Source organism: Euleptes europaea, chromosome 11 (genome assembly GCF_029931775.1).
Source record: "Euleptes europaea isolate rEulEur1 chromosome 11, rEulEur1.hap1, whole genome shotgun sequence".
NCBI classification, from domain to species: Eukaryota; Metazoa; Chordata; class Lepidosauria; order Squamata; family Sphaerodactylidae; genus Euleptes; species Euleptes europaea.
Genome location: NC_079322.1, coordinates 51,997,592 through 52,108,455, shown reverse-complemented (window position 1 = coordinate 52,108,455; position 110,864 = coordinate 51,997,592). Strand labels below are relative to the sequence as shown.

The 110,864-nt window shown below is 43.1% G+C and overlaps 1 protein-coding gene across 1 annotated transcript; it reads left to right on the top strand.

The window, feature by feature from the left end:
- The first annotated feature begins 4,420 nt into the window (after nucleotides 1-4,420).
- VPS50 (VPS50 subunit of EARP/GARPII complex) lies at nucleotides 4,421-102,966 on the top strand. Its single transcript, XM_056857582.1, has 28 exons — nucleotides 4,421-4,491; nucleotides 9,863-9,931; nucleotides 21,888-22,010; nucleotides 23,239-23,310; nucleotides 25,522-25,575; nucleotides 28,787-28,857; nucleotides 29,349-29,466; nucleotides 29,561-29,596; nucleotides 31,134-31,216; nucleotides 36,896-36,938; nucleotides 37,136-37,234; nucleotides 39,367-39,507; nucleotides 41,145-41,277; nucleotides 42,527-42,618; nucleotides 45,216-45,310; nucleotides 47,072-47,170; nucleotides 51,045-51,135; nucleotides 52,840-53,016; nucleotides 59,353-59,471; nucleotides 61,012-61,118; nucleotides 69,063-69,184; nucleotides 72,875-72,955; nucleotides 94,561-94,709; nucleotides 95,960-96,056; nucleotides 96,221-96,379; nucleotides 97,909-98,030; nucleotides 99,305-99,494; nucleotides 102,744-102,966. The coding sequence occupies exons 1-28, from the start codon at nucleotides 4,459-4,461 to the stop codon at nucleotides 102,861-102,863; spliced, it is 2,895 nt and encodes a 964-aa protein (XP_056713560.1). The 5' UTR covers nucleotides 4,421-4,458; the 3' UTR covers nucleotides 102,864-102,966.
- The last annotated feature ends 7,898 nt before the right edge of the window (nucleotides 102,967-110,864 follow it).

The following is a 110,864-nucleotide window of genomic DNA, read 5'->3' as shown; positions in this document are numbered from 1 at the left end:
GCCAAAGTAAAGAGAAAAAATTGGAAAAACTAATTTAAAAACAATTTATTTTTTTATTTTATTTTATTAGATTTATACGCCGCCCTTTCCTGAACAGATGATGAAGTGAATTCTAACTCCCAAGAATTTATCCTGGAATAAATGTTGTTAGAGTTTAACATGCCAGTGTTTTCATTTTTCTATTGTTATACTAAGGACAGAGTTCAAAATACAGGGTAATAATCTCTTCCCTACTGTAAAGGGACTAAATCTCACCTCATTTATGAAGTTACTAGGAAGCTTGGGGAAATAGGACTGGCAACCTCCAGGTGGTGGCTGGAGATCTCCTGCTATTACAACTGCTCTCCAGCTGATGGAGATCAGTTCACCTGGAGAAAATGGACGCTTTGTTAATTGGACTCTATGTAGGGTTGCCAGGTCCCTATTCGCCACCAGTGGGATGTTTTTGGGGTGGAACATGAGGAGGGCAGGGTTTGGGGAGGGGAGGGACTTCAATGCCATAGAGTCCAATTGCCAAAGTCGCCATTTTCTCCAGGTGAACTGATCTCTATCGGCTGGAGATCAGTTGTAATAGCAGGAGATCTCCAGCTAGTACCTGGAAGTTGGCAACCCTAACTCTACAGCATTGAAGTCCGTCTCCTTTCCAAACCCCCCTCTCCACAGGCTCACACTCCAAAAACTCCAGGTATTTCCCAACCCAGAGCTGGCAACCCTGCTGGGAAACCTTTGTACTTTTGATGTTTTTCCTTCTCTTCTAATGAAGATATGATTGGTAAGCAGGTTTGCCAACTCCTTCTGAAATAAAATAAAAAACTCTGGTACCTAAAGAGAATCTGGGAGGCAGGAGCAGGTATTAGTGTTGTTCTGGCAGGAGCAGAGTCACAGCATATTTTGAATGGGTCTGGTGGGTGCAGCACAGCTGTTTTTAGTGAGTCCAGAGAGTGGTAACCTTAGAGGTGGGTAGGGGGCCAGTTTAGCTGCACAGTTTTCAGTGCACCCTTCTTTCTTCCTCTGTGGCCAACACTCAAGAGATCTGGATAGCTTCAACAACAGGTAGGGTTGCCAGGTCCCTCTTCGCCACCAGCGGGAGGTTTTTCGGTCGTAGCCTGATGAGGACGGGGTTTGGGGAGGGGATGGACTTCAATGCCATAGAGTCTAATTGCTAAAGTGGCCATTTTCTCCAGGTGAACTGATCTCCATCGGCTGGAGATCAGTTGTAATAGCAGAAGATCTCCAGCTAGTACCTGAAGGTTGGCAACCCTAACAAAAGGTCCCTTTGTTATTTCCTAGCTAGGGGCAATACACATATGGATTTCTCTAACAGGTCATATAGCAGCCTCCCAGACCATTTCAGGCTGGGAAAATGGTTTGGGAGGGAAGACAGATGCCCCTTCTCCATGTGCTATTGTCACACCCCAAATTGGGCACCATGCTTGTAGTGAGTGAGGAGAACGTGGAACTCATGTCCGACCATTACACAGGGTGTGGACTCCAAATCCAACCTGTGTAATCCATAACATGTGAATTGGCTTGGGAAACTACAGCCTCAACACCAAGCACAAGACAAGAGAAGCCCCCCACTCATACAAGCCTTGAGGAGGAAACAGAAACTGGCTCTTGGTAGTACGCGCTAGAGCTGATTTCACACGCTTTTATCACATGTGATAGTTTAGCTTTAAATCAGTCTATTCGCTTAAATTATCCAGCTAAAAACAAACAAAAAGAAAACAAATCCAGCGGCTGACAGGATTATTCTTTGCTTTTCTAAAGGTAAAGGTATTCCCCTATGCAAGCACCGGGTCATTACTGACCCATGGGGTGATGTCACATCCTGACGTTTACTAGACAGACTATGTTTACGGGGTGGTTTGCCAGTGCCTTCCCCTGACATCTATACCCCCAGCAAGCTGGGTATTCATTTTACCGACCTCGGAAGGATGGAAGGCTGAGTCAACCTTGAGCTGGCTACCTGAAACAGACTTCTGTTGGGATCAAAGGTTGTGAGTAGAGCTTTTCACTGCAGTACTGCAGCTTACCACTCTGCACCACAGGGCTAAGAACATAAGAAAGGCCCTGCTGGATCAGACCAAGGCCCATCAAGTCCACCAGTCTGTTCACACAATGGCCAGCCAGGTGCCTCTAGGAAGCCACGAACAAGATGACTGCAGCAGCAACATCCTGCCTGTGTTCCACCGCACCCAAAATAATAGGCATGCTCCTCTGATACTAGAGAGAATAGGTATGCAGCATGACTAGTATCCATTCTAACTAATAGCCATGAATACCCCTTTCCTCCATGAATATGTCCACTCTCCTCTTAAAGCCCTCCAAGCTGGCAGCCATCACCACATCCTGGGGCAGGGAGTTCCACAATTTAACTATGCGTTGTGTGAAAAAATATTTCCTTTTATCTGTTTTGAATCTCTCACCCTCCAGCTTCAGCAGATGACCCCGTGTTCTAGTGTTATGGGAAATGGAAAGAAACTTCTCCCTGTCCACTCTCTCCAAACCATGCATAATTTTGTAGACCTTATCATGTCTCCCCTTTTTAATTTTTTTATTAACTTTAATAAGATACAACAATAGAGGAAATACAAAAAAGAAAAGAAATTGACAAACAAACAAATTATGACATCAGTCACGGGATGTACTAAAACGAACGACAGGATTGAAGTCCTGTCATTCGCTTTAGTACATCCGGCTGTGCAGCCTCAGGATCTTTTTAAGTTAGTCACAGTGGTGGGGGAAGAGGTTGTTTGTTGGTCATGGGGGTCATGAAGGCTGAAGTTTGACCTATGATGTTCTCACTTGGTTCTTTTCCTTGTTTCTGTCAGTTGCTCTGATAGTTTCCACTATCTTTTTGCATTTTGTTAGTGAATTATTTTCTAACTTCTAAAAATTATAAACTGTTTTGAGCTGTTTGATTCAAATGTTATCATACTTTGTAATCCGACTGGGATGTACTAAAGCGAATGCCAGGATTGCCCATTAAAACGAATGGGAGAGGCTGCACAGCCAGATGTACTAAAGCGAATGACAGGACTGCAATCCTGTCGTTCGTTTTAGTACATCCCGTGACTGATGTCATAATTTGTTGTTGTTTTTTTAAATAATTTTTTATTGTTTCTATATATGTTAATGAAATGAAGAAAACATCAATTACTTAAAATTTAATAAGGTAATAAAAAGGAAATAATTATAGTAGTTAAAACATAAAATTACTTCCCCCTCACTCTCTTCCATCTTAATTTAAATTGTATATACTTTTGCTAACAAAACTAATCCCCATCTTGTTTGATTAGTATGTACTTATCTTGTCTAATTATTAATTCAATACCTTGATATAGCCATAATACAGAATATATATGAGGGGTTAAACCAAAGAGTATCCTTTAAATGGTCCCATTAAAAATGGCTTTTCACAGTAAATTCTCCAAGCCTCCCATCCCCCCCCCAAAATTGTACATTGTCAGTCTGATTTATCAAAGCTGTAAGTTTTGCCATTTCTGTCAATTCCATCATCTTATTTATCCAGTCTTTTTTAGTCGGTATCTCGTCAGTCTTCCATTTAGCTCACTGGTTCCCAACCGGGGGTCCATGGACCCCCAGGGGTCCGCGAGAACTAAATTAAATTAAGAAACAAAGTTATAAATCCATAATAAATTAATATTTTCAATTAAAAGTTCTCTATTATAAAAATATATATTCAAATATTATTCTAAGTTTAATGTTTAACTAACAGTTATGATTAAAGTTTATTTTCAAATTCTCTGAATTTTTATTTTGAACCTTGGGGTCCCTGCACCGAACAAAAAAGTCCTAGTGGTCCCTGGTCAAAAAAAGGTTGGGAACCACTGATTTAGCTGCATATATCAAACGTGCAGCAGTGGTGGCAGATATCAAAAAAGTTCGGTGAGTGAAAACAGTCTATCCAGTATCATACTTTATAGCATCATTACTGATGTCATAATTTGTAATCCGTTTCCAGAAAGCCTTTAAAATAAAAGGAATTTAGAGTTTCGCAAAAGAGACAGAGGCTCTGCCGCCTTTCCACATCTGCAAACAAAAAGAGACCCGAGAACCCGAAGCGATTCCTAAAGAAACGATCGTTTGCTCCGCTTCGCTTTTGACAGCAAATCCACTTCGCCCAGCTGGTGGCTCAGACGATCGGCCTAGAGTTGCCCTTCTAGCACGAGCCTTCTCTATTACTTCGTATTCCATTCCGCTTGACCAATCAAGGAAACGGGGAGGGGTGTCTAGGAGCCTGATGGGAATTGTAGTCCGTGCGCAGCCAAACGAGGAAAGCGTGTTCCCGTCTGCACTACAAGTCCCATAGGCCTTTGGGACAAAAAAAGGCCAATGGTATGTCACGTGATGCGCAAAATGGCTTCCCTGTGTCAGAGAGAGCGGGGCTGGGTGGGAGGTAGAGGTCTGTGAAGTGCTCCGGTTGGCGTCGCCATGCAGAAGATCAAGTCGCTTATGACCCGACAGGTATTGCATGGGGGAGGATTCACAGTGGGTCGCCGTGTTAGTCTGTCTGCAGTAGTAGAAAAGGGCAAGAGTCCAGGAGCACCTTGAAGACTAACAAGAATATTGTCTGGTAGGGGATGGGCTTTCTGAAGAAGTGAGCTGTGGCTCACGAAAGCTCATCCCCTGCCAGAAAATATTCTTGTTAGTCTTTAAGGTGCTACTGGACTCTTGCCCTTTTCTACTACATGGGGGAGAAGTGAGGGTGGTAATGAAGTGGCAAACTGAAGCAATCCTTGCAGCAAAGTGTGGTGCGGCCAGTGCAGGGGGCGGGGTGGGTGTGTTACAGTTGTGGGAACGGGCCGAAGAGCAGTGTTGGAATGCAATGACGCTTCTGCTAGTGTTTTGTTTGTGGGGCCTGTATGGTTGTCAGCCGTGTCACTTATTTCTAATGCCTTTTTTTCCTGTGCGGATGTAACAATGTTGTAATCCTCTGGTTCCTCCTCTGCTTTTGTGACTGCCAGATATAATTTGAATTTCGGTTCCTATTTTGTCCTAAACTCCCAGTGACGTTTATGTAAGAGAGTGGTTTAAAATATTCCACCGTTTCTTATTTAATGTAGGGTTGTAAAACGACGCTCCTGTGCTGGTGTTTCTCCCCCCCCCACCATGCACCCCCCCCCACCATGCACCCCCCCCCCACACACACACCTGGAAACAAGGTGAGCTGGAGAATCAGTTTTTCTGTAGCCCAGCTTGAAGCCCACCCAGGTGTCAGTGGTGGTGAGGGGACTTTTCCCACACTTGCCCTGTTGGGGCACAGCCAGGAGGCAGTGCACAAGTGTGTGTGTGGTGGGGGAGAGAGGAGTCTGTTTTCTTCTGTAATGCCCTGTTAATTCACCATAACAAATGGCCACTTGGTTCACTTGTGTGTTAAACTGGCCCTGAATGGAGGGTTGTTTCTAGAAGGGTAGGCATAGTATTGTTACAATAAAAGGTGGGAAAATGTTTTGAAATGGTTAGTAAACTGCTATGATATGTTTGGCAAGGACTTGTTTCCTTAGGTGTGATGGAGAGAGAAAAAGCAGGAAGTGGTGTGTGTGTCATAAAATGTCATGCGGGGATTGTTAGCCTGGGAAGGTTTGTTCCATTCCAGTGAATGGGTAGGTAAGATTTCTTGAGCTCCATTGGTCTATTCCAGAAGTCTCTAATCTTTCTGAGCCTGTGGGTACCTTTTGCATTCTAACACAGGGTGGTGGCACAACAACAAAATGGTTTTGGCAGGAGATGGAGCCAAAAGCAATAGGTCAGAGCAGGGTTATCCATAACCCTCATAGTAACTGTTCAATATTTAAGGTAGAAGGTCTGTTTAACTAGGTTGCCTTTTAATCTGCACACCCCATCAGAATCCTTGCAGGGTACTAGCCCCACCTGGCCCTGCTTGCTTTCTAAAAACACTGGGTGAGTGCCAGGAAAGGAGTTGGCAGGTGCCATAGTGCCCCTGGCACCACGTTGGAGACCTCTTGTCTGTTGGATTCCCCCCCAACAAGGCTTGTTATACAATACTTCCTCAATAGGCAAGGAAGGAATGAATGAAGGAGATTTACTGGAAAATTTAATGGGAAAAGGGAAAGAGGGATTGTGTTTTTTTTTCTGGGTAGTTATAATATGTGAACATTATTTTGCATCAAAGGAGATGAAGTGGGATTTAAATATAATTAAAAATTTAAAAAATCAGTGGATGTTCTTCCAGTATAGGACATTGGGATTTGAGCTTGAGTCCCAGTATAAATTATATTATCAACCTTTAACCTTGACTGTTCATGTGGAACTCTTCTGTCAAGCCATTAAAATTATCTCAGTGAGAAACTGGTGTGAAGGATTTAATGGTTAATCAGTTCCAGATGCCAAAAAGCTTTCTATAAGGCTGCCCTTGTAGGGAAAGAAAACTAGGATTAAGGTGAAGAATGATGGTGTTTATTTTATGCAAGAGTATAGTGTGGGGTGTGAAAGTTTTGTTTTGTGCAGGGATGTTTCAAGGTATCTCACAATTTATAGATATTTTAATAGATATCCTGCCTTTCCTCCTGGCTCAAGGTGGCTTGCAAATCATAATTAGAAGCATCACAATATAAAATCAACAACAAATAAACCAAGTCATTCCTGACCTACAGATACCTCCAATTTACACACAATTAGCATCCCTGGCCAATACAATGACCTTACTATGCTATGGCTTTCGGTACATAAAAGAAAACATATGTATTCATTCACAGTATTTATATGCTGCATTTCTTATTGACCAGGGGGCTCGCAGCAGCTCACGATAACAGAACATTGAGATACAGCAAATGTAATAAGATTTAAAAATGACAGGCTGTGGTGCCTGCTGAAGGCAATGATTGAAGGAAAGAATGATGACACAGAATACTGTCCTTAGTCCTTGGATGCTGCTCCTGCTTCAGCTGTAGCTCTTCAAAGGTTTTGCAATAGCCCTCCCCCAGAAGGATTCTACCTGAGCCAAGTAGTACTGGATGTTCTTGTTCCAAGGGGGTTGGGCTGCTCCTCCTCTTGGCAGCTGGAGAGTCTGCGGCTTCTGGCTCTTCCCAGCAGCACTCATGGCAAATAAATGCGCTCGCAGGAGGATGGTGTTAAATCCCTCTCATCAGTGCTTAGGTGTATCCAATAGATTTATATCCTGCTTTTCCGAGAAGAGGCCTATGTCAATACAGAGAGAGGTCCAGTCCAGGGAAGATCAGCCTGGCTCCAGATGTTGGCTGGAGAAGAAGCAGTTGAGGAGAGCTTCTGTCTCATTTTCCCTGCCTGAAAAACTGCTCATGTCCATCTGCCTTCCCTTTATTTCCTCCTTAGCCTTAACCCCCTGCTTACACTCTTCCAGCTTATGTATTTATTTGCTTCATTTATAGCCCTCCTTTCTTGCTGAGACTCAGGGAGGATTACAAGATATTTACAGCTGGGGAGTCTAATACTGTTTCTTGAATTGTGCAAAGCTTGCTATGACAAAGTTTAGGAGGCCCTGCTCTAAAGGGATTATAGTTGTATATTTTAGCAGGGATAAACCTGTATTGAGAGAAAGGGGAAAAGAATATGCTGAATTCCTATGTGTGTTGAGTCTTGAGTCCATTTTATTCCGTTCTCTAGCACATTTCCCCCATCCTTACTCCCAAGAAGCAACATCCATTGTTCTCCCATCTGCCATTTTATCCTCACAACAACCCTGTGAGGTAAATTAGTCTGAGAGAGAGTAACTGGCCCAGGGTCACTCAGCTTCAAGACACAGTAGATGTGTCAACCTGGGTCTCCCAGGTCGTTATCCATCCCTATGACCACTATGGAGATAGTTCATTGATTAGGTAGAAAAGACAACATATTTTGACATTTAAAGGCACTGCACAGTAGGCTGCTAAGTACTGTAGAATCAGATGATTTACAGTGCAATCCTGTGCACACTTGCCTGGGAGTTAGCCCCGCTGCTTACTGGGACTTCTGAATGGACAATGTTTACAATTGTGCTGTTAGTGTTGCTTTTAGAGCTATGTTATTGATACTCTTCTGCACTCAGGTGAAATGTATAGCCCCATATCAGCACTATACATAGTTCACATTGATCTTGGGATAGGCTTTGTCATTACTAAGGCATTACCATTTTCAGATTAATACCACACAGTACCTTATATTTTCATTCAGCTGTTGAGTAGAATTTAAATAGAGGTATGAGCTGGTATGTAGTGGAGTGTATCTCACCTTAGGCTGGCGGAATGACTGTTCCTCTACTTAAGTGACTCTTTTATTGGAGGAAGAGCCACTTAAACTGGAGGTAGGGTTGCCAACAGGCCTGGAGGAAATATCCTGTTCCTTTAATAGATGTTTAGTAGGATGGTTTTTCCCAGATGATGCTATTTACCTCCATGCTATGAAAAGCTTCAAATACCCATTTTCCCATATTAAGCCTCTGTTAAGGAGAGAGGACATTTTTCTCCAGGCCTGCTGGCAACTCTAGTTGGAGGAAGGCTGCAAACTTTGCCCAATGAGGTAATAAGTTACATGCCAGTACCGGTATACGTTGTCAGTAGATGTTGATCCTTTTACTCTGCTGTTGCTGGTAAATGGTGACTGTGAGTTCTTCCCTCAACTTATAAGTTGGTAGTCAAATTCATTGGGGTGGCAATTGTTGAAGTGTTTCTGGGATTGGTTCTCAGCTGTGTTTGACTGTCATAGTGCTTAATACTGCATAATTTAACTTTAATGTACACAGGATTTCAGGGATTCCTGAATGTAGCTGATTGTTAGGATCAATTCCAGCCTGGTTGTGGGGCTGAAGCGGCCTTGGTTATGGGACTGAAATGGCCTTGGTTGCCCCAGTTGGTGGCCTGTACCTGGAGATGGAACAAGGGGAGTACCCTGCTAATTCTCCTGCACCTCTCAGCAGGTTTTGATACCACTGATCATGGAATCCTTCTGGACTGCCTTTTGGGGTTTGGACTGGGAGGCACTGTTCTGTTGGTGGTTTCAGTCCTACCTTGAAGGTAGGTTTTCAGAGTGTGGTGCTGGAGGCTGCTGCTCTGCCCCTTGGCCTTTGGCCTCTGGGGTATTCTGCAAGGTTCCATCTTGCCCCCATGCTTTTCAGTATCTGTGTAAAGCTGCTGGGAGAGGTCATGCAGAGATTTGGGCGGAGATACCACAAACATGCGGATAATACTCAGCTCAATTTTGCTCTTCCAGCAGATCCCAGGGAGGCTGTGGAAGCTGTGAACAGGAGCCTGGAGATAGTTTTGGAATGGATGAGGGCTAACAAAATAAAATGAAACTGAATCCAAACAAAATGGAGGTGCTACTGGTGGGAAAAAGGTTTGACCAAGGGAATGGGATATATCCTGTTTTGTATGGGGTTACATTCACCCTAAAGGAGCAGGTTCGTAGTGTAGGGGTGCTGCTTGACCCAGCTTACCTGAAGGATCATCTTTTGCCATATGCACCTACCCGTCCACTAGGGTCATCTCTGGAGTCCCTGCCATCAGAGGTTAGATGGGGGGCGACCCGAGAAAGGGCCTTCTCCATCGTGGCACCAAAACTATGGAACTCCCAACCCCGGGGAGATTTGTCTTGCTTCTTCTGTTATTGTCTTGCGCCACTGAGTGAAGGCTTTTTTTGTTTTGTTTGGCTCATCCCCAATAACTCTTATTGGCTTTCCTCCCTGGTTTTGATGTTATGTGTGTTAACGTTTTTATTCAGTTGTTGTGTGTATATATACTTTATTTTAAGTATTTTTAATGTTGAAATGTTTTGATGTTTGCTGCCTTGGGGATCCTATTTGGGTGGAGAGGCAGCACAGAAATAATAATAATATCTTAAGTTTGTTTTTTTTCTTCCCAAGGGTCTCAAAAGTCCTCAGGGAGATATTCATGATTTGAGCCCGCTTGAGAACTTCAGAATTCCTAGCAAGGTATAGTTAATGTGCATTTATTTATTCATTCACTTATTATATATATAAAACCAGCCTTCCTTTTTCAAAAGGAAAAAGACACACCTTAAGATAATTAACAAAGAAACATGTAATATGAACGGGTGGGGGGAAGCAAACTGATGGGAGGGGTATCGTCGTGACTTCCTCTGTCCCTCATAGTGTCTGGGAATTGCACCAGATAGGGTAAAGGAAAGGCCTTACTTTATCTAGCCACAGAATGAGGGAGTTTGAAAAGGAGATGGGCCAGGTGGAGGTTGAGTCAGGTTGGCCAGTGGGAAGGGGTTCACACTTATTTCATCTCCTGCTAAGCTGGCTGGCGGCTGTTTGTTTTAAGTGTGGCATTTTTTACTGGTGGACGTTCCTTCTTGAAATTGTTGTGTCAAACTGTGCCATTAGGGACTGGCAACTTGTGGCTTGTGGGTTGGATGTGGCATGTGGAAGCTGGCTAGCTGTTACAAGTCTTAGTGGTGTTAATGCCGGGGCTCCATCGCTGTATAGTTAGGCATTATTATGGCAGCTGTATACTTTGCTGCTATATGTGTGTGGTTGCCAGGCAATAAGAAGACCTTTGTATAGTTGCAAACAGAAGTACGTGGCCTCTGTCCTTCCTTTCTTCTTTACCTCTGTCCTTGTTTATATTCTCCTCTTGGCTGGGTTAATTTGGCCCCATCCCTTGAGTATCATGCAAGCTGGAGAGAAAAAATTATCCCACTCGTTTAAAAGGGAGCAAATTTTTAAAAAGAAAGCACAGCCTCTTAGAACTCTGCTAGTTGTACCATCTTGTTTCAGCCTTTGTATTTGAACCTGGAACTTATATTTTCTGAACTGTATATTAGGGGAAGGTGTGTGTTCAGTAGGCATTCAAAGGAACTGACAAATCTTTTGTGTGGCTGTTAAGGTCTCCAGTGCTGCTGTAAAGAAGGAATAGTGTTATAGTTTATAGTGGGAATTGTTGATGGCTAATGGGTAATGTTAGAGGAAGTTGTTTTAATTGAGGACATTTATTGTTATTGTGGGCTGTTCTGAAGCTTGCAGTGCAAACAGACTATACATTTGTTCGAAGGATGAATGAACCTGCTTTCATGGCCAGTGCTTTGCTGAGCAATTCACTGAAAGGGGGAAGTTTAAGGGGGCAGGGAGAAAACAAAAAGAAATGTTTCTTCTAATTTCCTGATCTGCGCTTGACAGACTATGGCAGGAGGAACTGGTCTTTTTTTTCTGCTTTCTGCTTAAGCTGTGAGTATGTGACCACCCACACAAATGAATATGTGCACATTGGATGCATGAGGGCTTGTATACATGAATGCTCTGCCTCGACTAATAAGTGCATTCATATATATGAGAGAATACTCATACTTTGGTAGGCAGGTATGAATACCTGCGTGAGCAAGAAGAGCTGTAACTCATGTTTAGTCTATGAGCACAGCTGAAAAAGAGGTCTCTGGTTAGGATGTTGTAGGTCTGCTGCTCAATGAGAGTGGGCTAGAGGAATCAGGGGCATAACTGAGTACCATTTCTAACAAATATGTGGCCCTCTGATCCTTTTGAAGTGGAGGTTATCAGCTTTCTCCCTAGCCCTAGAATCAGTATGCATTTGTCAGATTATTCAGAATTTAGCTGTGGCTTGATCTTTGATGTTATTAATCGGAATGCTGTGTAATGACTGTTATCCACATTATATGTAAAGTAATACAGATGGTTTCTCCATTCTGTTCTTTTGGCATGCAGATGCTGTTGAGATTGATATATATATTTCCATGGCAACATATTAATGTCATGTGGTGCAGTATGATATCATGGCAGGAAATGAACTAAATCCTCTTTAAACTATATTATTTTAGGGTATTGTGTAAACAACACAAGTGCTTGAATATCCCTGGCCAGAAAATATAGGACGTTACGGAAACAAAGTATGTATTCTGAGACAGCACAGAGGCAGTATTATCTTTTAGAAGGAGTATATGAAGTGATTTTATTCATTGCTGACTTGTATAAACAGTTATTGTTTAGATGTGTGTGTTTTCGTCAAGGACTGATAGAATCCAAAAAATCCAAGCAAATGCTTTAGCTGGAAAAATCTTCCAAGTCCTCACAATAGCGTGATAGTAGTCCAGCATCAACATAAATGTTAGCCTCTAAAGGGAACTATCCTAAACCTACTCATAAGCAAGTCCCATTTTATTCAGTGGGGTTTACTTCCAGGAAAGTATTTTTAGGATTGCAGCCTAAGAATAAAAAGTATCTTTGCCTCCAACTTTGCTGTTTTTCTGTTCCTGTCCCATTTTTCTCACTTATCTCACAGTGGTTTTGAACTTAGTGCTGTAAGTACGCTGACCACAATACCAGCACAAGCCATAGTAGCAATTAGATGTCGGATCAGATGCCATATTACACTCACACATCAGATTTCATAGGCAATTATCTGATTTATTGCAGATTCCAAATAAACCTGCATTTCCCCAAAGGGCTACATCATGTTTTGTTGTGTTGGCTGCTACACTCTACATGACCACTCTTCATTCTCATCCAACAGGGCTGGAAAAATCTAAGAGATCTGGTTACCTCAGACACTTAAAAGTTTAATGCTGTGCCTAGGAATTTGAAATGTATGTTGAGTTAATCGTAATTGTTATTGGTGGAAAGTGCTGTCAAGTCGTAGCGATTTGATGTCAAAAAACAAACAATCCCCCCCCACACACATACTTAAGTGACATTGGCCTAGTCACAGTTCTCTTAAAGCTCTCTGAGCCCCACCTACCACACAAGGTGTCTATTGTGGGGAGAGGAAGGGAAGGAGTTTGTAAGCTGGTTTGAGTCTCCTTAAAAAGGTAGAGAAAATCATCATATAAAACGAACTCTTCTTCTACTGGGATGGCACTTACTGGGTTGATTCCATTAGGAGAAAGTACTGGAGGTTTCTGGCATGTTGTATAAAATTTTCTTTATTGACAAATATACAAGCAGAGCACAGGTTGGGGCGAAGAGGCACTTTTGCAGTACAAGTCCACAACCCTATATGAGCTCCCCAGAGAGAGAGACAGATCTTGTACCCTGAAGGTGCTTCAGCCAGCTCAAAGCAGTCTTCCTGCATCTGTCTCCCAGACCTGTTCTTTTTTCCACACCCAAACACAGATCGGTCCCCTCCCTTAAACTGTGTGTGTGTGTGTGGGGGGGGGGGTTCACCTCCCTCCAGCTCTGATGGGTGCTTGGCCAGAGCCATTTCCTAAGAGATAAAACCCATTGAGGAGGTAGGCATAGTCATTATGAAACATTTACCATTCCTTTTTTCACAGGCTCTGGTTTTCCCCAGGCATTCACTTAGGGCATGCCCATAGGATAGACCATACAATAGGATTTATGGTGATCACACTCCAAACTCTTGACAGTAGTACTTGGGTCCAACCAAAAGAATGATTATGGTGGAAGAAGGTTTTACAAGGTGAGACCAAATGCCCAGTAATCCAAAAACAGGATGCTGGGTTACTATGTGGATTACAGATGAAAATGAGGTCTGATGCAAGTGAGAGGAGACCACTCCCAGTTGGTGATGAATCGGCAAAGCAAGGCGAGTAGTGTACGTAAACTGAACATAAGAAAAGCCCTGCTAGATCAGACCAAGGCCCATCAAATCCAGCAGTCTGTTCATACAGTGGTCAACCAGGTGCCTCTAGGAAGCCCCCAAACAAGACGACTGCAGCAGCACCGTCCTGCCTGTGTTCCACAGCACCTGAGATAATAGGCATGCTCCTCTGATCCTGGAGAGAATAGGTATGCATATACTATATATAAACTGCTATACAGGCACAAAAGTTAAGGGGAGGTGTTGCCTTCCTCCCCTCCCTCTTCATTCAGTTGGACAGCTGCATTTGATAAGCTGGTGAAAAGGGAAAGAGAAGAGAAACTGTACTGTTGCAGTTTCCAGAAAGGGAAGCAGATACCATCTCATGTGCTTTCCCAGTAACCGGTGGCCCTGGGCCCTCTAGACCAGCAGAGTGGAGGAGATCTGCCGTATAGTCCATCAGCTGAGATCAACTCTTTTACCCAGTTCTTTGAGGGGTTCCGCAAGGATGGTCTAAATACAACAACTCTGCAGAAGCTAAGTAGCGACGGGTACGGCTCACTGACCAAAGGGAGCACTTTGTCTTTACTTGGAGTTCCATGGAAGAAAGGTGGATATAAAATGTAATACAAGAATATGCTTTTTTCCACCTCTGCTTATAATCTTGGTTCATGATGCCCTTACTTTGTGAAGTTTATTCTTATAGAATGAAAGATAGTTTTCCATTTTTTTTTACAGTAAATCCTGCATCTTCCACAAATGCAAGGAACAGGCTGAGTAAACAGATTGGGGTGAACTACCTGAAACGTCGTCTTCTTTCTTTTTTTTAATAAATATTTTTATTGATTTTTCAAAATAAAGTAAATTTAACATCCAATTAACAACATTTATGAAACAAATCATGAAGTAAAATCCTTATAGTGTTGTTAAAAGTACATAACAAATTATATACTGGCTTCCCCATCACCTCCCTCTACTTCAAAATATATTCATATATTTCTTTCGTTTATAGTACTGACCCTCTTTAAGAATCTAAATTGCAACTGATAAATGAATACATAATGGATCAGATCAATGAATAACCTTCTAATTTCCCCAAGTGCAATTTTTGTTCACAATATACCGTATCTTCCATGCCTCCCATTCTCTCATAAATTGTTCATTATCTCTTTGGCTTATCATTGCAGTTAATTTCGCCATTTCCACCAGTTCTGAAACGTCATCTTCTGTTGCCCTTCTTATTACAGTAGTTAGCAATGTGGACTAAGTAGTTGGGGTAAGAAGAATACGGCAGGCTGGGAAGAAAAACTCAGTGACTGACCAAAATTAAAGCTAGAGTTTGATTTTTGATAGGAAGCAGCACAGTCTCAAAATCTCATCATTTTCATTGCATTTTGCTACCATTGACTGGTTTATTTTTTTCCTAGTAGCTGATTTGTTAGTTATTTCAGTCCTTTCTTTGGGCTTTAAAAAAATAAACTTGTGTGCAACCATGAAATTAGTGTTGCTCTGTAGGAAAGCATAAAATCAACAGGGTGAGAGATCCTTTTTTGATTATCTGTTGGATTTCTTTTGGGAGGCCTGTAAGGAAGAGTGGAGATGTTAGCATTCATTCCTTTTCTGTAAATCATGTTCTCTATCTGTTTCTTTAAAAATACTTATGGTGTAGGCATATTTGGGGCTTCTTTTTCAACCAGATAAGTCTTAGGGTTCTTCTTGACACTGTCTTCTTCATGGTCTGAATGTGCAGACATAGCTAATCCACCCAGTTAATGTCTTTCTAGCAAGTGTTTTGGTCTGTAAATAATTGCTTTCCTGCAGTCAGACTGCTAACTATGGTGGTTGTCAAAAATGAAATCCTATTGGTTCTTACTCTAGAAAGCATGGTTATTATACACATCTGTTTGAGGCAGTACCAATATTGTACTTATTGAAGGGTATTTCTGACAATGCCGCCAGCAACTAGGCAGACCTTTCCTTCCCAGGTCGCTTTGAATTGCTTGCCAGTTTTACACTTGCTTTTTAAACTCTTCTTCCTCCCCTCACAATATGTTTGGAGGCTGAATGCCTGCATTTGGCATTGGTCACACACATATCTCTTAATGATAGGATTTTGATTCAGGTCACCACTGTCCACTAGACAATTCTTATTTCTCTGACTGGGGTCCCTAGGGAGACCCTTCTCGAAGGAAGAGTTTTCTGAAAACAAAGCAAAGTCAGCCTTGTTGTATATTTGTCATTGATATCTATGCTTAAAACAAAGAAGAGAATAAGTAAACATCTTGCACACCCTGAGTAGCTTATGATAAACATCTTAAGGGACTGTTAATTAAATCTTTCTGGAGCTCTGTAGACCAGAGGGAACGCTGTAAACCAGGGGTGGGGAACCTTTTTTCCACCAAGGGCCATTTGGATATTTATAACATCATTCGCGGGCCATACAAAATTATCAACTTAAAAATTAGCCAACTAAGCCCCACGGCCCGGGTGGGAAAGGGATAACATAGTTTCTTGGGCAGTCCTAGCAGCTCCATAGCTAACAACTCTTCTGCAAGGGAGAAAAAGGATTCCTTTTCTCGGCAAAACAAACTCACATCCGCCTTGAATAGAGGCTATTCCTGTCCACGGGAGGGGCAGATCGCCAGTCTTAGATCCTTCTGAGCTAGAGATCTGCCAGGACCCACAAAGGGCCAGACCAAATGATTTCGCGGGCCTTAAACGGCCCCCGGGCCTGACGTTCCCCACCCCTGCTGTAAACCATAATGAAATTTTTGTGTCGTTGTTCACCCTTGACAGCTCTAATATGCTATGACAGGAAAAAGATAGTTATTGCAGAGCTGGGAAAGCTAAGTTGCTTTCTTGTGAGTGTGGCATTCTGCAAATGTAATTGTTTGGAAAAAATGTGTGGGAAATGCACAGCGCCACTGTGCGTGAGGACAACAGAAGGCACAGCAATGCCGTTGTTGCCCTGCGCCAGGTTATCTGTACGTTGCTTGACAAGACACCTTCCTTGTTTGCAGAGAACTGGTTAAAGGTCAGGATGGGGTGATGTTCCCTACCCGGTTTCTCTGGTTATATTTTTGTTGCTAGTTTTGTTGCTTCAGTTGAATTTGGTAATGCATGTGTCATTTATGCATATCATATGGTTAATATAGAATGTTAATTTACTGACACACAGGGCAGGTTGACAATGTGCGAGTTGCATGCAAATAGTTTAGTATGTGGCAAATGGTGTGAAAACTTAGAATCGCTGGCTCCATTTCCACAAGAAAGAAGCAGAATGGAAAAGATGCTTTAGTAGTGATGTTCAAAATAAGAACATAAGAAAAGCCATGCTGGTTCAGACCAAGGCCCATCAAGTCCAGCAGTCTGTTCACACAGTGGCCGACCAGATGCCTCTGGGAAGCCCACAAACAAGACAATTGCAGCAGCATCCTTCCTCTGTTCCATGGCACCTAATACAATAGGCATGCTCCTCTGATCCTGGAGAGAATAGGTATGCCTCATGAGTAGTATCAATCCATAATTCATATTTGTAATCATATTTTAATTTTTTTAAAAACCCAATCCTTATTTGAATTTAGTTTAAAACACCCTGCTGTCAAATTTTCATGCATGTCTAGGATCTCTGGTTCCTGAAATTTCACTCCCCCAGAAATGCCCTAGTAAGTGTCACTAAGCTCTATACAGTGAGGGGAAAAAGTATTTGATCCCCTGCTAAATTTGCCCGTTTGCCTCTGACGAAGAAATGACCAGTCCATAATTTTAATGGTTGGTTTATTGTAGCGCTGAGAGACAGAATAACAACAGGAAAAACCCCAGAAACCCAGAAGACAAAAGTCAGAGATTGATGTGCATTATAATGAGTGAAATAAGTATTTGATCCCCTATCAACCAGCCAGATTAGGGTTAGGGTTCTGCTGTCGACAGAAGCAATCAATCCATCAGATTCCAAACTAGCCACCAAGACCAAAGAGCTGTCCAAGGATGTCAGGGACAAGATTGTAGACCTGCACAAGGCTGGACTGGGCTACAAGACTATTGCCAAGCAGCTTGGTAAGAAGGTGACAACCCTAACCCTAACTGTCAACCTCCCTCGGTCTGGGGCTCCATGCAAGATCTCATCTCGTGGAGTTGCAATGATCATGAGAACGGTGATGAAGCAGCCCAGAACTACACGGGGGGGAACTTGTCAATGATCTCAGGGCAGCTGGGACCATAGTCACCATGAAAACAGTTGGTAATACACTACGCCGTGAAGGACTGAGATCTTGCAGAGCCCGCAAGGTCCCCTTGCTCAAGACAGCACATGTACAGGCCCGTCTGCAGTTTGCCAATGCACATCTGAATGACCCAGAGGAGAACTGGGTGAAAATGTTGTGGTCAGATGAGACCAAAATCGAGCTCTTTGGCATCAACTCAACTCACCGTGTTTGGAGGAGGAGGAATGCTGCCTACGACCCCAAGAACACCATCCCCACCGTCAAACATGGAGGGGGACATATTATGCTTTGGGGGTGTTTTTCTGCTAAGGGGACAGGACGCCTTTACCGCATCGAAGGGACGATGGATGGGACCATGTATCGTCAAATCTTGGGTGAGCACCTCCTTCCCTCAGTCAGGGCATTGAAAATGGGTCGAGGATGGGTATTCCAGCATGACAATGATCCAAAACACATGGCCAAGGCAACAAAGGAGTGGCTCAAGAAGAAGCACATTAAGGTCCTGGAGTGGCCTAGCCAGTCTCCAGACCTTAATCCCATCGAAAATCTGTGGAGGGAGCTGAAGGTTTGAGTAGCTACACATCAGCCTTAAATTCTTACTGACTTGGAGAGGATCTGCAAAGAAGAGTGGGACAAAATACCTCCTGAGATGTGTGCAAACCTGATGGCCACCTACAAGAAACGTCTGACCTCTGTAATTGCCAACAAGGGTTTTGCCACCAAGTACTAAGTCATCTTTTGCAAAGGGATCAAATACTTATTTCACTCATTATAATGCACATCATGACTTTTGTCTTCTGGGTTTCTGGGGTTTTTCCTGTTATTCTGTCTCTCACAGCTACAATAAACCTACCATTAAAATTATGGACTGGTCATTTCTTCGTCAGAGGGCAAATGGGCAAAATCAGCAGGGGATCAAATACTTTTTTCCCCTCGCTGTAGATCCTGATCTGTGGAAGCTTATTTCATCCTTAGCTCTGTGTTAGAAACCAAGACCTCAAATGACTTTGTTTATAACTGAAGTTCATATATACTCCACAAGGTGGCAATTTAACAAAGCCATCGACTGAAGTCTGAAACGTGCTGGAACATTTCGGAGGAATATTTTATTTAATTCTGAAAATTAGATGAGGTGTGAAAAGACATAGCACATTAACACACACTATCACTCTTTTCATGTGAGGTTTTTATCCTTTTTGTGTCTTGCGTTGCTGAGATGAATCAAAAGCACTAAGATACCTCTCCCACACCATCAGATAGAACCCCTTATTTCTTTGACAAACACCACTTGAATAGTTACAGTCCATTTATTCATAAGAAAAGCCCTGCTGGATCAGACCAAGGCCCATCAAGTCCAGCAGTCTGTTCACACAGGGGCCAACCAGGTGCCAAAACAAGATGACTGCAGCAGCACCATCCTGCCTGTGGTCCACAGCACCTAAGATAATAGGCATGCTCCTCTGATCCTGGAGATAATAGGTATGCATCATGACTAGTATTGACTGGTAGCCATGGATAGCCCTATCGTCTATGAACATGTCCACTCCCCTCTTAAAGCCTTCCAAGTTGGCAGCCATCACCACATTTGGGGGCAGGGAGTTCCACAATTTAACTATGCATGGTGTGAAAAAATACTTCCTTTTATCTGTTTTGAATCTTTCACCCTCCAGCTTTAGCAGATGACCCCGCGTTCTAGTATTATGGGAGATTGCCCCTTTAGGACAATCCTGTTTTCAAGGATTGCCCATTCCCTAACCCGTGTTCTTTTTCTTCCACCCCCGTCTTAAGAGCAGAAAAGAAAGAGGAGAAAGCCTGGTGCTGCCCTGTGGTAGTAGCTGACTTCTCTTCTAGCCTCCTAGTGTTGATGCTGGCAGGATGGGAGAGAAGGGTGCCCCCGACTAGGGAAGCAAAGCAGTGGGGGAGGAAAAACCTCTGGAACCAGCATCCTCTTAGATCCTAGTAGAGAGGAAGATGCCAAAAATATTTCTTGAATCGTTTTGTGTAAATCAAACCTGGATGTCTTTATTAATACCCTGTTTTTGTCCCCAATGGGAACCTAACGGGGCTTACAACAGCATTCTTGTCTCCTACATTTTCTCACAATTTTCCCCAATTCAGTTGTGGCACCACTTCCTCCTCCCCCTGATGCACGGTCACCCATACACATAATATAAAATCCTGCCAATGGCAGCCAGCTGCTGCTGGCTGCTTACAGGAAGATACAGTAGTCTGTCTTCTGCCACTCTTCAGCCTCCCACTCTGGTTGCAGCTTCATGTAATCCTGAGGTCTTCTGTCATAGCTCCTGAGGCCCCCCAAGCATGAGCCCCAGTCCTTTGGCTCTTGCCCTTCAGCTTGCGTCTCTGGCAAGAGCTGGGCTTTAAGCTGGTCCTCTGCTGGTAATTTGTTTTTGGTTTTTTTTTTTGCCATCAAGTCACAGCTGATTTATTGCGACCCCATAGGGTTTTCAAGGCAAGAGACATTCAGAGGTGGTTTGTCATTGCCTGCAAACACTCCTGGTATTCCTTGGAGGTCTCCCATCCAAATACTTGCCAGGGTTGAGGCTGAGAGTGTGTGACTGGCCCAAGGTCACTCAGCAAGTTTCCATGGCGCGAGTGGGGATTTGAACCTGCAGTCCGACACCTTAACCACTACACCACACTGGCTCTCCAGCTGGTAATTACCTACTATTATTGCCTCCTCCCATATTGTCCAGCCTGCTAATTAAGATATACCTATCAAGCCCTGTTCTCTTTGTCCCTGTCCTCAGAGGTGAAGTGGGTGGCAATCCAAGACTAGGCCTTGTCTGTGGTGGCACCTCATTTACAGAATTCTTTTCTCCTTGAGGCGTGCCTGCACCTAGGTTTCTTTTTTGTAGGTGCCGCACCACATGTTCCTGTTCACCCAGGCCTTTAATTAAGTAGTTGGCCTTTTAACACTATTTTAGCCTGGAACGGTTCTTTTAAGCTGGGTGTGGTGTGTTTTGTGTTCTGTGTTTTTGTGCTGGACTGGGTTTTTTTAACGCTAGACTTTAATTGCTATCTTTTAATGTTTCGTTCTTATTATTTTTATTTTGTAAGCCATCTTGGGCAGATTCCAAGAGAGGCAGCATAAAGATTTTTCTAAAGAAATACATCTTGTGCGGGTAGGTTAGGCTGAGAATGTGTGACTGGCCCAAAGTTATTTAGCAAGCTTCCATGGCAAAGTGGCAATTCAAACCTGGGTCTGACACTCTAACCACTATGCCATGCCGGTGCTCTGTTGTGCTAATAATATATTGGGCTAAGAATCTCTTTAGCTTTCTTTTGGTGTGACATCTCTAGCAGAAAGATCCTCAGCAGTCCATGAAGAATAAGATAACTCATTGGTAGGCCTGTTCTGTAAGTGCCATCCTTCACAATAACACATGTGTTTGTAATATATGCTGTCACGCCTAGGCTAAGATTAGACTTGCTTCTCATGTGAGAAGCTATAAAAATTGGCTATGGCTGTATGCCCATTTGTCATAGCAACAGCAAGAGAGAATATGTTGATGACGGAGTTCTCTTGTCTTGCTTTTAATACTGGTGCACCTTCCCTAGAAGCCCAGTGCCAATATCTTGTGGTTTAGTGGTTAAGAGCAGTGGTTTGAAGCGGTGGTCTCTAATCTGGAGAACTGGGTTATATTCCCCACTCCTCCACATGAGCGGTGGAGGCTAATCTGGTGAACCGGGTTGGTTTCCCCACTCCTACTCACGAAGCCAGCTGGGTGACCTTGGACTAGTCACAGCTCTCTTAGAGATCTCTCAGCCTCACCTTCCTCACAAGGTGTCTGTTGTGGAGAAGGGAAGGATTGTGAGGTGGTTTGATGCTTCCTTAAGTGGTAGAGAGTCCCAGCTTCTTTTACTGGCTCTGTTGCTAGTAAGAGTAGGTGACATTTATTATGGTTGTCCTGCAAAGATTCAGGTAATGGGGTCAGGGCATCCTGCCCTAGGAAAGAAAGAGGCTTTGACACACGATGATGAGAATGACCCATTTCTTTATTCAAAACAGTAAGAAGTGTCGGTGTTTTGTTGTTGTAACCAAGCCCTTTTCATGATATTTGTTGTAAATGGCCTTTTGAATGCTTGCTCTCTAAATGTTGTAACACTTTATTTCCACGTATTCTGTGTTAAGGAGGAACTTAGAGAGCTTCGGGAACAACCAACTGATCCTCAGGCACAGCAAGAAATAATTAACAGCATTGAAGACGTCTATTTTTCCAACGATTCCTTTGATGTTGTTAAGTACGAGTTGGAGGTAAGAGAAGCTTATTACATTTTTTTATCCTGCCATTCTTCCAGGGAGCTTGAAGTGGTGTGCATAGTACTCCCTACCCCTTTTCATTCGCCTAGCAGTCTTGTGAGGAAGATTAGGCTGGGAGGGTGGCTGACCCAAGGCTACTCAGTGGGTTTCATGGCCAAGTGGAGATTGAACCTGGGTCCTCCTAGTGTCAGTCCAGCCACCCTAGCTGCCACATCACATCAGCATTTTCTCATTCTCTGAATTGGAACACTGTTTCCAAAGACATTCCTCAGTACTTTTAGTGGCGAAGAGGGACCTGGTGGCGAAGAGGGACCTGGCAACCCTACCCAAGCATGGGATGGGGGTGGTGGCATCCCTAAGCCCGGCCGGGAAATTAAGGGACGGTGCCCTTGCTCAGCCTCCTGGTGATGCCGTTGCAGTCTGATGATTTGAGCACCGCTTTTTCTTCCCTTTTAATCTGCTTTCTCCCACCTTCTCTGCAAATGTATGGGGGGGTGGGGAGGAAGGGGAGTTGCGGAGTCTGACTAAGTGGCTGCCACTCCTGCTATCACGCGCAAGGTAGAGACAGCTTTCTCTTGTTCTTCATTGGGAGTCGTGTTCTGGAGGGATGACAGTGGGAACAGGATGATGACAAAAGAAAAGGGAGAGTAGCCTTGTCAGAAATGTCAGTTTCAGTGCTGGTGATATAAGGAGGGAGGTTCCCGCTCCTGACATAAGTTTAAAAAGTCAAGAGGTGCGACCTTTTCTCTTTGCAGTGCAAGGTTATGGTGTCACCAAGTTTGGTTGTTCTTGTTGTCTTCACTAATGTTCATTAAGTCCAGGCTGTTCAGAGCAAAAATGACCTTTAGCTGTAAAAACTTTTAACTGTTGATAACTTCATAAGTAGATGGTACTTGTGAACCCCCTAAGCTCTAGTGAGCCTTCTTTTTACCCTTTCTTGGAATTCTACTTGTGCAAAAGGATTTCATTCACAACTCTTTAATTTAATTCAATCCCCGGCATCTCCAGTTAAAGGGACCAGGCAAGTAGATGATGTACTCTCGATGGGATCTGTATTTTTCCTCTGTCCTTAAAATATCCGAGGCACCTCTTCTGTTGCTTGGTAGACTAAGATACCTGGTGGTCAGGGTAGGTGTCATCCCCTAGTGCTCAGTGATCTCTAAGTAATCCAACTATTGAGTGGCCTTATGCGTGAATATTTTTATTTGTGCTTTGCATACAGAAGCTGCCCCCCGTGTTTAGTCTGCAAGAACTGGAAGAGTACAGAGACAAATTAAAGCAGCAACAAGCAGCTGTAAGTAGACTGGGTGCTCCCCCCACCCCCCATGAGGTTGTTAATTCTTCCGCTGAAAGCAAAAAAGATAGCTGCCTTGAACTTAAATGAGGTTCTGCAAATTCAGTGCGGCCTGGCAATTTAAAGCAGCTCTCACACATCTCCATTTTCCTGAGCTCTGCTTCTGTCTTTGTGTATACTTCTAAATGCTCCAACTGCCCCCATCTACCTGGGACATTTCTGATGTTTCAGTGATTGATCATTTATTCATTTGTGCCCTGCTTTCTGCCTGAAGGGACCCAACGCAGCTTACAGCCAGGGAGGGGGAAACCCACTATATACGTAAACCAACAAAACAGCAAATTACATCTTGGGCTGGTCCTGGATTCATTTGCTGGCCTACCCAAAGGCATTGGCTGTGTGCCATAGTCTTGGCTTGTGCTTCTAGTGTATGCCCAAGCTCCTTAGGAACCTGAACAGGAGGGAGGGGGGTTCTCCAGTCCTCAGGAAAATGAGGAAAAGGTAGTGTTCCCACTCTTTCTTTGTCTGTTCCAGCTGGTAAAGGTGGTGTTCCCACTCTTTCTTTGTCTGTTCCAGATCACTGTCCCTATTTTCTCCCTGATTGTACCCACGAATGGCTCATTGCTAACATCCTTGAAAGTTCAGTTCCCACTTGAAAGGTCTAAGGAGAGGTTGGAGTTTGTTCCTCGTGCGCAGGAGTGTAACTGCATGTTCATGAATACTAAATGGTCATGCAGAGTACTGCCCTGCCTTTTCATACACTGCAACTGCTGAAGTATGTGATAAATGCATAATGACATACTGGGGGACAACGGTGTGCTTCTAGTCTATCTGTAACTGAAAGAACAAATGTGCTGTAGTCCTGCAAATCAGTGTAGGGTCGGCTGTTGGACCACTGCGTACAAAACTCTTCAGCGTTGGTCCATGTCTATGGCAAGTAGGGTGTTGCAAGCAGGTTCCTATTTTCTTCTGTGACCCTTTGGGGGGTGCATGCTTCTCTGGCTCCGTTCTTTGCTTCCTCTTTCTTTAGCTGGCATTACGTGGCATTCCCTGTGGCAAGAGAAGCCTCACCAGTGATGTGGGCACAAAATCTGAAGGATGAAACAAGCAATTGATCCCACACTGCTTCCACAGTGCAGTGCTATCGATGGGTCCTTCAAACTCAGTTCAGATTGTCTAGCCTTGCTGACTGGGCTGTAGTTTGGGGCTTTGCTTTGCTTGAGTTATCTGATTTGCTTTACTTAACCATCCCTTGACTTCTGTAGGTATTTCTACTGTGTGTGTGTGAGAGAGGGGTCATGATGAGGGAAGCGGAGGATAAGGCTTTTCATGGCTACTAGTCAAAATGAATACTAGTCATGATGCAAACCTGAATAGTATCAAGGGAGCATGCCTGTTCTATTAGGTGCTGTGGAACACAGGCAGGATGCTGCTGCTGTCGTCTTGTTTGTAGGCTACCTAGAGGCACTTGGTTGGCCACTGTGTGGACAGACTGCTGGACTTGATGGGCCTTGGTTTGATCCAGCATGGCCTTTATGTTAAGTGGAGAGTCCTGCTCTTTGCTGGATGCACACCAAAGTCTTCATGGCACGGGCTGACTTGCAGAAATGAATGTCTTGAGACTGAGAATAAAATGTACTTAATTCTATGTCTTTTCTTGAACTTTGTATGACAGCTCAAAGATGCTTATGGAGATCAGTGCTAGCTGAACACAAGATGTAATTGTTTCATATTCATGAAACAACATTAAAGGGAAAATAATAAATTATGAGTAGCATGCAAATATTAATTGCTGCATTGTGTAAATTGCTTCCAGGGTAGTACAGTTACTTTTAAAAAGCGCATTTATTTAAACCTCCTTTAAAGGTGAATCATTTATGATTATGCACTAATAACATGGTAAACAGGCTATATTAAGCTTCATTGTCCTGGGTCGCCTTAGGTTATTTTCAGTACGGCTGCTAATTTCCAGAGAAGGTCTGTAATTCTGCTTGTTCTTGGAGTTTAGTGAATTATGGTCATTGTTTACCACTTAGACTTGCAAATATTTTATTACAATGAGTTTATTGCTGACAATTTTTAAAGAATGTCTGATGCAACTGGTGGTTTATTAAAAATTTCTGCTGCTCTTCAGTGCACTTGAGGCAAAATCATTTTGCTAAAATTCCAAATTCCCCGTGAATTGTTCCTCACCTTAATATTTTCTTTAAGGTCTCCAAAAAGGTAGCTGACTTGATACTTGAAAAACAGCCTGCTTATGTGAAGGTAAGGCAATGAATGGGGTGGGCTGGGGGTGACGTGTATGACAGTAAAAGCATTGTGTGATCTGTCAAGTGCCGTGGCGAATGTTGCTTCAATTCATCCACAATTCCATTAGCTGCAATTGTGCATGCTTTAGTGAACAGGAAATTGTAGTTTTAATCTCAGAAATATGTGGCACATCTATTCTGAAAGCTTTGCTTGATCCTAGCAACAGTGCCCTTGGGCCATTTTCATCAATGTATGATTACCACAAATATTTCCTGTTAATACACCACAATTTTCTTCACTGGCCTAGTGAAAGTAACTTGTGGGGTCAGAACACTTGTATCTAAGATGACTCTTAACGACAGAATCGGACTTTTAAGTCTTTTTAAGGGCTCTAACGCATCCCAAAGATGATGAAGTATTGCTGTAGGGACAGGAAGACAATTTCCTTTTTATATCCCTGGTAATTTTCCAGTTTTCTGTCTTCTGAAAGTACAATTCAGTCCTGTCTCCTTCATACTTTGTGACCCATGAAATGAAGATAGATGTTGGTTCCTATGAACTGGCCTGTCAGTTTTTCCATGGAAGGAATGTCTTTCACAGAAATATAGTTAGAATAGCCTAGGTATAGGATATTGTCTTCCTCTGCATCCAGGTGCCCTGTCCAATCACTATGGTATCCCAAAGAACAAAATGTGGCAACGATGGCACCACTGTGAATCTTGCCCTTGGCACTGTGTGGCTTGGCGTCCACTGAGAAATCACCCTTATGAGGGGTGATGGGCAGACCCTTTCATTCCTCTTCTTTCTTAGGCTCCATATGCTGTAAGGCAACCAGATACAAATGAGGGCTTGGGTACCTATACCTTTTAGTAGGAAGAAAAAGAAGAGTTGGTTTTATATGCCGACTTTCTCTACCACTTAGGGGAGACTCAAACCAGCTTACAATCACCTTCCCTTCCCCTCCCCACAACAGACACCCTGTGAGGTAGGTGAGGCTGAGTCCAAGGTCACCCGGCTGGCTTCATGTGGAGGAGTGGGGAAACCAACCCGGTTCACTAGATTAGCATCCACCGCTCATGTGGAGGAGTGGGGAATCAAACCCAGTTCTCCAGATCAGAGTCCACCACTCCATACCACCACTCTTAACCACTACACCATGCTGGCAAAGTGTTTACTACACATGTGAAGACAACACACATCTGTTGAAGAAAAAGAAGAGTTGGTTTTATATGCCGACTTTCTCTACCACTTAAGGGAGACTCAAACCAGCTTACAATCACCTTCCTTTCCCCTCCCCACAACAGACACCCTGTGAGGTAGGTGAGGCTGAGAGAGTGTGACTAGCCCAAGGTCACCCAGTTGGCTTTGTGTGTAGGAGTGGGGAAACAAATCCAGTTCACCAGATTAGCCTCTGCCGCTCATGTGGAGGAGTGGGGAATCAAATCTGGTTCTCCAGATCAGAATCCACCACTCCAGATAAGAATCCACCACTCCAGTTGTATGGGACTTAAGGGGCTGCAACTTTTCTTACCCTTTGATCAGCTGTACCTGCTAATGTACTCTCTTCTACACCCATCTCCAGGAGTCAAAATATCCTTGGGATATTAGGTCACCCTAGTATATGGAGCCCTCTTTCAGTGTCAGTCCAGTCCTGTGTAACTGATGGGCATTTTGCTAGAAAGGTGATTTTCTTTGGCATCTCTAGGAGCTAATGGATGCTAAGTACTGTAACCCATCATGAGAGTTGGTGAGATAAATCCCATATTTACTATAAGAATAACACGTCTGTGGTTAGCTTTTTTCTTTCAGGTATGTCTTTATGCTAATGCAACTGGTGGGAATAATGTGGAACTTAGCCTTTAGTGTTTTGCGTGATTGGCTTTTAAATGCTTTTATTTCCTAAGAGGGTTATTACCCACACATAAAACAAATAAAATAGGTATTTAATGTTAGTAGCAGTAGCAGAGTATTGGTTTTTAAAAAATAGTACTGTGCCTAGATGTACACTGAAGGATGGCAGTTTAATGGGCCCAAAGGGATTGTTAAAAACCTATCATGGTGATAAGAATACTTTCTGAACACCAAATGTGTTTTTTACTTGATTTGAGTTGAAATGTGTCAAGCATATTATAAGCATGTGGTATCGACCCTTGACTAGAAAGTTTTTTAGGGTTCCTTTGGCATGAAAAGAACAAACTGGAAGATGACCATTGAAAGGCTGAGATTGTCATCTGCTACCAATGGTAATGAAAGCTGGTAGCGTCCTGGTGAAAACTAAGCTTTTCTAGTCTTGCCATCTGTAAGTCATGTATTGAAGTTGGAAGTCGAGGAGCTAGTAAGTGTGTACTTCTCGTCAAGGATGATCTGTATGTAACTCAGAAAATTTCTGTGGGCAGAGGGAGGGTGATTTCTACTGCTTCCCCATCCCACATCAGATTGGTCATTCCCCCCTCATGATGTTCCTGGGGGGGGGGTGTTCTCCTATCTTCCAGAAGCATAACGTGGGAGCATTTTGGGCTGCAGCAGAAGTAGGGAGGTGAGAATGTCATGCTCTGCCGATAGAAATCCCTTCTATCTGTGGAAATCTTCTGTGGGATCCAAGCCTCCATGAAGATATATAGGGAACTATTTGATATTATGTCAAGCAATTAATGCTACCTTTTTAAGGTTCTTATCGCTTTAAAAAGCCTCATAATTTGAAGAAGTGGCTGTTTTCAATGCCAAAGAAGATTCATCTCCTGAATTCTTAGGATTCATCTCCTGAATTCTTAGATTCTCCTGAATTCTTATCTCCTCTATATAGTGGTTGATTAAACAGTTCAGTACAAAAGCTTAAGAATAGGGGTTCCCCAACTTTGAGCTTTTGGGCTCTTTTGGAATTCTGAGAACATTTTGTGGGCATCACCACAAAATAACAGTTATGGAGGGTATAGCCAACCACAAAATGGCTACCACGATGACAAATGACAAAATATTGGGAGCTTCCAAGCCAAGAATTTTTATGGTTGGAAACAGCTGTTTCCAAATGGACACTCCTGCAGATCCAAAGGTGATGCCATCTGGGATTTTCTGAAGGACTTCCTCGTCCACTGAAGTGGGCAAAAGACAGCATGGGCTCTTTGCTTTGGGAAAAGATGCTCTGAGGAAGAATGAAGAGCATCACCTTTTTAACACAATGATTTTGTATCCTTAAGTAAATAAATTAGATGCCATTATGTTTTTGTAGGAACTTGAACGAGTGACATCGTTACAAACTGGCCTTCAGTTAGCTGCAGTCATTTGCACAAATGGAAGACGGTATAGTGAAATTTTTTACTTAACTCCTGTTATTAACTGCTTATAGTTATTATCTTAACACCATTTTTATTTGTTATCTCTGCCCTCAGTATCATGGCTAATATACTGTGCTTATTCAGATCTCTGTAAACCCTAGTCATATTATACCCCCCATGTCCTAGGGTTAACCTAGCTGTTTGAGGCAGGAGCTCTTCATACAGACCTCTTCTAGAAGCATCCTCTATTAAATGGCCTTGCAGACAGGATGTTCTGTTTGTACATTGTGCTCCAGATTGGGCAGCTTGTATTTTTGTGGAATCCTGTTTGAACGTGGTAAAGAGATTAATCTGCCTTTAGGCGTAGGGCTATCATTCAGGTGTTCTGTATTTTATATTGGCACTTTTTTGATTTAGAACACTGTCATCTAATCCATTACTCAGACTTTGACTTCCATGATAACTTGTCTTACTTCTGTGGGTTCCCCCCCCCCCCCAAATTGTTTACTTCTGCAGGCATCTGAATATTGCAAAGGAAGGTTTTACTCAAGCCAGCCTGGGCCTTCTCACAAACCAACGAAAGCGTCAGTTGCTGATGGGGCTGCTCAAGTCTCTGAGAACAATAAAAACTCTGGTATGAGAACAGCATGTGTCTGGCTATCTATCAAGACATCTTGCTTTTAGCACCACTTGCAATAATGACTCTTTCTTCTTTTTAAAAATTTCAGCAACAGACTGATGTACGCTTAAGTGAGATGCTGGAGGTAAGAATGCTTCAGCTCAGAATTTAATTGTTGGTGAAAGACTGCCATTTTCTTATGCTTTCTGAATGTAGTAGAGGCTGATGGCTGCCATCCTAGACTGTAGGTCTCTGAAGAGGAAGGGTAAGGCCTGGCTGCTGTATGACTCGCCCACATTACCTGTAGCAGCTGTGCCTGTCCAGAGGAGAAGCTGTCACTACTGTGGTCAGAAGGAGGGGAAGTGAACAGCAGGGGATAATGTACTGCATCCAGTCTTCAGTTTCTTTTGCTGTACTTCAGTAGGGCTGCCTAGATCGACTTAAAACACTGCTCGCTTCTCTCAGATGACTGATTAATTTTGAATTAATGGCTCTGTGAAAATCAATTCTCCACTACAGCCTCTCAGAGCTTGTTGCCCCCCTCAGGGTTTCCAGGTCCAGACCCTGAGGGGAGCTTCTACTGTGATCAGGAACCTCCCTCATCCCTTTCCTTACCTGGCATCTGATGAGATCCTTCTGCGCTGGGAAGGCATGCAGGGAACTGGGGGGTCCTTGTACTGTAAGAGGATAGCTTATGGGTTGAACTAAATGTTATGAAGGAGTGTGTGTTAAGTGCTGCTTCCGACTCATGGCGACCCTGTGAATCAGTGTCCTCCAAAATGTCGTATCTTTAACAGCCTTGCTCAGATCTTGCAAATTGAGGGCTGTGGCTTCTTTTAGTGAGTCAATCCATCTCTTGTTGGGTCTTCCTCTTTTTATGCTTCCCTCAACTTTTCCTAGCATGATTGTCTTTTCCAGTGACTCTTGTAGGAGTAGAGTTGGTTTTTTAAAACATTAGAACAGGTGGCTTAATTTTAGATTATGTCTACTGCCTGTGAATAGGCCTATGTTTAATACTTTCCCTATTACTCTCCTCTGAGCTGCCATTAGCCCTGACAGTAAAAAAAAGAAAAGAAAAAAAGCCAGGTCTTTTCTGTTGGAGCTAATAGAGCTTGTAGGGGGGTGTTATGTGTGCGATTTACTGGGGAAATGGTGCAGAAGTGGAGAGAAGCGGGCTAAATCCCTCTGTTCCCAGTGCCACAGCTTTGCTCCAAATTGTAACGCCCTGACTGCTTTTTAACAGAAAATGCTGGTTGATCCTTTTCTAGAAGTTTCATAGGCTGGGTAATTCGGCTTTCAATTTCTTCCTTTATTTAAGGCAGGATTTTTCTGGGAGAGGACATGTGGGTACACCTCTCCCTACTTGCCCACAGCTGCACAGACGATAGCGTCTTCCGACAACAGAAATGCACTAAAAGGAAAGCCTATGCATGGCAGAGTTTTAACTTCTGTGCAACTTTGAACACTGCTCAGCCTCTCATAATGGTGCACCTGCAGGCCAGTTGTAGCTGGCTTTCTGGCCAGATCCTGCATTTTGAACTTAGCACCAACAAGCGCAGCTAACCGGAAAAGCAGACTTGTGCAGATGAGCTGCCCCTGTTCACATGGTGCCAGCAGTTTGGGAGAAAGGAGATTGTGTGTGTGTGTGTGTATGTTTCTTAATCTTTGTTTATTTCCCTCAGGAGGAGGATTATCCAGGGGCTATACAATTGTGCCTCGAATGCCAGAAAGCAGCCAGCACATTCAAACACTACAGTTGCATAAGGTAAGGTGGCAGATGTCCTCCGAAGCACCTCCCTTTCATCTGTTTCAGCATGGGCTGAGAAGGAACATGCAGCCCTTTAGGGGATTGCTAGCTAATTTGAATTTGCTGTGGCATCCTTGCTGTAAATTAATTTTCTAGTTAGACAGGTATGGCTATTTTATTGTTTTGTTTTTAAAGCTTGCGAAGTGCAATTTACTTTATGAAATTTCCTGAACTGATGTAGCGGCTGCTGCTAATGCAAATGTCACATGCTTCTAAGTGGCTTAATAGTTACGCTGGATGGATCTTCTCTTCTTTAACATTAATGCTGTTTTGTGCTGAAGGCTGAGGAGTGTGGTGCTGCATAATGCATTTGCTCGGGTAGCAGCTTAAGGTTTATCTTTGTTCACAATGCCGTGCAAAATATTTAGTTGAGCAAAAATAGCCAACCCATTCTGGAAAAAGCCACAGAGATCTGCTCCAAGCCAAGGCTCTTTGCCCATATGGAAATGTATCCTTTTCCTTTTGACGGGGGATGCTCCGCATATGTGCCGTGTTCATGAAACTGTGACTGCAGCAGATTTCCTAACTTAACATAGAAGATAATAGGGTTGCTTTGGATGTGATTTGAGCTCCTTTTCCCATGAGAGCTCTGCAAAGTGTTCGAAGCTGAGTACTTTGGGGGGTCATGTTATACATGGGCATGATTTAAAAAAAAAGATCCTGTGACTTGGTGACATAACAATCTTTTTTATGATCATGCTGGGAAAACAGAATGTGACCTGTTAAGTGGAAATCTAGTAGCATATAAAGTATCTTGATAACCTTTGCTTTCTTCGTTGAAAGCGAGAGAGCTTCCAATTGAGCTAGTTTCAGATTAGACAAGAATTCAGAGAAGACCGAAGTGATACTGGCTGACAGGGCCTCGGAGGGTGTGAGGCTCCCCGTGCTCAACACAGTGAGTTTGTCACTCTCTGACTCAGTCTGGAATTTAGAGGGACTGTTGGACATTTCTCTCTTGCTGGTTGGCGCAGTGGGATAAGTGCATTTTTCCAACTGTGTCCTGCACAGAAATTGTCCCCTTTCCTGGACTCAGCTGACCTAATCATACTGATCATGAGTCCATCTCGAGGTTACTGTAACATGTTCTGCAGGCTGCTGTCCTTGACAATTTGGTAGCTCCAGTGGTTGCAAAATGTAGCGGTTCATGGGCTGTTTTGACCACGTGGACACTCAATGTAATATTCGCCGCTTAAGAACATTGCCCTTGCTGCCTTTGTATTCCAGCATGGTGTAGTGGTTAAGAGTGGTGGACTGTAATCTGGAGAACTGGGTTTGATTCCCCACTCCTCCACATGAGGGGCGGACTCTAATCCGGTAGGGTTGGTTTCCCCACTCCTACCCATGAAGCATGCTGGGTGACCTTGGGCTAGTTCTCTCCGAACTCCCTCAGCCCCACCTACCTCACAGGGTGTCTGTTGTGAGGAGAGGAAGGGAAGGTGATTGTAAGCTGGCTTGATTATCCTTAAAAGGAGAGAAAATTGGCATATAAAAACTAACTCTCCTTATTATTCCTGAGTTCAGTTCGAGGGGCTGGTTCTCACCTATGGCCTGGGACCCATGGGACTGCCTTTCCTTACCCTTGCAGTAACTCTGTTCTGCTGGCCAGGGATTACCTGCCATTGCTTTCTGCATGTGGATTAGAAGAGTTAACCGTTCATGGGTGTTTTGGGGGCGCCCAGGTTGTTAACATTCCACAAAGGTTTCAAGGCTGTCTTGCTTAGGAGGGCTTTTCAGTTCAATGTACGGAGTGTACTGCCGAATCACTGGTAGCTGTTAGTGTACTACTTTTATTTACTTTGTGCATAAATTTGTGGTTGATGTGGTGCTTTTAATGACGATGTGGTGGCCTGTTTTAATCAGCACCGTAACTCACCTTTGAGTCTGTGACTGGGGAAAGGCAGCATTTAAAAATGCTCTGAAGAAATAAAACCAGGAACCCTGAAGGCAGTTTCTGCTTATAGCCATAGAACCCTGGGAGAAAGCAGGTGGAACTTCTGGTGGTAAAGAGAGCTTTTCATGCATTGCTGGTCTGTTTCTTTTCAGGAATATATCTGTCTCCAGCCAACGGCTTAATTTTTAAAATCATTTCTGTAACTTGTAGGCCTTTCCCGGTAGACTTTATAATCCCGTGAAACACATTATTTGCATGGTGTAATCTTCCTCAACTGGAATCAGGCCAGTTATTAAAAATGTGTCCCCTTTGCAGAATGTATTACAGTTGTGTACAGATTTAGTGCATAAATCTAGGTACCTGAGCCTTATCTACTTGAACAAGCTGCTCAAATTGGTTGCCACTTTCCATTCACAGTTGAATATAGTCATACAGTAAACCTAATAGTGACCTACCTCACAGGGTTTAAGGAGGTAAGGAAAGCCCCTGACTCAACCTGACTTTTGGGTCACAGCAGATGTCTAAATGCCTGTTCTACTCCTACTTACTTTAGCTTTAGCTTCATCACTTAAATTAATCACTCCTAACCCTAGTTGTTGTGAGAAAATTAAAAAGAGTCCTCTCCCCAGGAGATTTATTTACCAAGTGTGCTCTTTTACTTGCCCTGTCTGTGGAATAGCATGATCTTGGAATAAGATATAGCTGGGTCAGGGAGGGGGGGTCCCTAGAAATGAGGCAAGAAGAAAACTGTAAAGTGTTGATGGCTGCAGCAGAAGTTGGCAGCATTCAGATATGAAAAAGCCAAAATTAGTTCATGTGAATGAGCTTGAAATCCTTGGGCTCACATACTCCTTCCCACCTTCCTTTGTACACAGAGCCAAGAGTGAACATAAGAGCCTTGCTGGATTGAACCAATGATCCAGTATCTGTTTTCCCTGGTGGGCAAACAGCTGTCATGGCCTCCCCCTCATGCTGCTCACCAGCAGTTGGCATTGAGAGATTCTGCCTCTGCACAGGGAAGTCTTATTCAGCCATTATGATCTATTGAGAGTCAAGGCTGTAGTTTTGTTTGGGGGTTGTTTCTTGCTCAAAAACCTGAGCCTAAACCACAGTTTAACGCTGGTTTGTGGCAAAAAGCAAGGGAGCACCCATGTTTCTTAAGCAGCATTCTTTTAATAATTTGCAGCTTTTTACTTTTTAATATCCATGTAATTTCCCTTGAAATTAGAGTTGCCAACCACTAGGTACTAGCTAGAGATCTCCTGCTATTACAGCTGATCTCCAGTCAATAGAGATCAGTTCCCTTGGAGGAAATGGCAGTTTTGGCGATTGGACTCTATGGCATTGAAGTCCCTCCCCTCACCAAACCCCACCCTCCCCAGGCTCCGCCCCCAAAACCTCCCGCCGGTAGCGAAGAGGGACCTGGTGACCCTACTTGAAATGTGCTGTAGATATGTCTGTAACCGGATTTCCCCACCAGTATATGTGACTTGCACCTTTGCCTCTACTGCTCTCTATATTGGCTTGGTGCTGCTCCCTCCCCCCCACTGTGAGATTAATATTGGCAAGGATAAACTGAGCCCTTTTAAAATGCTTTCATCAATTGGCTTAGTAAATTCCACAAATTACTTTTGCTACTATATTTAATTACATCTTTCATCAATTGAATCATTTTGCCCAGAGATTGTTAAATTTCGTTTGGTTGCATGTTATGGATTTGAACTGTGCGTATTGTTCATATCCGAGTAAATTGACTGAAATACTAAGTAGAATCTGTGCTACATTCCCCCCCTCTATAATATGCAGTGTACCGCAGTGTACCAAAGAAACAATTTGTCCTGAAAATAATCAGCTCTAAGCATAACATATTGTTCCCAGCTTCCAAGTGTGAGCTTCAGTTTGGAAATAGTTGCAAGAAAGAACATGGGGTTGTAAAGTAACAGCTCTCTCCTTTGTTCTTCCTGGCTGTTTTCCCCCCTCACTGCTAGAACTGAATCAGATATTTAACAGCACTTGTAATAATTTTGTAATGCCTAGTGGCTGTGTAATGTATACTAGCACATCAGCAATGTTCCTGAGCTGGGTAAACGGATACCTGCGCTAGGTCTGGATTCTGCTGATTTGTGCCATGATGGAAGCAACAGGAAGTCTGCATCTGATGTTCCTTGGACTTAAATCTCAAAACATCCTGAGGTGGCAAAGATTATTATGAGGTGTAGTCTCATTCTGAGTGTGAAGTTGACAGGAATGAATCCAAGGGGTAGTGGAGTCTGGAAATCAAGTCCTATGAGGAAAGGTTGAAGGAGCTGGGTATGTTTAACCTGAAGAGGAGAAGACTGATAACCATCTTCAAGTACTTGAAGGGCGGTCATATAGAGGATGGTGCCAAGTTGTTTTTTGTTGCCCCAGAAGGTCGGACCGGAACCAATGGGTTGAAATTAAATCAAAAGAGTTTCCGTCTAGACATTAGGAAGAATTTTCTAACAGTTATCCACAGCTAGGTTGTGCGCAATAGCACTTAAAGTTCGCCTCTCAAAGGTTTCCTCAAATATAGGTCTAATTTTAACTTAGGGGGATAAGTAAAACCCAATTTGATGGATTTGCATTTTGTATTTTAAATTAATGTATAATTGTGAACTGTGGATAGCTTTATTAAGTATTTTCAGAATGACAATGCTGTGATGAAATTTTACTACTTCTGACAGTCAGAGCAGTTCCTCAGTGGAACAAGCTTCCTCGGGAGGTGGTAAGCTCTCCTTCCCAGGAGGTTTTTAAGCAGAGGAAGTAATTCTCCCTTCCAGTAGTGAACCAGTTTTGGCTTCCAACAGTGTGAACGGTTATGATGTTGCTACAATTGTAGCACCACAAATCTGTTGAAATAGCTGATACGTTTATGACGGAAGCTAAAACCTTTGTCTTTGTTTATATGCATAATATGCGCTAGTGTATCCCAGTGGTTCTCAACCTTTTTTCGACCGTGGCCCCCTTCCAACCTTGTTTCCTTCCTGTGGCTCCCCTGTCCTACCGGTAGAAAGGTAGCTATTTAAATGTTTTGTTTGTAAATAGCCAAGGAACAAAGAAGCATAAACAGCCACACAAATGCACACATGCAGTTCTTATTGGGAAACTGAAATTTAAAAAAAATACCCCACAAAAAGGGAATACAACATGGTAATAATCAACAATGTTCACATACAAACACAGCGGTAGAGCGCGGAAGTGGGAGGGAGAAGGAAGCGGAAGCGATGTTGCCGCAGAGTGCACATGGCGATCTATCCACTGGGAAGCATGGTCACTTCTCTGTTCACTCTACTTCTCTGTTTTCTATTTTTTTCACTTCTGTTTTCTTCTTTTCTTGGTCACTTCTCTGTTTTCTTCACATCTCACTTCCCTCTGTGGCTCCCTAGTCTTGGGCCGTGGCCCCCCATTTACTGTATGTAAGGGAGGGGGAAAACCTTAAGAAGCCAAGCTGGAGCAAAAAGCAGGTGCAAAAAGGACCAGTGCTACCACTTTAAGGAATGATAATAATTGAGGCTTTTTGGAAGTGCTTTTGGAGGAAAAAAGTGTCCCATCATCACATAGTGTTATGAGAACAAAGAGTCATATATATTGTCAGAAAAAATTGCCCTGAAAGGATGTGCCAAATTAAAGTACGGTGCTAGAACATTCACCTTGTCCTGAAACGCTCATATAACATACTGGCTTGGTTTTAGACAGGTTCTAATGTTGGACTTTATTGTTTGCAGTGAATTGAATTCAAAACTGCAAGACACTTTGGAGCAAATTGAGGTGAGAGCTCATTTGAATTTTTACAGAAAGGGAGGCTTTACGCATCTTGACTTTGAGTGGCTTTAGCTATTCAGATAGCATTTTGCTTGGTTGTGGGGGGAGAATGAACATTTCAACATGAATTGTAGTTTGATATTGTATAATTATAACAGATCGTTCCTTTGTGTTCCCTTTTTTAAAAAAAACAAACTTTTTAGGAGCAGTTAGATGTTGCGCTTTCCAAAATCTGCAAGAACTTTGATATCAACCATTATACCAAGGTTCAGCAAGCTTACAGACTGCTGGGAAAAACACAGGTTAGCATACTTGGTTTGAAATCATGTGCTGATTTGTTGGGGATTAGTCTTTATAATTATTTTGGCTCTTCCTCCCCGCTATTGAAGGTAAAGGGCAGTTACAAAACAAAAATTACCAAAATGTACAAATGTGCTTTATACAAATACTGTCTAATCATGTGTCTGTGAAACTGCTTTTTACAGAGGCCATCGATCCAGCTAGCTCAACACTGCATTATCTGACTAGTAGTGGTTCTCCAAGGTGTCTCGGGCAGAGAAAGGGCTTCCTCTCACTTCTGACTGGAGATTTCAGTGATTCACAGTGCTGTCCTAAGCAGAGTTACAACCTTCTAAGCCTAGTGACTTCAGTGGATTTAGAAGGGTTCATCTGCTTAGGGTGGCACTGTTGAGCCAGCAAAAGCAAGTGCTTTACTGCTGCATTATGGTCCTTTCCTAATTATACTAAATTCCAGATATATAGTCTGTCATTGGGTCCCAGGTTGAGAGGCATACCCACTGCAGGAGAAAAATATACTTAGAACATCTGAAAGAAACCCAACTCACATTAGTTGATTATTGTAATGTGATTGATCCTGCATTCTTCAGCAGTTACACATCCTTACCCTACTATTTGTGCCTTCCATATGCACAGATGATAACCATCTTCAAGTACATGAAGGGCTGTCATTATAGAGGATGTTGTTTTCTGTTGCCCCAGAAGGTTAGACCAGAATCAACGGGTTGATGTTAAATCAAAAGAGTTTTTTGGCTAAACATTAGGAAGAACTTCCTAGTTCTTCAGTAGAACATGCTTCCTTGGGAGGTGGTAGGCTCTCCTTCTTTGGAGATTTTTAAGTAGAGGCTATATGGCCAACTACATGGCCATCTGACAGCAATGCTGTTTCTGTGAACTTAGGCAGGTCATGAGAGGGAGGGCAGGAAGGGTTGTGTCAGTGCTTGGCTCTCATGGCCCTTCCTTACATACCTGTCTTAATGTTGATTGCTACTTGGGGGTAAAGAAGCAATTTTCCTCCAGGCCAGATTGGCCAGGGATCCTGGAGGTGTTTTTTTTTTTTTTTTTTGCCATCTTCTGAGCATGGAGCAGAGGTCATTGGACAGGTTGGGGAGGTAGTTGTGAATTTCCTGCATTGTGCAGGTGGTTGGACTAGATGACCCTGGAGGCTCCTTCCAACTCTGTGTTTATGATCTACCTTTTGAAATTAGCTGACATAGTTTTAGGCTCCTTAAGGTGACTTAGAAGTGATCTTTGATACATCCGTGAGAAAGCGCTTGAGATTTCTTTTGCTGGCATTCGGACCTACTGAATGGGAGATTTGCCAGCCACCTCCTGCACTTTTACTCTGCTCCTGCAGTTAGCTGTCTCTGCCTTCGTTTACTTAAATGGTCTTTCCCCGGTGGCAGAAATAATTGTGGATTTACTAGATCACAAGAGGATTTATTGTTCTCCACTTTCACATTGGAAACAATCCTTCATCCTCTAGCCACCCCTTATCCCACAGCCAACTGGTTTTCCATCTGAATTATGAAATCTTCAGTCTTTTTTGCTGTAAGGCTTATTGACTGTTACTTATGCAAAAGCCCGCCCAGTGTACTTTCCAGAATGAGATACTCTCTGCCACTTGCACATCTAGTATCCATTCATCTTCCTTTGTCAAAGTTGCTGCGACTGAAGCTGGAGGTGGTATTGTTTAACCTGCAGGGCATCTTGATGAAGTACATCCTAAGGCCTCCTGCCAAAGGAGCTTTGGCTGGCTGGTACTGTGGGCAGTATCTACTGATGTTTGCCAGTATGTTTAATAATTTTGTACTTTGGGAGCTATTAACTTTTGTGGAGGAACAAACTAAGGACTCCTCTGGAATACACAATTCTAACAGTGGTTCCTGGTGCTGGTGTCTACAAAGATCTCGTCTGGTTGGATCTTACCAGTTTTTCTGCTGGCTCGAGAGGAGGGGTGGGCATTCCCCTATCATTGCCGCCCCATCTGGCATGGCTTTTTAATATGTGAGGGTCCTATAATAACTGTTTTGAGGGCGTAAGGAGCTGTCTTCCCTCTTTCACCAGCAGAAAATGTGCAGGAAGCAGGGAACTGACTTTGTAATTATGCATTTTCCTTCCCTCCTCCTCTCATCAGACAGCGATGGACCAACTACATATGCATTTTACTCAGGCCATACACAACACAGTATTCCAAGTGGTTCTTGGGTATGTAGAGCTGTGTGCTGGAAACACGGACACCAAATTCCAGAAGCTTCAGTACAAGGACCTCTGCACAGTACGTAGTGATGGATGGTGGTTGAAACGTTTTTGCATATGTTAGTGAATGTGCATGCACCTTGCTAAAAGGAGTTGTAAAGCCTTTTTCTGCCCAGAACACCTACTGTATTATTCTGCTATGCGGATATAACATGGGGGGAAAAATAAGGGATTTGAAAAGGACTCCAGATTTACATAAATGTTTTAAAATTTATTGCCCATACCTTTAATCCACTAATAGCCATCAAGGATGCAATATTATCATCAGATACTCACCCTCCTGCCAGTAAAAAGCAAAGATGTGTAATTCTTGTATTCCAGGATAATTTATGAGGAAAGCATGCAGTTTCAAGCTCTTATTTATTTATTTAGGATTTTTTCTATGCCACCTCTTTATAGTCCTGCTTGCAGCGACTTACAGTTAAAATCACCACAATATAAAAACAAACCATTGGACATAAACAACATAAAAACTATCCATAAAACCAGAAGCAGACCATTAAAAATTGGATAAGATAAAACCCCTAATTAAAAGCGTGGGTAAAAAAAGATGCTTTGGCCTGGCATCTAAAAGAAAGTAAAGCAGGTGCCATGTGAGCCCAAGAGGAGGGCATTCCTGATGCAAGGTGCACCACAGAAAAAGTCCTGTCACTAGTCATCACCTGCCTCACATCTGAAGGCAGGAGCATAGAGAGCAGGGTTTGAGAAGCAGATCTTAACTGGTGGGCCGGATAGTATGGGAGAGACAGTCCGTCTAATGATAATTTGAGTAATTGAGACTAGGCCATCCTTAGATGACATTCTGTCTGTTTGGTTTGTTGGACAGAATCCAGAGTATTTCAAAATGTAACAAATATAATTTTTTAGGTTTGCCAAATTTGTATGCTCAGTGAACTTAGCACATCCTGAATCTTTGTTCCACATAGTTCCCCATGGACTTTATCCATTAAAGATTAATGGGGCAAATCTTGTGGCTGGGGATAAAGCGAATATGAATCCAGTCTTAACAGCCTTTCCATTCTTCCTTTTCAAAGGACCTCATGAAAGCGTAAATACCAAAATGTTAGCTTTTAAAAACATCAGTGATTAAATATTCGTATGTTGTGAGTTCATGCATGTTTATTGCTAGGCATGGAAAAATCAGTTTTCTAAGTGCCAGCTCATGCTGAATTTTAGTCATTGGCACCTGTATAACTTTGTTAATTGTGCTCTGTAGTACCCTAGCAAAGTTGTAAATGTTCATGAGTGTCTTTAAAATTTTCTGCTGTTTGAGAAGAGTAAAATTAACTAATTACTACTGAATTGTTAAACTAAACTGCTGGCAACTTGTCAATTTCGTTTGATTTCTGTAAACAGATTTATTTTGCAGTTGACCTGGAATTACTACTAAAAACATGAAAGTATTTATGTATGTATTTTTCCACCCAATATATTGAATGAGAAGGGTCAGAGGGTTTCCCCCCTTTGTGCTCTCGTCTCTACCTCTCCTGGGCATGCCACTTGTGCGTTTTTAAATTTTGGGGAAGTATCGCGTGTCGGTTTTGCTTCTTACATTTTTTTCCTGTGTCATTTTTAATTTTGCATTTTTGTGAACGCTTTCAAATTAGATGGCGAATGAAAATCTCAAAAGCTTCCCCCCCCCCGTGTCTTCTGCAGCACATTACATCAGACAGCTACATTCCTTGCCTTGCTGACCTCTGCAAAGCTCTGTGGGAGGTCATGCTTAGTTACTATCGCACCATGGAGTGGCACGAGAAATGTGATTGTGATGCGTCTGCTTCACCTTCTGGTAGGCAATGGCTATTGCAGTTTGAAACCAGCATTGAAATGAAATATGCGCTCCCAGATTCCCCTTCAGTCAAACAATGGCGGCCCAGTATATTTTATCTATGTGAGCAGCAGAATGACTTGCAATAGGAAACCCTATGTAAAAATGCCCATTTGGTTTGATTGTAGCCTTTTTGTGACGATTTATAATTTTCATAACCATTCCTCCGGTGAGCTTCTGTTTTTTTTTAATTATTATTAGAAGGTGAAAACTGGGTGATTTACAATGGAGCCCTAAGCGGAGTTACACCCTTCTTAGTCCATTAAAGTCAATGGGCTTGGAAGGGTATAACTGTTTAGGATTCCTCTGTTCATGTCTGACAGTTACCTTGACAGCCTCTTGTTTCTTTAGGGGTCCAGCAGGTTTAGGAACAGTTGTTCAATGAAGCATTATACTATTGGCATACTCTAAACCAGGGACATCAAACATATGGCCCGAGGGCCGGATCCGGCCCCTTGAGATATCTTACCAGGCCCGCAAGCCAGCCGAGGCAGACGTCCCCCACTCTCAGTCTAGGCTGGCAAGTCATGGCCAGGCCCGACCAAGTGACATTTATATCATATCTGGCCCTCGTAACAATTGAATTCGACACCCCTGCTCTACACCAATCTAATTGAGCCTGTGGGCACTTCTAGAATTTTGAGAACAGAGAATGGACACCATCACAAAATGGCTGCCATGGAGGGCCAAGGTCAATCAGAAAATAGCTGCTATTGGGTATTGGGGCCAATCACAAACTGTTGGTAAGGTGCAAGGCCAGCAGCTTCCTATTTTGACATTAATTGGTTCTGGGTTCTCCTGCTCCAGTAAGGTTGCGGAAAGCCAGGATTTGGGTCTTTGATTTGGGGAAGAGATGCTTTTGGTAAAGAAACAAATGGGTGGCCGGAAACCAGATGGCTGGGGGTTACCTTGGTAAACATTTAGCCTGTATGAGCCATGAGGAAAAGTGTGGTAGAAATATTTTAATCAATAAATAAAATACTCCTAGTTTTGTCAGAATGAGACTTCTAAGGACACTTTGCAAGAAAGGGGAGCGATAGTGAATGGCATTTTAAGAACTGGATTTCTGCCTCTGAAGTTTTGAAGCCTTGCAAGCAGAGTAAATGAGAAGAGCACAGAGAATATGTTACTTGGGCTTGCATAAGAAAAACAAACAGTTTCTTTTTTTTCTGGCAGCTTAAATGAAAAATACTTAAAATTTCTTTTCCAGATGGAAACAATACGATGGGTGGTGAAGAGACCAATTTTGACCGCAGCTATGTGAAAAAGAAATTGGAACATGGACTTTCACGAATATGGCAGGTCTGTTTTTGGAGCTGGCAACTGGCTGCCCCCTCCCCCATAGTTATTTCAAAAATATTCTGTGCTAAAAATCCAAGTAGGAATATACTCTTCAAGTCTGTTTGTAGTATCTAGCTAAGCTGGGCTTGTTTTTGCAGCAGTTATATTTTCTATAAACAGACATTAAAAGATTATTCAAAAAACATTCAAATTATACACGATCTTAAAATAGCATAACGTATGCAAACTAAGGTGTTGCAGTGACCTTTATTTTCTAGGCAGTGTTTTGCCTAAGGTCCTTTTAAGACAGAATTCAAAAGATCTTCTCATTGTTTGCTCTTGAAAAGGTGTTGCTAGTTTATATTAAGGAAGCAGTAAAATGTTCTCTAGGAAATAAAGATCAGGGCAACACTTTCCTATATTTGTAGGCAGCATACTGCTTTTACTCTTTAAAAACTGTTTTCCCCAAGTGATGAATTTAGTGAGCCTTATTGAGGTTCTGTTATATAGTAAACCTGAAGCTGTTTTGCAGGTGTGAGGTGTGAGCTAAAATTTAGTGAGGCTCTGAATGTCAGGTTATAGGATCAGACAGGCCCAGGTTCACATGAACACACATGAAGCTGCCTTATACTGAATCAAACCATTGGTCCATCAAAGTCGGTATTGTCCATTCAGACCGGCAGCAGCTCTCCAGGGTCTCAGGTCGAGGTCTTTCACATCACCTACTTGCCTGGTTCCTTTAACTGAAGAAGCTGGGGATTGAACCTGGGACCTTCTGCATGCCAAGCAGATGCTGTACCATTGAACCACAGCCCCTCCCCTAAAATGGTGGGAGCACATGCATATCACTGCAGCAGCTCTCCAAGGTCTCACATACTGCAGATCCTTTAACTGGAGACGCCAGGGATAGAACCTTGGACCTTCTGCAGGCTAAGCAGATGCACTACCACTGAGCCACAGCCCCTCCCCACTCAGCTATAAAGCTAATTGAATGACGCTAGTCCATACACCCTTTCAGTCCAGCCTTCCTTATTAGGTTGTTATAATGATAAAAGTAGGTGGGGCAGTGTGAGGCCCTATGGGCAGTCAGTGGGAGAGAAATGAGCTGGTGTCCAACTGCAAGTGTCCAAGCAAGAGCAAGTGGGTGACCTTCTTGGCCACAGCCACATGTTACCTCCTGAGCTTTTATGTCTTAAGAGGAAAAAGGGAGAGGCCGTGGCTCAGTGGTAGAGCATCTGCTTGGCATGCAGAAGGTCCCAGGTTCAATCCCTGGCATCTCCAGTTAAAGGGACTAGGCAAGCAGGTGATGTGAAAGACCCCTGCCTGAGACCCTGGAGAGCCGCTGCCGGTCAGAGTAGACAATACTAACTTTGATGGACCAAGGGTCTGATTCAGTACAAGGCAGGTTCATGTGTTCAAAAAGAGATTAGGGAATGTGACAAGATGGTAAAAGAGACAGGGGGAAGTACGGAACTTTGTCTTAGGGATTAAAAGTTCAGGAATTCATGGGGGAAGGAGACTGTCTATTCTCAGCCTAGAGCAGGGGTGGGGAACGTCAGGCCTGGGGGCCGTATAAGGCCCGCGATATCGTTTGGTCTGGCCCTTCATGGTTCCTGGCAGATCTCTAGCATGGAAGGATGCTGCCCTGCCTGAATCTCTTGGGCCCAGCTGTGGACGGCAGAGCTCAAAAGCGAGTCGCTCTATGTGGCAGACACTCGGAGCCGTCTCCAGTCGGGCCTCTTGGCTAAATGTTTGACCAAATATAGCAGGCTAATTTTTAAGTTGATAATTTTGTATGGCCCGTGAATGATGTCAAAAATATCCAAATGGCCCTTGGCAGAAAAAAGGTTCCCCAGCCCTGGCCTAGAGCAAGGGAGGAGGCTTAGCTTCCGTTCCTACTACCTGTTGCTCTCCTGTTTATTGCAGCCAACTTAAAAGCGAGGCTTCACTAGCAACCTTGCAATCCAAGGAAATTTGGGATAGCACCCAGGGATTCTGCTTTGAGGTGGGAAAAGAGGCAAGCAGCAGACTAACTGGGATTTATGAGCAAACTATGGTGCCCCGGGGGTGGAAAGTGCTGTCAAGTTGCAGCTGACTTATGGCTACTCCGTAAGGTTTTCGAGGCAAGAGATGAGCAGAGGTGGTTTGCCATTGCCTGCCTCTGCATAGCAATCCTGGCATTCCTTGGTGGTCTCCCATCCAAGTACTAACCAGAGCTAACCCTGCTTAGCTTCTGAGATCTGACGAGATCGGGCTAGCCTGGGCCATCCAGGTTAGGGCAGTTTTGCACTACTGGCAGATTAACCAAGATGAGTGCAAAAAAATGTGGTTTAATGGTTGTTTGTAATGTCTGAATAGAGCCACAGGCTCTCTTATTTGAATAGGCCACAATTTCTTAATAACTGTAAAAGTCGATTTTGAGTAACTGCCCTTAAATTCTCCACCCCTTTCACAATAAAAAATATGTTGGCCATTGATGCACTGAACCTAAGGATGAATACAAAGCTCTTTTAAAAGGTTTTCATTGTTTATTCCCAGTGGCAATATAATTATGGGTGCCCAATACAAAACTATGTGTTAAATAGTCTGGAGTTATTCAGTATGTTTGTATTTTGTAGGATGTTCAGCTGAAAGTGAAGACCTATTTGCTGGGGACTGACATGTCTAACTTCAAATATGATGATTTCATCTTTGTTCTGGATATTATCAGCAGGTATTTGGGGGGAGACATCCATTTGGAGAAGTCCTGCAATACAAAAAAAGCTAACAGTATTTTTAAAGAATTTAGTTAAGTGATAAATGGCTGTATGTGAAGGTGCAGTTATCCCTGCTCTGTTTAATATATCTGAGTTGTACTGGTGACAAAGTGGATCATTGTGGGTTTTTTCTCCAGTATCAAAACAGTTCTTAGAGTTCAGTCAGTCCAATTAATGAGAGACAAAATGAATAGGAGGATTTAATTTGGTAAGACCAGACCAGGGGTCCCCAACATGGTGCCTGTGGGTGCAGTGGCACCCGTGACACCTTTTCTTGCGCCCGCCAAGTGTTTTTAGGAAGTGGGTGGGGCCAGGTAGGAATTTTGCCCAGCAGGACTTCTCATTGACTTTTGGAGAGTTGATTGGCAGTGCAGAGTTTTTAGAATGTTGCTTTGGCAGCAGCTGCCACCACAGCATGAGAATCTACACTGTGTTACTGAAGTTAAGCTGTGGCAATTATTTTGTGGTTGGCTCCACCTCCTGCGGCAGCCATTTTGTTGCTGTGCCCCCTGTGCCATGTCAGAATTCCATATGTGCCCACAGACCCCTGGACTAGAACAGTGTAGGACCAAATACTCTGAATGAACTGGTTCGTAGAGCAGGTTGTCCATGTCATGTGTTAGGCAAATGCAAATTCCTTCAGATGTATTCGGGTCGCCTCAGATGACATCTACACTACAGGCTAAACCAATTAAAACCTAAAGTTTCCTTTAGGATCTTTTGGGAGTTGTCACTTGGCTGTGAAAGGTCCTTCAGAAAAAAAGGATGAATGGGGTGTGGGAGCCAAGGCAATATACAGGATTTAAATGTAAAAATGTCCACAGCCTCGGTTAACCATCAGAGTGCCTTGTCAGCAGAAACACACTATTGAGGCTCTACAACAGTGGTTGATATGGCATGTCTTGTAGTTAAGTGTGTCTTTTCAGTAAGTCCTATAAATTATAAGTAATGTTCATGGGCAAAAAAGTATGAGACATAAGAACATAAGAAAAGCCCTGCTTGATCAGACCAAGGCCCATCAAGTCCAGCAGTTTGTTCACACAGTGGCCAAACAGGTGCCTCTAGGAAGCCCCCAAACAAGACGACTGCAGCAGCACCATCCTGCCTGGGTTCCATAGCACCTAAGATAATAGGCATGCTCCTCTGATCCTGGAGAGAATAGGTATGCATCATGACTAGTATCTATTTTAACTAGTAGCCATAGCTACCCCTTTCCTCCATGGACATGTCCACTCCCCTCTTAAAGCCTTCCAAGTTGGCAGCCATCACCACATCCTGGGGCAGGGAGTTCCACAATTTAACTATGCGTTGTGTGAATGGGGACTCCATAGAAATTTTCTTTTTCCTTGAATTCCAAATGTAGGGATTCATTGTGACTTGCCTGGATGCTTCAGTTTCTTCCCTGAGGTGAAAATGACAATGAATAAGCATATTAGTTACTAGAGTGCGGAATCTGCATAGACTCCAGAGCACTGCATATTTTAATTGCTTGGCTAGATGTCTCCTTGCATTTTGGTTCCTTGTTGATACGAACAGATGACATGTAATAAGAAAGAGAGAAGGAGGCTTTATGTACAGGTTTATATTCCATGGGGTTAGGAAGGCAATAAATGCAAGGGGGATGGAAATTATCCCGGCATTAATAAATGTTCCTGTAACAGTTCTTGACTTCTAAATGCTAAAATAAGCATATAACTAAAAAAATGTTTTTTTTACAGACTGATGCAAGTTGGAGAAGAATTCTGTGGCAGCAAGTCAGAAGTTTTGCAAGAATCAGTTAGAAAACAAAGTGTTAATTATTTCAAGAACTATCACAGGTAAAACTGACCACACTGCAGGGGTTATATTCACTTTTAAAATAATAATTATAATGTTTTTAATTGAAAAAAAACTATTTTCATAAATCTTATTTTTTGAAAATGGCACATGATGGTTAACTACAGTGGAAATTTGATGTTTTATTGTAGTATATTTTGTTACTGTAAAGTAATTTTCCCCATTCTTCATAGTACCTGTATCCCACCTACCTCCCTGCTACATTTTATCCTGCCTTCCCTCCAAAATTCTCAGAGTGGAGATGGCTCTCCTCTTTCATTTTCCCCTCACAATATGTGAGCTTGATTAGGCTGAGGGAGACTAGCCAAGCTTCATGAGGATTTGAACCTGAATCTATCAGGTCCTACTCCAACATATTAACCATTATATATACCAAGGGGCTTTCAAGGACCATTGCTCATTATCTGTATATCTAATTCCCAAGTGTGCCCTCTGCCTGAGGATACTTACGCAGATAGGGGATACACTTCCCCCTACATGTTTTTCTGCAGACTCGGGACCCCCTGAGGCTGCACAAAAATCTGAAATTAAAAATCAAATGGGGGGCTAAATCCCCCCCTTTTTAAAAAGTGTTGTCTGCACATGCTCTTTAATGCTTCACTTTTATGCTCTTGTAAAATAAAGCACCTGAGGTGGCTTTTTTTTAAAGAGGTTAGTATATAAAACATATGCCTAAATTTAAGGGTCAAATTAAATGCAATAGCAGCATCTTTGTTCCAGAACTCTATTAAGAACTAGAAGAAACTCCCATCAAATGAGTAATCAGCAGCCTGATCAAAAGCATTTAAACAGATCAGATCACCTTCAATAAGAGGAAAGATCCACAATCTTTCTTAAGGGTTACAGCTGGTCTAAGCAATGCATTTCAATCTGATTCACAGATTCTGATCCAGGAACTACTGTGCATATAGTACTACTTAAATCTCCAGTGCTTATTGGGTTTTTTTCTGGGGGGTTTTCAACCCTATTAATGAAGAATTAGATCAAGAATATTGAATGTGTGTGTATGTGTACATTATATATTTGTGTGTATAGATTAAACAATTGTTGTAATAACTGCATTTGCAGAAAAGATGAGAATACAATACTACAAACGTTCTATCTGTTCAACCCTTGCTGATATAAGTAGTTATATGGGCAGGGGAGAGCAATGGTTGATAATTGTTAGACAAATAAACTTAGTCCAGGTTCTTTTGGCTAATCTGAGCAAATAGTCCTCAGTGGTGACCATTGGATACTGATGTTGAGTGGGTGCTCTAATGATTTGTTTAGTTAGCGGCATCTCCATAGCCTATTGAAGGTGAAAAGGTGCACTATTCATGTATTATACCCTGAATCACATAATGTTCTTAAGAGATTTAGGCTTTTCTAGTAACAGCACATACAGTTCTTGTTTTCCATTGTGTGCTTAATAAGAAAATGTTAAATGCTTTTGAAGATGCATTAGTACATAAAAGCTATCCTCTGTGGGAACTGTTCAGAGAGCATGGTTTTTCAATTGTTCATCTTGACATATGTGAACAAGTGGGCTGTTGATGTTGTAATGCGAACTTTAAACTATAATGTAGGTAGGGCATCATGAACACTAAAGGGAAGACTGAGTGCATAAAGCATATTAATGGGAAGGGCCATTATTTTTGATAGTTAAGTGTTAGTAGGTGTACCATTTGTGGAGGGTCAAAGTGGTAAAGAATTCTAGAAGGCTCTGATTTGATTTGGTGGTGGCAAAACTAGGTTATGATTTTCTTGAGGAAGAGGATCATATCTGATATCCAGAAAATTGAGAGTTAGGACATTAATTTAGGAGATTTCTTGTTCTGCTTCAATGGCATTGCAGCTTCTTGCTTGGAATCATGGGTTGGATCCAAGGATCTGTTTCACTAAAGGTGGAGCCTTCCTTCAGGATGAGTAGCCTTAATCTGATGGAACCGTCTTCTTCCACTGAAAGAGGATTCCTTGCATCAGAGGAAGGGTCCCCTGCTAGTGAAACAGAACCTTTCAATCCAACCCTCTAGCCCAACTCGGGACGCAGAATGAATTCCTGATTGTGCCCTGTGGTTTGTTTTCAAAAGCCAGCATGGTTTAGTGGATAAGAGGCTGCCTTTGTTTTCCAGCATGGTGGAGAGGTTAAGAGTGGTGGAATTTAATCTGGAGAACCGGGTTTGATTCCCCACTCCTCCATGCGAGCGGCAGACACTAATATGGTGAACTAGATTTATTTCCCCACTCCTCCACCTGAAGCCAGCTGGGTGACCTTGGGCTAGTCACTCTCTCTCAGCCCTGCCTACCTCACAGGGTGTCTGTTGTAGGGAAGGGAAGGTGATTGTGAGCCAGTTTGATTCTTCCTTAAGTGGTATAGAAAGTCGGCATATAAAAGCCAACTCTTCTACTACTACTACTTTTCTGCCTCCGTTGGTAATTAAGCTCAATAACTTTTGTTCCATCTTTTTGCTTCAAACTTTGGAATCCATTGGCACACTGAACCATCTGTGACTGCTGTGTTGCTCACTGCTTACATTGTTGCTTTTATATATCAGTGGCAGTGCACTTGTTGACTAGTTAATGATTTCTTTAAAGGTGAATGAGACTGTTGTTTACTGCACCTTTTGAAAACTATGCTTCCTCACTTTTTTTTTTTTTTGCAGAGTGACTGGAATTGCAATAATTCTGTACACGTGGCTTCTTGCAGTGTGCCAACAATAATTATCATGTTTATGTAGCAATGTTTATGTAGTTATACAGTGATTTCATAGGATGATTGGGAAGTAGTGACTGCTGCATTTCTTGTTGAGAATAAGGGTGATGGCTTTTTTTTAAAAAAAGCTTTGAGGCGCCCTTGCGGAGAATCCGTAATTGCTACTAAATTTCTCTCTCTCACACATTGTCCTTTTCTTCAGTTTTCTGATAGAACTATTTAGACATATTTTTCAAAAGGCCAGCTTCTGACAGTTGAACAACATGGCTATTTTATTATTCAATACTAAACAAAGGAAAAACGTGGAATGGATGTTTTAATGTGTGCATGAAATAGAAGAGGACAGCTATTTGTTAAGGGTTCTTCTTTAAGCAAAGTGTACAAGTAACTTTTTGGGAGATGGCTACCTATATTGCCCTGCAAGATGGTGAGACAAATATTCTTACCTGGCTTTACTCTTTTCTCCAGATTTCTGAATGTGGTACAGTTTTCCTCACTACTTAGCAGGATAATGCAAACAACAGAAGCAAGATGTACTAAATCTAAGAGGGGGCAGCCAGTTTCTTCACATTTGGTGACTTCTGGCTACAGTTCTTTCCAGAGAAATGTTTAAAAAATGTAAAAAAAAAATTATTTTGGAAGCCAGATAAATTATGCAAAGTGAACTATACAGCTGCAGGCTTAATTTGCAGGATTAGGACCGCAGAGTTTGTTGCACAATATGCCTTTTTCTAGTAGAGGGGAAACACTGTTGCATCCACTGCGCTGCTCTGCAGAGCACGTTGCCCACTTGGTGAAGCCTGCTTCTCAGTGCTGTTTGCACCTAACTGTACATATATATATTGTTTGTCAGTTCCACTGCAACATGGACGAGCTACAATTAGTTTTACAACAGCCAGCATCTAAAGGGTTGTTGTTCCATCTCACCCAGTTCTCTGTGTTTGTTCATATCTGCAGGGCGTCCAGCTTGTGGTGCGTATGATAGAGTGAGGGATGTACATAATTCCTTTGATTACTGTCATGAAATTAGAGGGGGAAATATCAAAGGGAAGCACAACTGCACTCCAGTTATAACTTTTTCCCAATGTGACAGTTTTCTGTTCATTTATTCACTGTGTAGGAGGAGTGTGCTTTTGCTGACATGACATGTTTTGTTTCAGAACGCGCCTCGAAGAGCTACGAATGTTCTTAGAGAATGAAACATGGGAGCTTTGCCCTGTTAAATCAAGCTTCAGCATACTTCAACTGCATGTAAGTGTCAACCACGTTAAAAGTTTGGCAAAGGATGCATGTATGGCCTTGCTGCACTAGGGCTTTCTAACCTTTTCCTGTTACACCATTTTGCTGCAGGAATTTCCTGGGTGGTCCCCCCCCCCCCCCCCGGTAGCAGGGGTAAAAGCAACTGAAGGGAGGGATGAATTCCCATCAGGAATTCAGAGGAGAAAGAGTCGAGAAGGGTCCCCTTTTCCCGTATGAGGATATTCCTCTTTCAATCTCAGCCCCAGCGGCTGCTTTTATAAAATACAAAGTCTCTCAAAGGAATTGCAGAAAAGCATGTTTCAGCCCTTGCGTTTCAACTGAAGTCACTTGTGTACAATCAAAGTTGGCTTGACAGCAGTGGCTCAAAGTGAGACCTAAGTATAAAGATACAAAGAATACTATTGAGTTAATGTAATTCTCACACTTGATAGCCCAAGAGCAGTTCTCTTTGGTTGCATAAAAATCACAGCGGGAGAAGCAAAAGCATAAAGGAGGGGGGTTGGAATGAAGTTTCAACAAGTCCCATAGGAATAAGTTTAGAATTTGACTTTTGTCTGTCTAGTTCTGTTTTGGGTTGCACAGAGTCCTTAAATCTCTGTGTGTGTCTCTGTCTCTTGGCTGACTGATATGTTACTGGACTGATATAGGGGCCATTTTGATTGTAGATTACTTTGTTCACTTTTATTACCAGACAGCGGAGAGCATGCCATCCGGTTTCTCTTTTACAGATATTACCGGAGCAGCAAGAAATCTAACTGCTCTGATAATGTATGACTAGGATCTTGGAGTAAATATGAGCACATCTACAGTTCAGTTCACCTGGCCAAAATCAGCCTTGCTCCAAACTGAAAACTACACTTGGTTTTTAGTATAGCCACCACTCATCATTTTGGTTGTTTATGGTCAGCACCCCAATCTGAGTATTGTACTTTTGTGGGTTCTGAAGATATTCATAATGGAAACGATTTTTAAAATTCTTTGTCTGTGCTTTCAGTATGAATCCTGTTCTATTTATAATGCGGTGGGTGATATACTTAACACCAGAAAAGAGATGTGTCAACCAGGTTTGTTGAAAAGCACTCTTGGTGGCCTGTTGCAAGCTGCAATTCCATGCACAGTAATGTCCTTTTAAAGCATACGTGTTAGAGACCATATGTCCAGCTAGCTGTGCTCCTCGAATATCTCTTTGTGGGTGTTAGGAAGCCTTTGGGAATAGTATGGGATACAGCATAGGAAGCTGTTGCTCTGGGGTGAGAGTTCATGAAGCTTAGAGACACCCTCTCCACCTTTACATGAGTGGAATTGTCTTCTGATTGGGTAAGGGCAGTTGTGGATGCAGTCCTACAGTTTTGCAATTGTCGCATGTAAAATAGCTCTGAAAGGAGGGACATTATTTCACAGAGTTCATTTTTAAAAATTTGATCACTTAATTCATCACAGTACTTCACTAATTAACTTAACCTATGTTTCTGAACGAGTTTCACTTCAAAATACAGAACACGTTTTGTCTGAGGTAACTGGCATTAAGTTTATACAAGCATCAAATGAACCCTTAAGTAAAATTTAAGAACAGAAGTCTTGTTAGCTAGATGGAAAACATTGTAGCATTTGACCAGAAGCTGCTTTTTAATAATAATGAGCTGTCTTTAAACAACATGGCCGAATGTTCCGGTTTTGTTCTCTTTATATTAATAGGAATTTAAGTTCATGGCCCAGTCACGTTCTCCTTCTGTCTCACCGAGCAAGCAGCCTGCTTCAGAAATAGAAAGAACCGTAACGCTGTTTGAGCAGTACTGTAATGGAGGAAACCCGTTTGAAATCCCAGCCGACAACAAGGATGATGAGACTGAAGATGTCCTGGCTTCTAACGGGGTATGAAAACACTCTTTGTGGTGTGTTTGGGATGCCATATTCTTAATGGTTATTTTTTTTACATTCGAATTTTCAAACCATGACATCTGCTCCACAATTCTATGCCATTTCTAAACTCAGTAAACCAAGGTGTGTTTTTATTTAAACCGCTAATATCAAGCTTCATGCACTAAACATGCTTGTGGTGGAATGGATCAATAGTGTTCAGCCAAGCCCAGTGTTCCGGAGTTTTTTATAAGCAGTGCTTTACATTAAGAAAAGAAACAGGGAAATAGGATTTGAAATTGCCCTGTTAAGTTTCTAACTACTTTTTCTTCTGTGCAGGTAAAATAGGTCTTATTTTAATGTCAGTATGTCTAGCTCCCTGTGGTTTATTAGGGAATTGACATTACAACTTGATTGATCTGTGGCTTTTGAACAAAGATTCCATTTGGGAAGCTAAAATCATAGTTGTTTTTTTTTTTAATCTACTGGTAATTTTGAAAGAAGAAATGCACTTAAAAGACTAGCCTTCAGTCTTAACGAATTTGTCAGTCCAGTTTTAGGCTACCGGGTTAGGGGTGGGAAGAGGAGAATGATCTTCTAACAGATCTTGGAAATAACTTTAAGAACAATCTTTCTGGTAGTTTCAGAGCATTTGGGGGAATTGGCCGTGTTTTTAGAGGAGGATATATTGCAATCTTTAATCTTGTGGTACAGCAGTAGACTATTGGAATCTGGTCAAATTGGACTATTCCCACCCAATTCCTTTTCTTTTGGCAGTATCAGAGTACTGTAATTGGATGAGGGGAGATGGTCCCATTTCAGATGAGATTCTCACAGTTGGAGTCTAACAGATATTACATTTAAGTTCAAGGAGCAGTTCCTTCCAGATTGGATTGGGCATTAGCTATTTATCCGCCATTGTTTTAATAATAATTTTTGTGACCAGAATGCTTTACAACTTTATATATTTCTCTAGTAATCTTGTGTGAGATGGGTTAGGCCTGGTCTAAGAGGTCAGGAGGTGTGAGAGAGTGCAGCAGATATGTCACAGGAGTTTTCTGAACACATATTTATTTAATTCATTTTTTCCCCGCCGTGATGGGCAGATTAGGTCCCGCCTCTCCCTAGGAGCAACCAATGAGCGCTGATTAGGGCTGTTGAATTAAAAAAAATTCGGTATAGTTCGGATTCGGCTGAATTCGGCCCGTTTAGATTTGGGATATGCCGAAGTCCGAACTCCCCCACTTCGGGTCTGTGTAATTCGGCGGGAATTCAAAGTTCGGGGAAAAAATTCGGCCGAATAAAGCCATTAAAAACACAACCGTGCCTTTCCGCGGCTCTGGGAGGGCATTTTTGGGGGTAGAGGTCCCAAACTTTCAGAGGAGCTTCAAAGGACCCTTCTTGCCAGACCCCCCCAAGTTTTGTAAAGATTGGGTCGGGGGGGGGCTGAGATATGGGCCCCGAAAGGGGTCCCCCCCACCCTTAATGTGCATCTCTGAGCAGAGCTTGCCGCCCAGGCACAAAGCTCCCAGCCCCGACAAACAGCTGATGAGAGCAAGGGCGGGGCAGGTGCTAAGAACTTTGCAAAGCAACACAACTGCAAAGCAACACCTTTGCAAACATGCAAAGGGCGGGGCAGGTGTGAAGAATTTTGCAAAACAATACAACTGCAAAGCAACACAAGCACGCAATGCAACACCTTTGCAACAGTGCAAAGCAACACCTGACACCTGGGAGTTTGCAAACCATGGAAAGGGACAGAGGCAGCTAGCTATGCATAATGAGCAGGAGGGGGTGGAATTTCTCCTTTTGCATTGGACTTGGGACCAGGCAGATGCATTCTTTAAGTCACCATTTGAAAACCAGTTTTGAGCAAGCATCAAAATAACCTAACTGATCTTATGAATGAGGGAAAACCTGAAGACATAAAAATGAAGCCCCCCCTCAAACCAGGGAGAGAGAGACTGGAGGGGGAACACACACCCCAGGCAGAACCGGCAAAAGCCCCCTTTGGCTTCCCCCCCCACCCACAGAAACTGCTCGCTCCCCACACACACACAGACTCTGCTTTCCCCCCCCACACACACACAGAAAAGAAAAATTACAGATTAAAGCCCCCAAAAGGGTCTTACTGTGGCTGTCTTCTGTTCCATCAGGAGGGGCTGGGAGGCTGGGTAATCCAATATGATTCCATTTGTATCCAATATGAGATCCATATGTATGCATCTCTCGAGGGTGATCCATTCATCCCAATAGGGAAAAGGGGAAAGCCCATATCTCGGGGGGGCCTGACCCAATGTTTACAAAACTTGGGTGGTCTCTTAAGAAGCCTTGTCTGAAGCTCCGCTGAAAGTTTGGGGTCGGCACACCCAAAAATGCGCCCCCTGCAGCCACGGAAAGAGAAAAGGGGGGGAGCCGATATTTCTGCCCCCACTGAACCCATCTTTACAAAACTTGGGTGGTCTCTTAAGAAGGATTGTCTGAAGTTATGATAAAAGTTTGAGGGCTGCACCCCCCAAAAAGCGCCCCCTGCAGCCACGGAAATGGAAAAGGGGGGAGAGGAAAAAGGGGTGGAGCCCATATCTCGGGACCCCCTGACCCAATGTTTACAAAACTTGGGGGGTCTCTTAAGAAGCCTTGTCTGATGCTCCGCTGAAAGTTTGGGGTCGGCACACCGAAAAATGCGCCCCCTGCAGCCATGGAAAGAAAAAGGGGGGGAGCCCATATCTCGGTACCCCCTGACCCAATGTTTACAAAAGTTGGGGGGTCTCTTAAGAAGGCTTGTCTAAATATCCCCTGAAAGTTTGGGGTTTGTACCCCCCAAAATGCGCCCCCTGCAGCCACGGAAAGGAGCGAATGTGCACAAGCACCCCCGCACACACACACGAGGATTTCCCTCTCTCTCTCTTTCCCCAGCGGGGCCGCACATCAGCTGATTCCTCCAGTACTCAATCCTGACTGATTGGCTAGAAGAAGACCCAGCTTGGCCACCGATTGGCCGGGGGAGGAGAATGCTGCTTACTGAAGGTTATGCTGCTTACTGACGGCCCCGAATTGGCCGGATTTATTCGTGAACTCTCGAACTCGCTGAATTCGGCCTCCCCAGTTGCCCACCATTTTTGAGTTCGGTTTGTCCCGAACTAAAAACCACCGAATCAAGGGAAATTCGGCTGATTTTGAGTTCAGGCCCAACCGAATCAACAGCCCTAGCGCTGATGTAATGTTAGTGAGAGACAGTTGGAAAACAGCAGTTGGGAGTTGGCATCTAGGGAGTGAGAGGATGTCTAAGTGAAGCTGAGTCGAGAAGCAGCTTACAGCTAACTGGAAAGAAAAGTCAATTTGTTACAAATGATCCCAAATGCTGGAATAGGGAAACTGTTCAAAAGTTCTATGGAAAAGGAATCTTGTAATATCTATCTTACTTTCTTCAGTGTTATGTTTAAACCACAAATAAAAGTTTGTTTGTTGAACCTTGTGGGCTGGTTGTCTCAGGGAAAGATAGCCACCCATACACGGACAAAGGCTAATATCTAGGCCACAATACATTTGCTAGTTTTTAAGTTTTTAAGATGCCACAGATCTCTTAATTGGTTTTGCTCCTTATTTTAGAGCCTTATATCATTTGCATTATACATAGAATTCTTGTGCACTATTACATAGGGCTGTACACACACGGTATTTTTCGGGTTTCGGTTTAATAAACAAAAATTTTCAAAAAAAGCTGAATATAAGCGATTTGGCTCTTTCGAATAATCAGTTTTTCAGGTTTAGTAAATCTGAACCTGAAAAATATGGAGCGCAGTGCTGAACGCAGGGCTTCATGGAGCCCGGCATTCAGTTCTGCACCCCCTGCCCTCTCCGAAGTCCACATGGACTTCGAGGGGGCTCAGCATTCAGATCCCTGCCGCCTCTGAAGTCTGTAGACTTTGGAGATGGCAGTCAGTGGGGATCTGACTCAGCCAGCAGGTAAGCAAGGGGGGAGGGAAGTGGAGAGGAAGAGGGAAAAATGGCAGCAGGGCCAAAGCAGCCCCAAATAGTGCCAAAAAAGTGCCGTTGTTCAGGATCTGCCTTTTCAGTTCCCTTTTAATGCCACCATTTTTTAAACCGGTAACCCTCCCCCCCGAAAAGTACTGAAATGAAAATTTTCAGGTATTTTTCGGTTTGGCTTTTGCTGAATGTAAACCCCTACTGTTACATCATTGACAATTTAATGGCGTTGTCATAATTTGTAAACATAGGTGGAGTATATTCATTGTTTTATTATTTGTAGGCTCCAGATGGTTTATGTGATATTTGCACACCTATATTTTGTACCTTGTATTTTACTACTTCAATTTTAAATGGTTTATTTTCTTTTGTGTGTGTGTGGGGGGGTTGTCTGCTGCTTATACAGCTACTTCTTTGGAATTCTGTATAATACCTATCATCTCTGACCTGGATAGCCCCAGGCTAGCCTGATCTTGTCAGATCTCAGAAGCTAAGAGGGTCAGCCCTGGATAGGATGTGGATGGGAGACCTCCAAGGAATACCAGGGCCATTATTCAGAGGCAGGCAATGGCAAACCACCTCTGAATGTCTCCTGCCTTGAAAACCCTACTGGGTCGCCAATAATAATACATATAAAGTTGCTGCTAGCTGGTGGATAACTTAATTTCTATCGTGCGAATTCCTCAAGTTTTTCTTTTGTTATGCTAGAGGTGTGAATCCCCACACTCAGTGTCTTCTACAAACCTAACTCCTTGCTATTGGCCATCCCTTGCAGAAGTAGGAATCATCAACTGCCCATCAAAGGAACAGGCCAACCTGCAGGGGAGAGGTGGTGCTCCTTTAACCAGCTCCGTTAAAACCCCACTGAGCATGAAATCCCTTGCATGTCCTGTGGAGCTTAAAAAAGTGTCCATCTATAGGATGAGTGTATATGTTGGGTTTTTTCTAGCTGGTCATTGAGAGTATTAATAAAATTTGAATTTGACTATAGGATGAGAGCGAGAGCTCTACTCATGGTAAAGGACTCTTTTTCCATTGCAAGATTGTATGTGGGTACATCGTCTGCATTTTCATACAAATCAAAAGATGGTGTCAGTTTTATAATCCTAGCAGGACAGTTATTGGGACTGGCCACTAGAAGGAGCAATGCTCACATCAGCTAGCAACAAGCTGTGGTTTTCTGAAAGGGGTAATACTGTTTTTCTGTAACCTTGCTGTGGATTGTCCATGACAGTGCTGAATTGCATTCTCTTTGTTATTAAGACTGACAGATGTGGCCTTGTGCTGTGGTCGCTTCATTTTTTGTCGTTCATTGCAGGGCTGCATGCCAATCTAGAGCGTTTTGCATTAGTTAATCCTCACTGTGACATGAAAATGAATTTGTGCTGGGAGATTGGCTTCTCTGTAGTACTTGCAATACAGAACATTCTGTGAGGAGGAAATTAGAACGCTGGAAACAAAATGAGTTATGTACATGTTTTCCTTAAACTTGATTGAAAAAAAGATTTGCAGACATTATAAATGGATTCATTAATCTTACATGTAGCATCTTAGTTTTCTTTTTTTTGGAAGCACTGGGCTAGCTTTTTTAAAAAAAATTAAGGTGGTTTGCAATTGATTACCATTTAACAGTATCTTATATTTCGATCAAAGTTTCAATTACAATATTTCTCTTGCTTAAAGGAAGCAGTTGATGGAATATTTTAAAGAATAGAATGTTGATTACAATGTGCTTATTTGTATTTTCATTTCTAGTTCAGCACACTGGTGGCTCAGGTTGGGCAGCAGAGGTTTAAAAGTCACAATACCTATGTTGGCTTATATATCTCTGTGTTAGATCCAGACCATAGGGTTCGTCTTACTTCGAGATACCTTTGGCTCATACTTCGTGTCTGGGGAAAGGAGCTTCTACTCATACAAAGGAGGACATTTTCTTCAGTTCTCCATTCTCACTACATCACACCCTGCCCTGTTCCTGAAAGGCCCCAACCCCCACAAGTTACTATTTGGGGAGAGCACAGAGAGCTACAGCAGGAAAGAAAAATATTCCACTCTTAGCCCTTTGGCTCCATCCCTATATCTATATAATATATATTTTGCATTGTTCGCTAAGTAGAGAGATTATATTGTTTTTTGCTGTTGAGAAACCTGTGATACTGTTGTTGTGTCCCCTCCTGCCAAGCTCTTGCCTTGTTTAGAAGCATTTTTTCCATTCACCAGGAGGGCAACATGAAAAGCATGACCTTACTTGAAATTGCTTTGCTCAGAGCAGAGAATTAAAGTTTAAGGACTATTGAAGGATCTTTCATGAGTTCCAAGTCACTGTGAAGAAACTGTAAGCTCTTCCAATTTATCTTGATGTAGTATGAGTCGGACGAGCAGGAAAAGAGTGCCTATCAAGAGTATGACAGCGACAGTGACGTTCCTGAAGAACTGAAAAGAGACTATGTCGATGAACAGACTGGAGATGCCCCAGTGAAAAGGTATCTTGAACCACATTTTTAGCCTCTTATAGTGCTTTCTTACTGTGCGTTGAATTCAGTGTCAACTCACATGGTTGAATGCAGACTTTGCTCTCTTGAAGGAGTTCATTCCACATCGATTTTTTTTTTGCTGTGAATCACACATATTCACCTGCCATGGGAGACCTGCACATCGCAGAGGGATCTGGGGCATTCTGTGTTTAAAAAGATGGACGACAGGTCATAGAATCATAGAGTTGGAAGGGACCACCAGGGTCATCTAGTCCAACCCCCTGCTCAATGCAGGAAATTCACAACTACCTCCCCCACACACACCCATAGTGACCAGAAGATGACCAAGATGCCTTCCCTCTCATCATCTGCCTAAGGTCACAGAATCAGCATTGCTGACAGATGGCCATCTAACCTCTTCTTAAAAACCTCCAGGGAAGGAGAGTTTACCACCTCCCGAGGAAGCTTGTTCCACTGAGGAACTGCTGTAACTGCTAGAAAATTCTTCCAAATGTCTAGACGGAAACTCTTTTGATTTAATTTCAACCCATTGGTTCTGGTCCGACCTTCTGGGGCATGGCTGTTGGATGTCTATGATGGACATAATCCCCTTTATTTCTGTTTGGTGTGTGTGCACCAATGGCAGCGAATGACCAATCAGGACCCATGAAAACCTGAAGGAGCCAATAAGGAGTGGGAGAGAGAAATCTGTTAAACTGTTAGTGTAGTCAGATAGGATTTGTGTCTCCAGAGGGTTAGATTGGAGAAACCATGTCTCAGGAGACTCTATAGATCTCAGAACCTGGCTTTTGGGAGAAAGCAGGCTAATTTCAGTGAATACCTTCAGAGGAGACTTGTTGTCTCAGCCTGGTTTTCAGGGAAAGCAAGTTGCTTTTAGTGAGTACTATTTAAAGTAGTAAGTTTAGGGTTAGAGGTTGGCTTTTTGTTGTGATGAGTCATGGTTACCTCTATATGGTTTCGTGGTAGCAGTAATTACAGAACACTTTTATGAGGTTTTAGTATAATTGTCCTCATTTTTGGTTGAAAGGCTAGTACAGAGCTAGGCACCCCTCCTCCCTGGACACGTGGCAATAGTGGTACACCAGATAATTTTGCTCAGAACCCACGGCTAGACCCCCACTCAAGTTACTGAGGCCCCAATACTGTGGTGCAGGCGAAGGCAACTGGCACAGCTTGTGCCTGTCATTGCTTCTCAGACCTACCAACGGAGTCCAAGGTGATTCCCTGAGATGCTGGCATCTGTCACTGAGACTTGGTTGGCCAATTATAACTTTTGTCTCCTCCCCCACCCCCGTTTTGTTTGCTGGCACACTAACATCTTCACAGGTGCTTGACTATTATAAACTTAAAAGTCCAGTTGTTCTTTCCTCCAGTCCCTATGATCCAGAAATGGGGCAAGATATATTATTACCTTTTAATAATGATTTTATGCTAATTTATTTGTATCCTGGCATAAACAAAAAATAAGTGATATTGCTTACCATCAATCATTCGTTTAGCATTTATAATTTATGTGTTTTCCACCTAGTGTTTCCCGAGAAACCCTGAGGATCAAGAAGCGATCAGATTATTGCCTCAGCAAGGTGAATGCACCCATTTTAACCAACACTACACTTAATGTTATAAGACTTGTTGGTAAGTGAACTTGTTCCTTGGCTTAATTTTTTTGGTGCATACTCCTTATTGTATCTGTATGTGAGTGTTAAAGGTTATAAAGATAGGTATAGTAGGGAACTGATATTCTAAATTAAGTAAATAAAATACATATGTATGAAAATGATATTTGTTTTAATGGGATGTTATGTCCAAGTTCTGTTGAGTTCTGTTGCTTCACTGGAAATGGAGTTGGGGAGAGGAGAAAGCATTCTATGTAAAAAGTAATGTTTACAAATCGATTTGTAATGTTCCTTTGTAATTGTATAGTCACTGAAAAGAAATTATGATTAAATGGTTACGTTGACTTTGGACTAAATGGGCTTGGGTACGCCTTTCTCTTAGTTTCAGTTCCACATGTAAAATAGAATTCAGAAGTCTTGCAAAATTGGACAAGGTAAAGATTATAAAAATTTACAGTCATTCAATTAACACAAGGATTCTCTAGGAACAAATGAACAAAGAGGTATGCTGTTTTGCTGTCCACTTCTTTCATGTCTATGTGGGTTAGACCCAGTCAGTTTTTCCTCTTAATCTCACTAAATTCCTCTTCTTACTACGGTGCCCATCCCAATGGCGTTTGTCTTGGCAGATCCCATGGTCCGCAGCATAGCCTTTTGTGGGGGTCAGAGGGGACCACCCTCTTGAACTGCTTAACCTAAGTCATGAAGACTAGTGGATGAAAACATAAAAATGAAAGGACAAGCATTTGCACTTCATGTGCACTTTGTTCGTGTCACTGTTTTCATAATCACTGTGGGTCGTCCTGTCAATTCTCTAGTGGTAAGATTGCCTCGATGTCAGCCATTTAACTATATGCAGGCTGTTGGTACAAATTAAGCTCTGTGCTTGAATCAGGGCATCTAACCTTCCTTCTTCTACCTTCCAAACCTTACAAGATGTCAAGAGGGAAAAATGGAAGACCCTCAAGGAAAATTCATTGCCTACATATAGACTGTTGTGGGTACCCCTGAAATGGCAGGTGTAACGTTTTAATGGAAGCAAGGAAGTGTTACCATCCTGTTGTTCGGTTGCAATGCCTGCTACTTGGCTTAAGAGATAAGAGACGAATTTGGGAGTTTAGTTTGTCTAATCGATCCACTGGACAAATGTGTGTTTCGGGCTTGGAGCATCCTTCAGTATTGGGGGCGGGGTGGTTGATTGGTTACTTTTTTGTAGTATTTTTATTTTATTTTAAAAGTTACCACTTGAAGTCATTAACTTAATCTATAATGTGGGCAAATCGATTTTCATCTCATGGACACAGGGAACATAATTGAATTGTTTTATATGGATGTTCATTTTCATGCATCTTTGTCTGCCTTGTTCTTCCCAAGCTCTTACCATTTTTTCCAAGAGTAATGATGTTTCAGTATTTGTTAACTTGACCTGATGGGCAGAGCTGCTGCGCTTTGAGTCTTCTGGGACACTGCTGTAGTATGTTAATAAACATCACCCAATAGGTGTTGGCCAACTCATGCTATCTTTTGCTGAACTAATAGCCTGCTGACGCATCTGTTTGCTTGAATATTCAGAATTACCATCTACAAATCTGAACAGGCACTTTGATTTTTGTTGTACTTCACAATGTTTAGATGAACTTGGCTGAGGTTTATGTTGTTCAGCAGTTACAAGCCAAAATATTTAAGCAAAGTCCCTGGTGCCCAAAGCTCAACTTTTAAAAAGTGATAATTTTACTCAAAAGCTTCTATAACAGATAGCACTAAATAGGCTGTGGTTACATGGCAGAGCATTGTTCCAGAGATGTGGTTTGTGCTGGTTTGTGTTTATGAAATCTGAAAGGAATCCATCACCTTAGTCAGAGATGACTGACTCCTGGCCCTCAGATTGGATTCACCCTGATGGCTCCTAGCAAATTTAATCAAGTGCAACTCTTCAGGAAAAGGAGAAAAATCAAGTTGTAAGAAATGAAAAACATTTTAATTTCATATCTCTTTTGGATTTAGTATGTAGCACCACACCTTCTAATACAAAAATGGCCAGCCTCGGTTATAACCGTGTAAGCAGCAAAAATTAGGCAACCCACAATCCAAGGTAGAGAGGGTTTTGCATTCTTGGGACATCCCCATGTATGCAGAAAAATATGGCTTTGTAAATTAACCATAAGTCATGGACTACCGAGGGCCACGGAGAGTCATTTAAAGGAGAGTGGGGAATTAGCCTGTCAGCCCAGACAGCTTTACAATCCTGGCAGGGGAGATTACAGGGATGGGAGGATCTCCAAACTGGTTTCTTCACCAACTATTCCTTGTGGGCCCCAATTTGTGTACGTAATCTATAAGCTTAGTTGCAATAGACACTGTGTTACCTGGCACTTGAATATCCAGAATGCTCACTTAACTGGCATCGGCCAGGTGGCAAGCTCTTTGCCTCCCAGCCATCATACTCCCATACCCGTCCCAACACTGCCAACCAGCTTGATATTAATAGCCTTCTTCCACCTAGTGCTGGCAACCGGCATCATTCTTGGGGGTTTCCCTTCACCCCGGCCTGCTTTGAGCTGTTGGGAATCAGCTGTGCTGGAGGGTGCCCAGGCAGCTGATCCACATGTCTCCTTGCTATGCAGGATGGCTTTGTGTCTCAAGAGGAAGAAGGGGTCCCTCCAGGCTTGGCATTTGTCACTATGGCAGTCCCAACAGGATGGGGTTGAGTTGCTATGGGTTCCTCTAGGTAGGACAGTGCAATAAGCTTGAGTATTTGGAGCATTTAGTTAACTGGCAGCCCTCATTCCCCATGAACGCTAAATAACAACGCTTTACCTGGTTATTTGTATAGTTAGAATCATAGAGTTGAAAGGGACCATCAGGGTCTCTGCCTGAATACTTGCGCTCTGTAGCCAGGAAGCTCACGCTTGCTAGATCATGCTTACTTTTGTTATGGAGCCTGGTCAGTTATGAGGGGGTCCAATTGTATATCAACCAGACTTCTGTCAGATTAATAGAATTGGCCCCGGAGTTGACTATCCCTGACCTAAGATCAAGGCAGGTTAATGGGTCTGTCTTTGACTTCCAAAGTAGTTCCTGATGAACATTGTGGGAAGTTATGTTAGTGATATAAGATGCCAGCTAAATGGCCACTGTTGTGGCTTCAGGGTTGTGTTCTTCCAACGGCATTGCCTGTGAAAAGAGTGATTCTTGGACATTCTCCAACCCAGTATAAGAAGCTGCTCTCGGGAAGGGTGAAAATGCTGAAGTCCTTGTGCAAGTACACAAAGCCATTTATCTCCCTAAGAGTCTTGGATAGCAGCTATAACTTTAATTAGTGACTTTATTAAATCAGGTACTTCCAATGAGTTTAAGACAAATAACCTGACTGAAATTTGAGAGGGGAAAGCCAAGTTAGTCTGTTGCAACAAAGGGACTCATGGCTCCTTCAAGAGGCATGAACTTTTTTGAGCCTGAGTCCACATGTATCGTTCAAGTGTGCTCTGGTTCATGAAAATATATAGTACAATGCATTTGATAGTCTGTGCCATGCTGATGGATTTCTGATGTTTCTGACTGCAATTAACCATTTTGTGAAGTATTTTGGTATTTTGGCATTCTAAAACAAGGGTCTCTGGCAGAGTTTTCCCCCCATGTTTCGCTCAGTCATTGTGAACCAATTCCTTTCATAAGTGTTACAGGTCATTTGCGATAGAAAGGGTGTGAAGCATATGTAGTATGGATAAACATTTTAAAAGGCAGTGAATGTTAACCTGATTTTGGGATGACATGTAGACTTTTGCCATTGTGTATAGGCTTATGTAATCTCTTCTGCAGATGCACTGTAAAGATACACACATCTAGAATGATGTTTGTAAGGTACTGTATGGTTTATTGCACAGATGGTGTGTTGCTGTTTAATTTCAACCTAGAGCAAACCCCCCATTCTTATCTTCTTATGCACCTATAAGGGAAGATTCAAATGACTCATTCATGATCAAAACATGTAATAAGTTTATCATGAATGATATTTTCAGTTCTGATGGTAACAGCTAGCTATTGAAAAGCTGTTGTGTAGCAAACCCAATACATATTAAATGTAATTGTTACCCATGGTCATAGGAGCACTCTGTTGAATGCTTTCATTTTATTTTCTGGGTTGTTGTAAACCTATCCTTAAATACTTGGCAAAATGTGCAATATAATGAAGCTAAAAATAAAAAAAGTTGGATTTAACTGAACATAACTAGTCACACAAAGTGTAGTCTTAAAAGATTGTCCACTTAAGATGATAAAGAGTTCCTAAGAATGCTGTAAGAGCCAGGGTGGTGTAGTGGTTAAGAGTGGTGGACTCTTAATCTGGGGAACCTGGTTCGATTCCCCACTCCACCACAAGAAGTCTGTTGGGTGACCTTGGGCCAGTCACAGTACTCTCAGAACTCTCTTAGCCCATGCACGGAGGCAGGCATTGGCAAACCACCTCCAAACGTCTCTTGCCTTGAAAACCCTACGGGGTTGCCATAAGTCAGCTGTGACTTGACGGCACTTTCCACCACCAAGAATGCTGTACCAATAGCATAATGTTAGTCAAGCAAACATCTAGGTAATGCACAGTCCAAAATATGCAGTTCAGTCCTAACAATGCTTACTTGGAAGTTAGCCCTACTGACCTCTATGCAGTTCATTGTCAGGTAAATATGCATAGGCTTGCAGCCTTGAAAAGTGCATGGTTCCATACTGGGGTTGCTACAAGGTGAATGCAGAGTGTTGCATGAGAAGGGGGGGGGTTTCCCAGGTGCTCAGGTGCTGCCACCAGCTCTGGCTATGCATTGTTGGTTGCTGAGCTATTCTTAAAACAGAAATGAATGGGAAGCCTATGCTTGAGTGGAGCACTGTGTCCATCTCAGAATGAGGTGGGTCTCTGAAATGGATGCTCTCTAAAGAGTCATGAAATGGAAGCTTTGTTGGGGGCCTAGGGCAGGGGTGGGGAACCTCCGGCCCGCGGGCTGTATATGGCCCGCGACATCATTGGTGGCGGCCCGCAGACTCTCCCGCAGAAGCCGCTGCCATTGCCGCCGCTGGAGTGTGCGCAGATGGCCGGGCGAGGGGGGAACAGAAGCCAAGCGCCCGCACTCAGAATGGCCAGCGGCTTCTCCAGCGCCCTCTGGGCCTGTGCGAGCGGGAGGGCGTGGCTGGCGGGTGGGCGCGAAGGAGGCTCTGCCCCACCCCGCTCGCCTCTCACAAGCCTGAAGCTGTGCCCCACCGCCACATCCCCCCCTCGCAAGTGGGTAGGAAGGACCCCTCCCTCGGGTCAGGCCGGCCGGTGGGAGATCCCCCCCTGGGCGGGGGGCTTAGGGGCCTGGGCAAGGCAGGCACAGAGGAGCGCTGGGCTGGGCTCCCTCCCTCCTTCCCTCTACAAGTGATCTCCAGCCAATAGAGTTCAGTTCCCCTGAAGAAAATGGCCACTTTGGCAATTGGACTCTATGGCACTGAAGTCCCTCCCCAAACCCCGTCCTCCTCAGACGCCACCTAAAAAACCTCCCACTCATGGCGAAAAGGAACTTGGCAACCCTAGCCTCTCCCCCCCCCCCGCAGGGAGATCTATGTCTGGTATGGCCCCAGGATGAAGTTATAAATATGCAAGTAGCCCTTGGCATTAAAAAGGTTCCACACCCCTGGCCTAGGGTGATTGGAACTCTTTTGGATGACACACTTCTAGAGTATTAGGTGTGTTACAAGTGTATTGGCACGGTGAGGTGGAGAGAAATACCTTCCAAAGCAGGAATGAGGAATCTTTGGTTTCAGAAGGTTGTCATGCTGGCCTCAAGACTCCTTCATTGCATACCTCATTTTTACTGTACTTTGCCTTTTGTTGTAGTTCACATTTCTGTTTTCAGGGGCTTGTATGGTTATACGAAGCAGACAAAAAGGCAGATTCATAAGGTAAATTATTTTACAACTACCCTGAGGGATCCGAAAAGAAGCTTCGTTCTTCAGGCAGGCGATGTACAATGGAATATCATTTTTAAAAGCCTGTTTTATACTGGAAGCATTGAGAAGTGGTGTGACTGATTTACGATCTTTTTACGTGTCTTCTTTTTCTGGAAACATTGTTCATAGTGTTCTTTGCTTTTTTGTGGGGGGTTCTCTGTCATTTAAAAAAAGAAACAATACCGCTTATGTTGTTAGTGAACCGTCTGGTATCTTTTTGGGTACCTATTTAGTGTAGACTAGTTGCTTAAAAGTTTTAAAGAGGACAGTTGGAAAAAATTGGCATTATTTATGGAAGGAATGAAGAAGAAATGTTCTTGGAACGTGAATGGTGTCAAGATGTAGAATGATGCAGTGATAAAGAAATGTTCTTGGCATCTACAGGGAGAAGATTTTACAGTGACAAGATTTAAGGGGAAGAGTGCCTTGTATCGCCCATAGTCTCAAGTGCTGTCCTCTACCGCTCCTGTTCCATCTATTTCCCCTTCCACAGGTGCTTTAAGTCCTGGGTGTGGCAAGAAGCGTGAGCCTTTGAGGTGCGCGAGAGCTGAAGGGCTCAGCTCATGGCTTGTAATCTATGCCCCCTATGTGAGCCCGCCTTGTGAAACTAGTGCCAGCCTGGGATGTTGGATTGTACTGAACACATGAAGCTGCCTTATACTGAATCAGACCCTTGGTCCATCAAAGTCAGTATTGTCTATTCAGACCGGCAGTAGCTCTCCAGAGTCTCAGGCAGAGGTCTTTCGCATCACCTCCTTGCCTAGTCCCTTTGAGATGCCGGGGATTGAATCTGGGGGCTTCTGCATGTCAAGCAGATGCTCTGCCACTGAGCCACGGCCCCTCCTATGTGCATGTATTGTTAAAATTTTATTTTTGTATTTAGGGTGTTCTTATGTATTGTATTTATTAGTCTTATGTATTTGTTTGTGTTTAGGGTGTTCTTTATGTTCTTATGTATTTGGTAAATCATTTTGAGTGGCTCAGTTGGTAGAGCATCTGATTGGCCTGCCGAAGGTCCCAGGTTCAATCCTTGGCATCTCCAGTTAAAAGGATCAGGTAGCATGTGATGTTAAAGACTTCTGCTTTAAATCCTGAAAAGCTGCTGCCAGTCTGAGTAGACAATATTGACTTTGGACAAGTAGACTGATTCAAGATAAGGCAGGTTTATGTGTCAATATAAGTCTCCATTATGGGATTAACTAAAATATTTTGTAGCACTCTGTTGTGTTGCTGGCAAGCAAGATCAAGTTAATTCATGCCATAGTATTCCCTATTACTATATATGGGTGTGAAAGTTGGACAATGAAGAAAGCTGACAGGAATAAAGTTGATTCCTTTGAAATGTGGTGTTGGAGGAGAGTTTTATGGAGACTGGACTGCCAAAAAGACAAATCAGTGGGTTCTAGATTAAATCAAGCCTGAACTGTCTCTAGAAGCTAAACTGAGGCTGTCGTTCTTTGGTCTCATTATGAGTCACTAGAAAAGACAATAATGCTAGGAAAAGTGGAAGGTATCAGGAAAAGAGGAAGACCTACCATGAGATGAATTGACTCAATCAAGGAAGCCACAGCCCTCAGTTTGCAAGATCTGAGCAAGGCTGTTAACAATAGGATGTTCTGGAGGACACTGATTCATAGGGTCACCATATATCAGAAGCGATGTGATGGCACTTAACACACAGTATTCTGAAGGTGTTGTTCAGGACAATGTTACAGTGAGGTCAAAACCTGCCTTGTACCTCAAGAATGGGTGGCTCAGTCATGTTGACAAGGATGATTTCTGTGAATGTTGTACTAGATGATTAACCCACTACTGGTATCCCTTCAACACATACTTGCTCATCCATCGTTCCTGTGGAGGTTGTAGTATTCAAAGGTGACACAATAAGTAGCTGTGGAATTCAGTATGTAAACTTACCAAGAACACTAACGTTAATGGGAAGATTTGGCTTGGGAATCTTAACTTTTGCGGGTATTCTTTTGTCTTCAAGGCAAATACATGCAGATGATGAACATCTTAAAGCCTATTGCCTTTGACGTGATCCACTTCATGTCCCAGCTTTTTGACTACTACTTGTACGCAATATATACATTTTTTGGCCGAAATGACGCAGTAAGTAAATTAATACCATTTAATTAGTGTTTGGTGTGCAAGCAATGCCCATTATTTTTCTGGAAGGGCCAAAAAATTGCTTGATGGAGTAGGGAAGCATTAATAGTTGACCTACTGTTGAATTACTGTTGAAGTCCGGTGATTTACAAGGTCAGCAGGTTTTCAAGGCAGGATGCAAAGTAAAGTGTTATAGGGAAGCAAATCCGAGGACTAAAGAAGAACAACCTTCTGGTTTATGATACATAGGCACAGATAAAAGGGAAGCTGTGCCAGGAGAATTGATTTTTATTTCATTCAGCTTTTCAAATATGATATTACCTTAACTCAGGAAGTCTCACAGTGTGTTATAGTGAGCCTTCATAGACCAGGAGAACTACTTAAGCCACTTTTCCTTGGACAGCTGTGCTGAAGCATAGACAAAAAGGAATAATTTGGACCATACAGGCCTGTGGGTATGTTTTATAGTCTGATGAAAACTCCCATCGAGGTGCTTCAGGTAATTTAGAAATAAGCATATTTTGACATTGGTTCTAGAATTGTGGCACAAGTTGCAGAGGCATTGGCGTTGTTTTTGTTAGCCCAGTTTTAAGAGTGCAGATGGGTCATCAGTACAGTTGCCAACCTCTAGGTGGAGGCTGGAGATCTGCTGTTCCAGCTGATCAGTTCACCTGGAGAAAATGGCTGCTTTGGCAATTGGACTCTGGGGCATTGAAGTCCCTCCCCAAGCCCAGCCCTCCTCAGGCTCCACCCCCAAAATTTCCAGGTATTTTCCAACCCGGAGCTGGTAACCCTAGTCATCAGCAGGGCTCTTGGCTATTTTAAGATGCACAGCCTGAGCATAATAGAAAATGCTTGTGTCTCTCCTAGCACCTTTCAGTGAACCTTTCAATAGGCTACGGCTACCTTCACTCACCGAAAATAGTGGCTTTAATGTATTTCACACCTGGCAAAAAAAGAATTAAAATCTTCTAAAGATGTTTTCTAAAGATGTCTTGAGGACATCATTATAAACAAGCGAAAGATATTTCCCATGAGATAGCAATTGCAAAACCAATACAGTACAAATCAACTGCCTGATGAACCTTAAAAGAATAAGGTTTGAAATGGAGTAATTTATCTGCTTGACAGATGCAAGCATGCACAGCATGTTCTTTTTAGAGGGAGTGATATATTGAGATTTTGTTGTTTATAGAGGTGGACAAGGAAATGCTTCTTTTAAAATAAATTTGATTTTCACTGGCTATTTTGCTAATCTTTATTTTGCATTTTTGTGCACTTCCTGTTTATATTTTAAAACTCCTATCCAGTTTTACATTTTCAACATCTAATAGAAGAAGAGTGCTAAGCAGATAAATACATAGTAGCTGAATAGAAGAAGTACTTAGTGTGCTTTATTGTTGGCTCTCTGTAGGATAAAGTTCATAGGAAACAATTGAATTTCAAAAAGTCTGTGGATTTAGTTCAGATTTCTTACAAAGGTGATGTCATATTCTAGCAGCTTGGAAGTTTTAAAACTTTGTGTAATATCTGATGTAGAAGAAAAAGAACTGGGTTGGTTTCCCCACTCCTACACATGAAACTAGCTGGGCAACCTTGGGCTAGTCATAGTTCTCTCTGAACTCTCTCAGCCCCACCTAAGAAGAAGAAGAGTTGGTTTTTATATGCCAACTTTCTCTACCTTTTAAAAAGCATTAAATCGACTTAGAATTTCCTTCCCTTCCTCTCCCCACAACAGACACCCTGTGAGATAGGTGGGGCTGAGAGAGTTCAGAGAACTGTGACTAGCCCAAGGTCACCCAGCTGGCTTCATGCGTAGGAGTGGGGTAACCAACCTGGTTCACCAGATTAGAGTCTGCCATTCATGTGGAGGAGTGGGGAATGAAACCCGGTTCTCCAGATTAGAGTCCACCGCTCTTAAGCACTATACCATGCTAACCTGAATAGAAAAAAGGCAGATATTAAATTAAAGCTTTTACCACTAAGGCAGCCAATAGTAGACTTGATTGATTCTGAGACCACTTACCACTACACCACTCTGACTTTGGTACGTCCCCAGTGTGGGCACCATGGCACTTGCTTACATCTTTTCTGGCACCCGCCAAGTGTTTTCAGGAAGTGGGTGGGGCCAGGTAGGGCTTTTGCCCAGCAAGGCTTCTGATTGACTGTTGGAGAATTGAATGGCTGTGCAATATTTTTTAAAATGTTGCATCGACAGCAGCTGCCCCCACAGCATAAGGATCTACGCCGTGTTACTGAAGTTAAGCTGCGGCAATCATTTTGTGGCTGGCTCCACCTCCTGGGGCAGCCGTTTTGTTGCTGCGCCCACCGTGCCATGTCCGAATTCCAAACGTGGGGGACTCCTTGGTTAGATCAATTCCGCTTCATCATTAGATATTTGAGGTAGTCCTGGCTGGGATGCCCTTCAGTGCTGGGTTGCTCAAGTTTGCCCACTTGCCAGTCAAAATGCCAGCCACTCGAAAATAAGGAAGGAATCTTTGGGAATTGTAAAGACAAGTGTAAGCCAGAAGAAATGAGTGGGTTTTGTGAGGACATTTCTCTGACTGAAAGTGACTGTGTTTACGCTGCCGAGAAACAGTGGTAGTGTAAGTGCTCTTCAGTATTCATTTCTCTAAATAATAGTAGGTATTGTGCCCTGTTCAAAATGATAAAACTCTTCAAAGTAATCAAGTCTGTTTCTTTATTTTAGGCACTGTGTGGTGGGGGGGGGGGTCACAAGAACATTGTATTTTTGAATGCCAACATAACAGGAAAGGTTATGTTGAATCTGAATCAAAGCAACATCTGTTTTTAAACTAAAAAAAATGTTCCTGATGTGAAACACGCTAGCATTTTAGTAATATGACCAAAGTAGACCCTGGTGTTGCAGGTATGCTTCAGTACTCCTTTCATGATGTAGTTTCATGAACTGAGCAGTTCTGTTTGAGCCTTTAGAGTTTCCACTGAATCGAAAAATGGATGAGAAGCAATTGTTGCAGCTGGCATAATTCATCGATACAGTTGGAGTATGTCAATAAACACCTGCTGAAAACAGGGCCCCATTTTGGGTCTTGTGCAACTTGTGGCATTCGGTAACATTTATAACTTCCTTACAAATCTGGTTATTGAAATATTCATTCGGATTGGCATTAAATATCTGCTATCTTATGCCCCTGTCACCGAGCATACTAAACCCATGGCTTTCCTGTGTCCAACCATTACCATGTTGAAGAACTATAAAAGATTCTCGCATCTAATCCTCCAGTACAGCTGGTGGCTTGTGCCTGTTGCTTGTGGTTGTAGTGATGGGTACATTGACATTTTTATTTCCATGTTTTGGTTTACAATGCCATGAGGGAGTTTTTATTCAGCATCACAGTGGATATACCTCCTTTAATGGTGCAGCTTTTAGCCAATAGGCTGTGAGCTAACCACACTGAACTGCTGGGCAGAATTTAAAAAATGACTTTATTTTATATAATTTATTTAATTGCATATATGTTTAAATTATCCTTGTGTCTCTTAAATTCAGATACACCCAAAAGAAATTTCACTACTGGAACTGTGATAGCTGGATCACAACCACCCAGCAGAAATTGTAACTTATTGGCACAATGGATATAGCAAATTGCAAACTTCCTTTGATTGCTTGGTGCTCTTCTACACATACTTAGAATTTATTATTTTTTCCAGTTTGAATCGACAGGACTGGGACTCAGCAGTAGCAGACTTCGTACCACGCTGAACAGAATACAGGAGAGTCTCATCGATGTGGTAAGTCACAGGGCTTTGTCAAAACGGTTGAAACTGATCCAGGATGGGAAATGTGCTCAGCCTTAGATGCCACACTGGATATTTTTACGGCACTGTTTTCATAGTTGAAAAGGTAAGTGAAAAGGAAAGAAATGCAGTTTTGCCCTGAAATCTGGAATGTTCAGTTTTAAGAGAGACTCTCAAAAGAATGTGTGTGACACCCTTAAGATTAAGAGGTATAATTCTTCACAGCTTCTGTGCAACTCAGATTTAATGTTACTTTACCTCTGTCCTTTGCACCCACAAAAAAAGAGAATCCCTTGTGTAGGTGATACTTTGTATTGTTCTAAAATCCTTGGTGCCAGTCACACAACTCAAATTCCAGTTTCTCTGCCATTAATTTCAATCACATTCTAAGAAGACTGTTGCAACTAAGATCCAAATAGAAATCTGAAGGTTATATTAAAAAAACTGCATTTCATATTGTGCCTGATCATTCTAAACCATCATAAATCAGCACTGTTTGTAAAATGCCTTATTTGACCCAATTTGGAAATCCCACAAGCCTTACTGAAATATTGCAGAGGACTGCAGGCACAAATTTGTCATAGAATCACATTTTGGCGCAGCGTGTGAGACCGTAGGTAATGGTGAGGAAAATAACCTTTATTAGAACTCTCTGGGATTTGTTCTGCCCAGAATTTGTATTCTGTTCAATTGTCCCAGTTAGTCTGATGGAAGGGATATTGTATTTAAATAAGGTGTGATGTGCAGTTCAAATTTTTGTAATGGGTTTAACAGAGTTATTCTAATGAGACTTAAATTACATTTTGGTGATGGGAACAAAGGGTAATAAGTACTTTCACCCTTCCATTTCCTTGTTATATTTTCAACATCGCAAGTCATCTCAGCCCTTAACGTTTTCATTAGCAAGAAAAGCTCTCTCTGATACAGTTGAATAATTCAAACACATTTAAGTTGGCTGGTCCCTCTGCCTAGCTATGCGTAGCTGTGATATTTGTTGCCTCTGATAATCAGCTTTGATTCTAAGGTGCAAAGTGAAGATATAGCCACTTAGTAGGTATGTCTTTTGCTTAAATCAACTCTTCATGTGATATCGGAAATTTTCAAAAATGTTAATATCCCAAAACTTTGTTTGCTGGTAACCTGGAATTCATGGTATAGACTGGGGAGAGCCAAATAAATATGTAATGGGAACATTTGCCAAGTCGTTGTTCATATCACTTCAGACTGATGCTCCCAGAGTGGAGACATTTGCTAAAAAAATTAATGGGTGATAGTGAAATAATTAGATAATATGGTGGCTGATTTGTCAAAGGTATGCACCACATACTCTTAAATCCTGGGGAGGAGGTCAGACTTCCTTTATAATCTCTATAACAAGGAGGTCGTCTCCCTCACTTCTATCAAGCTATCTCCTACATAACTAATTGCCCATCCCTAACTATCATTTCCAGCTGCTTAATTAGGTGCTCTGATTGGGGAATCAATGTTTCTTCGGGTTATTTTCATTCCCCAGCTGACATTGTTGCGTAGCATTTTGCTCCCCTTTGGCTCCTGTAGAGCTCAGTGATTTATATGTGTCACACTATATCATCCAGGAAGATCTTGGAATTTGAGCTATCACTGTATACTCTTGTCATCTGCTTAGCTCATCTCCTGAAATTCCAGATGTGTCTACCAAAATTGCTGTAACCAAATCTATGTGAAAACTATAATTTAGTGGTTTAATGTTGGCTTCTCTAGATTACAAAATTAAAAGTCTCAAATTGGTTTACAATCACCTTCCCTTCCTCTCTGCACAACAGATACCCTGTGAGGTAGGTGGGGCTGAGAGGGTTTGGAGAGAACTGTGACTAGTCCAAGGTCACCCAGCTGGCTTCATGTGTAGGAGTGGGGGAACAAACCCAGTTCTCCAGATTAGAGTGCAGTGCTCTTCAGCACTATACCATGCTGGCTTGAATAGAAAAAAGGCAGATCTTAAATTAAAGTTTTTACCACAAAGGCAGCCCATAGTAGACTTAATTGATTCTGTGAACAAATTTGGGTTGGAGCATTCTACAAAGCTCCAAAGAAATGTCTGTGAATGTTTTTCGCCCTAGAGATCCACAATTTCATTGTATACTCATTATGTAAAATTTGTGAAATCAGTATGTATGAAAATTCACCAAGCTGCCATGAATAGATTGCATTGGTAATCACAGGCGAAGAAAGTAGTAGAACTCAAAACTAAAATGATGTCTGTGGAGAAGTTACTCTCCTTCAGCCTAGCCTATATCACAGGGTGATTTTGAGGATAAAATGCAGGATGGTAGAACCATGAGGCCCTTGGAGGCAGGGGAATTAAAATAAATTGCAGTTTGTGTGAATACAGCTAGCTTGACAGTTTTCCAGAAGTGTTATACCATTGACAGTAGCACTGAATATCCTTAGTCGCCTATCAGTTCAATATTATATATGTTCATGTCTAAGCACTCTGTGCTTTTTAATAGGAAGCCCATTTTAATTAGTATCCAAGTAAACAGATTATTCACCATGCCATCCTGCATGACTTCAGATAATTTATACCATTGGTCTAGGGGATTGGTCTTCTGTTTTCCAGTCCCCCAAGTTGACAAGCATCTGTCCTTTAATATCTGCAAATGAACTACTTTAATGTCTAGCCGCTTTCCTGGTGCTCTGTGTGCTATGGAAACGTTATGGCCGGTGTGTTGCCCAAAGCAACAGCTGGAGTTTCTTTAGGGCTGAGCTGCTTGGGTTTTATGCATCATCAACAGGGGATTTCCCAAAATTTCATTGCATACGCATCCCTGGATGCTTGAAGTATTATTTGTTTCTGGATGAATTTCTCTTGTAAATCAGAGCTGGAGCCAATGCTTATTTTTTTCTGTAGGAAGAGCTGAGTAAATGATGCAGCATGGTTTGTAGAAAAGCAGGGTGGAGACTATCCTTGGGAAACTGATGGATAGAAATGGGACTTCAGTGAATTCCATGTTAGGCATTAAGATTGCATACCAGCTTTTTGTATTTTCTCCAAATCTTGTCTCATTTATCAATAACAGAAATCCTTGCTTTATGTATGGCTAAAAATACTATATGAAATGGTAGAATTGGTTTCTTAAGAGTAAATTCCTCCAGACTTTAGACTAGTTTTTCTCCCTCCTATCTTGGTTATTGTGGGAATTCTCCAAGGGAAGTATTTGGTAGCTGTTGATTGGATGTTTTTGCTTTGCTGTTTTAATGGCATGTACCAGTGCAGTCTGGGGTAGTCTTGGACTTTCTTGATACCACGGTAGTCCAGTACATTCCTTTTAAATTATATGCATTAATTAGACATTTGCTTTTCTCCTCTGGTTAATAGAGGGATGGAATAAGCAACCAGGTTTGTCACTGCCCACACCTGAAACTATTTGAAAACATTTATCTGTGGGAACCATGGGTTGGATCCATAGGTTCTAGTACTGTAATGGAGGAGCATTCTTCTGGTACAAGGAGTGCTCCTCCAGGGAAGAGGTGTGCTCCATTCAAAACCTTTGGATACAACCTGGTGTATGTAGTACAAGTTGGAGTGTTCTGATTATTCCCTGTTCCCCAATTCTGCAATGGAATGAATTACACAAATTAATTGAGCTCCTGGCAGAAAGTGTGGATGCCACTTCAGTCTAGCAGGAAAAGAGTAACAGAATCTTTGCTAGATCCTGTGGACAGCTACCATTTTCCTTATAGAGGCATTAAGGGTGCTGATTTTGACAGAACGAACTAGGGAATTTATGGATCTCAATAACACAGATCTGCTAGCAACTGTGGAGGGACTTTGTCCATCTCAAATAATGGTTTTGGTGTATTTTGGGGTGTGCTTCTAGAATAATCCAAGTATGGGAAAATATACTTCAGCGTTGAAAACCCTGATGGATTTTCTAGGGAGGTTCAGTAACCCGTTCCTGCTTGCAAATCTTTTATGCAAAATTTATTTTAAAATTGTCTGTTGAAAGTTATCTGGAGGTATTTAGTATTTTATGAACTCCTTTGTGATTAGAGCCAAATTAGATGTGACCATGGTGTGGGCGAGTAACCATATGTATCTGTTGTATTCTCGCATAAACCAGGTACAAAAATGGAGCATGAGGCTGAGGGGAGCTGAACCATTTTCCCTCCGCTGTCTTATTGCTCTGTGTTCTGTTGCTGTCAGGGTCTTTCTTCCAACCCTGCTCTGATGCCAGACTGGGAAAAAAAGTGCTGAAAGCAACTGAACACACTGTGATAAGGTGAGGGAGGTGCAGGGTTTAGTTCCCTTCACCTGCAAGCTCTATTTTTAAAAAATGGCCTCCACAGACACACTTTAGTGTGAGGTATGTGTATGTATAGCCTTGACAATAAGGAAATTGAAATTGAAATTGTTCAAGACTTTCTATTCCTTGGCTCCACCATCAACCAAAAGGGAGACTGCAGCCAAGAAATCAGAAGGAGATTGAGGCTGGGAAGGGCAGCCATGAAGGAGCTAGAAAATATTTTAAAGTGTAAGGATGTGTCACTTGGCCACCAAGACTAGATTAATTCATGCCATCGTATTCCCTATTACTATGTATGGGTGTGAAAGCTGGACGGTGAAGAAAGCTGATAGGAAGAAAAGAGATTCCTTTGAAATGTGGTGTTGGAGGAGAGTGTTACTGATTCCGTGGACTGCCAAAAAAAGAAATCAGTGGGTTATAGATCAAATCAAGCCTGAACTGACCCTAGAAGCTAAAATGACTAAACTGAGGCTATCATATTTTGGTCATGTCATGAGACGACAAGAGTCACTGGAAAAGACAGTCATGATAGGAAAAGTTGAGGGCAGCAGGAAAAGAGGAAGACCCAACAAGAGATGGATTGACTCAATAAAGGAAGCCACAGCCCTCAATTTGCAAGATCTGAGCAAGGCTGTCAAAGATAGGACATTTTTGAGGACTTTCATTCATAGGGTCGCCATGAGTCGGAAGTGACTTGACGGCACTTAACACACACACACACACACACACACACATGCATATGTACTAATGTCTAGTTCGGCCTTGCATATTGGAAGTGAACATCTGAGCGTGCTCTTTTGTTAATTCAGTTGATTGTGGATTTTGTTTTTTAAAAAGCTCTGTGTAGTCAAGTTTCTCCCACGTTCTCACAATTTGCCCAGGGATAATTCTTGCCTCTAAGTGCTTCTCTTCAGTAGTTACATTATTTAGATCTTTTTAACGTGGGAATGGTAATCTCACCAAGTTATTTAGTTCCCAGTGTGTGCTGTGCTAAATCCAGACACTGTGTTTCAGCACACGCATGGTTTTATTCTTGACACCTTACCAAATGAAAGCAATTAATAGGTACCGTATATACCCGTGTATAAGCCGACCCGCGTATAAGCCGAGGTGCCTAATTTCTCCCCAAAAATGGGGAAAAGTTAGGCACCCGCATATAAGCCGAGGGTCGGCTTATAACCCCTCCCCCCCCCCCGCAGACTTACCTGACCGGGCTCCCGGGAGCAAGCGGCGCGGGCCTGGTGGCGGCGGTGGTGCACCCGGCAGGGGCCGGGGCAGCCTCCCTGCAGTTGCAGGAGGCCGCCCCAGGCCGCTCCCGGCCGCGAGAAGCGGCGGCCGGGCGGGGGCCGGGGCAGCCTCCCTGCAGCCGCAGGAGGCCGCCCTAGGCTGCTCCCGGCCGCGAGAAGCGGCGGCCGGGCGGGGGCCGGGGCCGCCTTCCTGCAGCCGCAGGAAGCTGGTGCAAAATGCGGCAGCCAGAGTCTGGGGTTTGAATATTATAGGTCTGTTCTGCTAACAGTTATGTGTTGTGTTGTCCAGTCCCTTCCGATTTATGGCAACCCTATGAATTAATAATCTTCAAAACATCCTATCATTCATAGCCTTCAGTTCTTGTAGGTTATCCGGGCTTTGTGACCGTGGTCTTGGTATTTTCTTTCCTGATGTTTTGCCAGCAGCTGTGGCAGGCATCTTCAGAGGGGCAACACTGAAGGACAGTGTCTCTCAGTGTCAAAGTGTGTTGGAAGAGTAATATATATGGTCAGAAGGGGGTTGGGTTTGAGCCGAGTCATTGTCCTGCAAAAGAATCTAAGGTAATGTTCTAATCATTGTCCTGTAAGTATCAAGGTAATGTGCTAATTAGGGTGTGGTTGCTCAGGTCTTGCAAAACTCAGGACTGTGGCTTCCTTCATTGTGTCAGTCCATCTCATGTTGGGTTTTCCTCTTTTCCTGCTATCTTCAGCTTTTTCTAATATTATTATCTCTTCCACTTAACCTTGTCTTCTCATGATGTGACCAAAGTACGATCGCCTCAGTTCCTTCATTTTAGCTTCTACAGAGAATTCAGGCTTGATCTGATTTAGAGCCCACTTATTTATCTTTCTTGCTTTCTATGTAATCATGGAAACGTAAAAAAGCAAGAGTGTTTCACTTTATAAAAACGGTGGTTCTTCCCTTACCGTATCATTTTTTAATTTTTTTATTACCTTAAAAAAAAACCACCGAAAAAGCAAAGAATTAAAAAAATAGATATACATAAAGACAAAAATATAACAATACATACGTTTCTACAAATCATCTCCTAATAGCTAAAAATAAATCATGGGCAATTGCTGTCTATATGTCATGCAATCAAATATTCAGATGGTTTTTCCAGCTGAGCAGCCATTGTTTTCAACCAGAGAATTACCTCTTCTTGACCATCAATGGCAGAAGGTTCTACAGCTCTCTTAGTTTCTTTTCCTTTGTAGCTCATACTTTTGAAATCATAAGCTCGCTTACAGGAAGAAATAATAACAAACAAAAGTAAAATAATAAATTGAGAGTGAATAGCTACACTTACCAAACGAAACAGATCCAAATAAAAGCATGACAGGAGCAGCACAGAGTTGCTTCCAATTACTCCACCATCTTAACCGAAAGCCTCCCTTACTATATCATGTTGGTGTAAGGATTCAAAAAATGTGATGGCCTTTACTTGCTTTCCCTGTAATTCAATGTCTAGGTTTCTCTGTATCCACTTTGCCACTCTGCGCATGTACAGTCGCTGTATTTTAAGGCAATCTTATTTACTGTTCCCATTGCTGTATTTTCTGAGAAATCTTTCATTGGCAATGTCTTTTATTTATTCAGGTATGACCAAGTGTCCTCTGGGTGACTTCCTGCCCAGGGTCGACTGTGAATTTTTCCATTAACTTTAATAAGGCTAATTTTGCTTTGGAAAGGGCAATTTTTAAAGCAATTCTGAGAGTAGTAAAAATATCCAGTATTGATCTAAATTAAACCAATAGCTATCTTGGGTCCAGTCTCATTTATCACTTGGGACAGTTTGTCATGTTGTTTAGGAATCAATCTAGATTTGCACTAAGGTCATCTATTGTAGAAGGAAGTTTCATGATATGATCAATATTGGAAAATATAAATGGGTAAAAAATTTGCTAGAATACTTTTTTTTTTTTTGCCGACAAGTCACATCTGATTATGGCGACCCCTGGTGGGGTTTTCAAGGCAAGAGTCGTTCAAAGGTGGTTTGCCTTTGCCTGCCTTTGTGTCACCACAGCCCTGGTATTCCTTGGAGGTCTCCCATCCAAATATTTGCCAGGTTGATTCTGCCTGCTTATTTTCTGAGATCTGATGAGATCAGGATATCCTGGACTATCCAGGTCAGGGCAGAATGCATTGTAGGAAAAAGTTATTTGGACAAATAAACAAGCTCTGTGGTGGCATCACCATCTGTTAATCTGAATCTTCTTGAGTCATTAGTCAAGGATGAACTCTTAACACAGGTCTTCTAAATCCACATCATGTACTGGATTGTACTGGTCCTCATGCTGGCCTTTAGTCAGTTTTCTGTACAGACAAATCACTTGCCATTCTCTGCCATGAAATCAGGCTAGGGCCATTATTCTCAGTGAAAATAATCTTTGTGAACTTTGTGTGGACTCACCACTCTATGAATAGTTCTGTCATCAGTTCAAAAGCAACTGCAATAGTAGAGAAAAGGACATGTTTTGATTTGTAAAACTGCCCTTGCCTAAGGAAAACATTAGTTGGTGAATAAAATATAATTATTGTCATCCATCACTATGAATCGGGTATATTTTAATTTGTACTCAAGTATATGCAGACATAAAATATGTCTTTAAAAAAGCATGCATAACATTTTAGATTATCAGTGCTGAATATAATTATACTTTAGAAAAGTAAAATGCAGTATCATTTCCTATTTAGAAGGAAAATTGTTATAACAGCAATATATATCATTTGAAATCTTGCTAGAAAAGTGTTTCATGAAAATGTTCCATAGACTACAGTTCTCTGTAGGATTCCCTGTGAGTCCTGTAGGATTCCGTGATACTTCTGAATAAGTATAGGGTTGGGCTGCATGCCTGAAATCCTGTGCATGCTTATTTAGAAATAAGTACCACTGAACTTAGAAAGACTCAACTTCTGATTAAATTTGCAAAGGATCAGCCTGCATACCTTTTTTATCCTATTTAAAGAAACATTATTGACTCCTGATACTGAAGGTTGTAGCTTGTTGCATACTCCTTCAAGATTAAGAGTGGCGAGCGTGGTTTATTATAAGAGAGCCAGCATGGTGTAGCAGTTAAGAGCGGTGGGACTCTAATCTGGAGAACCAGGTTTGATTCTCCACTCCTCCACATAAGCGACGGATCTAATCTGGTGAACTGGCTGGTTTCCCCACTCCTACACATGAAGGCAGCTGGGTGGCCTTGAGCTAGTCACAGTTCTCTCCGAATGCTCTCAGCCCCACCTAAGAAGAAGAGTTGGTTTTTATATGCCAACTTTCTCTTCCTTTTAAGGAGAATCAAACTGGCTTACAGACACCTTGTGAGGTAGGTGGGGCTAAGAGTTCAGAGAACTGTGACTAGCCCAAGGTCACCCAGCAGGCTTCATGTGGGGAATCAAACCCGGTTCTTCAGATTAGAGTCCACTGCTCTTAACCACTACACCATGCTAGCTCTCATAAGGTGTCTGTTGCGGGGAGTGGAAGGGAAGGACATTGTAAACCAGTTTGAGTCTCTTAAAAGGTAGAGAAAATTGGGGTATTAAAAACCAACTCTTCTTCTTCTTAATAGCTTAGTAGATTAATCAGGTGTCAAGTCACAGCTGACTTATGGCAACCCCATAGAGTTTTCAAGGCAAGAGACATTCAGAGGTGGTTTGGCATTGCCTACCTCTGCATAGCAGCCCGGGACTTCCTTGGTGGTCTCCCATCTGAGTACCAACCAGGGCTGACCCTGCTTAGTGTGAGGGCCATGTGTCTTTGACTCCCTTTCTCCTTTCTGTGTCCTTCATCCCTCTCCCCTTTGAACTCGTAAAAGCAGTTCACACCTCCCCGGGTCCAGGCGCCTCGTCTGTCTTTCCCAGGTGCCGTCTTCCCCTCCCCTGCTGCGCTTCCTGCTTGTACTCCCTCGGGCCAGATTCGGCCTTGGAGATCTGATAGTCCTAACAGTCTCTCTGAGACGGTTTGATGTTTTGTATTGCACCAATCTATCTTGTAGCTTCCCATAACAGAAGTGTAAATCCCAGTGCCCTGTAGGAGATATATTCTGTAACCCTGATTGTTAGCCCACTTTCAACTTTAAACTCGTGTCTGCCTAGTACCATCTGAAGCTTTCAATAAATCCTTTGTTTCTGCATCCAAGTCTGAGCAAGTGATTTTGCGAAGTTAACCAGGTTGGTTGGGACTCTCACATTAAGTTGCAAGTCCTTGCCTCTTCGTTCTACGCCTGTACCTTTCCGGACAGCCATGCGAGACGAGGAGGAGACCCCCTCTTCCCCCGAGAAACCGAAGAAGCCCGCGGCCCCGGAGTTGCCTGACCCTAACCCGCCGGAAGGTGACACCAAGCAGAAGGTGCCCAGCGGAGGGGGTACTAGGCCCAGGACCACCTTTAACTCCTGGTTGGACTCCCCCAAGGGCTGGTCCCTCTCCCGGACCGAGGCGAAGGCACGCCGGATGGCCTTCCCCAGCGCGGGGCTCGAGGACGATCCCGCGCGTAAGGAGGTTCTAACGCTGCTCCAGATGGACGAGGAGCGGAGGCGATGGCAGGAGGAACGCCAGGGTTTGCTGGAACGGATGGATACCATGCAGACCCTAATGCTTGAGATGGGCGCCGCTATGGATGCGTTAAAGGTACAGCCCCCCTCCGGTAATCCCCCAGACGGGACACCGGCGGCACCGCCCGCTCCTCCCAGCACTCCGGCCCGCCGTGATTTGAAGATTACGTATGATGGGTCGGGAGACCAATTGACCTTCTTCATGGTCCAAGTGGACATTTTTATGCGGGAGCAGGGCCGCACCTTCACCTCCGAGGAATCCCAGGTACAATATGTGGCCTCCCTCCTGCAAGGCGAAGCTGCCGCGTGGATGGTGTTACAATACGAGCTCCGCTCCCCTGTACTGCGGAGCCTGGATGAGTTCATGATTGCTCTCCGAAATCGGTTCGAGGACCCGAACCTGGGGGCGCGGGCCAAGGCTACTCTGATGCAACTACGCCAAGGGACTAAGTCGGTGGCGCAGTATGCGAGAGAATTCCAGTCGCTATCGAGCAGAATTTTGGATTGGAGCGAGGCTACCCGTGTGCAGTGCTTCAGAGAAGGGCTGAACCCGGACCTGCAGCATTGGGCCTTCATGCAGGGTAACCCCCCGGACGTCGAGGGTTGGGTGCGCCATGCCGCCGATATCGAAAATCGAAAGCAACTCCTGACCCTGTCCAAACAACGCACCGGCCGCGACTTCAAGCCAAAGGGGGACAGACCAGGCGGTACCAGAGACTCCCGACCCCCGGGCGGCGGCGGCCCCTCGACAGCCGAACGCCGCAAGCGCTTCGAAACCGGGGTGTGCTTAGTGTGTGGGGGTAAGGGTCACTTCGCCTCGCAATGCCCGTCACGCTCCGGACGTCCGGCTCCTCCTCGTCCGACCCCGACCGAACCGGAGAAGATCCCGGCGGAAGGCCAACCCCGACGCCGGAGCGGCGCACCTGGACGCCGGAGCGCGTCCTCCGCGCTGCACACGCGCACCCAAGATGGAGCCTCCACCTCAACTGGTCCGTCGGGACCCAGGATTACAAATGCAGCCTTTGACTCGGCCGAGTCACGGATTACAACTACCACGTCCCCTTCATCCAGCGAGGAAGAAGAGTGGGAAGTGTCGGCAAAAAATGCCGTCGGTCTGCTGTAAGTGGGGCTCCTCAGCAGACCGCCCCGATCGTTGTGCCGTTACTCACCGCACCTCTGCGGTGGTTATGGCCATTGGAGAACATTGGGAACGGCTTTACTTTACCATTGCCCCCATAGTCGCCCCCGTGGTTTTGGGGATGAATTGGCTGCAGGGACACAACCCTTCTATTGACTGGGTCAAACGAACACTCACCTTCCCCGAGGACCCCTGTGGGTTGCACGATAAGGACCGAGTGCTCTGCACCCCGGCCGCCGCTTTGGTGGGGTCCCCCGTGCCCGTCACCACCCCACCCCAACTACCCTCCGAGTATTCCCAGTTTGTGGATGTGTTTGACGTGAGGGAATGCGATGAACTGCCCCCACACCGAGAGACTGACTGTGCCATTGAGATTGTGGGAGACGGCAAGTTATCCAAGGGGAAAGTTTATCCCATGAGTCCCAATGAGAAAGCGGTTTTGCGGGACTATTTGGACACCAACTTGGCAAGGGGTTTCATACGCCCTTCGAAAGCTCCGTACTCCGCCCCAGCCTTCTTTGTCAAAAAGAAAACGGGAGATTTAAGACTGTGTATTGACTTTCGTAGACTGAACGCTGTCACTCAGTCTAACGCTTACCCCCTCCCTCTCATTCCAGACCTTCTAGCACAATTGAAGGAAGGCCGGATCTTCACCAAATTGGATTTGGTGGAAGCCTACCACCGCATTCGCATTAAGGAGGGGGACGAATCCAAGACGGCCTTTTCGAGTTGTTTTGGCATGTTTGAATATTTAGTAATGCCGTTCGGACTTTCAGGGGCTCCGAGTGTATTCATGCAATTAATTAATGAAGTTTTACATGATTTGTTATTTCGGGGGGTGGTGGTATTTTTGGATGATATCCTCATTTATTCTGAAACCATGGAAGAGCATGTCCGACTGGTGCGCGAAGTCCTCCAGCGGCTGCGGGAACATAAATTGTTTGCCAAGGTATCCAAGTGCGAGTTCCATCAGCCCTCCATCACCTTCTTGGGTTATGTCATTTCCCACCAGGGCTTGGAAATGGATCCCGAGAAGGTTAGGGCGGTAAGGGACTGGGAACCCCCCACCACTCGCCGACAACTACAACAGTTTCTGGGGTTTGCCAATTTTTACCGCAATTTCATCCCCAATTTCACACAAGTGTCCCTCCCCCTCACTTCCCTTTTGCGCACCAAGGGGAAGGGGGCAAACGCCGCTCTGCCCTCGGCCCGTTTGCAATGGTCGCCGCTCTGCCAGCAGGCGTTTGAAGAGCTTAAACTGCTCTTTTCTTCCGAACCAGTACTAGCCCACCCGGACTGCAATAAACCGTTCGTGGTCCAGGTGGATGCCTCGGATGTTGCCATGGGGGGGCCCCTCCTGCAACGGGATGGGGACGGGGTTTTGAGACCGTGCGCCTACTTCTCCAAAAAGTTTTCCCAAGCCGAAATCAACTGGGCTATTTGGGAGAAGGAGGCGGCGGCTGTTAAGCATGCCCTCACCATCTGGAGACATTTCTTGGAGGGGGCAGAATTTCCGTTTGAGGTGTGTACCGACCACAAGAATTTGGAGGCCCTCAAGGGAGCTAGAAAGCTCAACGCCAAGCAAATCAGGTGGGCTCAGTTTTTTGCTAAGTTCCGTTTCACCCTCAAACATGTACCCGGGAAGGACAATGCCCTAGCGGATGCCTTATCCCGACTTCCCAGTACCGCAATGATTTTGACCGCCCCGTGGACTCCCTGTTCACCCCCGAGCAGCGAGGGGAGGTCCCGGGACTGGCCGTCACCACCCGGTCCAAAGCCCGCCTGCCTAAAGATCCCCTGCTCAAAGGGGTCCCGGAAGCTTTTCAGCAACGGCTCCGGGACGCTTCTCTGCGGGAAGCCGAGCAGCAGGCTCTCCCCGCCGGCATGGAACAACGGGACTCTTGGTGGATGCAGGGAGGGAAGCTCTACGTCCCGGCATCTCTCCGCAAAGAGGTCCTGGGACTGGTCCACGGAGCCAAATTAGCGGGTCATTTCGGGTTTGTCAAAACTTTGCATTTGGTGAGACGTCAATTTTGGTGGCCCGGTATGAGAGCGGATGTGGAACTCTACGTTCGCAGCTGCCCCATCTGCGCCACTGCTAAGAGAAGGGTGGGCAAACCCCCGGGGCTCCTGAAACCTTTAGAGACCCCCACCCGACCCTGGGAGGTGATCGCCATGGACTTTATCACCGATTTGCCTCTCAGCCGAGGAAAGACGGTTCTGTGGGTGATCACGGATCTTTTCTCCAAACAGGTTCACTTCGTCCCCTGTGCCGGACTCCCCTCGGCCCAGGGGTTGGCCAAATTGTTTGTCACTCATGTCCTCAGACTTCACTCGGTTCCCAGAAAGGTCCTCTCCGACAGGGGGGTCCAATTCGTTGCCAAGTTCTGGCGAGCCTTCCTGAAGCTACTGGGAGTGGAGGAACAAGGTCTGTCCTCTGCTTACCACCCCCAAACCGATGGCCAAACCGAACGAGTGAATGCCGTGGTTGAGTGTTACCTCCGTTGTTATGTTAATTATCACCAGGATGATTGGGTAGACTTGTTGCCCTTTGCTGAGTATGCCTACAACAATGCCCCCCACTCCTCCACTGGGTTTAGCCCTTTCCAGGTAGTGTACGGGACTGATTTCGGTCCGTTCGGTTCCACCCCCGTCACTCCTGAGCTCGAAGCTATCCAGGAGGTCCAGGAGTGGGTGCAGGTGGTCCGATCCACTTGGCCCTGGTTGCAAAAAAACCTGGAACGGGCCAAGCGCAAATACAAGGAACAGGCCGACAAACACCGGTCCCCGGGATGGGAGCTCAAGGTGGGGGAACAGGTCTATCTCTCCACCAAGAACCTACGCTCGCTCCGACCCTGCAAAAAGCTTAATGAGCGATTCGTAGGGCCGTTTCCCATATCCCAAGTGATCAATGAAGTCACAGTAGAATTGGTGCTGCCCAAAACCCTTAAGGGCATCCACCCCGTCTTTCACATCAGTTTACTTAAACCTTACGTCGCCGCTCCCCAATTCCACTCCCCCCCCGAACCAGAAATTCCTACGGTGGTGGGCGGGGACACACACTTGGAAGTGTCCAAGGTCTTAGATTCCAAATGGAAAAAAGGAAAATTGTACTATTTTGTTCGATGGAAACATCTAGGTCCTGCACATGATGAATGGGTGGCAGCCCCCCACATGGCGGCCCCCCGTCTGGTTCATGAATTCCACTGTGCCTACCCTGATAAGCCTCGTCCTCCCGACCTAGCGGGAAGGGGGCCTTAAGGGGGGCAGAATGTGAGGGCCATGTGTCTTTGACTCCCTTTCTCCTTTCTGTGTCCTTCATCCCTCTCCCCTTTGAACTCGTAAAAGCAGTTCACACCTCCCCGGGTCCAGGCGCCTCGTCTGTCTTTCCCAGGTGCCGTCTTCCCCTCCCCTGCTGCGCTTCCTGCTTGTACTCCCTCGGGCCAGATTCGGCCTTGGAGATCTGATAGTCCTAACAGTCTCTCTGAGACGGTTTGATGTTTTGTATTGCACCAATCTATCTTGTAGCTTCCCATAACAGAAGTGTGAATCCCAGTGCCCTGTAGGAGATATATTCTGTAACCCTGATTGTTAGCCCACTTGCAACTTTAAACTCGTGTCTGCCTAGTACCATCTGAAGCTTTCAATAAATCCTTTGTTTCTGCATCCAAGTCTGAGCAAGTGATTTTGCGAAGTTAACCAGGTTGGTTGGGACTCTCACACTTAGCTTCTCAGATCTGACAAGATTGGGCTAGCCTAGGCTATCCAGGTTAGTGCTAGGAAACAATGGTAATTTCAAAATACACAATGCATACCTTTGATTTTGTATTAAAAGAGTAATGTTTAATAATTAACAAAGGCCTCTGGGCAGCCTGCCAAGTGTGTCCATCAACTGGCCAATCATGTGTGGTGTATTTGGATTCCTCTGTCCTACATAAATAGGAGGTAGAATTTCTGAAAACCTCACAGAGGTTCCTGTGGCTACAGTATCCGAAACAGCACCCTTAGGAACCTCTGTGAGGTTTCCAGAAATTCTACCTCCTATTTCTGTAGGACAGAGGAGTCCAAATACGTCCCGCATGGTTGGCCACTTGACGGACACTCTCAGTTCTGCACATGGGTATTTAGCCAAGAACCAATGAACTGGGTGCCTGAGATATGATGTCTGAATGAGTCTGGCCAGAGCCTGGATGCAATGTCAGAGCTGATTGCTGATGGGACTAACAGCAAAAAGAGCTGCAGAATACAAGGCAGCAGAAGAGGAGCTGTCCGAAGGAAAAAAATATCTGTGGTTTGGCAGTAGGACTCGGAGGAAGACGAACCTGAAATGGGGCAGCTGAGGATGCAGTGGGGTCTTCCAGCCGACTCTCCAGGATTGTCTTATTCATTAAGCTCTGCTGCAAGCCTTTTATTTTTTTGTGATTGATGGTGTTTATTTTATTGTTCTTTATTATTCAGCTGTAGCTCTTTATATGACTGTACATGCCTTGAAGCTATAAAGGAAGGGCTAGAAACATTTACATAAACTGATCACATTCTTTGTTTCACTCTGGTGAGTCCAGCAATCCATCATTGTCTGCATTGTTGGTTTTTATTTTTTGCGAGCTGTTAATTCCAAACTTGTAGGCTTTACTTCTTGTATCAACACGTTGATCAAAGAAAAAACGATGAGGGTATACACCGTGGTTGTGTCCTTGAGTGTCGTTATTTTGCATATAAGTTTATGGGGAAATATTTGCGAGACTGAAAAGTTGCTTCTCCTCAAGTGTGTTCCCAGCCTTTATGAAACACCAGGGATCTTTCTTCCGCCTCTAATTATAAGGAAAAATTCTGTACAAAAGCTGTTGAGACCTGATGCTTTTTTCTCTGAATGACACCTTTACACCTGACAACTATTAGAAGGTCCATCGTGTTTTCTTGTTCAATGAAGAGGAAAATGGAGTGAGAAAATATTCCTCTTCTGAATGAAGTGAATACTTGATAGAATGACATCTTTCCTGGTTTTGTTCTTTTTTTAGAGCACAAACTCTACTGGTACAATAGGAGGCTCTCCTCAGTGCCTAGCTGCCTTTGTTGTCTTAAAATAATGCCTTCCTCGGTTTATAGTGTTCATAAAAGTACAGAACTGTATTCTAAAGAACCAAAATGTCATTGTGGCTCAGGTAGCTAGTCTATTTTCTTAGCACACTTGATCAAAGGTTTGTTTGTTTGATCAGGAGTCCTTCATGGCGGGGATGCAAAAGTCTGCCTTTGTTCATTTTTGTTCTTCATCTGCATCCTTCCATTTTGGGATGTTATTGGTAGGGCTGCCCATGTTTAGAACTCTGCGTCACAAAATGCTTCTAGATAAGCTAGATTCAAGTCCAGTTGCAACTTGGAGACCAACAAAATTGGGGGGGGGGTTTACGTTTTTGAGAGTCAAAGCTCCTTTTGACAGACACTAAAAATCTTGGTCTCTGAGGTGCTACTGGACTCAAATCTAGGTCTTCTACTGCAGACCAGCATGGCTGCCCTCCTGAAATTGCTTCTAGATAGCTGACAGTATGATCCTAAACAAAACTGCCCCCCTTCTAAACCCACTGACTTTAATGAAATTAATGTTTGTTAAATATTTCCCCTAAAAAAGCCTCTAAATTGCGAGAGTTTTTGGCCTCTTTTTTTCTTGACACGGTTAGCTACCATTGTTTTTCCTCACTGATGCTGCTTTGGCATCTTTCTCATTACTGTGGTGTTTTCTTTCAGAAAAGGGGATCCTTTTGCTTCCTGTTCAATTCTGTCATCCCAAAATTGCCCGAAATGCCTTTTTTGATTATAGCAGAGCTTACTTCACAAAGACAGAGGTGCGGGGATTTGAATCTGTGTGGGAGCTATGCCATCCCAGGGCATTGCCACTTCATTCTCCTAGTTGTGTGAACCAGGGCTAAGTATCGTCTCAGTAATTCACGTGCTCCACTGAATTGTGATTCCCAGAGAATAATAACTTTTTCTAGTGGATTTCTGACTCTGCAGTTGTTTACTTAAGTAAAGATGTATGATTGACTAAGATGCTCACTTTGAGCCAAAGTCTCAAATTTCAATTGAAATGGGAGGGCGTCAAGGGAGGCACCTTTTAAGACACCTGAAGACAAGATACAATATCAACAGAAATGGCGTGGCTCCCAGCAGGCACTGGTTATCCCTACTGGGCAAACTGGGAGATGTAGTAGAGGGAAGGCTGACACGTGGCACAATACATGCTGTGGTCTCTCTGGAGGGGGAAGGATCAGGAAGGAGCCCACAAGTTCCCTATGAGGAGCCTGATACGCACTTTTGAAATTATACTCAAACTTAAATTTGGTTAAAAATGCCTGAATTATAGCTATCTATTTGCACCCATATTTCTTTCCGTTTTGACACTCCTACTACTTAAGTGTAATCAAAACAGCTGATGGGTCAGACCTAAAAACGGCAATTCTAACCAGATATTGTTTTAAAATGCCTGTGGTAAGCATTAGCACTCTGAAGTCTGATTGCATTGAGGTTTGTCTGTTGCTGGAGAGCTGTTTCAATTATGAACCCCATTTTTCTTTTAATCTACAAATACCTTTTTGATTTAAAGATCGACGGAGGCAATAACAAAGAGGACCGTCTCTTGGCATGGACTCCTCAGGCCAGTTTTTCCACTAACCTTCTTTTGGTTTGCTCTGAACACAGTGCTTGTTTCTCATTCTCTTTGCAAACACAGGTGGATTTTTTTAAGTGTTTCTGTAGGGTGCAGCTTTCCATCTTGGTAATGTGCAGGAGAGACAGCACAGCATTACATCTGATGAGATGTGTGCTTTCATAAATACTCCTTAAAATAGAGTTGTTAAGAGAAGGTGTACAGATTTATTGCTGTAGAGATGACTGGAAGTTAAGTTATTGAGAACTTGAGTGTCAATTATTGTTGATGCGCATATAGGGGTGTGAGACTGATTTGTTTGGGACTGCTGTACTACTTAGAGGATGTTCCTTGTTCTTAACTGCACATAAGAACATTACAAGAGCCCTTGCTGGACCAGACCAGTGGTTCATTCAGTCCAGCATCCTGTCTCACCCAGTGGCCAACCAGTTACTCTGGAGGGCCAGCTACAGGGCATACAGTTTGAGGCCTTCCCCTGATGGTGCCTCCTGCCACTGGTATTCAGAGGTTTAAACCTTCTGAATGTGCAAGCTCCCTTTAGTTACAATGGTTAATAGCCAGCGATAGGCCGTGAATCTGTCCCCCTTTTAAAGCTCTCTCTGTCTATGGCCACCGCTACACCCTTTGAAAGTGAATTCCACATTTTAATCATTTGTTGTATACAGAAGTATTTCCTTTGTCTGTCCTGAATCTACTACCAATCAACTTCATTAGAAGCCAGCGAGTTCTACTATTTTGTAAGAGGGAGGAAAAGTGATCTCTGTCCCCATTCTCTACCCTGAGCATTATTTTGTAAAACTTTATCATGTTCCCCTCTTAGTTGTCTTCTAACTTAATTGCCCCCCTTTAATTGACTCTTCAGTTTTTTCTCACAGGAAAGGTGCTCCAAACCCTTCATCAGCTTGCTTGCCCTCGTCTGTACTTTTTCCAGCTCTCCAATATCCTTTTTGAGATACAGTGACTAGAACTGCACACAGTATTCCAAATGAGGCTGCAGCATAGATCTATACAGCATAGATCTATACATTATAATATCAGCTGCCTAGTTTTCAGTCCCTTTCCTAATAATCCTCAGCATGGAGTTTGCCTTTGTCTCTGCTGCAGCACAGTGGGTTGATATTTTCATTGAACTCTTCACTACGACTCCAAGGTGTCTTTCACATCTCAGACCCATTGGCATGTAATTAAAGGGGTTTTTTTTGTTTCAATGTGCATCACCTTTAATAAAGGTCGCCGGACAAGATGGTGTTCAGAGCAGCCACCCAGAAGCTACGCTCCTTATCTTCCCTATAAAGCAGTCCTTATTACTCCCATGGGCGAATTTTGGCAGATACAGCCTGCTCAAGAGCAGCTTGAGGTTGTTTCTTTCTGCCTTCTGCACCTGGGAGATGAGGCTTTGGAGCAGCACTGTTGATGCCTTGAGCTTTTTTCCTGACTGAGTACTCACCTTGCTGTAGCCTAAAGCTTCATCTTGTGTTCAACCTGTTTTCTGGGGGTGCTTCAGGGTTGCTGCCTGAAGTCTGTTGGAGTGAGTCTTTTGGACTGTGTTGGTGAGGTACCTTACACTTAGCAGTGTTGAACCACATTGTTGCCCACTCTCCCAGTTTGTGAACATCCTCCTGGAGCTCTTCTCAGTCAGCCTTGGTTTCCACCATACTGAATAATTTTGTGTCATCCACAAGCTTGGCCACTACACTTCTCCCCACCCCAGTTTCAGATCATTTGTGAACAAATATCACCAGCCCCAATACCAATCCTTGTGGAACCCCACTACTTACTTCTCTCTATTGCAAGAACTGTCATTTAACCAATTTTAATCCATAACCAATTTAGTTCAACCAATTTTAATCCATAAGAGGACCTATCCTCTTATCCCGTCACTGTTAAGCTTACTCAGAGGTTGTTGGTGAGGTACCTTGTTAAAAGCCTTTTGAAAGTCCACTTATATAATGTCTATTGGGTAGCCATTATCTACTTGCTTGTTCACTTTCTCAAAGAACTCCAAAAGGTTGGTAAGTCAGGACTTCCTTTTGCAGCAGCCATGCTGGTTTTCCTCCACCAGGTGTTGTTCCTCTGTGTGCCTAATAATTCTGGTCTGATTACAGCAACTACTAATTTTGCCTAACAGATATTAGGCTTCCTGACATGTATTTTCTGGTTCTCCTCTGGACTCCTTTTTAAAAATCGGTGTGACATTTGCTACTCTCCAGTCTTCTGGTATAGTGCCTGATTTTTGTGATAAATAGTATATATGGGTTAGTACATCAACAACCTCACATTTAAGCTCCTTAAGAACTCTTGAATGTATGCCAACGGAAACTGGAGACTTACAGTTTTTTATTTCCACAGTAGGTCTAGAAATCAATTTGATCCAGTTCTTGGTACTCTCTTCCTAAAAATAGTGGCTGTGGTGTGGATACATGCCCTGTACTTTCCGTAGTGAACACAGAAGCCAAGAATCCATGTAGCTTCTCTAGGTTTTGTCAGTGTGCACCATCAGGTATCTTTTTGCCCTGATGTGGTATGCTGTTGAGTGGGAGCTGATCAACCTACTGTAGGAAACAACTTTATTAAGCAGTTACTCTGCCTCGTGAATTGTGCCTTACAAAAAGTCACCTATACTTATTCTTTCACTTTTTCTGAAATTTGTTGACACATTACCCACCTGGTAAAATTTTAATAAATGAATTCTCACTGCTCACCTGAGTTGCCTTACCCAAACATGTGGTACCACTTTTCTCCACACATTCATGTACGTTGTGGCAAACTGTCAGCAGTAATTTGTGATATGGCATGCAGACCTCAGAAACCAACAGAAGTACTTTGTGTGAGAAACTTATTTGGATCCCAGGCATAGCCTACCTGTAAGACCAGTATGGTGCTTAAAACTGATGACATCTGTTATAGATTTATATCGAGTGGATATCTTAAAATAGGTTTCCATTTAATTATGGGTACAGATGTGCATACTAGGACATTGGTAAGATTTTGATGTAGTCAACTGCATTGTAAATCATTCAATTACCTTTTTGGGGTCATCTCTACTACAAATATTGTGGTAGAACTTTATTTGTTCCTATTGCTTTTGTTTTTGTTACCTTGTCAGCTTCTTGTAACTTGCTGATAATAGTTTCTTTTTTCTTAAAACGTATTTTTCTTACTTCGAGCATTGGGGACCAACTGAGTAAGCTAGTATATGATGAATCTTCCACTCAGGTTTCCTGTAGGGATTTGTTTGAATAACATGAAATGCAACCAATTGAACTAGAAAATCCTGCTGAATAAGACCATATGGTTACTACTAAAATAATATATATGCTATGTGCTGGTGAAATTTAACAAAATCATAGCCTAGAAAAGGGATTCTTCTGTTATCTGTAAAATAGCTGCAGGGTTGGAGTCAAATAGGATAAACCTTCTCTTTGCTTGTAGTTATGAACAAGCTTTTTCTACCTCTGGAGATAAGGAACTGTCTTATTAATTATGCTTCTGAAATCTTGGGCCTCCCTGCCTTAGAAGCCCACTGTAGTGTGTGAGTTCTTGGGGTCAGATAATCTGTCCACCGGAAACTAAAATGGAGGCTGCAGTGATGTCTAGCTCATGATCTCTGGAGGGTCTCTGTTTCAACTGAAATTCAGCTAAATAGAAATGAGACCTGTCAACTTCTGACACTTCAAGCTTGTCTCATCATTTTAAGTTTTCCCTCCACTTTTTGCAGGAGATGTCCTCTGATGCCACTGGAACTCTTCCTGGTGCTGAAGAAAGAAAGGAGAAAGTTCCAAGCCCACATCTCAGTCAACTCGTCATTCTAACATCTGGCAGCACGCTGTATGGCTTGGCAGAGAGAGTGGTGGCCACAGAATCCTTGTGTGTTACAATTTGTAAACCAGCTTTCTATTTTTCTAAAATGTTGCAGGATTGGTATATTAATAAGTATATATTGATATATTAATAAGTGTAGATTTAATATACTGATAGTCTTTTAGCAATTGTACCCTGTGAGTAACTAAGTTCCACTGTGATTTGTTGTAGTTGGGCTTGTTGTAGTCGGGCTAAGGGGTAATAATCTCCCCAAATAGTGAAATAGCCAGATTTTCGCATTAATCGGTGTTTGTTTTGGGGGACATGGGTTTGTAACCTGAAATGATTTAGTCACATCAAGTTAGTGCGCTAATTCTAAATGATAGAAGACACAAACACCAGAATACCGTTAGGTTTGTTTTTACTTGTATGTAATAAGCAACAGAATAACCGTATAAAAGCATATGGATGCAGAAGATGCAAGATTACAGAGTGCAAAATAAAGTGAAATACACAAGTTTCCTAGCAAAACGCAAGCCCTTGAAACACTAACCTGTCTTCCCTGGAGAGCGAAAAGGTACAAGACGAAAGAGCCACTCTGCTCCACACAGCTGCGGGTAGTGACTCTGAGCACCTGCTAAGGGGAAAACCACAAAAGATACATCTGCAGGGTTAGCCTGAGGTTCATAGGCCTCTTGCTGATGCTTAAATCTTGGATACCTTTCTAGGACTTTTGGGTCCCTCTAACCTAGAAGTGTCTTTAGGAGAAAAGAGCAAAGCTAGCAGAACCTCCCAGCGACTGAGAAAAGTGCGCGTTTAGTCATCTTTTGCAACAGCACCTAGATAAGAGAAATCACTTAAATGTTACTGTAGGCCTTGAGTGATGGGTAATACCTTCATGCGCGTTCTTCCATAGCAGACCACGTGACCTCATGTACTGCTCTGCCGGTGCTCGCATTGTCAGCTGTGGCTTTTCCTTTTAAAAACTTGTCTTGGTTTTATAAATTCTTCCCTTCGATACATGGTTGCGTAGATTTGTGTGTGTGTGTATGTTTGTAGAAAAAAGGTGATCTTATAATTCAGAAATAATAAGAAAATACCTCTGTAACCAAGGCAACATTCTGGCACCACTGAGAGATTTCCCAGCATGTGTTTCTTTCTTTCTATATTAACTCCATAAGTAATGGAGTTCTTGGGCATCAGGTTTACAGGATGCATGCAATATTGGTATAAATCTGTACTAAAAGGGCTTAAACTATTCTTTTTCTAAGTCTTTTCTTTGTCAGTGACCATGGATTTTCTGTGTTGTTTCTCAGAGTATTTTTAGCCGAGCAGTTTGAGTTCCTTCAGCCTCATCTAGATACTGTAATGCCTCCGGCCAAGAAACCTTTTCTTCAGCAGTTCTACTCTCAGGTCAGGATTCTACGCAAATCCCTAGTTTTACTTCAAATCCCCAGTTTTACTTCCAAAGCATAGGAATCATTCACTTTCCTGTACAGCCTGATAATATCTTGTGCAATTTGTTCATGGCATCGTGTAGATTAGAAAAAATAATAATTCTCTTCTACCTGTTCCAGACGGTATCGACCGCCAGTGAGTTGCGTAAACCTATTTACTGGATTGTAGCCGCTAAAGCAATTGATTATGAACAGATGCTGCTCCTTATGGCCAACGTGAAATGGGATGTGAAGGAAATCATGTCCCAGCACAATATTTATGTCGATTCGCTTTTAAAGGTAAATATGGGATTTTTCTGCAATGTTTACAGCAGTGTAGTTGTATGCAGAGTTAGATTAGCCTAAAACAGTTGAAATCAATAGGCTTGATCTGGAGTAATTCTACATAAGACTGCATTGAAAATGAGCTACTTTGTTTCTCTCATTTGCTCTGTGCTGTTTTACTGTTTAGCAACAGTTTAACAGGAGAATGCATGAGGTATCAGCGATAGTGGTTTGACTTGTAAGGGACAGGTTAGCAATGGAGTGTTGAAATCTGTTTTTCACAGGAGTCCATTTCAGATTATGAGTTGGCCTTTCTGTTGAATAATGGCATTTTTAGAGTTTGGCACTCTTGGAAATCTGAAAAACGTATCACATGAAGCACTGCATAGAGAAAGCAAGCCAAATGTAATTTGATAAATACTCAATTTTGCCAGGACTTGGTCAGATTGACCTTCACTAATGATGTACTAAGAGCCCCGTGGCGCAGAGTGGTAAGCTGCAGTACTGCAGTCAAAAGCTCTGCTCACGACCTGAGTTCGATCCCAACGAAAGTTGGTTTCAGGTAGCCGGCTCAAGGCTGACTCAGCCTCCCATCCTTCCGAGGTCAGGGTAAAGGGAAGTTGACTGGGGGAGGCACTGGCAAACCACCCCGTAAACAAAAGTCTGCCTAGAAAACGTTGGGATGGGACGTCACCCCATGGGTCAGGAATGACCCGGTGCTTGCATAGGGGACCTTTACCTTTTTAATGATGTACTATAATTCCCTTTTATTTTCTATTTTATTATGTTTCTGTGGTCTTGCAGATGGGCAGTGCAATCCTAAGAGCAAGCCAATCGGGAATTTCCCCCAAGCCCCATGGAACTGCTCTATGCATTTACATGGAGCTACGCCACCATTTTTGCAGGCAAAAGTCTATGCCAGCAAAAGGGCTAAGGGAGCTGACTAGAGCTGAGAATGGCCCCTTCGGCACCAATGCAAGCCCGTGTGGGAGGAGCACTGCCTCCAAGGCTGTGCCACTCCCCAGCGCCACCATTAGTGCCCATTTGCACACTGGCAGTGGCACTAATGCCAACCCAGGGATCACACCGGCTCCTAAGTTCATTCCCCCCCCCCCGGGGTAAAATTTCACTAAATTTCCTGGACAAGGTGCACAGATCTGTGCCTTACTTTTGTCAAATCTACAAATTACTATATTTGTCAATTTCATCTACCACGTGGGACATGATTTCAGGCTACTGCTTCCGATTTTAATGCTTAACTGAGCTTAAGGGAAACAAAAAGCAGAGTCCTTGTGTTGAAATAGACAAACTGTAGCATTAGCTGTGTGTGTGTGTGATCATATGCATTCATGCGCACATTTTGTGAACATCATAAAAACTTGGGAGGAGCATATCCAGTAATAATATAGATTTATTAGGTGAGATAACATGTAGCAGGCATATTTCTTACCTTTGCTTTATGTACTTTCTGCACAGTTATGCTTCTCATTACTAGGTAGGTGTGTTATGCAGCACTGGCTAATATATGTGTTATACATTACTAGGAATTTGAACTGTTCAACAGGAGGCTGAATGAAGTATCTAGAAGAGTCCGTATTCCCTTGCCGGTGTCAAATATTCTTTGGGAGCACTGTATACGACTAGCCAATCGAACTCTCGTAGAAGGGTAGGGGCACCATTATCTTTTTCTAAAGATAAAGCGCACCTTGTTGCACATGATTAATTCCTGCAGTTTCCTTGTGATACCACAAAATATGAATTATGTGGTCTGGTTAGAGCCAATCAGGTGTACTGTAGTCTGTTCTTCACCTCAAGGCCAATGCTTCTGCCCACACCCTCTAAAAATTATAACGTATATGTCTGTTGACTGTTCAGCATCTGACACTTGGGGTGGGGGTGGAGTCCCTGAATTGAGCCTCAACATATAACTACTGAATGCGTGTGAGGATATTGCCTTATTAGCGAAAGCTCTCCCCTCTTAATTTTGCTGGAGAGGAACAGCTGCAGCGATACTGCAGGCTTCTTCCTGTATCAGCGCATGGCTTTTTTTTTTAAATCCACGCAGGAGTATTTAATAGCATTTTAGAATGTTTGGATGCATTCCAGCTTCATTTCCTTGATGCCCATTCAAAAGCTAGACTATGCCTGCTCCAGACTGATTGCGGTCAGCGTAGAGATGACATGGGAGATCAGAATCTCCCTTTAACAAAAGAGAGCCTTCAAAATAGCTCTTTAGAGGGAAGGGATTGCAACACTAGGGGGAGGGGTGGTCATGGTCCTCCCTCTCCATAGTCTGGTTTGATCTGTCGAGGAGAATATATATTTTAAAAAATCATAATTGTCAGCTTAGAAAAACTGTTTAGCTCTGTTTAAAATTCTTGCAGGGAATCAAACTGAAACATGCATGCCAGTTGATGAAGCTTGAGCCAAACGAGCACCAAAGCCGGGCGGCTTGACACAGCTGTACTTTTAAAGACAAAATTAAGTCAAGACTGTGTTTATGAACAACGTGTATTAAGTCATTCAGACCATGTTTATGTACAATATGTATTGAGTCTTTTGCTTTATTCAGTTTCACATGGCGCTTTGACAGTTATTTTGAGAGTTGATGCAAACGCTATTGTGATTGTGAAACTTGTTATAAGCTCGATTATGTATGACATACACAGAGCAACAAGCCTGTTTAATTAGTTGGTCCCAGCGCCTCACTCCACGGTGGCTGTTTCACAATCATTATGTTTTGGCCTTAGCTTAGAAGACCTGCCTTTGTAAATATCTCACTCACGAATAGTAAACAGATTTCCTTAACACCTTTTAGCTTCCTCCTACATGCGAGAGTAAATTGTGGATTAGATTAGAATATCAAGGCAATTGTCAAACAAAGCATGAGCACATGGCTTTATCTGCTGCTTATCTGCGAATGTCTTGCTTATCTGCTAGTTATGCTAATGTCAAGAAGTGCAGCAACGAGGGCCGTGCCTTGATGCAGCTGGACTTCCAGCAATTTTTAATGAAACTGGAAAAGCTCACGGATATTAGACCCATTCCAGATAAGGAATTTGTTGAGACCTATATCAAGGCTTATTATCTGACTGAAAATGACATGGAACGCTGGATCAAGGAGCACAGGGTAAGAACTGATCTTTGGCTTCTCACTCTTGCTAGGAATGCAGAGGAGGGAAGAATGTGCTGATGCAGAAATAGAAATACAGCCCACTAATCTAATATCTCCCCCACATTAATTTAAATTGTCACAAAGGTGGAAGTAATTTCCCACTCTGAGCATGACCGAGCGTATCATTTCCATTGATAATGGGATACGATCTAAAATATCTGTTGTACTGTTACTGTGATATTGGGTTCTCAGGCAAAAGGGAGGAATAGTCATCACAGGGAACAGCGTATTGGGATTTTATTTATTGACTGCATTTCAGTGCTGCTCTTTTCCTTGAAGGGACCCAAAGAAGATGACACCAAGAATACAGTTTACCAATTCACAGCCCATTTCTGACCTGAAAGGACAAAAGTCCTTTGGAGGCCAGGAAGGGGCTATGCCAGGATTGGTGCCCCCATGCACCAGTGCCGTGCCACTTATGCCATCCAGCATGGCACAGAAGCCAATGAGTGGACCTGTATGCCAGCCTCCCAGTGCTGCCGCAGTAGTGCCGCTCAGGGACTGGGCCTTCCACCGGCATCCCATCGGTGCAAAGGCCCGCACTGGCGTACATGGGGGGGCGTTTCCAGGGCATGCCAGGGGGCGGAGCTGCCAGTAGGCATCTTCCTTGACCCCTTTCACCTCAGGTACACCATTGAGAACAGCGTTGCTGTGTCAGCTTTTTGCTGGTGCAGCCTTGCTGTTTTCAACGGGGCAAAATGCCCCATTTAAAAAATAAAAAGGCTTAAAGCCTTTCGGCAGATGGGGAACAGCTTTGGAGGTGCCGTGGCAGCGCCTTGGCCACGCCATTCCTGGCCATCGAAGGCTCAGGAATGGGCTACCCGATGAATAATGCAGTTTAGCAAAACAAGCACACCCCAGGCTGGTCCTAATTGATGACACAGGCTCCAGGCTGTGAGCCATGGGCTTTGCAGCCAAGAACCCTTTGGCGCTGGCTCTTGCACTTCTGGCCAGAGTTTAATACCTGCAAGGAGAGGAAAACAATCTTAGCCTAGATGGAACTCAGCTGTTGCTAGCCTGCTGCCAGCAAGATCTTCTTCACTTCTGCCCACTATGTATTTGATGTAAAACTTTTCTTTCATAGCACCCTCTAAATCTTTTACACTGGTGGTGGTACTCGTTTAGTCACCCAGAATAGCACATGTTGCTAAATAAGGTGTTTATGTCTGAAATGCGTTGGGCTCATTATTATGAACTTTAAGGGGTTTTGTTGCCGCTTTTCAATTAGGTAACAGCAGGATCCCATCTACTGCTGTTTTATTTATTTATCTCTCTGTGGTGCTATGAAAAAGGCCTGTTAGGAACAATTCTGGATCATTTTTAGCTGTTTTGTCACAAGTAGGGGATCTTCAGTTACATTATTAAACAATTCATATTCACTTCAGATCTTTGACATTGTTGATATGAACTAACAGTAAGAAATTAAGGAGGAAAATAATGTATCTGTAAGAAAGTAACTCCGAGGTGTTCTGCTACAGTCATGTACACACATTTTTCCAGCTTTTGGTCACACAGTCCTAGTACAGTTTTGATATTAAAACTTACAAAAACCATAAGTAAACAAACTAGGTGTAACCTCAGTAAACCACAATAAAATATCTTCAAATGTCCTAATGAAAAATAATTTAATACACTGTTTTCCACATGGCTAAGTTTAAATTGTTAGGCCTCTTTTGGAAGTACATTTTGGGCCACAACCAGTAAGGCCCTGCTTTCTGTATACGAAACCATCTTCCTGTTAGAGGTGGACTTTCAACAGATTCTTTCCTGTTGAACTTGGCACACAGAAAAACTAGAGCCTATTCTGTGGCTGATCAAAAATATTTTTAAAAGTAATGTGATCATCTAGAAGAAAGAGAAGGGAAAGTTTCCCTCAACCGTGGCTTCTCACCATACAGGCAAAGATGAGAGACTTATAATCTGATGCTCCTTTGATCGTGCAATAGAACTGTCATTAATTAGCAGTGAGCTGGTGGAATATTCTGGGCGGTAATAGTCTGGGGAGCAAAACCATATGCTGAATCAGGAAGCCCTGGAAACCAAATGAATTGGATGTGCCAGAGCTGTGTTTAGTTTTTCTGTCTTGAAGAGACATCTGAGGAACAAAGTGCACAGCCGCTAGAAGGTCACCAGTTAATCATCTGAATTTATTTATTTTAAAAAAATAAATCTAAAATTAAGCTGTAAATTTTACTCCCTATGCTTGCCAGTTTTTTTTACAAAGAAGAAACTGGGGTAATAAAGAAGTCTTTAAAAACAGGCATAAGGACACACCACACCACACCGTCCACAAATCATGTAAATACCCTGTGTGAGAACCTATTAGCTATGTTAGATGCATGTGTGTGGCTATTTTGGGACATATTTTACATGTGACCATTGCATTTTGTAAACAATAGAAGTTAAAGGCGTGGTCACGATGCTATCATGGGCTTGTTGGAGCTATGAATGGTTGCAATTTAGAAACTTCCAAAACGGCACACTGAATTTGTAATTCTGGATCATCCCTCTGTTTCTCTCTAGCTAGACTTTTGCTTTTCTTGGATAGGAGTTTTTCACATTTTTGCCCTTCGTAGCCCAAAAGAAATGTTAAAAGCTGTTAGTCTTTACCTCTGTTAATCATTCAGATGTTCTGGCGGTGTCTAAAGGCAGAGCTCTGTTTGAATAGGCAGCTGTTTCCTGGCACACGTCACTGTTTTTGTAGCGTTTAACCATTTTTCCAACTTTTGTGTTTTTTGCAATTACTAATTTTGTGTTCCTTTTGATCCAATATAATGTTGCTAATTTGTTCTCCAATCCTTTAGGTAAAGCTAAATCAGAAATATGAGCGGGAGTCCTAAAAACAGATTCGTTGAAACAGCATTTTTAAAGTGTCTGTTTTCATACTTATTTTCATTCTTACACTGTTTATCATATCTTCTTCCAAAGAATGGAAAATAAAATTTTATGTGCCTTAAGATATTGAAATTTTTACAAAATTGTGTTCTGTCCAGCACTTGACTAAAACTTTAAGTAATTTCCATTATCATCTGCCACATTCCCTATTTTGCTTCATAGCCACAAATAGTAACCACACGGGGTTTTTGGTGTGTCTTTGAGAAGTGACAGCTTCTGTGTATAGTGAAAAATGGATTTTTGCCCTCTCTTTTTCCTAGACACGTCTGGTTGCTTAAATCTAAAATTATTTCCTTTCTTTTTGGCCAGGAATATTCTACCAAGCAATTGAACAATTTGGTGAATGTTTGCCTGGGATCGCACATCAACAAGAAAGCAAGACAGAAACTATTAGCAGCTATTGATGACATAGATAGGCCTAAAAGATAATCGGAGCAAGTTTCTGGTCTCGTGGTTATTTTGGCCAGCTCTTAATGTGAATGGACTACTGATGGTTAAATGAAAACGTGCACATCCCTTTCCTGTTGGCTTTGGAAACACTCCAAAATCAGTGTATGGTCTTCTCAATTTTTATAATATCTTTTTTTCCTGCTTCTCTTTGTGGCCAAGAGGGCACTATTGCACCATTTTTTGGCTGTATATTTTCCTTAATTGTGTATTATATGGCTAAATCAAAAGTGTAGAAGGAAATACCCTGAGTTAATATATTTAGTTGTTGGTTTTATGTTTTTATTTTTGTGAAGGAACTTCTGTTTTAGTAGGCTTTCCTTCAATGTTGAGAACTCCCTTTTGTTACAAACCAATATAAAGAAAGATCGCCTTGTACAGAGACCTCAGATTATGAATTGTGCATGTCCTTTAAGCGTGTGTGCATCAGCAAAACATTACTGTCATGTTTAAGCCCATTGCCTTTCTGTGTACTTTTAAATGTAAGTTCATTTCAAAATGAATTCTGTCTTGTCGAAACAGTTGACCACAAATTATGGAAAAGTTAATAAACAACATACACTAGTGCGTGTGATCCATTCTTGGTTGTTTACGTACTCTCTGATTCATTTTAGCGCTCTTCTATTTGCATTGGCTGTCGGTAACATTAAAATAATTGACCAGAAGTTGGTTGGAAGGGTCTTCAGCCTAGTCTCGCCGTGTACCTATGTACCTCCAGCTGGATTCTGCTGCCCTGATTTCAGGTTAGCCGGTTCTCCATTACCTAAATCATGAGGTACACGGAACCAACCCCTTCAGCACACACCACAGACCTCTGACTGTCTCAGCTTCAGAAGCAGGCGCCCTTGGAGGATTGCATGCAACTTCTGTAACTGCCTCATTCCCAGCAGAAAGACTATCTTGGCCAAGGGGGATCACAATAGCTGGAATGCGGCTGGAGTGACAAGAATGTAGATAGTGAGGCAGAAAAGCCCCACTGGAGCCAACATGGTAGAGAGAGCTTGAGAGGAGATGCTATCACTTGGCTATTCTGCATTCTTCTCTTTCCCTCACCCTCCCTTATCAAATTGATGTACTGGGCTGTATAAAACAGGCCTGCTCTGAAGAACTGTAGCTGGTTCCCATTTTGGCTCTCCCTGTACTTTCCACAATTCATCACAGTAACTGGCTGAACAATGAGGAAGAAGAGAGGAGAAAATTGCTCACCCTCTTCAGTGAAACAGAGTAAAAAACAAACTGTAGTAGCAGCAGCAATGATTGATTCTGTGTGTGTGTGTGTGTGTGTGTGTGGGATCTGTGCTGGCAGCAACAGACCAAGAAAGGGATCTTGGGGTGGTAGTGTGCGGCTGCTGTAAAAAAAGCAAATTCCATGCTGGCTATAATTAGACGAGGAATAGAGAATAAAACTGCTGATATCAACCTGCCCTTGTACAAATCTGTGGTGAGACCACACTTGGAATACTGTGTACAGTTCTGGTCACCACACCTAAAAAAGGATATTACAGAGCTTGAGAAGGTGCAGGAAAGAGCAACCAAAATGATTAAGGGACTAGAGCAACTGTCCTATGGGGAGCGGTTAGGACGCTTAGGGCTGTTGAGCTTGGAAAGAAGGCGGCTAAGGGGAGACATGATAGAGGTCTATAAAATTATGCATGGTTTGGAGAGAGTGGACAGGGAGAAGTTTTTCTCCCTCTCCCATAATACTAGAACACGGGGTCATCTGCTAAAGCTAGAGAGCGAGAGATTCAAAACAGATAAAAGGAAATATTTTTTCAAACAACGCATAGTTAAATTGTGGAACTCCCTGCCCCAGGATGTGGTGATGGCTGCCAGCTTGGAGGGCTTTAAGAGGGGAGTGGACATATTCACGGAGGAGAGGAGTATTCATGGCTATTAGTTAGAATAGATACTGGTCATGCTGCATACCTATTCTCTCTAGTATCAGAGGAGCATTCCTATTATTTTGGGTGCGGTGGAACACAGGCAGGATGCTGCTGCTGCAGTCGTCTTGTTTGTGGCTTCCTAGAGGCACCTGGTTGGCCACTGTGTGAACAGACTGCTGGACTTGATGGGCCTTGGTCTGATCCAGCAGGGCCATTCTTATGTTCTTAATACGTGGACATGGCTGTGCCCCAATTATTGCTGCTACAGTTAAATATTTTTGTATTTCTGCCATAAGCAATGTCAGGCACATTATCCTATATTTAAGAGTTTAATAGTCTGAATTGAAAGTATTTCGAAAACCATGCCTGAATTTGTCCAGGTTTTCTACTGGTTTTTATAGAATTTGTTTCAAACATTACATTCATTAAGTAAAGTGTGTGCTTCAAAGGTAATGTAGATTCAAGATCTCTTATCCTAGAAGTCTTACTATGGTAACTTTTTTATGTCTTTTGGATCATTCCTCCCCAACACCCCCTTAATTGGCCTAATGGACACATCTATATGTTAGACTATGTTTGTACACCAAGGCACTAACTGTTATTGGGATAAACTGGAAAATCTATGCAGAGTAGGGGTTACTGTGTCAAACTAGGATGTGGGAGACCCAGGTTCAAATCCCCACTCCGTCACTGAGGTTTGCTGGGTGACCATGGGCAAATCACACACTCTCATCCTAACCTACCTCATAGGGTTGTTGTGAGGATAAAATGGAGGAGATGCGTTGGGTCCCCATTGTGGAGAAAAAAGTAGGATATAAGGGAAGTAAATACACAAAAAAACACTAATTATGAAGTCAAGATCTCTCTACAGGTAGTAAAACCCACACAATGGGATCAGGTCTGAAAAACGGCGAAGGGTTCTACATATAGGGAAATCATGAGACATGGGGAAATTTGCAATCCTCTTTTTTCTTAGAATTGTGGGCATTCCTCTTCAAGAGGTTCCTGCAGTCTATGCACGTTTCTGAGATCCATCATAGACTGAAAAGTTTGCAACGGTAACTAAAGAAGTGGCTGAACTATCATACTTCCAGTGGCCTTAGCAACCTGGCCAGATGCAGAAATTACCAGCTCCTGTTGTTCCCCCAAGCCTTGCCACCCAGTAGACTATCTTCAGACAATCACCAGGTGTTTTGTGGGGCGTCCAGTGCTTGGCCAAGGGCATTCTACTCTTTGGATAGGCCTCAAACACAGTGGGAACTTCCCATTTCAGTACGAGTTGGGGTGGTACGACAAATAATATTTTGGGTTGCCACAGCAACCTGGCCAAATGCTGAGACTGCCTGATATCTCCAGGAGAGTGAGAATAACTGCGAAGATGGGATAGGAAAGGAAGGAGGTAGCTAAAGCTGGGGTAGAAAGATAGAAAGGGTTGGTGGTGGGTGGGCAGAAGGAGAAAGCTTGCAATTTACCCAGGTCATCCGCTTGTTAAAATGCTAGCTATCACCTACCACAAGGTGTTCCTTACCAAGAACGGAAAGGGTAGCTGCTGCGAAACTGCAAGAAACCAATTGTGTGTGGGGTGTGAAGAGTTCAGTCCCACTCCCATTTTCAAGTTTCTTGTCTTTTAGCGTGATGTAGTGGTTAAGAGTGGCAGACTAGAGAACCCTACTCCTCTACATGAAGACTGCTTGGGCTAGTCACAGTTCTCTCAGAACTTTCTCAGCCCCACCAACTTCACAAGGTGTCTGTTGTGAGGAGGGGGAGGGAAGGTGATTGTAAGCCGGTTTGAGACTCCTTAAAGGTCGAGAAAATGGTATCAAAACCAACTCTTTTTCTTCTTTTTCTTACATTTCTCTAAATTTAACTCTTGCATTTTAGGCTGTGGGATTGCGACTTTGTCTTTCAGAAAAACAAACCTAGTTTGATTCTGGTCACAGTGGGGATATGTAAGCTGCCTTGTTGGACCAGTTGGTGGAAAGGTAGCATACGAATGGATTGGATTTTATTAAGACATCAGCTGTTCAGTGCTTAAAGGAGAGACCAGCTGAGACCCACATGCAAGCTGTTCTGGGCTCTCCAGACAATGATTGGGATTTAAATACAAGAAATAACAAATTGGGAAATGCAGACTAATAAATGATTGACAACAGGGGATTAAATGGTTGCTAGTGCTGTCTCCATTTTCAGGAGGTTCCGCTGTATATTTAACACATTGTTCCATAGGTTGATTGGTGTATTATATAAAATACTCTTACGATCAAATTCCAGGGGTTGTTTTTATAACAGTGAAGATTGAAGGACAGATCATATGACTGTTGTGTGTCGTGGCCCCTAAAACATACTTAGAATTGCTGCACTAGTTTGTTTCCTGCCTGGACGTAGGCTGATGATGTTGATCATGAGTGACGGGGAGGGACTGTGGCTCAATGGTAGAGTATCTGCTTGGCATGCAGAAGGTCCCAGGTTCAATCCCCGGCATCTCCAGTTAAAGGGACTAGGCAAGTAGGTGATGTGAAAGACCTCCGCCTGAGACCCTGGAGAGTTGCTGTCAGTCTGAGGAGACAATACTGACTTTGATGGACCAAGGGTCAATATAAGGCAGCTTCATGTGTTTTCAAAATTGTGCTTTAAATACACTGTTGGTCTCCCTCATTTAGAGTGACTGGGGATTGGAGTTCTTGCATAGTATTACATCTGTGGTTCCACCTGGACATGTCTGTGAGCAATGATTTCAAGCAGATTTTTGGCACCCTCCATACACTCCAACATCATGGGAAAAGGCTCCAAGTCCATAAACTTAGCAAGGCTGAATGGCAGCCCAGTTGTTGGTGAAAATGTTGCCCTTGGCTTCAGGGGCCCAGAATGTTGTTCTAGAATTCAATGGGAAAGTGACTAATGGGGGAACGGTTCATTTGCTCTTGGAGCAGTTGCACAGAGGCAGCACCAAGCAGATTCTTTTGTCAACACCAGTTTATTATATTTCACTCAGAACTGGAAACCAACACAAAAAGAATTGCAATTTTTTTAAAAAAATCTTCAGAACAGAAAAACCTCCAGACAGATTTTTTAAAAAAAATCCAGCTTCTGTAGTATCCAATGATGGGAAATGAAAGCTCTGATTTATATAACTGGAGCTAAAAGTGGTTTTTAAGTTTGATAGAAAAAAGTGTGTGCCATGCCAGTCCCATTCTTTCAACTACAATAAGACACTGACATATATATTCTTGACAATTGGAAGACCTGATGCTCACCTGGAAGGGTTTTGGAGTATTTTTCATTTAATAGCTGTGTAAGTTCTTCTTGCCAAAGGGTTGTATTCGCCTGCCTCCCACCAAGGAGCCTTCTGCTATTGGGAGAGCTGCCTTAGCTGCAGAGAAGACTCCACATTTAGCCCGGCCAAGGGGGTAGGCTACAACCTACTTCTCAAAGCTGAAAAGCCCTTAAAGGCAAGCAAGTCACCAGTCATCCCAGAAGACTCTGTAAGTAAAATTCAGATTTATTATGCACAAGAAGAAAGCATACTTGTTTGACTTAAGAAGAATGGACTTGTTTACACAATGTCTTGTTTGGGGGCTTCCTAGAGGCACCTGGTTGGCCACTGTGTGAACAGACTGCTGGAATTGATGGGCCTTGGTCTGATCCAGCAGGGCTTTTCTTATGTTCTTACTAAATTGAAAACTCAGGCTTTTGTTGCTTCAGAACTGAGAGGCCTAAAAGCAATGCAGGAAGTGTCCTTCTGAAATGTAAATATTTTCTCTGTCAACCTCCTCCCATTTCAGCAAGAAGAGTGGGAGTTTCTTACCCCAGACTCTTTATATGCATTTAACTAGATGGGGTAGAATACTGGCAAGGATGCATATTCAAATTTCCATACCACTAAAATTAATGCATCAGATATGGTGTCCATATCTAGGTATGCATAAGTGAATCTCTACTTTCAATGGGATGCTCATCCAAATGCTGCTTATCCCTAATTCCTCGTCTACATTCTGATCCAGCCATGTATGGCTAGAACTGGATCAATGCATAACTCTTACTGTGCAGTACTGTTGGCCAATGTAAAGGATAGCAAGGCATGGACTATCGCCTTGGTACCCCGAGCTAATTGGATGTGCTCCCTTGTCTCCCATCATCCCTTTAGAAAGAAGGCAGTGACAGGGCTTTGTTTGCCCTTGGCACCATCATCATGTAGCTAAATCTGATTGGCTGTATGGTGCTATGGTATTGTTATGTTCAATATATGATCCCTGGTAGATTGCACTGAAGAATTAACAGGAAGCAATATAAATATATAAAAAGCATGAAAGCGTGGAAGGTAGAGGCTTTCTAATGTATCCTTTTATCCTACTCTTCTCCCCCCTCCAAAACCTGCACATTGAACTTAAAGGCAGTTTAGTTCTAGCCTAGTTTAAGACTAGGCTCTAAACATGTACACATTTTTTGCCTTTCCTTTGATGTGATTGCCTGAAGTTGTGCTTGGGAAGGAGCTATGGCCTTTTTCATTTGCTTGCTTCTCTAAGCCTAGAAATAGAGCAGCCCTGTAAGTTAGTTTCACCATCAGCTGCTCCGCTGTCCTGAGCTGCTGATATCTGTTGAAATGTTATAAGAAGCCAAGTATTTCAACCAGTGTAAAACCTTCTTGGGTGTTCTCTAGCTCAATTTATATGAAACTATCTGTACAGAGAGTCAGCGCAGTGTAGTGGTTAAGAGTGGTAGTTTTGAGCGGTGGACGCTAATCTGGAGAACTGGGTTGGTTTCCCACTCCTCCACATGAAGCTAGCTGGGCGACCTTGGACTAGTCACTGGACTCAAGTCCACAAAAATGTATGCCATAGTAAAAGTTTAACCTTTAAGGTTCAACGTGGCTGTAAAGCTTACCAAGGAAGACCATTGGTCTGTCTCAGTACTTGTATTTTAGCTGACAATGGCTCTCAGACAGATGAAAGTGTGGTGTAGTGGTTAGGACAGTGGATTCTAATCTGGTGTACTGCGTTTGATTCCCCACTCCTCCTCCATATGAGTGGTGGACTCTAATCGGGTGAACCAGTTTCCCAGTGCCTACACATGAAGCGAGTAGGGGGACCTTGGGTTAGTCACAGTTTTCTCCAAACTGTCAGCTTCACCTACCTCACAAGGTGTCTGTTGTGGGTAGAGGAAGGGAAGGCGATTGTAAGCTGCTTTGAGACTCCTTAAAAGGTAGAGAAAATTGGCATGTAAAAACTAATTCTCCTTCTCCTCCTCCTTCTTCTGCAACTTTTAATTCAAGGTACCAGAATTTGAATTTGCAACCCTCTGCACTCAAAGCTGCTCTCCTATGGAACTATAGCTCAGCCTTTTTTTATTATGGTTATCCCTCTGGAATTTATGCCCAAAAGTGAAAATATTCCTTGCCCTGGCAACCTGGTTCTGGCAACTGGACTTAGTTAAGAATCTTATTTGACTTGGTGAGCTGCTTAGATTTAAGTAGACAGCTCAAAGAGATTCAAATGCTTGATCTGCATTTCATCAGGACTAATTTTTAATATTCATTGCACCTTAAAGAAGTAAATTGTGTGCATTATTAAAATCTTCCTGAGTCCTAATGAATCATTGACGGTTACCGCACTTGTATTCTCAGCAATGTATTAAGAGTTTGAAAATGTTATAAAAAAATACTGTTTGCACTTTCTATGTATTCCCACTGATGTATTAAGAGTTTGAAAACGTTATAAAAAATACTGTTCGCACTTTGGCCCCTTTAGCTGTGAAGACGTCTTCCAACCATTTATAAGCCATGGTATCCAAAAACCATTTTAAAGCGATGTTTTTTATAACATTTTCAAACTCTTAATACATCGCTGGGAATACAAAGTGCGGTAACCCCCATTGTCAAGTCTTCAATTGACTTAAAAAAAAAATCCAGACTCTGTGTCAGCATGAAATTAACCACTCAAAGTCTGCATTGGGAGACAATTGAAATTTCATGAGTACAGTTTGGAGGGTCAAACTTTTACTTTATTTGGCAGTGTTCTTGTCTGCTGTTTGGAGTGAATTATTCTTGTGACATAACCTAATTTATGACTTGTCTTATACTGTTGAAATAATACTAGAGAGAAAA

Coding starts and splice junctions, on each gene's coding strand:
- VPS50 (XM_056857582.1), top strand. CDS start 4,459: ATGCAGAAGATCAAGTCGCTTATGACCCGACAG. Junction 4,492..9,862: donor AGTCGCTTATGACCCGACAG/GTATTGCATGGG, acceptor TTTCTTCCCAAG/GGTCTCAAAAGTCCTCAGGG. Junction 94,710..95,959: donor GTGGTGGCCACAGAATCCTT/GTGTGTTACAAT, acceptor GTTGTTTCTCAG/AGTATTTTTAGCCGAGCAGT.